General features: G+C 30.9%; 14 protein-coding genes across 19 annotated transcripts; 5 read left to right on the top strand and 9 right to left on the bottom strand.

Annotated features, from left to right (window-relative positions):
- Nucleotides 1–1,404: 1,404 nt before the first annotated feature.
- Nucleotides 1,405–12,638, bottom strand: LOC114186231 (kinesin-like protein KIN-12E). Its single transcript, XM_028074269.1, has 22 exons — nt 12,225–12,638; nt 11,771–11,926; nt 11,548–11,631; nt 10,914–11,033; nt 10,357–10,470; nt 10,040–10,132; nt 9,719–9,808; nt 9,541–9,611; nt 9,347–9,421; nt 9,134–9,221; nt 8,414–8,472; nt 8,109–8,172; nt 6,680–6,745; nt 6,110–6,265; nt 5,924–6,028; nt 5,032–5,267; nt 4,586–4,655; nt 4,459–4,503; nt 4,291–4,353; nt 3,890–3,955; nt 3,710–3,789; nt 1,405–3,506 (listed from the first exon to the last, which is right to left on the bottom strand). The coding sequence occupies exons 1-22, from the start codon at nt 12,489–12,491 to the stop codon at nt 1,598–1,600; spliced, it is 4,077 nt and encodes a 1,358-aa protein (XP_027930070.1). The 5' UTR covers nt 12,492–12,638; the 3' UTR covers nt 1,405–1,597.
- Nucleotides 12,639–19,408: 6,770 nt separating this feature from the next.
- LOC114183802 (rRNA-processing protein FCF1 homolog) lies at nt 19,409–23,382 on the top strand. The gene is made up of 10 exons (XM_028070943.1): nt 19,409–19,560; nt 19,847–19,948; nt 20,040–20,105; nt 20,222–20,327; nt 20,610–20,652; nt 20,865–20,937; nt 21,419–21,506; nt 22,234–22,290; nt 22,370–22,448; nt 22,986–23,382. The coding sequence occupies exons 2-10, from the start codon at nt 19,878–19,880 to the stop codon at nt 22,997–22,999; spliced, it is 597 nt and encodes a 198-aa protein (XP_027926744.1). The 5' UTR covers nt 19,409–19,560; nt 19,847–19,877; the 3' UTR covers nt 23,000–23,382.
- A 2,668-nt stretch (nt 23,383–26,050) lies between these two features.
- LOC114185601 (uncharacterized membrane protein YuiD-like) lies at nt 26,051–29,180 on the top strand. Of its 3 annotated transcripts, none has more exons than XM_028073434.1 (5): nt 26,051–26,345; nt 27,276–27,432; nt 28,148–28,198; nt 28,304–28,396; nt 28,728–29,180. In XM_028073434.1, the coding sequence occupies exons 1-5, from the start codon at nt 26,200–26,202 to the stop codon at nt 28,785–28,787; spliced, it is 507 nt and encodes a 168-aa protein (XP_027929235.1). In that variant the 5' UTR covers nt 26,051–26,199; the 3' UTR covers nt 28,788–29,180. The 3 variants fall into 3 exon arrangements, with proteins under 3 accessions (XP_027929235.1, XP_027929234.1, XP_027929236.1); XM_028073433.1 differs by having other exon boundaries at nt 26,081–26,380; nt 27,268–27,432; XM_028073435.1 differs by having other exon boundaries at nt 26,176–26,380.
- A 5,086-nt stretch (nt 29,181–34,266) lies between these two features.
- Nucleotides 34,267–38,553, top strand: LOC114184120 (condensin complex subunit 2-like). Its single transcript, XM_028071370.1, has 13 exons — nt 34,267–34,644; nt 34,750–34,851; nt 35,235–35,352; nt 35,636–35,700; nt 35,771–35,831; nt 35,907–36,107; nt 36,208–36,494; nt 36,606–36,735; nt 36,827–37,089; nt 37,181–37,211; nt 37,339–37,472; nt 37,675–37,785; nt 38,065–38,553. The coding sequence occupies exons 1-13, from the start codon at nt 34,372–34,374 to the stop codon at nt 38,272–38,274; spliced, it is 1,986 nt and encodes a 661-aa protein (XP_027927171.1). The 5' UTR covers nt 34,267–34,371; the 3' UTR covers nt 38,275–38,553.
- Nucleotides 38,554–44,473: 5,920 nt separating this feature from the next.
- LOC114185596 (fatty acid hydroperoxide lyase, chloroplastic) lies at nt 44,474–49,646 on the top strand. The gene is made up of 3 exons (XM_028073427.1): nt 44,474–44,945; nt 48,412–48,793; nt 48,877–49,646. Exons 1-3 carry the CDS (start codon nt 44,547–44,549, stop codon nt 49,518–49,520), a joined length of 1,425 nt encoding a protein of 474 aa, XP_027929228.1. The 5' UTR covers nt 44,474–44,546; the 3' UTR covers nt 49,521–49,646.
- Nucleotides 49,647–52,379: 2,733 nt separating this feature from the next.
- LOC114185426 lies at nt 52,380–54,637 on the bottom strand. Its single transcript, XM_028073140.1, has 3 exons — nt 54,289–54,637; nt 53,713–53,736; nt 52,380–52,955 (listed from the first exon to the last, which is right to left on the bottom strand). Exons 1-3 carry the CDS (start codon nt 54,467–54,469, stop codon nt 52,609–52,611), a joined length of 552 nt encoding a protein of 183 aa, XP_027928941.1. The 5' UTR covers nt 54,470–54,637; the 3' UTR covers nt 52,380–52,608.
- Nucleotides 54,638–55,613: 976 nt separating this feature from the next.
- LOC114185425 (cellulose synthase-like protein H1) lies at nt 55,614–64,808 on the bottom strand. The gene is made up of 9 exons (XM_028073139.1): nt 64,481–64,808; nt 64,026–64,359; nt 62,024–62,143; nt 59,448–59,561; nt 59,153–59,365; nt 57,775–57,913; nt 57,449–57,624; nt 56,963–57,313; nt 55,614–56,306 (listed from the first exon to the last, which is right to left on the bottom strand). The coding sequence occupies exons 1-9, from the start codon at nt 64,735–64,737 to the stop codon at nt 55,767–55,769; spliced, it is 2,244 nt and encodes a 747-aa protein (XP_027928940.1). The 5' UTR covers nt 64,738–64,808; the 3' UTR covers nt 55,614–55,766.
- LOC114185427 (cellulose synthase-like protein H1) lies at nt 55,614–75,891 on the bottom strand. The gene is made up of 10 exons (XM_028073141.1): nt 75,591–75,891; nt 75,136–75,469; nt 73,601–73,720; nt 71,051–71,164; nt 70,728–70,940; nt 70,328–70,466; nt 70,002–70,177; nt 69,517–69,867; nt 68,273–68,810; nt 55,614–55,765 (listed from the first exon to the last, which is right to left on the bottom strand). The coding sequence occupies exons 1-9, from the start codon at nt 75,845–75,847 to the stop codon at nt 68,274–68,276; spliced, it is 2,241 nt and encodes a 746-aa protein (XP_027928942.1). The 5' UTR covers nt 75,848–75,891; the 3' UTR covers nt 55,614–55,765; nt 68,273.
- An 8,532-nt stretch (nt 75,892–84,423) lies between these two features.
- Nucleotides 84,424–88,159, bottom strand: LOC114185814 (cellulose synthase-like protein H1). 3 transcript variants are annotated; one of them, XM_028073740.1, is made up of 9 exons: nt 87,759–88,159; nt 87,248–87,572; nt 86,933–87,058; nt 86,401–86,517; nt 86,087–86,299; nt 85,865–85,982; nt 85,602–85,789; nt 85,150–85,500; nt 84,424–84,847 (listed from the first exon to the last, which is right to left on the bottom strand). In XM_028073740.1, exons 1-9 carry the CDS (start codon nt 88,016–88,018, stop codon nt 84,761–84,763), a joined length of 1,785 nt encoding a protein of 594 aa, XP_027929541.1. In that variant the 5' UTR covers nt 88,019–88,159; the 3' UTR covers nt 84,424–84,760. The 3 variants fall into 3 exon arrangements, with proteins under 3 accessions (XP_027929541.1, XP_027929539.1, XP_027929540.1); XM_028073738.1 differs by having other exon boundaries at nt 84,424–85,055; nt 87,759–88,158; XM_028073739.1 differs by having other exon boundaries at nt 84,424–85,055; nt 85,602–85,786; nt 87,759–88,158.
- Nucleotides 88,160–88,930: 771 nt separating this feature from the next.
- On the bottom strand, nt 88,931–90,500 carry LOC114185856 (putative cyclin-A3-1). The gene has a single exon (XM_028073797.1). It carries the CDS (start codon nt 90,439–90,441, stop codon nt 89,287–89,289), a length of 1,155 nt encoding a protein of 384 aa, XP_027929598.1. The 5' UTR covers nt 90,442–90,500; the 3' UTR covers nt 88,931–89,286.
- A 5,116-nt stretch (nt 90,501–95,616) lies between these two features.
- Nucleotides 95,617–97,241, bottom strand: LOC114185981 (putative cyclin-A3-1). The gene has a single exon (XM_028073973.1). It carries the CDS (start codon nt 97,030–97,032, stop codon nt 96,046–96,048), a length of 987 nt encoding a protein of 328 aa, XP_027929774.1. The 5' UTR covers nt 97,033–97,241; the 3' UTR covers nt 95,617–96,045.
- Nucleotides 97,242–102,349: 5,108 nt separating this feature from the next.
- LOC114185966 (putative cyclin-A3-1) lies at nt 102,350–103,998 on the bottom strand. The gene has a single exon (XM_028073956.1). The coding sequence runs from the start codon at nt 103,734–103,736 to the stop codon at nt 102,750–102,752; it is 987 nt and encodes a 328-aa protein (XP_027929757.1). The 5' UTR covers nt 103,737–103,998; the 3' UTR covers nt 102,350–102,749.
- Nucleotides 103,999–119,688: 15,690 nt separating this feature from the next.
- Nucleotides 119,689–123,673, bottom strand: LOC114184014 (cellulose synthase-like protein H1). Of its 2 annotated transcripts, none has more exons than XM_028071238.1 (9): nt 123,262–123,673; nt 122,808–123,132; nt 122,560–122,685; nt 121,848–121,964; nt 121,525–121,737; nt 121,299–121,416; nt 120,955–121,145; nt 120,515–120,865; nt 119,689–120,426 (listed from the first exon to the last, which is right to left on the bottom strand). In XM_028071238.1, exons 1-9 carry the CDS (start codon nt 123,519–123,521, stop codon nt 119,893–119,895), a joined length of 2,235 nt encoding a protein of 744 aa, XP_027927039.1. In that variant the 5' UTR covers nt 123,522–123,673; the 3' UTR covers nt 119,689–119,892. The 2 variants fall into 2 exon arrangements, with proteins under 2 accessions (XP_027927039.1, XP_027927040.1); XM_028071239.1 differs by having other exon boundaries at nt 120,955–121,142; nt 123,262–123,671.
- An 8,964-nt stretch (nt 123,674–132,637) lies between these two features.
- LOC114182980 (putative cyclin-A3-1) lies at nt 132,638–133,867 on the top strand. The gene has a single exon (XM_028069790.1). The coding sequence runs from the start codon at nt 132,816–132,818 to the stop codon at nt 133,797–133,799; it is 984 nt and encodes a 327-aa protein (XP_027925591.1). The 5' UTR covers nt 132,638–132,815; the 3' UTR covers nt 133,800–133,867.
- The last annotated feature ends 399 nt before the right edge of the window (nt 133,868–134,266 follow it).

Genomic DNA, 134,266 nt, shown 5'->3' with positions numbered 1-134,266 from the left:
CTTAGCTTGTGGAATCAAACCGTTTATATAAGTTTGTAGTTTAATTTAATTGTCGTATAAAATCGCGTTTCCTGATTATTGAAAAATGGATATAATATTATTTAGCTGTTTTAAGTAATAGTTAAAGTTCAAATATAATTTATTTATGGCATGGGGTCAGTGTCTCTATAAAGCAAGTGCTTTAAAATTCAATCTTCACACCGTTCCTTATAATAAAAATTAAATTTCATGTATTTAGTGCGATTGTGCAAGATTCATACTTTAAACTTGAAAGGCTCTTGCTTAAGAGGAAGTGTTATGGATGTAGTATTAAATAATTTTCATTCCTTTTCTTAATTGTGTAAACCTTTTAATGATGCGAAGCTTTAAATTCATTATTATAATATGCATTGTATTGTTTATACAAAAACTTTCTAATAGTTAAGGGATGTATAAAACTTTAATTCAATTTATTGAAGTCACGTAATCATAAGAAGTATATTGAAAAAAAAAATCATAATATAAATTTGTTTTTTCTGTTTTTATAAGATGAATTCACAGTCATACAAAAGAGGATTAATGGATACTAGAATTCAATCTTTTATACTTACACCATTACTATCTTTTTTATATATACGAATTTAAATTTAAAACCGTCGAGCTATTAAATTATTTACATTGTTTTCAGATAATGCATATCACATTTGATTATAAATAATATTCGTGATATAAATTTTAAAAGATGGGTAAATTTATGTTTAAAGCCTGCTGTTGTTGACTGAACCAACCAGTGAAAATGAAAGGGTCAAGGTTCTTTGCATAAAAAAAGGTAGTGTTTTCGAGGTATTTGGGGATGAAGTAAGAGGGTCAAGGGTAGATACACAGCACTAACAAAATATAAACTCAGTCTATATCTTCTTTCTTTTCAACTTTTTATCTCTACTCAATATAGAAATAAAATTTAGATTTGAATTTACCAACGAGCATAGTCTTGTGATTCTTGCAGAGGTTTATTTCAAAGAAATTCAATAAATGTTAACCACCTTATGTTATTTGCTGTGTACTGAGATTTATATTCTGGGTTTCAAGGTGTTAAAGCGGTGCTATAAAGGATTAAAAAGGTGACGATAATGTTCATAAGTTAAATGATTATGAAAAATATAAATATTTTTGTACTTCTTATTTCTATCATTTACAGTTTTTTCACGTATTCTTTCATGTATTAAAAAAAATATTTGGTTTTCTGTCTCTATGTTTACAAATATCAAACATTATTACTCTGAAATACACATTAGCAATAATATACAATCCAGAAAACAAAGAAATTGTACCAAATATCGTGTTAAATCCAATACCAATATTTTTTTATCAAACAAGTGGATCACAACGATAAATGCAGCTGAATTACTTAAAAGATTTTAAATATCTGTAGTTCAAAATGACTTTTAGTGGCAATGCCCTCAGTTCAAGTGGGAGATGATGAGATTGGAAAAAATACTATATTCATTCTCCATAAGTGTTATTGAAAAAATTAAATTTGGTTCTCTAGGAACTAAAAGGAGAATTAAACAAAACATGGTACAATTAGCAAAAGGAGAATTAGTTACAGAGCAAGAGTTTAGGCGGCATGGGAAATGCCTTCCAGCAACAATCTTGTTTCCTGAACATATGTATGCAGATTCTGCATTCCATCCTCCAACTTCTCCAACATGTCTGAATAAGAAATGGAAGAAAAAAATGTGTTTTTGTTGTTTGCAGCAATGACCCTAGCTGTTTGTAACTTTTCGGCTCTTGTCAAATCCATTTGCAATTCTTCTTCTAGAATCTTCATTTCACCCTCCTTTAGGTCATATTCAAACACATGCTGCTGGAGTTCAATAATCATATGCTCTATTTCAGACATACAATTATCCCTAAACTCCAAGAGCATCTCTTTCTCTTTCACCACACGTTCAAGTGCAATCTCTTTCTCCTCTGTGTTCCTTAAGCATTGCTTTATTTCCAGTTGAACAGCCTCAATCTGGCTTTCTACATTTGCCCCCTTCTTGTTTAGATTTTCCAGTTCTTTTCTTATAACCCCGAGTTTCTGCTGAGAAAGCTTCATCTCTGCTTGCAATTTTGTTTTCTCTTCTTCAAACTTAAGTAAATCAGTGGCTTTACTTCTAAGATGCCAAATTTTCAGCGAGGAATCAATATTCTGAGTGTTTTCAACCGAAAATAGAACCTTTTCACCTTCGTGCTTTTGATTCTCTTCCTCCAATTTCAATTTGATGCACGCAATATTTTTCGTCAATTCAACTTCGGATTCTTGGTTCTTCTCTTTAGCATTGTCCAGTCCCTGTTTGGAAGCTTGAAGATGAGCCAATTTCCCTTTCTTGTGGTCAAGATGAGATGTCAAGTCCTTAACAACTGCTCTGGCCCTTGTTTCCCGTTGCACAAAGTAAGAAAATGTCGAGGGAAAGTTTGATAATGAATATTTTAGCGCTGAGAACTTTTTGTCAATAATTGTTCTTCTTTCATGTGCTTCAGAAAGCTTAAGTTTCAAAGATTCGAACTGCTGACGCTTGATGTGAATATCATGCTCTGTAACCTCAATTTCTCTAGAGAGCTCATCAACTTGAACCGTTGCTTTTTCAGCACAACCAAATGAAGCTATAGTCTTGACAGCATCTGAGATATGTTCATCGACTCTTTCAAGCTTCTTTGTAGCACAACTTAATTCCTCTGATAACTTTGCCTCACTGAGATTAAGATTATACTTCTCAGAGTTGACCAATACATCAGCCTCACTGTCATCCTTTAAAAGCTTTTCCTGTTCACATGCATCAGAGCCAACGTCCATATCAGACCCAGATGTAGTAGTGGGTTCATATTTACTTTCACTTCCACCCCGCATTTCTTGTGAAATAATTTCTATTCTCAAGTCTCTTTCCCCACCATCAACTTCAACAAGCTTTTCTGGGCAGTCCACGTCTCCTTTGGTTTCAACTCGTTCTTGTCCAATGCATGAAAGGGATCTTTTTAGATCATCTCTCTCCTGCATGGCTCTTTCATACAAATTCATGAGCTTTTCATTTTCTTCAGTCATTTCCATTAACTGGTGCTGGAGATTCTCAACCTCTTCTTTCAACCCAGCTTCCTCTGTTGTTATTTCAAGAGAAAAGCAACCATTGTCAATCTGGGAACCAATTTCATGAGCTTCCTCCCCTTTATGAGCATTTCTGTTAATATTCTCTGCAGCAGCTTGTTCATACAATTCAATCAGTTTACTATTATCTTCAATCAAGGTTTTAAGCTTCATCTTGAGTTCATCATTCTCTTTTGCCAAAATAATTGCTGTCTCGTGAGCCTCTGCTTCTCTTTGACTAGCAGCAGCTATAGCATCAACCATTGCCTTCAACTCCAGTTGGTCATTGTTGTTAATGACAGGCATATCGATTGTTGATGGAAGGTCCATTTGCTGCTTTGCTTCAGTAACTGTTCGGGATTTCTCATGTTCTAACTTTGCCGTCAAATCATCAATACGACTGCAAGATAAAATTTAGAGGAAAATTTTCAACACTGTTTTGTTCATGATGGACAACAAAGTGAAACACATTTACGCAGAAACAATTGGAATAAGGAAATATCACGAGAATGACATTCAGGTACAAACTACATACAAGTAATGTTCAGAAATGCACAAACACCCCATAATTATATATGACAAAAATGAGAGAGTAAACAACACCTTTTTAATTTTTCTTTCTCCTCAAGGCAAACCTCTAGCTTTTTGCAAATTGTATCCATTTCTGCCTGGTTTTGAATAGCCTGTCGTAGTTAATAAATCATATAAGTCAGGAGAGAACGAGAAAGACATAAATAAAGTTGAATAAAGTTAACAACAGAGTGCAACAAGATTTTTCTAGACCTGAATCCGGAGAAACTCGTTTTCCTCCCTAAGCGAAGACTGCCAACGTGATTTTGGACTTGACTCCTGAAGACAGACATTAATAAGAATTAAACACTTGAATAAGTTACATACACACAATTCAAAATGCAAGCAATAAGAAAAAGTATATGTTGTCTATATACAGCAGGTCTGAAAATTGCCGGCTAATATGAAAACCCAATTAAAAGGACACGATCAAAATCATATTCTAGTTAACATTTATGTTGATGTAGTCTATTGTGACATTCACTGCTTCAAACATGATTACGAGTGCACGATCAAAATCATATTCTAGTTAACATTTATGTTGATGTAGTCTATTGAGACATTCACTGCTTCAAACATGATTACGAGTGCACGAAATTCTATATCATTCTTACCAGTTTGGAGTCAAGATTGCTATCATTACGTACATCTTCCATCATCGGATCAGAATTTGCTTTCTAGCATTCGAAAAATCAAGGAGATCGGGTCAAGATAGGAGTTTGCAATGACTTCTAGACACAAGAAAAAATTATTACAGTAACAGTCAAGACAGGAACCATTACCAGATCGGGTTCATGCATGAACTTCCAGTCTAGTGCTTCCAACAACTGCACATACAAGTTGAAAATAACACAATGAACGTCAAAGGAATTAACTGAAGATTTTATGAAGTACAAAGGCGTGCCATACCTTGTTTTCCAGTGCCATTATTTGCTCACTCATCTGTTCTCGTTCTCCTTCCAAACAGAATGACTTTAACCTGTCTTGAAGATGTATAAGCATTAGAAAAGAAAAACATGTAAATCACCGATAAGTCACGCTAGTCTAGCTAGTACTACTTTGTTGGTGAACTCAGACCGGTTAGTTGACTTGTTTCTCGTGTCTAGACAATATCATAAGGCGACTTCTTTGCTTCAAAAGACTTCCATAATTCATATTTGTTAATATAATGGGCAATGTTTATAGCTACGTTAATTGTTCATACTAGAACATTGATTTTTGGTTATAGGGTAAATATATCACTTCATAACCTTTACTATTTTAATCATATGAAATAAAATGTGTTACTTTTGAATTCAAAAGAGACAAAAAAGCTTTAGAACTAAAAGGATTTTTGCTGTATCAATAGAACATGCCTTCTAATTTCTTCTTTTAGCTGCAAATTTTCCATAGCAAATCTAGTTGCTTCTTTATTTCGATCAACCTGCGCTCGCAAGCCCTCAATTTCCTTCAAATGCTCCTCTTTTTCTTTCAACAGATGTGTCTCTGCTGAGATCTTCTCAGAAGCAACTGCTTCTAACCTTTTTATTCCAGCTTCTCGAAAACGTAATCTCATCTTCAAACTTTGTATCTCATCTTCTCTTTGTTTCACCTGAATCATCCCATATTTCAACAAAAGAGAATGACTAAAAATTAAAAGAGTATAAATATACCGAAAACCTAATCAAGAATACTAGAATGGAGCACTATGACAGCCTAACAAAATTGGTAAGCATTTCTCACATAAAATTGGTACTTGTAGGTCAAAAGGTTATATATTCCTTCCCTCATTAATCAATCATTCAAAACTAATAATGAAACTGGTTTGTGAAGTGAGAATTGTCTATTTACATGCTCTATTCAAATCATATCTTTGAGAATAAACCAACATCCCTAAGACTATAGTTAAGTCCCATCTCAAAGAGAAACTAGCTATATCAGGCTACAGGTGACTACAACTAAGACGGCTTTTCAACCATCTCCCTCACACCTCCGAATGCCAGCTTAGAGTGTCGAAAATGAAAGCCACCCAACAATACATATAGGAAAGTCTGATACCATCTAAGAGGCAACCCACAAAGTCTGTTCCTAAGGTTACAATTCCATGTAGGCCATATTTCTAGCTGATACAAGATTAAACTAATGCCTCTGAGGCTGCAAATAAGGCAGTCATCAAAGAGGCCGTAACTAAGAGGAACTAGAGGTGACCACAATTAAGGTGACTTCTCAACACACATCAATAAGAAAGATACTGCTTTTCAAAGGTACCAGCTTCATGGATGCTTGAAATTCTTCTCTTAGTGCTTGTAATTTCATCTCTTTGTCCTTTTCTCTTCTAAAGGCCCCAACAAGGGCAATGTCATAGTCTTTTTTCTGCAAAAAAGAAAAAGACCCTTATCAGAATACAATGTTATGAAAGACTAATGATTTCTTAAGCACAAAAAAAAAATCAACCTGGGATATCCTTTTAACAGAGGTTAATGGACTGAATGATCCTTGCACACCCTCCCACTTGAAGGATCCAGGAGAACCTGGAAAGCTGATTACTGAATTGTCATTATCCTGAATTTCTCCTCCAGCAACTACACCACGTAAACGGGATAGTTCCTTCTGAGACCCCAAAATAAATTTGAGTAAGAACCAGTCAATTTAGTAAGGAAGAAATACAGGTTGTTGGAAGCTTCTCTTTAAATAGAAGATCAAAAGTAAAATTAAAATTTGGGTCACAGTTGTACTTTTCCGATAAGCAATTAAGTAATTTTACATAAAAGTCCAATGAAATAATCACTCTTATGAATTAAGATGGCATGAAATGTAAGTTGATGTTATTGTTCCATTAGCATTCAAACTATTGCTCTCCGATGGCCAATTTGATAAGCATATATATAAAGGCATTAATTGACTCATATAATGATGAATGTAACTAAATTACCCGTTACCTACTCATTATATAAAGAAAAAGGTCTGCCAAACAATTTTTGTTCAGAACATCAGAGATGAAAGGATAAATCAAATTTATAATACCTTAAGTTGCTGAATTTGAATTCTCATGGCAATGACATCTCCAGACGCATCCTCATTTACAATTGCCTGGAGAAATATACAATTATTTATAGTGCAATCATTACAAGTGTCTACACAGATCACCTACATAACTAAACAACTGAGCTATGTTTAACAAAACTAGCTCAAAGCTGGAAGTTGATAGCTAAAATCCGGCGAAACACTGATAGTCCAATTTGCTTCAGGTATCCATGTGCAATTCTTATTAATACTCAAAGGATACTTCACAGATACATATCTACGAAGTATTCAAACCTACGAAGCTCCAATACTTTTATTTGTTTCACATATCAGATAACAAAACTTTTGAATAATTCACCGAAATCACTAACCAAAGAGAGAAATCGCTCTAGTCGCTCTAGGTGAATAAAAAAATAGTGAGATCGATAGTATTGTTCTATATGTAAAAGTTAGTAAGTAATTTTTTATGACAATTATCCATAATTCTTTTTATTTTGACAGTGTTTGTGAAATATGGTTTTAATTTGAATTTGTACGATTACTATTATATATTTATCATGTTTTGTGAATTTTTAATGAGCATCTTACACACACATATTATCATGTTATTTTTAGAATAACTGCATTACTTTATCGAATTCGCATATCATATTTGAGCATCATTTCCTAAAATAGAGCTAAACTAAACATGGGTAATACGATTTGTTTTTCAATTAATTAAAAAAAAAAATCATCAACCATCAATATTATTGTATCGAAGTGTAATCCTCCATTTGTAAAATAAATATTTCAAATAATATAATAGTTAAAATAAATTATACAATGAAAGAGTATCTAATCTAAATAATAAATAATGATGAAAAGATTGTCAATATCATATTTAAAAGATTCATAAGAATTTTTTACCTTATATGCGAAAAGATAAACATAATAAAATCATGTCCTATAAGTAAGCGAAGAAAATAAAATAATCAAATCATGTCAAAAAAAAAAAAACTAAAAATGGAACTTAATAAATATTTTAAGATCAAAATAAGAATAAATATAAAAAACTAGAAACTAACGTTTAAAAAATGTTATTTCAAAAACGTTATAAACCGCTAAAAAGAGTTTGTTTGTCAATCACTATTAATAGGATCACACTAGTTTTTCAACTAGTAAAGAAAACCCAGAAATTAACTGAAATGGCGTATCAAACAGCCTTTATAAGCTCTAATGACTAATTTGGTTATGATAAGATTACCCTACCAACCGAAGCCTCTAACTTTCTTTTGAGTTTTGGAGGACAATTCATTAAAGTTTTTAAATTAACAACATAGAATAAAACAATGTTTGTTACCACATCGTAATAATTGAGAGTCAGTCCTTTGTTTAGGTAGAAGATAGACGCACATCAATGTATAGGCTCTAAAAGTATGAAAAGACATACATTGTTCTTAATAAATTTGGCGCGCTGTGCAAACTTCAATGTGCTTAATGTCTCCAGTGAACAACTGCAAAAAGTTACCAAATGTCACTTAAATACTAATAACCAAATAAGGCAGCCGACAATGAAAAAATTAAATAAATAAATTTTAGAAAAATTCGTCAAATCCATTTATGACTATTGGAGTTCATATACTGGAATACTCGGATAGCGACTCTAAACAGAAAAACATAGTAACTTTCTCACTGACGGTTTCCCTAAATTCCTTATGCACAGATATTTAGTACAACCATAGGAGGTTTACTGACCAAATGGAGGGGCTTATGTTTGCAATTATGATTGTTTTTGAATTCCCTCCCAGAGAATCCTGAAAAGAAAAGAAGATAGAATACTGATCAGATTTAATTGATAATTGCAGTGCAGCTCCTTATTTATAATGAAGTCAGACAAAAAAACAATATTTTCCTCTAATATTAATGGATATAAACTATTCATTTTTCAGTGAAACACTTGCTAGATGATTCGAATACTACCGGGCAGAATATTACAAGGATCATTGAGTCAAACATTTCAAGTAACAGAATAACTACTATAATTGCAATAATTATAAATTATAATTGAAAATACCATAAAGATCTGCATTTGAGGTGCTTCTACACTATAATGTTCCAAGTGCAGTTAGTTCCCCAATAAGCTGCTGGTTACATATAGCTGAAACTAGAGCCCCTTAATGGAATAAATGGTTCTCTAATGCAATTTTATTGCCAAGGAAACTGGCTAGTTGCTATTGCAAAAAACCAACGTCTGTTGAGTAGTAACTAGATTAGGTGTGACAATTATTTCATACAGTTATTATTCTATAATAACTGCATACTTACAAAATAGATTGCAACTTCTGTAGTTCTAAACCAATTCATATCCCCCAAAACTATTTCATTTTATAAGACCGATATCAGTTGCCACAGATGTCCGGACACTGAAATATAATTTACCTAAGAAAAATTAATTTACAAAATATTACCACCAACCTGAAGTAAAAATGTCAGCTTTGAATCACGGTATGGAACATGGAGCGATTTCCCATTAGATATGCTTACTAGGTTCATAATCACAAGCCTGCAAGTATATTATCACCTACAGTGTTATATTTTTAGCATAATACCACAACTATATCAACTAATGGGAACTAGCATATTAATGTAACAGATGAGAATTCAATATTGTCAATGAGGATAACCAACCCCAAGGTTGAAAGAGATTTGTTGATATTAGTTGCTTCCTTAAGGCGTTCCCCTTCAGCACCAGAACTCTTCTGCCTGTAATAAAAATGGATATGAAGTATCATCTACATGAATGTTAAATGAGGTGAAATGCTCCTTGCTTTTGTGCTCATCTAAATCATGAAAACAAAAACAGACTTTTTGGAATCAAGTACCTCTCAGATCCAGCCAAATCAACTAAATTAAGTCGAGCATACCGAAAGTGAGTCACTCCTTGAGATTCCCACTAACAAAATAGTTCAATAAAATTGATTTATGATATACTTGGAAAAATAGTGAAAGTTCAACATCTTTTGCACGAAAATAGGATATAGAACATCAATATTGACTCACCTGACTCTCAATGATGCAAGTAAATACACTATGAGATCGACTGCTGGCCCGATTCATGTTAGTGGCCGCTACCTTTCTGTTTGCAGCTCCCTAATTACATTGTTATTTTGAATCAGTGCCGATTGACTTAGTTCTAAAAAGAAAAGTGAAAAATAAATTCACACAGGCTACTTTTATTCCTCAATTTGGAATTGCAAATAACAAAAAATGAATTAATTAGTACAGTATTACAATCACAAACTAAAAAACACTTTACAAAATTTATATTAAAAAACAGTACAATATGATGTTAAAAATAAAAAAACAAGGGTGAAAGCATACCTGAATAAGTAGTTGAATGACCTCTCGAGCATAATTAACTTCTATTTCCTTAAGATTTTCGACATAAACTCCTTTCTTACTGTCTTCTCGTATCTGTCGCACAGATGTATGCTTTAAAATGTTTTTTCACGAACTCAAAGAAATAACAGCTCATACAATATTCGTATATTATTTCTCAGCTTTATAAGATTAATCCTCACGAAAATTAGTTCTTCTAATGATTAGAGATTTTGAGAACAAGCATAATGAGAAAAGGTATCCAACAAAAAGGGTGATGATTTTATATTTGAAGGGGTTTCTAAAATGTCCATTCATACCTGCAAATTGTTAGATGATGGCTCCAAAAGATCAAGGATCTGTTCATTGTATATCTCCAAGAAAGAACATTTGCATGTAAATTTTAACTTTTCATCTCTTCGAGCCTCTTTTTCCTGCCGTATTACAACAACAACAGATTACAGGCTAAAATTAGAATTTTGCGAATATAAATATATATGAATAATTCTGCTGAAGCATAAATTTGTCTTAAGCTATACAGATTAACTAGTCCAAATTAAAATTTAAAATATGTAAAAGGCAAAACTTCAAGTATTATTCAACCGGCAAGATAAACATGATAATTGTAAACTATGACATTTGGAATCCTAAGGAAAACACCTTGTAGGAACACTGATTCAAAATAATCACCGATACGGTGAGCTTGGTAAAATTGCTTCATAACAATATAAGATACTATAGTTTAACAAATGGCTTAAATATTTTAACTAGAGAGCGCAAATCACATGAAATTCGTCTGATGTGCAAGCAATTGCATTAATCTACGTATGCATTCCTTAAAAAATGATTGAGTATATAGTTGAACAACAAACTATACCTTTTGAATTCTAGAAAATAAGTGCTCAAAAATTCTGGGTGTCATTCCACAGTTGACACTGTGTCTTCTCGTTCCCCCCTCAATGTCACCAAGCATGGTGTGTGTCTTCCCACTGCCAGTCTGTACAAAATCAATTATTTTTAGTGATCACACGAGTGTTTCATTTTCATATTCCGGACAAAAGAACAAAACCAGGTAAAACATGCAATTAATGATACAAGCCTAATGGAACATTTGCTTCAAATTAAAATTATGATTTATATTCCTGCGTAAAGTGATTCAAGGAAATGTTATGATTGAAAAATTATTCCTGGTCATGTCTAACAGTATTTTAAGTTAACTTTTCATATTCCCGGGAATACTTTTTAAATTCTAAATTAACTAAAATAAAATAATTAAAGAATGGACGGTAATAAAAAAATGTACACATGAGGAAATGTAATTTCTGCGAATAAAACATACCTAGATATTTTCACAAAACCTTCTAACAAATGTGACAGAAATGCCTCCTTACAGTCATTACTATGCTCCAATAGACTCAAATAACATGAGGTGGAATTTCCTCACTAAATTATATCAACCTAAGCAAACTAACTGAACAGCAAATCAACAAGAACAGAGCTGAATATCTCACCTGACCATAAGCAAACATGCAGCTGTTGTAGCCTCCCATGCAGTTTTCTACCATTGGCAAACCAGCTACATTAAAGAGATTTTCCTGTCATATCAGGAGTGAAGTGTGAAACCCAAGCTTCAAGGTTCATAAAAATTAGAAAAGCAAACAGGTTTGTATAGTAATTTCGATAAATTTATTAATAGAAACCACAATATGAAAGAAATTATCCAACAAAGTTTACCTGGCTAACATTCTCATCAGCAACCGCATCAAAAGTAAACCGCGACTCGGGATGTCCAGTCCATGTAATTGTTTGACAGCTCTCTTGCCTAACACACTTTCCATACCCTTGCACCGATATTTCAGAGTTGCTAAGAGGACGCATTCTAATTATAACCTAGCTCATAAAAGTAAATCATATCAAACTCAATTCACTTAAACCAAACTACCAAAAAACAGATAAATGTGAACTTAATTAGAAACAATTTTCAGATATAAATTATTACAATTACTCTCCCAAACAATTCTAATTATACAATTTCATTACTTACAGAGAATAAGAAGAATCAATTATAGCCATAAATCTTGAAATTAACAAACACAAAATTTCCTTTAATCAGCATTGCTCTTGAAACACTAGGAAGCCTTGCATTAGACCTAGTGAACCTGAATAGAGCAATGTACAGTTGTTGTACCTGAACATTGTGATCTTTCCAGAAGGAAGGATCCTCGCAGAATTCAAATCTCCGAGATGAAGAAACGGCGGCGCTACTCTGTCCGACTACACTTTCGTCGTCCCACTCGCTTAGGTTTCGGACTATGGAGCTTTGCGCGAGCGAGTCCTTGGCAGCGGATTTCAGAAGATCCGGAGTGTTCTGAACCAGGGAAAGCGATGTGGAGGGGTGGTCGTGGAAACCGAACCTGCTCTTAATCGCACTGGCAGCCTCAGATAGGAACGGCATCGTGGAGTGATTGATCGTCTCGGTGGAGAATTTGGGGAAATGGAGGGAGTGGTGTTTGTGAAAAAGGCGGAGAGAGAAGGAGAAATAGAACGAAAGTTGAAGAATGAGGAAATGGGGAAGGAGGGAGAGAGAAAATTGAGAAGGAGCCAAGGCTAGAGCAAAAGATTTGGTGATCTAACGGTGGATATTCGTTTAAATTCAAACTATGAGACCGTTTGAGATCCGCGTTTCAAATTTTCGAAGAAGGAGCCAAGAGATCCTCTTCCTTCAATTATTTTATTTCTTTCTTTACTATTTAGTTCACTTTAATTTCTAATAAGTAATAAATTAATTCACAGTTCACATTCTTCCTATTAGATTTCTTTTTATTTTAAAAAGTAAAAACACAATGAAAATTATATATTTTTAATATTTTATGTTGATAAATTTTTTTATTTAGGTGATTGGTTATAAACTAGTTGGTATATGTTCATTTTAGTTTACTTTTATGCATTTTAAAGGTTTAAATGTATTTTTAATTTCATAAATGTATATAGTTGACGGATGTTCACAGTTGTTGGTGTTTAAAAAAATAGTCAAAGTAAGATTTATATGTATGTTTTACTTAAGTTATTTTGTATAAATCAACTTTTCAATAACACTTTAAAATACAAACGGTATTTTCTATCAATTTGCACCCAATCGAACATTTTTTATCTTTCATGTTGTTAGTGAACATTAATTGCATTTTTTTACAAATTTGGATAAACATTAATAATTAGAAATATATTTTTTATATATAAGCGAAAACGTAATACGCATATTTTTCATATTACAATAGTAAAAATAATAAAATTATTGTCATAATTATAAAATTAAAACAATTTATTTTACTTTATTGTAAATTAGTATATAAGTTATGCTTTTCTTTATTAATATAATTATTAATAAATTTATATATATATATATATATATATATATATATATATAAAAGTTTAAGTACACATCTACTAGTGTGACTTAAAAGGAGGGAAGAAAAATGATTGTATGATTTCAAAAGAAAATTTTGTCAAAGTTTATTCAAAAAAAAATTGTCAAAGTATCACAGTTTCTAAAATATTGTTTGTTTTGGATTTTATATTCTATTATGGTTTTATCCTTAAAAGGTGAAAGGAGGAGTAGGAAGAGTGTTTACATTTTTTTTAACTCTAATTTCTAGAAAATGTAAAATTATTGAAAGTGATAAGAATAAAAATAACTTTAAATATATAAATATATATATATATAATATTCTTAAAGTTATTCGAAAAAAAAATGAATTTCAATACTCGAAAGCAATTATTGTATTATTATATGATAATATATATTAGACTATTTTAATTTTAAAAATTGTAAAAAAAAAATATGTATCCCAATTTTAGTAGCTTAAAATCTAGTAAAATATGATTATTTCACTATAAAAGTCAAAACATAAGATTTAGTGTATAAAATATATTAATACAGTCTTAAAACAAATAAGACTATAAAAGTATAAAGTTTATACAAACCAACTAAAAATCAATTATATTTCTAAGCACGAACCACTCACTTACAACTACTCCCATAGAAACCTTCCACAACCCTAAAATATGGCTCCTCATCCTTTGGAGGTGCATCTGTGCAACCACATCTGTTCCCACTAAATAGGTGATCATTGCAAAAGAAAGACAAACAACATAGAAACACAAAATAAGGGTAAGCTGATGTGCAAAAGAGGTAATCATACAATTTATATTTAAATCATGTCAAATACTTACAAACATGTTATAAAACACAACTCTGATTTATAATCACATAAGTAGTTGACACTAAACTCAATTATTTGGATACATGCATCTGACATCAGATCCCCTAGCGGTCTGCACCTGGGAATGGTTCCCAAACTCTACAGAGTTTGGCCTTAAGGGATTATCACCCAACCATCAACAAGGTAAATCCCCTTCGTGCCTAGGACTTGATATAGTCCAATGGCTAGGATCTCCTTCATCTCTTCACCATATAATCTATTGTGCTCTACTTGAGTGTTAGTAGTTATTAGAGAAAGGATATCAATTTAATAATGAATCCTTATATCGATGCATACACTAAAACCTCCACACAAAATTTCTCCTTGAAATTTTTTAAACACCATAACTTTGCATGCTCACACAACATTTCATACCAATTATCATCTTATATACCCATAATAACATTTTTATCTCAATTCATAACAATAAGGACCTTAGAATCCAATTCAAGTATACACAAAACATCCAAAGTAACCAAAACAAGAAAATAGAGCAAGTGGCGTTATATATGAAATACATCCAAACGGTGAAAACCATTTCTATAACCACATACTTCAAAACAAAGACCACACTTGTCAAAATGAAGAAGATTCACGTGTATAGGATTAATTGTCAAAATTTCAATTTAATCTAGGTTAACGAAGCGGGAATATTCATTTTACCAATAAGACGTAGTGTTAAAAATTGGGTGGCGCTCAAATTTGATCAATTTGCAAAAACCAGCGCTTAACGCCAATCGATTCGTAAAAACGAGCATTCAACGCTGCCACACTAGACTTAACATTGTATTAGATATCAGCAATATCAAATTAAGGTTTTTGAACAATTTAAACCTATTTCATTACTCCAATTGGTACTTCTACTATAGGCAGTGGTAAAAAGAGTTTTAAATTATAGTAGGTCACACCTAGGAATGTCAACGGGATGGGTAGGGTACGGGTAGGGTACAGGTAGTAGCTTCTCGTACCCTACCCAGTGCATAAATATCTACCTCGTACCCGTACCCATATCTGTCGGGTATCCGTTATGCAGGTACCCGCCTATTTTTTTCATATCCGCGGGTATCCGTGGATACCCACGAGTATTTACAAAATTATTTTAAAAACAAATATTTAATCATAAATTCAAATAAAATAAAATAAAATACACCATTGTCATAAATTTTAAATAAAATTCAAATAAACTCAAGTTTATAAGTCCAAATACACCATTGTCTTTAATTAGTGTTTTGATCAACAAGCTCACTCTCTCCGATTGATTCCTGAAAAATAAACAAAATAAAAAAAATAATAAACCTCAATTGCCACGTGCTAAGTATTCTTATTTTGATTTCATCATTTGACAACAAGTATACCATAAACGTCACTATCTATATAGGGTTTGATATATATGTCCAATTTCAAAGAAAGGAAAGAGAAGAATGTCAAGGGGTGTACCTGGAAGAAGACAACATATCGATACTTGAAGCGGGGAGAATGAAAAAAGAATACAAGATGTGCAACTTAAAAAAATTAGGTCAAAATATTTTTTACTAATATATATTTATGGAAGTTGACTTTTGTAACCAATCTTTCAATTAAGTGTACCAAATATTTATTACATTAATCATCATTGTCATAATATACTTAATAATCCTTCATGCATCTCTCTCTGAAATGTAATTCTCTTCACCAAAGTTTCTCTATTGCCTATTCATTTGTTGTTTTGTTCTTAGTATTGTTGTTATTGTATAATTTTGAATTTTGATCACAATTTTTTTGTTTTTTTACAAAACTATGGGTGACAATATGGGCCTGGCCCCCAAGTCCGCAAAATTAATGTGGGGCGGGCTAGGACAGTGAACCCGCAAGCCCGCAGTGACCTGACTCGTTGAAGCTCACAATTTGCACGGACTGGCTCGCAAACCCACATAAAAAAAACTTATATTTGTGTGTATTAGTTACTTTTGTTAGACTCTTGTATTAACGTTCTAAGTTCTTGTATGACTGAAAAGACAAGTATTATGTATTGTTTAATGTATTGAAATTTGAAGAATACATCTTGTATGTCACTACGAATATGAATATGATGAAAATGTTGAATTACCAATTTATCATCCAACCCCTCAAAGTTTTTATTTTAATAATCTTGTGAACTTCTTAAAATTTCTCAATTTTTTAAACATAAAAATTTATCATAAAAAAAAATGAGATGGTTCACAGACCCGCAAACCTGCACTTATGTGGGACGGATCAAACATTTTAATCCACATTAAAAATACAGGACAAAATGGGCCATTCCACATTGTATGAACCAAATACGGACCAGACCGACCGGGTCCGCATTGCCACCCTATTCAATACAACAGTTGTTAATTTTCAAACAAAATTTCGCATACTAATTTCAATTTTTGCATTCTAAAAGTCATGCAGGTGTTCAAAAATTTTAACTGTTATTTTTAAAATTTATAACAATGATAACTACACTAACTCAGTTTACCAAAAAAATAAATATAAAATATTAAAAGTTAATATAATAGAGTTTTTAAGAACTAAACTATTATACGATATAAATAAATAAAATCATTTATATTTTATTACAATAAATAAAATACTCAAACGTAATATTGGTCATATGTAGCCAAAATATTTTAAAAATATAAAATTGTTGTTATGTTTGTAGTTGTCATATTTAACCATCGCTTTTTTATTTTTAATAAAATCATCCATTAACTGTATACATTACTATCTCTAATATCAATGGTAAGTGGTTATATAAAATTGCATATTTCATCTAATTTTTGCTAAAGATTTCATTGTAGATTAGCATTTTTTATATATTTAAATAAAATAAAAATATAATCATTTATATTTCATTGTCAGCACAATAAATTAAGTAATACTCAATCCTGTAATTATTTATTTAGTCAGAATATTTTAAAATATTAAGTGGTTGTTACCATATTTAACCACTATTTTGTTTTTAAATAAAATCATCCGGTCTAGGTAATATCTATCTACAATAATAATTGCAATTGGTTATATATTTAGACAAGTAATTAAAATAGTATCACGTAATAAATTAATTTAAGATATGTATCTAAATATAATAATAATACTAATAATATTATTATAATAATATCTTGTAGTGATAAAATAATAATAATAATAATAATACAATTACTACATAAATAAAGAGATATACATTTGTTGTATCCTTTTTTGTTTATACAATTTTATCCTCTTAATTATTATTTGTTAAATTAAAATAATTACTCATAATAAAAATTATTTATCCATTTTATCATTTTAATAATTTTAGTAACTATTTTTTTTAATTCAAATAATTACACGTATATAAAAATGAAATGAACGACAAAACAAATAAGAAGTACAAGTAATTGAAATATAATCTCGTAGTAAATAAATGTAAAATGTGTGTTTAATTATAATAATAATAATAATAATAATAACACTAAATAATATCGTGTAGTGATAATAATAATAATAATAATAATAATAATAATAATAATAATAATAATAATAATAATAATAATAATAATACAACTACATATATAAAGAGATAAACATCTTTGGTATCTTTTTTTGTTTTTTTCAATTTTATCCTCTTAATTGTTATATTTTAAACTAAAATAATTATTTAAAATTAAAAAATTATTTTTCAATTTTATTATTTTACTAATTTTAGTAACTATTTTTTTGAATTGAAATAATTATTCAAATGTAAAAATAAATACACAACAAAACAAATAAAATGGTAAAGTAATTGAAACATGATTCATAGATAGTAAGTAAAAGTAAAATGTGTATGTAACCATAATAATTAAGATAATAATAATAATAATAATAATAACTATTATAATAATTATAGTTCTAATTAATAATAATAATATCAGTAATATAATAATTGTAATCATATATTTGAATGGGTATGAACATCAAGAATGAAATATTGGAGTGAAATTTTAAACTAATCATCTATTTATCAATATACCTATTTTTTTAAACTTTAAGACAAAAAATAATTTATCATAATCTAATAAAAATTAAGACGTAATTACTAAAAAAAATATATAATAGTAATAATATTATATATTATAAATAAGAGTAATAACAATTATTATTATTAATAATACTAATATTTTTTATAATTTTACTACTATCGCTATAAATAATATTTATAATAAATTATATGATTATTTATAAAAATATTACAAATAATAATATTATTTATAATTAATATTATAGTTGAAATCTTAAATAAATGAAAAAACAAAAACAAGTTGATTTTTATAGGATTTGAACCTAGATTTTTGTTTACCAGAATTTTAAAATGAAAAAAAAACTAATTTTTATGACACGTGTCAATAAAAAAAATGGGTAACGTAGTGGTAATATATTCTTTTATTAGTATACTAGCGAACACACAGGCGTTGTCGCGCCTGTATTCGCATTTTTTAATTTTCAAGAAAGTTAAGATCAATAACAAATATATAATTTTTAAAATAGTTGTTAAATATAAAATTATCAAAAAAATAAAATATGTAAAAAGAAAATTTAAATGATGATTTAAGACAAAAGAGATTTAAAAGTAAAAAATAAATAAAATAAATAATTTTTAAAATAACTAAGGGTAAAACGGGTATTATGAAATGTGGACACAAAAAGAGGAATCTACTTTATAAAATAAATAAATAAAATAATTAATTTTAAAAATAACTAAGGGTAAAACGGATATGATGAAATGTGGACACAAAAAGAAGAATCCTCTTTATAATTTAAAATAACTAAGGGTAAAACGGGTATTATGAAATGTTAACACAAAAAGAAGAATTTACTTTATAAAATAAATAAATAAAATAATTAATTTTTAAAATAACTAAGGGTAAAACGGGTATGATGAAATGTGGACACAAAAAGAAGAATCATCTTTATTGTTATAGAAGAAGATTATAGATAGATAGATATAGATATAGATAATAGATTGTATTATTTTCCATTTTTTAATTAACTAGTGAGAATTAAACTTATGAAATTAATAAAATTGTATATTTATATACTTTTCAACTTAATAAAAATATGAATTTGGCTAAAAAGTATCAATGTGTTAATATTGATTTTCATTTATGTAAAAAACCTTTTGTATACTACACTCAAGAACAATTTTTCATCTTCCACAGAACCTTGTGCCGCCATTCTTTTCGAACCCTTGACGGCGAACCTGCGCGCTCTCAATCTCTTACGCGCCGCTTCTGACTAACACAGGTACTCTTCTCCATGCCATATTGGCTGTCTATTTAGTCATAGCGTTCTCACCTTACTCTGAAGGTTATCGTGAACACATCTTCTGTTCTCTGGAGTGGATTCATTGAGTTTGTTGAAATACTTTGAAACTAGCCCTGCTTTATTGTATTCCCTATATTTGCAGCTGACTCGACTGTGATATTTAAATTCAACTTTTGTAAATTTAATAAAATGGGATAATTGGGGTTTGGAGGTTGATAATTGAGAGTTTGACTAATATCTGATATTGATTTATGTCTCTGGCCAGGGTTTTGAATAATCTCGTCCATTCTCTGATAATGGGTAAAGCTAAAAAGGGTCCAAAGTTTGCTGTTAGGAAGAAGATTATCACTTCCAAAGCAATAAAAAGGTGAGTTTTTTCTTTTTCTTTCTTGGGTGTTGGTTCCTTCATTGGGTTGGTCTTGCTCTATTTTGATTGCTTGAAATCCTGTCGAATTCAGCTACAAAGAAGAGGTTTTGAACCCAGAGAAAAAGGATATTGTGAAGGAAAAGTTGCCCAGAAACATGTAAGCTACTATTCTCACTATTTGCCCCTTGCCCCCTTTTAATTTTTGTCCTGAATTTATTGTTTTTCTCCCTTTCTCTGTTGGTTAAATTTGTGGTTTGGATTTGTATTGTTTAGTCCAAGTCATTCTTCGGCACTTTTCTTTCAATACAATACTGCCCTGGGACCTCCTTACCGGGTTTTAGTGGATACCAACTTCATCAATTTCTCAATCCAGAATAAAGTGAGTGCTTTCTTTTGTTTTAATTTTATAGCTTTTTGTTTCTCTCTTTCAAATAAACAAATGATAATTCTGGCTCTACATACTTAAGTTTCCATGGAATACACAGCTCAGGTTTGTAGTATTTGATATGTTTGCAACTATATGTAGATGACATGCCTTATGCATTTGATGCTCATAATAAGATTATCACTATTACATTGTAAAAATACTTAACAATTTCAATTGCGATAGATTTTTGTAGTTTGTCTCTTTCTCACACAATTTTTGACATTCTTTATGTAGTTGGATCTGGAGAAAGGGATGATGGACTGCTTGTATGCAAAATGTGAGTTTGAAGTAGATGATAACATGTCTTAATTTATGTATTTAATTTTTAGTTTAGCTGAATGCCGAGGTTACTACTAATTTTAGATATTGTGTTGTGATATTCTTTGCTATTATTAAGAAGCTCATCTCTGTAATGTGACATTGTATATGTGAATTAGACATCCCATATTATATAGTTACCTCTGTTCTATTGGTATTTTGGACTTTCAGGCACTCCTTGTATCACAGACTGTGTGATGGCAGAACTTGAAAAGTTAGGCCAAAAATATCGCGTAGCTCTAAGGTACATGCTCTGTCTTGATTCTTATAAATTTATATTCTTACATTTGAGATGTACCGTTAAAAAGTTGGCTCCCCCATTTGAGTGAGGTACCTAAATATAATCAAGTCTATGTTTGTTTGCTATGCTTGTCCATGCTTTCTGCATGTTTTTGTTTTTCACTATATGCTTTTATTAGTTAAGTTTATGCCGCATAATAAACAATATTTCTTTTGTATATTCACTGCTAAAACCCTTGTTTTTTCAAATGATAAAAGATTCAAATAGCCTACTTATAATTTTCATCCATTATCATACTCTCTTCAAGCTCAAGTACAAATTTTTTAAATTATTAAAGGCAAAACATCTCTCTTTAATTTACGAAGGTCAAGCCTCTGTGCATATTTCTCATATAAGTTGCCTCCCAATCTAGTAAAGAAGAGGGATTATTTTATTCTTGTTTCAACTTCTAGCTGTATTTATTTATTCCTTTAACACATAACAGGATTGCCAAGGATCCTCGATTTGAGAGAATACTATGTACTCACAAAGGGACATATGCTGATGACTGCCTTGTCGAGAGAGTTACTCAGGTGTGATATATTTTTATGAGCTAAATGCTCATAAGCATCTAGTAGCAATTTGATTATTAAGATTAATGATTTTCCTAGCTGGATCGGAAATAGTCTATTTGCTGTTCTTTTTACCCGTATTATGATCATGAGGAATGAAAAGCAACTTTTCATTTATCTTTTGTTCTATAATGAAGGCAAGTGCCAACGCAAGATGATGGTCAATTTGGTTCATTTCTAGATCCATGTACAAATTTTCATTCATCTTTTATTCTATAATAATGTCTAGGGCAATTATAAGAGGATGGTAAATTTGGTTGATTTCTAAATCCTTACATTTTTTGTTACTGATATCTTATAACGTGGGACTGTGATAGTTGAATCTATTAACGGTATATGGTCATCTAAATTAGTAAACAAATGTCTCCTGCTACTCTTGAGATGTAAAGTGAATAGAACATTGGTATACAAATGTCATCTCCCATGTTGTAAATTGGAACTATGAAAAGTTGTAGCAAATTTTTATTTTTGTTTTGAATTCATAGCCAAGAAATAGGTATCACAGAGGATAAACTCTTCATTCTTTATGTTAATGGAATTCATCTCCAAATTCTTTCTTGTAAATTCAATATTCATTTTAAATGAATTATTTTATTAAAATGATTTCAAATAAAAGTAATGATATTACCCATTTTCTGCTTATATTTGTCTTTTCCTTTATTTATGCAAACTATTTTCTTGGAAACAGCATAAGTGCTACATTGTTGCAACATGTGATCGGGACTTAAAGAGGAGAATTCGGAAGGTAAAGTCACATTCATTTTTCATCTTGTTTGATATTGTATTCTGATGCATCATCCATTAACTGAATTTCTGTATTACAGATTCCCGGTGTTCCAATAATGTACATCACCAAACACAGATATTCAATTGAGCGGTTGCCAGAAGCAACAATGGGTGGCGGTAAATACTCTTGTTTAGGGAAATTTATAATGTTTGACTATGAAATTGAACTTAGATACACAACTTGCACAACTTTATTTATAAAATACGTAAATTAAGCTTCATTGACTTTGGCTCATCAACTCCCAAGCTGTTCTTTATTTACGATGTTTTTTGTCACCTGCATATCTTGAATTCATGTGGAAATAGATGATAACCGTGGTTTTTTGTATTGTCAATTACCCTGGTAAATATAATCTACTATAATCATAATAGAAGAAATCTACAGACCTTATCTTTCTCACATGACTAAAGCTAAGTTTCAGCTTAGGTTAAAGTTAAATTTGTTGTGAAGCTTAACAAATTTTTTTCTTTTTACACCGGAATTTAGTTGATTTCATTGACTCTCTCAAATTAAACGTAACTTCAAGTTGTTGATGATGAAATTTCATCAATTCTTTAGGTAGTCATGAATGGAAATGAATTATTGATTCATCATTTAGGTAGTCTTGTATATATTTGACACTCAAATTGACGTACCTGTGATTCTCAATGCAGCACCAAGAATTTGATGCAGTCAAACCAAAACCGGTAAAGCTTGCTATACCAAAAGTATGGACACTAAGAAGTACGAAATCCTGCTACAGTACCTGCATGTTTGGTCTTTTTGCTGTCTGGAATTAATTCTACCGGAAGCTCGAGAATGAACAAAAAGCAACTCTTCAATGGGTATTATACCTGAATTTTTCTCAGTCTAACTTATAGGTGTAGGATCTGTCAATGGTCAGCAGAATTCTGAGAATTCTTGAAACGATGTTTTTTTTTTTTTCTTTTCTTTTTTATTGCTTGAGAAGGACTTTATTTTCCTTTAGTCTAATATGTATTAGTTGATCCTTAAAGTGTCAGAAGACTGAATCAGAGGAGAATTCAAGACTACTATTTTACTTCTTTAAAAGCCAAGCCTCGTTCTCAAAAAAAAAATTGTTTCAAATTTTTGTGTTTAATTATGCATATATCATATATAATTATACTCATGTTCTTAGACATAAATTATACTCATTCTTAGACATAAATTATACTCAACATGTCATTTGATTTAACTTGTTTTCTTAATAACTTCAACTGGGTGTATGTATAACCTTCAATTCAACATGATATATTTCATGTCAAATACGGAAACAAAAATTGCTAAGAATTAATTTCATTTTATGCTTAAAGTGTCTATATAACAAAATTCTTCAATGTTTTTAGAGGTTTAGAAAGGTATAAAGGCAAAAAAAGAGATTTACCTATGGATTCTGGATAGAGTTATACATTACATGTATATTAGGGTAGCTATTAGTATGAGAACTTCAAGAATATATGCAAACAAAAGTTATTGATATGCTTGTTCAATTTAATTTTGGTTGCGCTTGTTAAGGTTTAGCAAAAAAAAAGTATTAGCTTATTGCATTTGTTTCTATGGTTGAATTGGTTTTGATTAACAAAGCAGTGGAAATAACTAACAATATCTTTGAATATTAGAGGGGAGACTTGGGAAATAAAATATTTCCGTCTATGTTGAAGTAAGAAAGAGAATATATATATATATATATATATATATATATAGGGATGTCAACAGGGCGGGTAGGGTACGGGTAGTAGCTCTCCTGTATCCTACTTACTGGATAAATATCTGTCCCGTATTCGTATCCATATCCGTCGGGTATCCATTGTGTGGGTATCCGCCTATTTTTTTCATATTCGCTGGTATCCACGTGTACCTGCGAATATTTGTAAAATTATTTAAAAAACAAATATTTAATCATAAATTCAAATAAAATAAAATAAAATATATCAATGTTATAAATTTTAAATAAAGTTTAAATAAATTCAAGTTGATACAAATTAATTGCAAAAGTAAATATAAAATGACGTTCAACACAATGAAAATTCTTTAATTAGTGTTTTGATCAACAAACTCACTTTCTTCGATTGGTTCTTGAAAAATAAACAAAATAAGCAAATAATAACCTTAATTGTCACATGCCAAATATTCTTATTGATGTAAGTTTAGCAGGTACGGGTATCCACGGGTACAGATACTATGATACACGTACCCGTCCCGTTAACATGCGGGTATCAAAAATACCCGTACCCACATGTAAAAGGCATTCATTTTTAATATCCGTTTTCTATCCATTGCGGGTTTTATTCACGGATACCCGCGAATACGAATTTTTTTGACATATATGTATATATATATATATATATATATATATATATATATATATATATATATATATATATATATATATTATATCTATAACTATATATAAAGGGGATTCCCTCTTTTGTGTCCACATTTCATAATTCCAATTTTACCCTTTACAATTTAATTATTTATTAAATTTTTTAAAATTAACGGTTAATTTTACAAGTTTTTATAAAACTATTTATTTATCTCCTTTTTCTTTTTTCTCATATTATTCATCAACAATTATTTTTTTCATATTTTCTCCATACATTTCACTTTAATTTTTATAAATATACTTTTATTTTGTTCATTAACTTAATAACATTACAATATCATCAATTATAAATATAATTCGAAAAATGCGTACACGCAGGCGCGATAGCGCCTGTGTTTACACTAGTTTATATGCATATGTATGTATATATATATATATGTATATATATATATATATATATGTATATATATATATATATGTATATATATATATATATATATATAAATAAATAAATTATGTGAGAATCTTGACTCGAGGATGAAAACGGAAGTTTGAAAATATATATATATATATATATATATATATATATATATATATATATATATATATATATATATATATATATATATATATATATATCATAAAGTTATCATTATGTGAGAATCTTGATTCGAGGGATGAAAACCGAAGTTTGACTATCATATTTTTTATTTTTGGAAGTTAATTTTTCTTTTTCATATTTAACTGAGTTTGAAATTTGTATTAATTCTATTGTTCAAAATGTTTCTTAAATATTGAAAAATAAATAAGAAAAACATAATAATATCAAGGATTTAATGTAATAAAAGACACATGATTTCAATAGTTTATATATTTGATTTAATGAAATTGAAATTTGTTTTTCAAGAAATGTAATATATTATTTGAATTTACAAAATGAAAATAAATATAAAAATAGATATAAGAGAAAAACTAGGCAAATACATACGCATATCTCTTATATCTAAATACAAACACATATCTATATCTATACTTGATATAAAAATTGTGTATCAGTCATGTTTATATCATACTAAAATTTTCTATCAAAACCGGAATACTGGAAATGAATTTATTGGTTATCCTTAGTCTAAAGTTTCATTCCTTTCTTTTCTAAAAGATCACAACATTATGACATGTTAAGACAACTTTTCCACAGAACCTTTTAAAATAATAAGAATATAATTTGAATGATAATAAAAACATTTATTAATTAATTTAAGAATCATAATTTTGAAAATTGAGGAGAACCACAATATTAAATATGGAGAAAAAATTGCATTTATTTTATTGAATCTCCGATATCAACTTTCATTTAATTTATCGTCAATGTGATATAGAATGAGTTGTAGTGGGACATATAAAATGGAAAAAAATTAATTCCAATAGACATTTTTGTCTCTATAGACTGAGGCATCAGCAGAGACGCGCGAGGGGGAGGTGGAGTGCGGGTGAGGGTAAGCGTTACGTTAGTTAAGTTAAGGTGTTATCGAGTTTGGTACATGGACGAAGTGATGACCATGGCGGATGTCGCGGCCAACACGCAAGGATCAGCCACCGCCTCTTCCTCCCTCCCTTCCAATTTCCCTCTCATCTCCGCCTTCCTCTCCTTTGCCCTCGCACAGTTCCTCAAGATCTTCACCACCTGGTGCGTTTCTCCGTTTCTTACACCTCCACCGACGCGTAACGTTTCTTCTCTCTTTCTCTCTCGCGCCGTTAATTCAAACTCGATTATCTGCTCTACCGCTGTTATTTTCCTTGTCCGTTAGATCAGAGCGCTGTGATAACAAAACCGCGCGTGCTCGTGTGTTTTAATAGGATCCAGCGTGTTACTCGCTGTTTTACGCCTGTGTTGATAATATATGTGTTTTCGTCGATAATTCGTGTATCGGTGTTGTGTATTTGGGCAAGGATTTGTTGAGATTTGAGTTTTAGGGTTTGGCATTAAAAAGTACTGTTTGTACTTTTGTTCTGTGCTCTGGATATTGGAGTGTTAGGGATGAATCAATCCGTTGGGAATTATGATCTCTGTGTGCGTATAGATATACTTTTCTTAGCATTTTTTTCTTCTTCTCTGAGAAATCGAATATTTTATTTTGTATTGTAGGGATTGGATTCTGAAGCGCTGTTTGGTTTAATTTTTTTATATAAGTACTAATTGGAGAAGACAATTTAATAAGCTTCTCTCAAGTAATAAGTATTAGCTTAATGAATAAGTTAAAATAAGTTTTCTGAGAAGCTAAAGTAGATAAACTTTTCTTAAAAACTGAGTTCAATTTATGCATAAGTTCATTTTATTTTATGATAGAAGTTTATTTAATTTCATCTTACCAGAAAACATAAGAACATGAGTAGAAAATAGTGTTTAAGCTGGTAGTTTTACTAGCGCGAAATGAAATGAGAAACATATCTAAAAGTTGCGTACACCTGTGCTGACATCTTGTAAATTTTTGGACGTTTGGCTACATTATACTGTGCTTTTTTTGTCTTTAGAACTGGATTTTTTCTTTGGGCTGAATTGTATGAGATTGGAAGTATGAGCTCAAATTTTTGCAAAACGTTTCTCCTAGATATTCAGGTATAAGGAAAAGCGATGGGATTCTAAAAGGATGCTTGATTCGGGTGGAATGCCTTCTTCACATTCTGCAACGGTGTCGGCTCTGGCTGTTGCTATAGGTCTCCAAGAAGGGGCAGGGTCATCTGCTTTTGCGGTTGCCGTGGTCTTGGCATGTATTGTATGTATGCTGTATTGTCTTGTTTGTATTAAAATATTATTTTTTATTTTTCATTTTTTTTGGTGTTGATATGTCTGGAAATATGTCCATATTTTACTCTGCTTTCTTGTTTTTAGTCTGAATAAGTTTTATTAATTAATTAATAACTATGATTTAATGTTTTAAGAAGCCATAGTATGTTGCAGCATTCGGAACAAAATTTATAGTAGCCTACATGAATTGGGATTTGGAAGAGAAAACAAAAGGTTCATTTGGTATGAATCTCTACCTTTTGAGTCGTCTGTTGCCCCAAATACAAATTATTCCACATGTTCTGAATAACAACTCCACTTGTAGATTTACTTACCACTTTCATTGTTATGATGCGTCCATTGGTGGAGCATTAAAGAATACATCGTATCTGTTTGGGATTTACTATGCAATTGATTTAATCTCACAATGTTATTAGTTCTTATGTTAGTAACATATTCTTATATCATGTAAAATATGTCTACCGAGGAGGATTCTATAATGCTGATTGTTATTTTCATCATAATTCTTTCACTAAAAGAAGTAGATAAGGAGTGTTTTGACCACTTTGCCGTTCTTCCTTATCTTTGGTATTATAAATTGTTTAAGATGATTTTTATCCGAGCTCGGAAATGCAAGTGTCTTTGCTGGTCCCGGTCTTTACTACAGTCGAGTAGGATGATTAAGTTTTGCGTAACTTTTGTAGGTTATGTATGATGCGTCAGGAGTTAGACTTCATGCAGGTCGGCAAGCAGAAGTAAGTTTGTATACATGATGCTGGTGTTTTTCTCTTGCTTTACACTTTGCCATTAGTTTATATATACATGTACATTTTATACGTTGCTTTTGTGACATATTGCAGTTGCTTAATCAAATTGTGTGCGAACTACCTCCTGAGCATCCTTTGTCGAATGTCAGACCGCTGCGTGATTCACTTGGTCATACTCCATTTCAGGTGCGTTGGGCTTTTTCCCATGCTTAAGGAGCTTCCTTGTTATGATTGATGTCAACTCTTTACTCTGTTTGCTAACCAGTAATTTCCTTCAATGTTCATTCACAAGTATATATATATATATATGTTGTTGTTGTCGGAGTATTTATGACCATGCAGAAGCTCTTCCAATACCAATCTTCATCATATTTATGTTAGATAGTTGCTAAACATTATTGGCCCACTGATATCTTATTATACGAGCCATTACTTATGAGAAGCTTTGGGGTTCCTATTTTTTTTTATTGTGCATACGTTTTTCAATCATCAGAGACAACTGTTTTCTTTGGTACAGGTTCTTGCTGGTGGCTTATTGGGATGCATTATAGCATTTCTTATGAGAAAATCAAATTAAGATCCTTGTGATGTGGCATATACTAGTCTTCAGTGTCAAAATTGTCGGTGCATTAACGAAACGAGAGCATCATGGAAAGTATATAAAAAGCTGTTGATGCAAGTATGCAAGTGTATAAAGTGCGTTGATGGTTCCTCTGGTAGATCCTGCGTCCAGACTTTTGGACATTCAGATTTCTCTTGTACACATTAATTAATCGGTTTGTTAGTCCTGTCTTAATTGATCGTTTAACACAATTTGGGATCACACTGGCTATATTCTTTGGCTTGTTGCAAAGCACTCAAGGTTACATTTTATGTTTCATCCTTAAGTAGATTAATATTTATGTTTCTACATGGTTATGACAATTTTGTTTTTCAAGTTTTAAGCGTCTGAATTATACTTTTTGTGTCATTTTGATTGGTTGGCCGTGTTTATGGAGCAGTAGTACTAGTATTTTATTGCTAATTTGATTGTCATGAATGGATCACTCTTCGAAGCTAGTATTTTAAAGAATAAATTAATAATTAAAAATTAAAAATATTTTAAAGAATGAATTGAAAGTTATGTTTACAACATTTTTCCTTATGCTAAACTTGAGAATAGAGAGATTTTTATTAGGATTGTTTCTGAAATCCAGGTAATACGTTTAAATATCACTTGAAATTTACTGGAATGCTGTCCTTGATCGGTCATCTGACACCTATTCAGTATACTTGATCATGGATCAAATTGGGGTGGGGTGGATTTTGCTATTTTATATCCATTTTTATAAAATAAAATTATCACCATCCTTATATTCAAATGTAACTTTTATCAAACTTTTTTTGTCTTATCTCTATTCCTGTCAGGTAATGGATATATATATATATATATATATTAAGAAGATGATTATTTCTTAAATATAAAAATTTTTAAAATTAATTATAATTGTTTTATTTTAGATTAAAATATTAAATAAAATTTTTGAGAACCAGAATATTTATTAAATTTAAAAATATTAATGCAACTTGATTGATAAAATTTAAAACTAAACAAAAATATATATATAAAAAAATCAAATACTCAAATTAAAATATATTTTAAATGTTTGTTTACTTTAATTTTTTAAATTTTAATGAATCTTAAAAATTATAGTACATTTGATCAAAATGACGCAAATAACAAATAATGAACATAATAATTAAATTTTGACATAGATCTTGTATCTTTTGAACTCCAATATATGTTGAATGATGATAAAAAAATATTCATGATAATTACATTAAATTTTTGTATTGTAGTAAATAAAAGTTATTTATACAATTATAGTGAAAAAATTACAGTATGAGTTAGAAAATATAAAATAATTAAATAAAATATATCAAAATAGTTTACATGATGGAAATAAACAACAAATAAAAATATAAAAAATTAACAAATGTGTGTCTTAGAAACAATTTGAGAAATTATTGAAAAAATCACACAAAGAAAAAACAAGTACAAATGTATAATTCAGAGTATGATAAAATGAAAAATACCTTAGAGATTTAAGAAAACTTTTCAAATATCAATATGTATATTCAATAGTTGAGAAATAACGAAAATTGTTTTAACGAAACAGAAGAGTTCTTCAAATGAAACAAAAATGAATAATAATAAGTAAAAAATTCTTTTTATATTACCTAGTAAATAAAAGTTTTATGCTATTAAACCTTTAAATTGAGAGTATTAAATATTCTCATGTGAAATGAAAATATACAATAAATAAAAATATTAAAAAAATAATAGAAATATTGAAATGTGAGATATAATTTTTTTTTAATTGACATACATCATTTTAACATAATTACATAAAGGTTATGATAAGATTAAAAATATATTGAAGATGCGAATGAGTTTTATGACAAACCAAATAATTAGAATATATATATATATATATATATATATATATATATATATATATATATATAGACGAATATTATGGCATCCTTATACCCATTTCCATATCCAATTGAAAAAGTCAAGAATTCTCCATATCCATATCCATACCAGTCAATGCAAAGATTTCCTGTCAAAATAAGAATATGTTTGGACAATACCCACAAAAAAGAGTTTATTTTCTATCTCTATACTCGATGGGTAGAAAAAGAAGGAAATAAAAGGAAAAAGAGAGAGTAGAAATTGAGGTTGTTTGAAGGGAGAAAATAAGAGTAAAAAGTTAAGTATTTTGGACTGCGGACAAAAGAGTGTAAAGAATCACTTTTTTTTTTTTTACCAAACTCAAAGGAAACAATCTGACAACCAATGAAATGAATTAAGTTCAACCAATAACTATTCATAAGATTTAAAAAATAAAATTATTTAATTAAAGAATTTACCTTTGAGATAGACCAAGAATAGTAACACTGATAATAATGTGAGTCTCATGATGATCGATAATCTAGACTAATGTTAACTCTTTGATAAATGTACTAAATTGTATAAATAATAATTTGGAAAGTTGGAATATCGTTTTTCAATAGATTTGCCATATTTAGTTAATGGTGTATTTTTAGTTTTTCAATATTATGAATATAAACACGGTTTCATTCAAATTTGTGCAAAATGTGATAATTCTAAAAACGTCTACACTACTAAATTAAAGTTAATATAACATTATTATGACAAAAGTTCACTGATGTTAGATATTATGAGCCCATGTCAATGCAATGATTCTAAACAATATATTTTTAACATAACTAACACGAAGTTCACAAAGTCTAATTTGGGATAAATTCTAAACTTGAATGTAAATATATTATCCCTCGATTATTTTGACACAATATTTGTATTAGGAAGAGGTGTTTAGTATGACCAATAAATTATGATCTATGTTTAGAGTCACACCTTTTAAATTGTTCAATCTTTAATTAGGTTCTAAATCACTTTCTAATGTTTAGATACCTAAAACAAGAGTAATGAAAAAAATATGTATTGCAAGGATAAAGTCCCGTGAAGTTGAGTTACATTACATTCAACATTAATGAACAAGAGACTTAATCACTTTTACACATTTGGAGGCAAAAAATGGTACAAGAAAGTGAAATGAATGAAGAGATAGAATATGTTCTTGAGCTCTCTATTGCCCTTCTCTTGTCTCTATACGAGTTTCCCTCTAAAAAGAACACTTTTTTTTTTCGTTCACAACTCAACTTTTAAACAAGGCTTAAATATATGTCTGGTCCTTATTTTTGTTTATTTTATTCAATTTGGTCCCTATTTTCGTTTTATGTTCAATTAGGTCTTCATTTTCATTAAATTATGGTCAATTTGGTCATTTTCACTAACGGTGTTTAAATAGTTAACGTTTTTGAACAGTACATGCCACGTGTCAACTCTTGGTTTTTTATTTTTAATTTTTTTTTAATTTCTTTTAATTTTTTTTAAAATTTTTTTAATTTCAAAAAAATGGTCTACGTGTCAAGTTATAGTTATGTCACGTGTCAATGCTAGTGCCACGTGTCAGTTTGTGGTAGTATTATTTTTTTTGTTCAATTTAGTCTCTATATTCGTTATTTTTGTTCAATTTAGTCCCAATTTTTGTTCAAATTAATTAATTTTGTCCCTTTCAAATTGACACTAAATTTAATATCTTTTATACAAATTATATTAATATCTTTTCTAAAATTGACCTTTGAATTTATTATTTTTTAAATTCAATTATAAAATATTAAATTTAATTATAAATTGAATAAATGCTTATATTTAATTGCTAAATAGAATAAAATTATTTAAAATATTATAAGAATATGATTATTAATTTTTTTTCTAATATTTATATTCTAAAATATTTTTAAAATTGATATATAAAAATATTTTAAATATTCAAAATAAAATATTTTAGAAAAATAAACTAATATTTGTAAAATTAACATTTACATATAAAATATTTTAGATTTTAATATCTAAAATGCAATAAAAATATTAAATATTTTAAATTTAAATGTGAATTTCACAAATGTTAATATATATTTTTAAAATTTTAATAATTATATTTTAATAATATTTAAATAATTATATTCTATTTAACAATTGAATTTAAGAATTATATTCAATTAATAACTAAATATTATAATTTATAATAAAATTTAAAAAATAACTAATAATAATGTCAATTTTAAAAATTAAATGATTTTATTTTAACAAAATTTGGGACTAAATTAAACAAAAATAACAAATATAGGGACTAAATTGAACAAAAATAACTAAATTGAACAAAAATAATAATACAACTACAAAATGACACGTGGCACTAGGATTGACACGTGGCACAATTGTGACTTGACACGTGGACACTTTTTTTGAAATTAAAAAAATTAAAAAATTTAAAAAATTTAAAAAATTTAAAAAATAAATAAAAAAATAAAAAAAAAGTTTAAAATCAAAAAAATCAAAAAAAATAAAAAAAAAACAGGAGCTGACACATGGCATGAACTGTTCAAAAACGTTAATTATTTAAACACCGTTAATGGAAAGGACCAAATTGATCACAATTTAACGAAAATGAGGACCTAATTGAACATAAAACGAAAATAGGGACCAAATTGAATAAAATCAACAAAAATAGGGACCAAATGTATATTTAAACCTTTAAACAATTACCAAAACGTAGTTTCTTGTTTTTGTGTCAGAATTAATCGTCTCTTTAACAAATAGTTTTTTAATTACAAGAGTGAGTTGTTGTATCATTGGACAAAATGAGAACTTGCTAGACAAGAACTTTTAATGAATAGAGATCTGAAAAACTTCCTCCTATCTTTCTCAAACTTTTAATTCTCTTAAAAAACTCAATCAAAAGGTAATTACATAATCTATCTTAAGAGAAAATATTAAAATCCTGTATCTTATCATGAAAATAACATAATTTATGAACGTGGAGATAAATAATTTTTTTTAACATGTATTAAAAATGAGTAATTATTATTACATATTATCAACTAACTTTCTTTTATAGTCTCTCTCTATATATATATGATATATGAAAATTAACCCAAATAATACATAGTGTACTTATAAGTTAGGTTAGTAATCCAAACATTACTTAGAGTTAAACCAAACAATTCAAAAAATTTAAAAATAATTACAAAGTATCATTATCATACAATTTTAATTTATATAATAAAAACTGGTACAAATAGAAAAATATACATACACATAAATAATTAATATAACTAATATATTATTGAATGTGGAAAAAGAAAACACAATATTTATTTATTATTTTTCTGGTCAAAGATTATCATCTTCAACATTATTTTTAAAATATATTTTTAACTCATTTATTTTCTCTCTTAATTTTCAATTTAAATTGGTCATCCCCTCATCGTCTCTTCCTTATTGTTCCCATTAAATTGTGAAGCAATGTTTGAAGCCTAGGTACTACAATTAATGCTTTCAACATAAATATAATAATATTATAATGCTCAAACAATTTATAAATAAAACCTCATATTAAGATTTCTAAATTGGTCATCCAATCATCATCCTCTTATCACAAAACCATTGAATTCAAAGTTCAGAAAATGGAGGGAAAGTAGATAGTTTATTTTCTGTTACCAAACAATTGCATGAATCCCACATTTCAATGGCGGAAACCTTAAGCCCTAATCCAACCATGGCCCACAAAAAGAGGGTTCCCATGTCCGCTCGTATGCAGTCTCCGACAAGTCCCTTCTTCGTGGGCTCCAACGACGACCAGCTCGAACGGGCCCAGGCTCGTGCGGCCCGCGCCGCCGCCATCCGCCACAAGTCCCTTGCCGTCAACTTCCATCCGCACCCTCCCAAGTCTCCTTCCTGTCTCAACGAGCACCAGATTCTCGACTTGTTCCACAACTGCATAAAGCTCGCTTCCGAAAATGTAATCGTCAAAATCGTTATCGTCAGACTACTCTTTTTGTTGTTTTGTTTTCCTTATTAGTTATTGGTTTTGTTCTGAGTGGAAGTTTATTTCGTTTATGCGCAGAAAATTAATCAGAAAAACACGTGGGAGTTGGATTTGATCGATCACCTCACCGATATTATTAGGGTTGAAGAAGGGAATCACGTGGAGACTAATTTTCAAATAGTATGTTCGACTTGCTACCTGATTTGTTTGTTCTTTTGTTTGGTTTTATTGGTTCTGATTTTCTGAATTGTGCCTCTTTTAGTACATTTATGTGATTACATGCAGTATCTAGTAGTGATGCGATCTACATTATTTCTAAAAAGTTGTTTCGGAGAAACCCATTCTCAAAGAGAAATAACTGTTTTTCTTAAAGTTATTTCAATAAGCTGTAAAAAATGTTATTATTTTTCCATAATAAGCTAACATTTTGAATTCAGTTTTTTTTCTTTTTCTCATGCACCTTGACTTGCAAGTGTAAATGTACATCAACGAGACCTTTGTGACACTAGAAGCAGGATGCTTATATACATCAGTGTTACGTTCCTCCTTTTTTTCTTGGGCAGGCAAGCTGTACTCTTGAAGCTGGAGTCAGAATATATTCCTTGAGGGTGGATTCGGTGCATTCGGATGCATATAAAGTCCTTGCTGGAATGAATAGAGTAGGCCAAGATACCGAGGAAGGTTACTATAAGTACCCTCTTATCAAGCCTAGTTTATTCTGAACATTTTTTGCCCTTTTATAACGATATAGGTTGTTCTTTGCTTTGCAAATGGGGGCCATGGCGATTTTTTTATTTATTTTTTGCTTAATTGTATCACGAGTTATCTAATCCTACTTGAAAGTTTGGTATCTTAAGAATGTATGAACCACGAATGGTCGCAGTATGCACTCTAAACATAACTGCTGGTATGTTAACTTTTTTATTCTTTAATGGTTTCTAATGCACAGTGTCATGGTCTTCAGGTGCTACTTTAGGGAGTGTTAATGCTGAAAATGGAGAGGCAAGCAGGAAGGAAGTTGGCAAAAAGGTTAATAATCTAGATCTTTGGATTGAAATCATGCATTTTGCTAAGTTGTAAGTGGTGTTTGTCCATGCAGTTGTCGCATTTGTCAACATTGGAATCATCTTTTGAGGTTCTTAATGTAAAGAAGTTTGACGGTGATCTCAAATCTCTCTGTCACTTGTTTGTCATGTGGGACAGAGATAGTGCTGACAATGTATTTGTTTTTTCAGTTGCATTTGCAGTGGATCCACTCTATCACCATACATCAGCACAATTTGATGAAGGTGGAGCCAAAGGCCTTTTGATGAATAATCTTGGTGTATATGGTAAATGTAGGGTGCTCTTTGATTCACTAGAAGTGCCGGCGAAGTGCCTAACCAGTCAAAATGATCATGATATTTCAGATACAATTGATCTTTCTTTCGCCAGAGGTATATTGATCTTTTAAATGGAGTAGCAATATTGGTGTAACATAACAAACGCGAACGTTCTGTATAGACCGGAGACTTAGTTATCTTTACTCTTGTATAGATTGTGTTGAACAGATGATATTGAATATGCATACGAAGGATGTAATCTCTCCAACTCTCAGGATAATAGTAAACCAATTTGATGAAAATGATGGAAGGCCTTTTTATTTTCAATCTTCCGGCGAGAAATCAGCTGAAGAGTTTGATGCCGCTATTGATTCTGAACTTGCCAATGGAAAAGAAGGATATGAGATCTGCTCATCTTGGAGTTATGATCACGATAGCCAAACATTTGCTGCTGAATGGGGCTTTAGTGACGCAGACCCTAGTTTTCCAAGTTACCATGAGGTTTTGTAATGCTTCAGCCATACAACACCAATGCCTGTCTTGGCAGATATTTTAAAAGATTAATTTTTGTTGTTACATCAAATGTTTGATGGGCCTTATATCTCATTGTAGGAAAAGGAACCTAATGTGGATGACATATTTGACAACGTTGATGGATATTTATTTTTGAGTCTGGGTTTTAGGTCAAAGAAAAACTCATGGGCAGGCCCCGATCATTGGAAATATCAAAAAGTTCAAGAAGGTGTGGTATAGGAGGCAGTTAGAGATTGTAATGACTAGTTGTATCTGTATTTTGGAGTTCAGTGTGTTAATAAATTCTGATCAATTTCTAGGCTCTAAGTCAAAGGTTCCTTGTACTTCCGAGGATGAGTTGATCCAGAAAACCAGGCAGCCAAGGACAAAGAGAGAGGTCAAAGTTGATTTAGAATTCACAAGTTTTCTGGAGAAAAAAATACCTGATATCTTTTCTCCTCCCAAGAATCCCAAATCATTACTGGTCTCAGAAAATATATCACCTTGCGTTACAAAACTTCCAGAGGACTGGCACTACGAACCAGAGAATCTTGTCAATTTATTTCTTTTGCCTCATGTAAAGGTATTTTCATTAACGTATAGAAAATAGTTTTAAATATCTTTATCCATAAAAATAATTATTGTTTCTCCAATTCTTGCTATTCTTTCTGCAGTGTATTAGGAGGAGAGCGAGAAAGGTACCAGGTAAAAATACTGTTTGAAGGCCCAATAATTTTCTATATATCTGCTAATTCTTTGGTGTCAATGCAGAAGACATTTTAGAGCTTTTCATGTATTAACGATTGCATCTAAAACCCAAGTGTATCTGCAGATGTCTTAGAAGAACAATGCTATTATAACGAATCATTCCCTTCTTGGGATAATGGAAGTGTTTGTGATGGTGATGTTACTGATGTAAATAATGACACGGATGACTCTAGCACACTTGTTGCTCAGCCTCGTCAAGTGGGTTCATAGCTTTTATTGAATAATTTACATTGTTGCTCTTGATATATGATTGTATCATAATTCATATATGCAGATGAAAGGATCATATCTATCATGAGATCTAGTATTCCTGTTCATTAATTTTAATTTCAACATACAATTTCTCAAAAAATTATTGCACCTCAGCATTCACGTGATTCTTTGTTTCCAAATAACACAGATCAATAAAATTGAAGTCCAGTATGACAAAACATCCAAACAAGTCAATGTGCAGGCTCTGAAAATAACACTTTGGGACCATATTCAAGAATCTATTCAACTTCCATTTCAGGTATGCTAAGGGTTTATCGTTTCTTAAAAGGCTCTGGTTGAAACTGCATTTCCCTTTTCTAGTTATTAATTTTCAATATGATTCCCTCACTAAATAAAATGCTTGCGGCCTATGTTTCTTTCATACATTGTTATGCCTAATTTCTTCTCCATTAGTCTTACATTGTTGATGCTGAATGATTTTTCTTGACTATTCTATGTGCATGGATGATTAATTGCTTTTCTGACCTGATATTTGAAGTTGAGTGATAAGTTTTAATTGCTTTTTACTTTGTTAAAGGGTCAGAAAGAAAAGGTATCTTTCAGGCATATATTGACAAACTTTCCAAGTAAGTGCAATGCTGCTGCAACTATTAGTGACATATCTCCACATTTGTGTTTCATATGCCTATTACATTTGGCTAATGAGAAGGGTTTGAGCATCCAAAGTTGCCCTAACTTGGATGATCTTGGTATATGCTTACTTGATGATGGTGCCAGAACAATTTAGATTCCGCTTCATTCAACTATAGCTTCACTTCAGGAAAAAGAAAATATGTTGACAAGTTTGTGTGCAGTTCCAGTTGGTTTGCTTGCTCTGATACTTTAATTTGTTTGCAGAGAGTGCTCATTTTTTTGTTCATAGGCAATACCTCCTTACCGATAAATTGTATAACGTTTTTAGGATATTAGATAATCAGAAAATTAGAAATAGTAGGTTTTGGATTTGAAACAATGATAAAATATTAGTGAATTTGAATTAACTTCTAAAAGAAGAAATTATAATGAATCAAGAAGGAAAAACAATCAAATTCTTCTTTAGCGAAACTCTAAGTACTCCACTTCATAGAGCTGTTAAATTGGTGTTTTCTAAATATTGATGCATTTAATTAAATTTAATTTATGAGAAATTTAATTTCAGATGATTGAAGGAACTTTTGGATTGTTGACGGAAATGTATGGTAAGGAGAAAAAAGAGTGTGGAAGATTTTTAATTGAGAGTGACTAGATTGAGAGTTGTAGTCTCTCTTTAAGTTAGGAATTTTAATTCATAGTATATAAATATATTTTTATTTGTCATTTTAACCATTTTAAAAATTAAACGTAGTTAATTAAAGTTCATTCTAAAAGAAGTGCTTTTAATTTTTTTTTGTGCAAAAATAATAGTATAGCTAAAATATGAAGTAAAACGAGTGAAATGATCAAATAAACGACTCCTTATTTAAAAAAAAAAAAAAAGATCTTCTTAAAACTTTGATGACAATGGTAAAGAGAAGAAATGATATTACTCTAAAATAAGAAAAATAATGATAGTATAGTTAAGATGAAAAGAAATATGTATATGACTTTTATACATGTTTTATTTAATAAAATTTATATCTAATTTAATTTAAAAAAATCTTAATTGAATTAATTCAAACAACTATAATTAATTTTTTTTTTCACTATCTTCCTGAGTGATTTAGTTGCAGGAATTTCTATACAACTAACATAAAAAAAAAAAATCAAAATTTCAGAAAGGAACAAAGTTCTTGAAAATACTTAAATATCCATAATTACGTCATATTACTCTACAAGATACAAAATCACTTGAAGTTTCTTCAAAATGTAGATTATTCTTCAAGTAATCTTGTTTAATAAAATAACTAAAAACTCTTGGTAAGTTTTTGGAAATAGTTAATTTTGAAAATAATGGAATGTTTCTCCCTTTTAGAGAAGTTTAAAAACATTTTATGGTTACTGATATATCATTATATTCTTCATGTAAATCAAAAAATATTTTGAATTGGTATAATCTATTATTATTAATCATAACGGATTATTTGTGAAAATGTAATTTTTTATATTGCATAATATAACTAATTATTTATTAAAATAATCAATTATTTGTAAAACTCGTGAAAATCAATTTTGATTAACATAATTTTAATTAATGATCTTGACTAATAAAGTTTCTTTAAAATGTAAAAGACGATTCTTTAAGAAATATGTTTTTCACAAAACAGCTCAGACTTTTTCATAAGTATTTAAAAGCTTTGAAAACATGGATTTTTCTTTTTAAGCAGTTTGAAAACCTTTTTTTTTTGTTAATGATTGAGATAATCAATTATAATTGGAGATAATAAACTATTTTATTCTTTATGTGACTCAAAAAATATTTGATTATTAATCATAATAAGCTATTTGCGACAGTGCAATTTTACAGATTCCATAATATAATAATTATCTATTAAAATAATCAATAATTTATGGAACTGGTGAAAATCAATTTTGATCAACATAATTAATTATTATTTTAAATAATTAATTATATAATCGATTATAAACTTTAATTAATTATTATGTTCATAAAGATAGAAAACAAGTTTTTAATGCAAATTTTTTTAAAATCATTTTAAAGATTGATTAATACTTTACGTTTAACCACTTAAAAGTGCACCATTGTATTGAAGGTGCGTCATATTGAAGGTGCAATAATTTAATAATAATGAGTACGAATGCCAACAACCTAATACTATAATTACACACTTTAGGCTATTTATCTTAACAAATTTCATTACATTACATTTATAATGGTGTTTTAAAAAAAATATGCAAAAATTCATGTCTAGATTAGTGTAAAATTTGTAATAACACTCCAAATAAGTTGTTTCTGAGTATCCTAAAAGTATAGAAACCAAGTATTGTCATTTTTTTACTCAACTTAACTATAAATAAATAATCACACATTAAGTTTATTAAAGTTAGCTATTTCATGAACATAATCAAATAAATATACCGCTTGTTTCCATTGAAAGACTAATATTACCTGTGGCAGGGTAATTACTTCCACACCTTCAAAAAAAAAAAAATTATTTTCATATTTTATTGTTGGGTCTCTTTACTCTGCATTTGTTATGTCCTTGTAACACTCCAAAAACGTTTCCAAACAATTAATTACAGTAAAATTTTTCTAACAATAGTTTCAGGATCTTTTTATTCTCTGTCACTATGAGGTATTTGCCACATATGCTATTTGAAAGCAACCAGAATTAAATACTCTTGTGTCAACACATCCAATCATTCATATATATATATATATATATATATATATATATATATATATATATATATATATATACTTTTCTTATATAATTCATGATATTGTCCTCACATCACTCATTATTCATTATATGACTTGTGTTTTCAACCAACATTTATTTTGTTCATTTTTGTTCATTTTTTTTAATTGTTTGACTTGCTTTACGTTAACAAAGCTATTATTAATCATAATGAATATAACAAATTTATTTTCTTTATTTTCTTTTATCTTATAGTTTTTCCTTTTTGAAGAATTTTTGTTTTACAAAATTTTTTTTCATTATCTTTCGATTATTCAACTAGTATTGACATTTGAAAAGTTTAGCTAGATCTTGAAGGTATTTTTTTATCTTATTAGACTTTTAGTCAAACATTTCTTTCATTGTGTGATTTCATTGGAAGTCGTATCAAATTACTTTTAATAAAAACATATGATCACTTTTACTCATTTTTAATATTTTTAATTGTTATTTATTTTTATCATACAGAATATTGTTTTGATAATTTATTATATAATTTTTTTATTTTCTAACTTATTATTATAAATATAATTTTAGCATTGAAAATGTATAAAGACATTTTATTTAATATAATAATAATTTAATGTAATTTTCAAGAATATTGTTTACCACTATTTAATATAGATTAAAGTTCAAAAAATAAAAAGTTCATGCTAAATTTCAATTGTTATTAGTTTAATATTTAATTTTTGTACAAGTAGTCTATTATAATTTTTACTATAAGAAATATTTTTTATTAGGATTTAGAGAAAGTGAGTAAAAAGAGACTTAAAATATTTTTAAACTTATTTGGTTTTTTATGATTTTTTAAAACTATTTTTTTAATTTTATCAATTTTGTTTCACTAATATTTGTAAAATTAATAAACATTTTGGTTCTCATAAATTTTGATAATTTATTTTGAAATGTATATAATTATTTTTTTTTCTAAATGTTTGATATTGAAGAAATGGAAATGCATCCTTTTTATATTGAATAAAAATGTTATACTAGTTGGCTATGTATATGGATGAATTTTTTATTTGAGAACGAATATGTGATAGTGAAACTCGTCTTGTCCGTTTCACTCGGTTGTTACTCCTACTACTTACACTAGTGCAGTAAGGGCTTTTTGTCTCGGTTATTTTTTACATTTTGCCTCGGGTCTCGAACCGAGACATATTGGGGCGAGGCCAAAATGTACCCCTTTTGGCCTCGGTTATCACCCGAAGCCATATACCCACTTTTATGCTTCGGTTGTTTCAAAACTGGTGCCATATACCCAGTTTCATTCTCCGGCGGCGATCCACTCTCCACCACCTCATCTCCCGCAGTCATCACTGATAGAAAGGCAACCTTTCTTCCAAAACCGCACCACCCATTTCCGCCTCTCCTCCCCTCGCCCCACCTTCTTCAAACCCACATCAATCAAATGCGCCACCCAACTCCACACCCAACCCCCACCCCTCACCCACGCCCAAGATCGCGTCTTCAACTTCGTCGCCGGCCCTGCCACCCTCCCGGAAAAGGTTCTCCTCCGTGCCCAATCCGAGCTCTACAACTGGGGCGGATCTGACATGAGCGGAGTATTCGCACCCTCCTCCAGATCCCGCCGGAGTATTCTGTCCTCTTCCTCCAGAGCGGCGCCACAACCCAGTTTGCCGCCGTGCCGCTCAACCTCTGCTCCCCTGACGACGTCGTCGACTTCATCGTCACGGGCTCCACCAGGAAGAAAGTGGCACACAGGAACAGTTCCAGGCTTAACCTTAAGCCATTTTTGCGAAGAGAGAGAGAGAGAGTGCGCGAGAGAGAGCGAGGGGAAGGAGTTGCAGAGGGGAAGAAGAATGGTTCGCGAAATTCGAACCCTAAATAAACCCTATGGCTTTGGTTGTTAGGGGAACCGAAGCCATAGACCCCCTTTTGGCACCGGGTCTCCTTGGACCGAGGCCAAACAGCCAACGTCCAACCACTTTTTGGCTTCGGGTCTTACTGGATCGAGGCCTATACCACCATTTGGCATCGGTTTTGGGCGAACCGGGGCCTATACCCCTTTTTGGCTTCGGGTATTTGGAGAACCGAGGCCTAAAACTTGGCTGAAATTACAAAAATGCCACCGCGCCATTATATGCTTCGGTTCCTGACCAACCGAGGCATATAAAGCGAGGTAAAATGAGAATTCTGCACTAGTGTTAGGAATAACAAAAATACTCAAGTCCAATACTCATAGATAAAATTCATGACCGGATAGTTGATACCTATGGGTGCAGGTAGCGGATATTTTAATACCTGTTTATCAATGAGTCGGGTGCGGATATTATATTCTCTGTATCCGTTATCCACAACATAATAAAATTAAAAATATATTTTATTAGATTAAATTTAATTAAAATTAAAATTTAATTTATATTTTTTTATATATTATTTTTGTAATTTTATTTTAAAAATTTATAAAATGTCTTTTTTTAAATATTTGCATATATCCACAAGTACACGCGAGTATTTTAAAATACCCACAAATATTTTTTAAGCAGGTTGCGGGTAGATTTTTTTGTTTGTTGGACAGGTTATGGGTAGACATTATCTGTGTCTGACCCGACCCGTTGTCATCCCTACTACTAATAAAGCTAAAGAAACTATTTTTTTTATTAAATCAAATAAATTTTCTTTTAATTTATTTATTTCTTTTCACTTTTTCACTTATACTTTTTCTTCTCTTTAATTTTTGCTTGTTTAGAATTTAATCCAAATCAAATTATCATAAGTTCAGAATGATTTTACTCCACCTTCACTCAAGTCTATATTCCAAAAACACGACAAACGCTTTCAGAAAATTAAAATTGAAAAAAAAACAAAAAGATTATAGGAAAAGAAGCTTTGAGGAAAATAGATTATTAAATTAATAGTAATGAGTAAAATTATTGGTAGTCAATAACTAAGATGAATGAATTAATTTATTTCTCTATTATTTTTTTCACTTTTCACTCCATTTTTTTTGTCTGCAGATTAAAATCTGCACTTTTGTATAAATAATTTATCATTTTGATATCTACATTTTTATTTTTCAGTTTCGCCTTTCAATAAGTAATTATTTTTTAAAAACTAAAATAATGAACTTACCTGTTTTATTTTTTCAGTAACTAATTTATAAATTTAATAATTTTTTATTTGATATTTTTTAAAATTAATTATTTTTAATAAAAAAGATTATAAAATAAATAAAATCTATTTTTTAAAGTTATTTATATTAATTTTTATAATTATAATAAAAATAAAACCACACATACAATACATTTTTTTAGTATAACAAAAAAGAAAACACACAAGCCATATAGGCGTGCATGTGTTGTCGTCCTTTGAGAAGGAAAATATCATCATGTACTATTTACTAGTTGGTTGTGACGTTTTGCAAACACATTTAACGTGACTTATTAGTACACTCAACACACAACACGTTACTCAACACAAAGTAAAGGCGGAGACATGGTTGCCCCAACTCATCCCACCCTTATCACAACATTCCCACTCCCTATTCATTTACCATTTCACATCACATTACATTCATAAAGAAACAAAAACAAACCAATAATAATAATAAATATCTCACAATAATAAATATATTTAACTCTTCATTTCTGCTCATCATTACATCAAACCAAAACTACTACCACCCAAACACCTTCCCTTCTTCATCCCTCCCTTCACCATGTCATTATCACCGCCACCTCTCGTAACGGCGGCGACGGCCACAGATCTTCCGGTCCGCCAGATTCCGGGAAGCTACGGGTTCCCGTTGCTGGGCCCCTTATCGGACCGACTCGACTACTTCTGGTTTCAGAAACCGGAGAGCTTCTTCAAGAAGCGAATGGAGAAGTACAAGAGCACGGTGTTCCGCACCAATGTTCCTCCCTCCTTCCCCTTCTTCGTCAACGTCAATCCCAACGTCATCGCAGTTCTCGATGTCAAATCCTTCTCCCACCTCTTCGACATCGACCTCGTCGACAAGAAGAACGTTCTCGTCGGAGACTTTGTCCCCGACGTCAGCTTCACCGGAAATATGAGGGTCGGTGTCTACCAGGACCCCTCCGAACCTCAACATTCCAAGGTACTCTTCTCCTTCTTCTTCTTCTTCATCTATTCATTCAATTTTGTTTCTGAATTCTTAATTTGCGCAATTTAACCTAATAAATTGAAGTTTCAGTTAGACTTTGTGTGTTATAGGGAAATACTGTTTTCCACTGCGAAGAAATAATAACAAGAAAACTGTGGAGTTATCTATGAATAATAATGACAAGAAAAAGAAAAATGAATTTTCTACTACCAAATTTTTACAATTTTTTTTATAATCTCATAGATATTATTTTTTAAATGATTTTTTTTTCTTTTTTACACATTCTCAATATTTTAAAATTATTTAAAAGATAACGCCTCTTATAAAAAAAAATTATTAAAATTTAATACTCAAATTATTATTATTGTCCTGATAATAATGATAAACGTTTTTTTAACGGTAAAGAATAATAATAAGGTGCGTAGAAGGTTTTTGTATCATTTGTTGTTTTATGTATGCCTAGACAAATTGAAATAAAAGAAATAAAAAATAATCATGGTAGGAAGAAAATAAAGACGTGTTCGTAAGGTCCAGGTAAGTGAGACGTCGTTGTACTGGACTGGACCGCTTTACATAGTACTGTGTAAAATGGGTAACCGGATCATGATTATGTGGTCCGCAAAGATGCAGAATTTGTTATTTTGATTTATGTTGTTGGGAAATGTGAACGGGTCAGTCCACTCATCGATGGTCTGCCAAAAAATAAGGAGACAAACTGCTTTAAAACGCATGGAAAATCTTGTTACGCGACATTTTATTTTTTAATTTTAAAATTATATATATATATATATATTTATAAAAGCTACATGTAATTATATAAATATTTTTAAGTTTTTAATTAATTAATTAATTTATATTTTTAACTAATTAAATTAAAATGATTAATTTAATTTATCATAATTAATAATTTAAATTCAATTTATAAATATTAATGATTTGAATTAAAAATATAACAAAAGTTAATTTAAAATAAATTATTTTACTTTTTTAATTTTAAATGAAAAAACAAGTTAGTCACTTCTCTTATTCTATTTTTAATGTTAGTTTGACGGATTAGATATGATGATGAATATAGATTGACATGTGACAGTCAAACATTAAAGTAAAGAAAAACAAAAGAAAATGTTATATGTAATGTGCTAAATGATTTTTGATTAATATTAAATTTTTATCTACTTAGTTGTACTACTAAATCTTTGTATGATAAATTAAAAGTGTCAAATATAAAAAGGACTGTAATAATTACTTATCTATCTAAAATTGAAATATGTGCGGTATTTGTTTTGGCTAGTGGGGGCAATAAATTTCGTTATTTTATATCCATTTAAAAAAAATAATCTTCGTCTCCATCAACATATCATATTCAACCAAAGGTATTATTAACTATTTAATATCAAAATGTATTCTTATTATTATAATATTAAATATTTTAAAAAATTATAATTATATATTCTAAATTAAAATATACCAGATAAAATTTCATAAAAACTAAATATTTATTAAGTTTGTAAATATTAATGAACCAAATTAATAAAACTAAAAAATATTTTTAAGAAATTATAGTAAGAAATGCTAAGTTTAAAAATATTTTAAATATGTCTATTTATTTTCTTTCTCTAAATTATAGGATAATATTTTTTTTATACAGTAATAAAAATTATTGTACATCATTTAAATGAAATCGCAAAAACAATAAAGTATAATTAAAATTTAATATGAATATTTTATTTTTTAAATTTTAATCTATTTTAAATGATGATAAACAAAATATCACGACAACATTAAGTTATTATAATATAATAAATAAAATATTTTTATATAATTATGGTGATCAAATTAGATTTATAAAAGAAGTTAGAAAATAAAAATAATTATATAAAAAATCATCAAAATAATCGTAAGAATTTTGGTAATTTAAAAGGAATGAAATGAATATAAAGAGCATATGAAAACATGAAGAGTATTTTCATATTTATTTCTGTCTCCATAAATATTATTCATACTCATCAATTAATTCCATAATTTTCTATATATAAAACAAACGAGTTTGGACAATTAAAAATTTATTTGTCATTCATTGTTTTGGCTTTCTCACACACACACACCATTTACATCTATGTCAAAGTCAATTCTATTATGGATAATAATGTTTTGATTTTTTTTTACCTACCACTCCAATCATATTATAAAACCGTATTTTTTCTTTCAAATTTTCAAGCAACGAGTTCTATTGTGATTTGCAACTGTGTGCGACCTTTTCGAAATCACTTATTTTTATTATGAGAATTACTGTCCTGTACCTATTCCAGACCCGATTGAACTGATCTTCATTTACCCTTCTTGATAGAGTTGGGTAAACGCACAAAGATTTAGGGTGTGTTCCTCTGTGTAGATGGATATGGGGGAGAGTGTGAAGATGGATTTGTGTAGATTTAGGTGGATGGATATTTGTGTTTTTTTGAGTGGATTTAGAGGGTAAAGTGAGTGGATTTGGAGATAATTTTTATGAAAGTTAGTGAAATATTTGATTGATGTGATAGATAAAATTATATGTTAAAATAAATATATTTATTAAGTTACCATAATATCCTTGTGTAAAAAAAAAAGAATGATTTTGTAATTTGATGTTATAAAAATAATTATCATTAATTAATACGAATTAAAAAAAATATTAAATTTATATAAAATTTTAAAATTAAATTAAATTAAATTTTTATGAATGTAAAAAAAAGTTAAAAAAATTTAAAAAAAATGTCAAAAGAAGTTAAAAAAAAGGTAAAAAAAAAAATAAAAAATCAACGACACCGGTGTCGTAACCGGTGTCGCCCTTTGTAAACACAAGGCACCGGTTACGTAACCGGTGCCATTACTCCACACAACACCACATTAACCACACTAAACACAACACCATGCCACCAGTGCGAGGGCAAAATGGAGGGTAAAATGGGAAAATGACCATCTTTATTCTCTAATCTTCTCATAAAAGGGTGGATGGAAAAATGCACACATCCCTCAAATCGGCGCTCTCTAATCAGCTTCAATACATACAATGGAACACGATAAATTTTACAATCTGCGCTCCCTAATTCACATTAACAGTACTATCCCTACAAACGAACATGCCCTTAAGAATGAATCCAATAAAGTGATTTTGATTGATAGAGACCCTAGAAAAAAAATAAGAGACAGACAAAAAAGAAAGAATAAAAAAGGAAAAGGTTTTCTTGACTATCTAACACCCTTACAATATTTGATGTTAACTATTTTAAACGTAAAAAGCTGAGTAATTGAAATCTAAGGGAAAGAAAAAGATTGAATTTGAATGAAGTTTAGAAAAAAAGTAAACATTGATTATATTTAGACAAAGCGTAAGTGAGTCCCCAGAAGAACAAACATCACACTTTATTTTTTCTTTTTGTGTAAGAATGGTTTGAAGTTGTCATCGTTTTTATGCATGCAGGTGAAGGCCTACATAATAGATATCCTGAAACGAAGCTCGGGAATATGGGCATCAGAACTCGTGTCCAACCTAGACGTTTTCTGGGACAACATCGAATCATCACTCTCAAAATCTTCACCTGCTTCCTATTTCTTGCCTCTGCAACAATTTCTCTTCACTTTCCTCTGCAAAGTTCTGGCAGGTGCAGACGCTTCTCGTGACCCCAAAATCGCAGAGTCAGGCCACATCATGCTTGATCGATGGCTTGCCCTTCAGCTCCTCCCCATCACCAGCATCGGCATTCTCCAACCCTTGGAAGAAATCTTCCTCCATTCCTTCGCTTACCCTTCCTTTCTCGTTAGTGGAGACTACAACAACCTCTACAACTTCGTCAAGCAACAAGGTCATCCTCGTACCACATCATACTTCTAATTTAATGTTTCTCGTACTTTTAATGTTCATGCAGTGATGAAAATAACGTAACAGGGAAGGATACCATAAACAGAGGCGAAATCGGGTTCGGGTTGACCCAAGAAGAGGCGATCCACAACCTACTCTTCGTGCTAGGGTTCAACTCCTTCGGGGGCTTCACCATTTTCCTTCCAGCTTTGTTTGGTGCCATAGCGAAAGACCCCGCGTTGCAGGAGAAGCTGAAGAAGGAAGCCAGGGAAAACGGCGGCTCAACGTTGAGCTTTGACTCCGTCAAAGAGATGCCTCTGGTCCAATCGGTGGTGTACGAAACGCTGCGTATGAGCCCTCCGGTTCCGCTGCAGTTCGGTCGCGCCCGAAAGGACTTCCGTTTGACTTCTCACGACTCCGTTTTCGACGTGAAGAAGGGGGAGTTGCTATGCGGCTTCCAGAAGATCGTTATGAGAGACTCTCTCATCTTCGACGAACCGGACCTCTTCAAACCGGACCGGTTCACGGAGGAAAAAGGGGCCAAGTTGCTGGACTACTTGTACTGGTCCAATGGGCCTCAAAGTGGGTCACCCACTCTGTCCAATAAACAGTGCGCCGGCAAGGACGTTGTCACCCTCACTGCGGCCTTGATTGTGGCTCACCTCTTTCGCAGGTACGATTCCATCACCGGCGATGGAGGTTCCATCACTGCCCTTCAAAAGCCTAAGTGAACTCAAGGCTAAATTTGTATTTCCACGTGGAGATTGTACTTGATCTATTCACACACGTGCTGAGAATGATATATTTTTATCCAAGAGTTTAAATGCAAGATTATGCTACTCTTTGGTCCACAATTATCTATCTTTTTTATCTTTTTAATCTAATGATTATGGAAAGTCACATCAACCCATGAATGCCATTGGATCTGGTGAGCAAAGTTCAGATCTTCAACCTTTTGTATGCATTAGTAAGTACATCCTCTGATTTTGATCCTTATCCCACTTCACAAATTCTCATTAATTAAGACACTAAGCACTTCTTATAAAAAGAAGAAAACCTAGCACTTACAGGTTACCATGTTTAATTTCTATGCATTTCAATTATAAAAGTTTTCATTTTTGTGATTTTGAAATGATTGTATTATGATAGGTTAACAAATTTTATATTTAATTTATAAAATTATTTTAAAATTTTAAATATATTTATTTTAACGTGTTACAAAATTATTTTAAAATTTTATATTTGAATTTATAAAATTGTTATTTTTAAACCAATTATAAAGATGATTGATATATAATGTTATATAAATATTTGAAATATAAATTTATCAATCTATATATTTAAAAATTTAAAATAAAGTTTAAATAAAATTTAATGTAAAATATAAATTTAAATAAACTTAAAATTGTTCAAAATATGTAATAAAAATATCATTATAACATTTATATAAAAGTTAAATTTGCTCTTAATTTGGAAGATGAAATTAAAAATTTTAAAAATTTTGAAACTGAAATGAAATTAAAATAACAAATATATGAATTAAATTGAGATTCAAACATTAACTTAACAAATATCATCATAAGTGACACGATATTGACATGACACGTCACATAAATAATTTTTCAAAATAAAAAAAAAATAAAAATAAATGAAGGGGTGACCTTGACACATACTTAACGTGGTTAACACCATGCTAACGGAAATGACCTAATTGTTCACATTTTCAAAAATATGGACCTATTTGAGTCTAAACAATTTTGGAGACTTATTTGAGATTTTGATACAAAAACGTTGACCATTGAAATATTTTAACTTTAAGATTTCTAAAAACATTTGACTTTGTGAGGTTTTTCTTAAAGAAAAATACTATTTGGCATCAATGAATTATGAACAAGATATCATTTTTAATCTAAAATCTTAAAACAATAAATTTGTGAGTCATTCTATCATGTGGCGGATTTTAGTCAAAAAGTTTGAAAGTGCCAAAATAATACATTCAAATTTTATATATTTAATTATTATTAATAATATAACAAAAGTATATATAATTTAGTATTGAAATTCTTGTATGTTTTTCCTTGCGAAAATTATAGTTTTAAAATTATATTCGATATAGAACTCCTTTGAAATTAGTTTTTCTAATTCAAAAGAATTAATATGAAATTTTCCACTTATAATTTTTTGAATTTTAAGGAATGGTTCTCTAATTCAACAATTGAGTTCCTAGTATCATGCTTGAAAATAGATGAAGTAAATTTATATTATTTTTATCTTCAAAGGTATCTTCTCTTTTATCACTTTACAAAAGTGAATTTATTATTTTATTTTTCATCAATATACCTATTTAAAAAAAATTAAGACTAAAAAATAATTTATCAAAATCTAATAAAAAATTGAGATAGATAAGAAAAATTGTTTTCCTATGTTAGGTTTTGTCACCTCTGAAAATACTTTACATTATTTGGTTCGTTAATCAATTGTTTCAATTCATTCTTTCATAAGCAACAATTGCTTAATTTTAACAATTCTATTTTATGGCATCTTAAATTTGTTTTTAAAATTAAATACTATAAAATATAATATATATTTTAAATATATAACATTAAAATTTGATTCTTATAAGGCAATGTGAATGTATTTTAAAGGATAAAGTATAATAACCGTGAAGATCATAATTAACCTTAAATTATTTTGTTAAGTGTACTTGTTTTTAACACAATTCTTGTTAGTTAACTGTTGCAAACGCCCTTTATTTTCTAATTTGGTTTCCTTCATTTTTAAAAGAATATCCAAATCTTTAAGAACAAACTTAAACATGAAGGTTCACTTTAGATGATACAATATGCAATCATAACTATAAAATTTATAAAAAAATAAAATAAAGTGCATAGTGCTTGATATATTATTGATTTGACATATTCCCAAATTCCCCTGAAGTTCATTTTTTTTGGCAACTTTGATAAAATGATTGGTGATAATTCTTTCGATAGAATTTAAGTCCATATTTATGTAAGTTTATTTTTGACAAGAAAAAAGTAATATAATTGCTTATTGGCAATTCCAGATAAGCCATATAACAAGTCTTCCCTTTCATACTCCCTCCATCTTAATGCCAAATCTAAACCTGACCGTGAAACACACAAAGTTTGGTGCAATGCATTTTATAATACAGGACTTGTTTGAACAATTCTAAAAGCAATTAGACAAAGATAAAATAAGTTTTTTCTACAAGTTAAAAAGAATTGATGTATAATTAAAATATCATTTTCTAAGAGAGCTAATACAAAATAATTTCTATAAACTAGTTTATGTATACATCAATTTTACCTTATGGAAGACTAACTCTAATATTTATGAAGAAATTTATCCAAATATGTCTGCATAAATCCTTCTATTAATAACTAATCCTTCCTCAGTGCATAAACAATTAGGTGGCCTACTTCCAGTTAGGTTAAATGCACACCTTAGGCAAACAAAAATGCTATCTCTGTTGTTCAATGCTATATTTCTAGAATAAGCTACAGTCAGAATCGGCTTTCAAACCAGAACTTTCAGAAACAAGTAGTCACACAATTTTGTTATGTAAGAAGTTTGTCACAAAAACCTAACACTTTCCAGCTTTCAATTGTCTTAAATACTTAGTAAGTACCAAAAATGGAGGTTAGAAATACAGCAACATCTGTATTGTGATTTTACAGTTTTGACTCTATGGATATACCAGAATTATATGGAACCTATGATGATTTGCTACTACCCCAACTATATATATAACTTCCCTTTCAAACTAGTATGCAATAACTACATGTAGGTCACACCAGTTTAAGCAGACTGCAGTTTCCCTTTAGAGTGAGAATTAGATTTGGCAAGACCTTCTTTCCATCCTTTATGACGAGCCCTGAGTTCCCATAGTGCAGAGAGCTTCTTCTGAGCCACTAAGGCCATCTCAGACTTTTCCCTGGCTTCCTCACATGTCTCCATTCCTGAATTACACTTGTCTGCTTCTTTTTGATACTGAGATGCAATCTTCTTAGATTCCAGCAGAGCCATGTCAGCACGATGCTGATTTTTCAAAGCTTCAGTTTCCCGGAGATTTAGTTCTTCTGACAGTAGCTCTGCAACATTGTTTTCGGTGTCTCCATCCACCTTTGGATCGTGCTTTGCACAATCTAAATCACAATTCAATTAATCAAGAGAAGAAACAGCAGTTGGTAAAATGATCTGGATATGAAAAACAGACACAGGAAGAGCATGTTCTGATGACACAGCTGTAGGCAAAATAAAAATTCTGTCCTCATCTTCATGCAGACAAATATCCAATACAAGAGTTTGTTTGAATAAATTTATATAAAAATACTCATAGGAAAAATGAAGAAAGTGTTTTCATGAACTCTAAATTAACTTATGAATAACTTCATCTATAAAAATTCCTTCATGTTAACTTCATAACCATTTCCTATTAGTGATGAAAATGATGCATCACACCAAACCTTGGATAACATGTCACTCAAGCAAGTTTGTACCTTTATTTGAACACAATATATATTATGTGTTGCTTCAGAGAAAATTGTTTGCAACACTAGCCGAGTACCTTTGTTTAGCACGGTGGAATACCAGGTTGACATAAATCAGAATTCTATATTATATACCACAAAATCTTTGAATAATAGGTTTATCAAACAAAAATGAATCAAATTTAATAAAGGGAAAACACACAAAAAGACACATGAGATTTCAGATCCTGATAGTTCACCCAACCTAAAAGGAAACGAGTGAGAGTAACTATGTAACTTCGGCTCTTGTCATCATACAGATATGCTTAGATTCAATCATAGAGAGGTCACGATAATAAAGAAAGGTTTACTCATGCACAGTACATCAACTGAGATATTTCACAGGAATTCATTGAGGAAACCAGAAACCAACCTTCAAACGAAGAGTTGCTAAGCCCTGCATAAATACAGATAAAGAAACTGGAATAAGCACATGATTGACTTGGTGTGCAATCAAGAGAAAGCAACTACAATCATAATGAAACAACAGTCTTCAATTGGAACCGCAATTGCTTTGACATCACATACAGAACTAAATAATTTACAAATTTATTTAAGATAAGCAAGCAAAAGCTTTACAAATGTTTCAAGGCTATTGTGCTTAGGTTAGTATTTATTAAGACTATAAATAGACTAAGCAATGCTACTTTTATTGCGAGTTTCATGGTGAATGCTATGTGACAACCACATATAACCAAGCAAAAGGGGACACTGGTAATCATTATATGCCACTTAACAAGTCCACATAACGTCCCGTGATGCAAATTAAGAGACCCAAAACACAGTTTATCCCAGAAGTAACAGTAATAATGAAATAAAGAAAAGAAGAAGAAGAAGCAGATCTAAATTGGAAGCACATGAGTGATGAAAGCAGTTATTTTGAAGATTTTGAATGCAGAAAAGGAAAAGGGTAAAAGGGGTGGAATTGAATTAGAGAGAAAGTATATACCTTGGGGAATGGAAATGATGGGTTGGGAAGAGCAATCACAGACGCAGGGAGTGCAAGAAGAAGAAGAATGGTTGATGAGTTCGATGAGGTGCCAGTAGAGAGGGGGACCCACTATGTAGCCGGCAATGGACAGCGCCACCACCCACAAACCAAACCTCACCACAACGCCACCGCAATTCATCTCTCTCACAAACTCTGCACTCTGAATTATGCTGTGCAGAAAAGAGTGAAAGAAGAGAGAAATTGAAGTCGGCAATGGTAGACAAACACTTTAAAAACCTCCTCTTTTTTTTCTTCTTCTCCTTCACTCTTCTTCTTCTTCTTCGCTTCCTCCTGTATTTATTCTTATGCGTCTCATTTAATTCTTTAATAAATATATTTTTATCTTATCGTAGTACTAAAATATATTTAGAAAAGTGACTTTATTTCAACACATTCTCACAATAATAAAAAAAAAAGAAAGAAAAATTGTATGAATATCTTACGTTGTTGTTTTTGGGCTAGTTTTTTTTTTTCGTTGAATATCGTTGTCTCTGTGTTGTTTATTTAATATCTTTTGGACTTTTTAAGAGACATTGGTTGTTCCACCACCAGGCCTAATTAAGTTTCTGTTACACTTGCATTTTGGATATTAAAACTTCTGTGCTCTCCTAACTAACTTATCAAAAATTTTATATTAAGTTTAGGTTTTAATTTTATACTATTAAATTTAAAATTTCTTCTATGTGTAAGAAAGAACAAATGAAAGGGATTACGTTCATATGCTTTCTTCTCTTTTATTGCGAGAACTATATATCATGTGTTTAAATTGCAGGAAAAATATATAAACATATTTTTATGATAAATTCAGTTTCTCTAAAATGAAAATTTTATTATGTGATAATTATTAAAAAATAATGATTAAGATGGCCATAAATATGTGTGCATGATATAAATTACAAAGTTCTTAAACTTTTGACTATTAATTAATTTTCCAATCCTTTAAAGAATACATCTTAATTTTTATTCATGACTCCTCATTAGTTTAAATCTCTTAAGCGTTTTTCCTTAGAAAAAAAATTCCAACCATCATACTAAAACTGATGATTTGTGCTGGTGGCCAATTCAAACAAAAATAATCATTGTGGTAAAACTTAACAATGATTAAAATAAAAAGAAATATAATAAGATAATTAATGGAAACAAACATATCTGACTATAGTAAAAACTGTAATAAAACTTAACTTAATTACTGTATCAATTACTGTGTTCTAACAATTGAACCATACAATGAGAAGAATATGAAGTAGAAAAATACAATAAAACAAGAAAAATTAGATAACGAATTCCAGAATTTAACTCTCATCTTGTACTCTCTGATTTGATTTAGTGTGGAACATTATTAATGTCCAATAATAAACCACATATACAAGATATGAGTCAGATTATAGAAATCAAAATATCATTATTATTCTAAAAAAGTAAAATAACAGATCATCTTAATAAGCTCTGCAAAAGTACACGAAAAGGAAAGTCAAGAGCACTGACTTGCATACGGTGGATAAGGGAATTCCATATTTTCCTTTGCCAAATAAACCTTTGAAAAATGGCCAGTAGCACACAACCAAAATAGAACAGCAAAACACTTCTCCTATGCCAGATCCATCACCATTTCTAACAGGTGTTTCCCATCCCAACAACTTGGTAACCAGTGCTATGAGTTGAATAAGCAAAATAGTTGTGCCAGGCACAAAAATTGGAGAATTGTTGAAAGTGAATCTACCGTTGTTTTCGTTAGCACCCTCGTTGGATGATGGTTGCTCTTTTTTTGTTATTTCAAACACATTATTATCTGATATTTTGAATAGCTTAAGTAGGACGTACAAAAATCCAAAAAACCAAGCATTCGTGGTGGTTATCCTTGCCATTCTTTGACTGTTCCACCATGTTCGCATTGACAACCCTGTTCTCAAGTACTCTACAAGAGTAGTTATGTGGTAAATCACAAACATAGTCACAAGAATCCATTGTCCAAGTTCCTGCCGACCATTGAAACAGCGAGAAAAATGTGCATTTAGTAAGTAATCGGATATGATGTAATATTTTGAAATTTATGTAACTATCTTTTTACAACATTCAAAGAAAGCACCAAGTAACCAATAAAAGTAGGTTGATGGAAGAATAAGAGATTGTTTAAATGTTAAAGGTTCTAAATCACGATTATGATGACGTTTGTACTCACTTATATAATATAAAATTTATTTTATTTTTAATTGATATGAGATTTTTAGCACATTTATTACCTCAAAATATATACATCTAGAACATGTAACTAGATTATATGATAAGTCCTATAAATAATAAATCTTAGTAATACAGACTTGAAATAACTTAAATATCATCCTGAAGAGACTTAGTCATCCTGAATAGACTTAGTGTTTAACTTAACCCTATAAATTCGATGTAAAGTAAGTTTTGATCTCAATAAACTTTAAATTCATCGTATTTCTAGTCGAGATATTTGATATCAATAATTATATTACAAAATCGTGATACTATCTTCAGGATTATGCTAGCTAAACTTCTGACTCTGAAGTAGATTTATATTTTATGAAAATTGAAATTTAATGAGTCAATATGAATAAACATGACTGTATCTATGAGTTTGAAATGTGCATGTGATCTGAGTTCATACCTTGGGCAAGAAAGTAGAGTTGTTGATGATGCAATAAGCAGGGAGAAGAGTGTAGCATATTTCAGGAACAGATCGTAAGCCCCAAGTGATTACCCAAAGATAGCCCAAGCACTGTCTGAATTGGAGGTTACCAAACAGGGTTAAAAAAATTGGATTGTTTTTGCTTAGGAGAATATCAAGCAACCCTGAGGTCCATCTCTTTTGTTGACTCATTACATTTATCACATCTTGAGGTGAACAACCCATAAACGGTATAAGCTCTGGTGAACAAGTTTCAGATCTCCAACCTTTTGCGTGAATTTTCAGTCCTGTAAGTGCATCTTCTGATGTTGATCCATACATCCAACCCACCTAATTAACATTTTTTTCAACTACTCAAAATTAACACTAATCACCAAAAAACTTAACTTTTTCAACAACAAATTATCTTTTATTTACATTTTTTTTTGTTTGATTTGGTGAATACTTATTTTCTCTTTTGCTTACCTGTTTACCCCAAGCAGTGCCGTAGTCATATTCACAAGTACCAACTTCTTTCGCTGCCTCAACATTTTTCCAAATATTATTATTAGAAGCCAATGTCTTCCCTTCCAAAGCATTAGTAGCTGATTCCACAAACCTCTTTGAACTTCCAAATATTCTTTCCTTTTCTGAGAGTTTCCCTGCGCACACATTTACATTGGAACATGTATATCAGATAAATATCATTTCTAAAATTGAAGTTTCTTATCAGTTGATAAACATATGAAGATCTTTTGAAACTCAGGATGAGTATAACAATGTTATAAACGATAACAGTGAAATCAAAGTACCATCAGTGATGTCATCATGCTTCTTTCCATTTCGAATGTGATGATCAGGAGAAAGGCCATAAATTACTTGTCTTCTGTGCAAGCAATTTGTTCCTACGTAAAATATTCCTTGGATCCCTGCTAACCCACCACCTAGGTACTGCATTACACAAAAGGAGATTGTGTTAACTTCATTTTTTATCAGTAAATTTTAGTTGTTAGTATTTTGGCTTAATTACTGTTTCAGTCCTCTAATTTGTTGGCAAATTTCAAAATGGTCCTTCTATTATTCAGAGTCTCAATTTAGTCCTCAAGTTTTCAAAAGTGACTCAATTTAGTCTTCAAAGTTAACAGCGTGAAAATGAATAACGGAATAGTGACATGGCTGTTTTACTCTGTCTCACTTCGAATTACGTGGCTCGTTACACTGTGCTTATGTGAAAGGTGAATTGGATTGAATGTAATTAGGGTTATTAATATTGGAATTAGGAGTAGGGGTGAAAAAGATTTGTCGAGGCATTGCGTTGGTGTGAGGAAATGGGAGCAGCATCAATTTCGTTCTTGGGGTTATCATCTGTAACCGGAATCGTGGAGCATATTCTAGGTTAGTTGTGCTTAGAATTTTATGGCTTGTGTTTTAGGGTTTTGTGGATTTTGGGTATAGGGTATAGGGTATAGGGTTTTGATTTTGGGGGTTTTGGGTACAACAACCTCTCCACATTGACAAATGGAGACACACCCAACCCTTTCCACCCACCACCAAGAGAAGACACACCACGAATTTCATTGGGTAAACAAGTGCAAGACTTACAGGAGTTGGCTTCGGACATGTCTCTCAACAACAAAATCTGGGGCCAAAATAATTAGAAGAATGTTGTGCAGCAACGTAGCGGAGGAGAAGAATGAATTTAGGATGCTGGAAAAAATTTAGGGTTTCATGATTTCCATTTCAAAACAAAGTTAAACCTTTTCAACATATGTCACGTCAACTGCTCTTGCCTCTTAAAAACGTTGACACGTATCAATACAACTGTGCCACCTCACTACTGTTTGAACAACTTTTGTTCAAATTAAACGGAGAGGACTAAATTAAGTCACTTTTCAAAACTTGAGAACTAAATTGAGACTCTGAATAATAGAAGGACCAATTTGAAATTTGCTAACAAATTAGAGGACTAAAATAGTAATTAAGCCTAATATTTTTTAATGGTAAAGTTGAATCTACATTCTCTCATTTTCCTTTCAAACTCACAAAGTCAATCTTATAATTCTCAAATGTTAATGAGAACTTAAACCTAAAATTTCTCTCATCCTCTTTTTCAACTTTTATCATTGAGTCAACCTCGTTACTTCTAATTCTTTGTCTGTTCATAATAACGCTTTGTGAAACTTGACTCACCAGAAACGTTGCCACAAGTTGATTTCCAAAAGGGTCATCCTTCAAGGCATCGTAGAATTGCTGTATACATTGTGCAAATCCAACTTCTTTCTCTCCCTTTGAATCTAGCAAAATGCAGAGGGCGTGTAGAACAATCTTTGGATTATGAACATACATGTCACAGTCTACGTTCAGGATAAAAGGAGCATTTGTCATCACTCCAGAAACTCTTGTCTGTTCATGATACAAAAATGTGTAAGAATTCTGAATACAATTACTAAGTAGTAACAGAATAATAAGAAGAAAAGAAACTGACCAACACATTCATGGCACCAGCTTTATGATGATGGGGATGTTCCTGCTTCTTTTCTCTAGATACGTACACTAAGTGTGGCAACTCGTCTGAAAGACCTTTGTTTTCGCAAATTACCTAATAACATGTGCAAAAATATTTGTTTTTGCATGTTACATGACAACACTGCAAAACTATTTCTTTGGAAGAAAATGATACTTTAACTACTAAATTTTGACAACTTTCTCTTATAATATGAGATGTCATTTTCTAAATAGTTTTGAGATATTGTGAATGAGAAAAAAGAAAAAATAAAAATACACTTAAAAGATGATACCTAAAATTATAAGAAAAAGTTATCAAAATTTAATAATAAAAAATCATTTTCCTACTTTTAAAGCTGTATCAGGAAGTGAAGTAAACCTTTACCCATATGATATCATCGAAACAAAATATAAAAATCAAATATCTTTGAGTTTAATTTTATTCTAATTTAATGTCAAGTTCAAATTAATATTTTATAGTTCGATTTAGATGAGCTTTTATGATTTCTTTTTACTAATGTACAATTGTTAAGCTTTTAAAAATATTAAAATAAATATTTGTAAAAGAATTATTAAACATTTAATAATAAAAATGGTGGAATAAACGCATAAAATATGAGTTTACTTTATAATAATAATTATATTTATTTTATATTTACAAATAAATTATATAATCTTATAACTAAAAGGTAGAACATAAAATTAATATTAAACTTTTTATAACTATAAATGTAGTATAAATAAAATAGCAATAAAGCAACAAATCATATCGTTAGTTTTTTTTAAGAGAAAAATCAATGTATTTCAATTCAAAATTATAAGACAACGATTTTATATATTTTTTACTCATATATTAATCAACTAATCAACTATAGTCAAAATGAATCATTAACTCTAATACTATTAAGATTTTTTTCTTCGAGAGGAGAATTTGGAAATATTTGATATCAGAGGATCATAGATAAACTCATGTAAGAGACTCAAATATCACTTTCAACTTAAAATTTAATATAATAAATTTTTGTGTCTTTCTAGTTATATATTAATAATTTTACACATTTTTACCAATATAAAATTTCCAACTCGTCTTAAATTCCTAGCATATATTTCTATTAATTACTAAATTTTTAAAAAGACGATTATATTTAAATAAATAAACAGTTTATTTTTATTTAAATTAAATACAAATTATTTGGTTGAAGAAAAAGTAAACCCAACAAATTAAGAAAATATTAATTAATTTAACATTTGTTAGATCGATTTTTAATTATTATTTTTGGATCAGATATATGAAGCATTAATGGATGTCAAAAAAATCTGTACCCACATATATCTGCAGATAAAACCCGTAAGGGTAGGAAATGAATATTAAAAATAGACACCCGCGGGTAACAGATATGAGTATTTTTTATATCAGCATGTTAATGAGACAGGTACATGTATCATAGTATCTATACCCGTGAAAACTCATACTATAATTTAAATTTAAAAAATAAATAAAGAAACATGATTAAAACATTAACACATCCATTTTGAATGAGTTTTTTTACTAATTGGTTTTAAAAAATATCTAATTATTTGTAAACTGTCATTCAACACTATTTAAATGGATTATGTGCACTTTATTTGAAATTTATGAATGTTATGCATTGTATTTTTAGTTAAATTTATAATTAAAATATGTTGTTAAATATTAATTATTCTTTTGTAAATACTCATATACCCATAGATATCCGTGGATTAAAAAAAATGCAGATACCTGCATAACGAATACCCGCATGGATATAGGTACGGGTACGAAACAGATATTTATTCAGCGGGCAAGATATGAGAGAGTTATACCCGTACCCTACTCCCTACCCGTCATGTTGACATTCCTAATCAATACTTTAATTTGGGTCACATATCCATAACAAATCCGTATTTAATACTTTAGGATAATTTATCGATACTTATCAATGAAGTATCTAATTTATAAAATAGTATTACTTTCATGATGAAAATAATTTATAACTTTTTAGGTCGACAACTTTAATATATAATTTTAATTTAAATTCACACAATAACAATAATATATTTACTATATTTATAAATATATTGATCAAATATGTATCATATATGATGTATGATATTCATGAATCATGAGATCAGATTGATTTTCAACACTTTTAACATAGTAAACGAAAACTCAGTTATCATCACATTTTTTAGTGAAAAAAATTAAAATAACGAGATTTGCAATATTTCAGACCGCCAATCCATTATCTATTGCACCACTGTAGCTTAGAAAGTACGTTTAACACGTATTTAGCTGTATATTATTGTAATATGTTAAAACAGTTTTGCTATAATAGTTTTATTTTTCAGTGATTATATTATATTGCATAAGAAAAAAATAATTTAAGAGAAATTTAAATAAAAATTAATATTTTATTGAAATATAATAATTTCATCAAATCTAATTTTGTTTGAAATATATAAGGAAAACGAATTGACAGAATAGGAAAAGAGAAGTACATATATTTATGTTGTTAAGTGCAATAATTTATGATGTACCTTAATTATGGTTGGATGGTTTTTAAGCTGTGTATCAGAGAAGATGGCAAATTCTCCTATAAGTGGAATGGAATCTTGTGCTGCATTCATAATTTTACTGCAGAGGTCCTCATACTCATTCTGCAAACAAAAGACAAACAGATATAACGTTGGATGAAGTTTTGAAATAACATAACTAATTATTGAAGATATATTAATTAATATCAGATAATTAAATATTTTATAATATTATAAGTTTATACTTTTTAATTTATTTTAAATTTCTGTAATCTAACTTAAAAATAATAAATTCAAGTAATATTTGTGAAGAAATTAGAATTTAAAATAGTTATCATTTCTTAATAAAATAAATAAATATTTTATTAAAAATAAAAATAAATAATTAAGAAACTAATAAATAAGTGTCATATCAAATTAATAATACAAAAAAGAATAACAACACAGCAATAACCCAAAAAACTTAATCCCAAAAACTCTTTTACTGTTGGATTCGAATATTTTTGGACAACAAGTTTATGAATATTTTTTCTTTGTTTTCAAGTTTTGGATGCTAATTTGAAATCTCTAGAGAGAAAAATTATTCACAATAATGATGCTAGTTTAAATTATGCATATCTTTTTTTTTTTTATATAGATTTTATTATTTGGTTTACTTTGAGTAATTAGTGCATACTTGTTTTATTTTTATGATTGTGTAAATGAATTTCTTTTAATATGTACAACTCATAATTTTATTCTTTCATCAAGAAAGTTTTCCAGAATAAAAACTTTGTATCTAGTTTTTTCTATGTAATTTTTATGTTATTATTTTTAAATAAAATTAATACATTTTCGTCCTTAAATTATTATAATTTTTTTAGTAAATGACATCTAGAGATTATATTTTAATATATTATGAAATATAATTTTTAATAATAATTTAAGAAAGAAAAAGATATTTAACTTTTAAATATTATAGTAGAGTGGAAAGAACTTCATTTTCCTTATCACGTTTTTGAATTGTCAATTTTCCTTATCTTGAGAATTTTGCCATACATATGCAACTTGTACAGTGGCATTTAGTGCAAGTGATTGCAAATGGAAAATTGGATTTTGTTTTAGCTATGTGGATCAGTTTACGTCAATTTGTCAACCTGTTTGTCTTTATGTTGGAAAGATTGAACTGAAACAAGACTATTATTAAAAAACAAACAAATAAAACAATGTTCCCGAAGACTACAAAACTATAACTTCTCACAATAACATTTAAAAACCATAAAGAAAAAAGTTGTAATTGGCAGTTATAGCATAAGAAAAATATTTATTAAAATTAATTTTGAACTAAAAATTCTAAGCAAAATCCATGGCATGTTTGCTTGTTAACAAGTTTTTATAAAAGTCTTAAATTTATTATACACAACAACTTCAATAAGATGAAAAGTGAGAGATTACCAGGTTTGTGTACAGAACTTTTGTGGTCGTTAACAAAATCAAGTTGAAGATTTTCTATATGACAAATTTATTTAAATATTACAAAAATTGACAAGTCAAAAATATTATTGGTCATGAAACAAGTTGTTCTGTCAACTCAGGAATATTTCAAAATTAAAATCGTAAAAACTCCCAACGATTTATTTCATGAATATAAAGGAAAATTATTCTTTAATTTCTATTTCTTTTACTCTTATCCTTTATTTTTTTTACGTGTGCATCATTATTCTTTAAAATAAAAATAATATATTAATTAATAATCTACACTAAATTACGTAAAAAATAAAAAATAGAATCCAAATAGAAAATACATAGTATCATTATCTATTTATTTAGAAAAGTTAATTCGTCATAAATAGTTGTGACTACTTCGTTGTTAACATTTTGTACTAATTCAGAGCAAATTATTAACCGAAGTTATCATAACTACATACGACTTCATTTTTGATTTGTACGTTTCCGTAATATATGAGCAAATTTACCCTAGATACATAAAAAAAAAAAAAACCAAGTTGAAAGTATATGATGTTACCTTGAGTCTTCGCCATTCTTGAACAAATTCCGGTGAATCTTGATTGTTTGCAGGATTGGTGTTGGTAGAGAAGTATCTGAAGGGCACTCTGAGTTGAATGCTGTACTTCTTACAAAAGGGTACCCAAAGCTTAGCAAAGTTAGAAGCTTGGAGAAGGGCATAGAAGTTAAGAGGGGAGCATCCATCATCAGAAACATAGCAAGCTAACTTGTTGGTAGGATAATCAAGTGCCAACAGAGACAACACAGTGTTGATTGTGATGATAGGTGGCTCAAGCACAGGGTCTGCAGTTGTCACAAATAGGTCAACTGCTGGAAGCTCAGCCTCAGGTACCCTGTCGGAAACACACATCTATTATATATGTAATAAAACAAACAAGCAGGGTCATATGTAGTACAACTTGACCAAACAGTATTAACTATAGACAAACATCATCATTATTATGACATTACTACCGAAGCAAGAGACGGTCTATGTAGGTTGTGGTGTGTGCAGGAGACCATTTGGTGTTGATGACGAGAATCCAAGCGAAAGTGAACCATGATTCGCATGTGACGGTAACGAAGAAAAGGAAGGTGTTGCTGTCATGCCGGAAAATACGATAAGCAAGAAGCAGGAGAAGGAGGAGCAGAATGAAGGAATCCATTGTTCTTGAAAACGTGTGCTTCACCCAAGTTTTATCATAAAGAGGGAGACTTTTTTCATTCGCCATGTTCAGGAAATCAATGGATGACTCAATGGCCGAAATGGGGTGAATGTGGCTTTATATTGTGACAGACCCTATTTCAGACGTCTTGAACACGCAGTTGCTTGATGATAAGGTAGGTTGAACGAGTGAAAGGAAATATAATACAAGTAAGAAAGGGTAAGTTACATTCTGTGAATAAAGAAAAAACTAAAATAGTTGAACAAACTTGATCAAGTTACTGCATATTTTCTTGTAAGAGAGAAACAAAGTGAATAGTAAGTGAACCAGAGATAATAATATTTTAATTTATTATTTATTATTTATATTTTATCTATCATTTTAATTATTTATTGTATTACTTACCATAGTATAATATAATGATTTAAATGTAATTAAAATAAATTAAAATATTATTATCCATAGTTAATAAATTAGTTTAGTACTGTTGATTCAGAATAATTTTTTTTTTAAATAGTCACTTTTTATTTCTCTCTCCAAAATTAATGTTGTCAAGCAAATTCATTTAGTTTTATTCAGTCGGTTTCATTAATCAACCAGACAATAAGAGACGTAGCAATGGCAACAGATATGGTCTACGATCCGTTAGTCTAGTTTGGTGGGTTCTATTACAATTTTTAATCCGTTAGTCTATTTTATTTGGTTCGTTCGCAGGTTAGAGATGAAAGGGCGTCCTTTTTTTAAATAAAATATAATTTAAAAATTATTATTGTATAATATTATTTTTTTAATGAGATAAATAAATAATAATATTATAATTTAAACTATCAAGATTTATAAATTAAGTTTTACTTATTAATTATAATACAATATTTTAACAAATAAATGTAAATAATCTTTTTAAAATTTTCTAATTAAAAATATTAATTAATCAATTAAAACTTAAAATTTATTCACGGTATACTTTTAATATATTCATCTATAGTTATAATTGAAAAAAGCTTTAGAAAATAAAGATTAAATATATTTTTGTCCTTTATTTTAATAATATTTGAAATTAGATTTTTAAAAAAATTTAAATAAATTTAGTTTATTATCTTAGATCTAATTCTTTTAATTAACTAAATTTTATTAATTTTATTTGACGTTTCAAATATATTTTTCAGGTAACATAGAAACGTCAAATAAATTTACAAAAATTTAATTTAGAAGATTAAGTCCATGCATTTAAAGAGTTGAGACACTAAACTAATTCAAAACTTTTTAAAAAAATTAATTCTAATTTTTAAAAACAAAAATATATTTAACTCTAGAAAAAACAAGTCAACTTTTAACTTATAAAATTCTCGGAACGTGTATTTTATAACATAGATCAATAGTAACCGAATCGAAACAGTTGAACTGAGTCATATTGTCATTTCTGAAAATAGTATATTTGATTCATATTAAGAGAACTATTAAAATATGTAGGGGTAATTTTTAAAGTGTTTTTAAATGATTTTTTATTTATTTTTAGGTAGATATTGGAATTTGAATTGAAAGTGGATGATCGAGATGTTTTAGTAAAAAAGGGAGGGTTTGTAGTTTCATGGGTTGGCCTCATAAATGTAATTAATTGTTACATAGATGGTTGGGAACATGGTCATGTGTCCACCTTCTGTCAATCTGTTATTTCGTCGTACAAGTTTTATGGCAATTTAAAATCACCAATAAAATAGGTACTCTTTAAGCGCTCAAAATGAGTGGGGTTATTTATCATCAATTGAGTTTGAGTCATGATCGATGGGCAGTCCAAATTCACTATTAAATTATTTTTTCTTTATTGACCTATTCAGTCAAAAAAGTCTTAATATCAAGTAGGCTATTGTGCTTGTTAGTATTTATTAAGACTATAAATAGACTAAGCAATGATACTTTTGTTGCAAGTTTCATGGTGAATGCTATGTGACAACCACATATAACCAAGCAAAAGGGGACACTGGTAATCATTATATGCCACTTAACAAGTCCACATAACGTCACGTGATGCAAATTAAGAGACCCAAAACACAGTTTATCCCAGAAGTAACAGTAATAATGAAATAAAGAAAAGAAGAAGAAGAAGCAGATCTAAATTGGAAGCACATGAGTGATGAAAGCAGTTATTTTGAAGATTTTGAATGCAGAAAAAGGAAAAGGGTAAAAGGGGTGGAATTGAATTAGAGGGAAAGTATATACCTTGGGGAATGGAAATGATGGGTTGGGAAGAGCAATCACAGACGCAGGGAGTGCAAGAAGAAGAAGAATGGTTGATGAGTTCGATGAGGTGCCAGTAGAGAGGGGGACCCACTATGTAGCCGGCAATGGACATCGCCACCACCCACAAACCAAACCTCACCACAACGCCGCCGCAATTCATCTCTCTCACAAACTCTGCACTCTGAATTATGCTGTGCAGAAAAGAGTGAAAGAAGAGAGAAATTGAAGTCGGCAATGGTAGACAAACACTTTAAACAACCCCCTCTTTTTTTTTTTTCTTCTTCTGTATTTATTCTTACGTGTCTCATTTAATTCTTTAATAAATATATTTTTATCTTATCGTAGTACTAAAATATACTTTAAAAAGTGACTTTATTTCAACACATTCTCACAATAATAAAAAAAAGAAAAATTGTATGAATATCTTACATTGTTGTTTTTGGGCTATGTTTTTTTTCTCCCCTCGAATATCGTTGTCTCTGTGTTGTTTATTTATAATGTTTTTGACTTTTTAAGAGACATTGGTTGTTCCACCACCGAGCCTAATTAAGTTTCCGTTACACTTGCATTTTGGATATTAAAACTTCTGTGCTCTCCTAACTAACTTTTCAAAAATTTTGTATTAAGTTTAGGTTTTAATTTTATACTATTAAATTTAAAATTTCTTCTGTGAAAGAAAGAACAAATGAAAGGGATTACGTTCACATGTTTTCTTCTCTTTTATTGCGAGAACTATATATCATGTGTTTAAATTGCAGGAAAAATATTAAACATATTTTTATGATAAATTCAGTTTCTCTAAAATGAAAATTTTATTATGTGATAATTATTAAAAAATAATGATTAAGATGGCAATAAATATGTGTGCATGATAAATGACAAAGTTTTTAAACTTTTGACTATTAATTAATTTTCCAATCCTTTAAAGAATACATCTTAATTTTTATTCATGACTCCTCATTAGTTTAAATCTCTCAAGTGTTTTTCCTTAGAAAAAAATTTCAACCATCATACTAAAACTGATGATTTGTGCTGGTGGCTAGTTCAAACAAAAATAATCATTGTGGTAAAACTTAACTACGATTATAAAATAAAAAGAAATATAATAAGATAATTAATGGAAACAAACATATCTATCTATAGTAAAAACTGTAATAAAACTTAACTTGATTACTGTATCAATTAATGTATTCTAACAGTTGAACCATACAATAAGAAGAATATGAAGTAGCAAAATACATTAAAAACAAGAAAAATCGTATTTTGATTCTTAGAATTTGACTCTCATATTCTCTTATGTGATTTAGTCTGAAATATTGATTAATTTTTTATTTTGTCATGAAATTAACCGGCACGAGTCATCCTTAATAAGCTCTGCAAAAGTACACGAAAAGGAAAGTCAAGAGCACTGACTTGCATACGGTGGATAAGGGAATTCCATATTTTCCTTTGCCAAATAAACCTTTGAAAAATGGCCAGTAGCACACAACCAAAATAGAACAGCAAAACACTTCTCCTATGCCAGATCCATCACCATTTCTAACAGGTGTTTCCCATCCCAACAACTTGGTGACCAGTGCTATGAGTTGAATAAGCAAAATAGTTGTGCCAGGCACAAAAATTGGAGACTTGTTGAAAGTGAATCTACCGTTGTTTTCGTTAGCACCCTCGTTGGATGATGGTTGCTCTTTTTTTGTTATTTCAAACACATTATCTGATATTCTGAATAGCTTAAGCAGGACGTGCAAAAATCCAAAAAACCAAGCATTCGTGGTGGTTATCCTTGCCATTCTTTGACTGTTCCACCATGTTCGCATTGACAACCCTGTTCTCAAGTACTCTACAAGAGTAGTTATGTGGTAAATCACAAACATAGTCACAAGAATCCATTGTCCAAGTTCCTGCCGACCATTGAAACAGCGAGAAAAATGTGCATTTAGTAAATAATTGGATATGAAGTAATATTTTGAAATTTGTGTAACTATCTTAAAACTCTTGTACCTTTTTACAGCATTCTAAGAAAGCACCAAGTAAACAATAAAAGTAGGTTGATGGAAGAATAAGAGATTGTTTAAATGTTAAGGTTCTAAATCATGGATATATGCATGCATGTTCTTAAGAATTATACCTTAATCTAACTCGATCTCTCAAAATGGATCACTAAAATAACATTTGCATTTATTTGTATAATGTTAAATTTATCTTATTTACAATTGATATGAGATTTTCAACACACTTCTCACCTCAAGATATATACATCTAAAACATATAATTAAATGACATGATAAGTTCAATAAATAATAAATTTTACTAAGACAGACTTGAAATAACTTTAATATCATCCTAAATAGACCTGGTGTTTAACTTAATCCTGTAAACTCGAGGTAAAGTAAGATTTGAACTTAATATACTTTAATTTCATCATATTTTTAGTCGAGACATCTGACATCAATAATTATATTACAAGAACGTGCTGAGGATTATGCAAGCTAAATTTTTGACTGTGAAGAGATTTATATTTTATGAAAATTGAAGTGTAATTAGTCAATATGAATAAAAATGACTTTATCTATGAGTTTGAAATGTGCATGTAATCTAAGTTCATACCTTGGGCAAGAAAGTAGAGTTGTTGATGATGCAATAAGCAGGGAGAAGAGTGTAGCATATTTCAGGAACAGGTCGTAAGCCCCAAGTGATTACCCAAAGATAGCCCAAGCACTGTCTGAATTGGAGGTTACCAAACAGGGTTAAAAAAATTGGATTGTTTTTGCTTAGGAGAATATCAAGCAACCCTGAGGTCCATCTCTTTTGTTGACTCATTACACTTATCACATCTTGAGGTGAACAACCCATAAACGCTATAAGCTCTGGTGAACAAGTTTCAGATCTCCAACCTTTTGCGTGAATTTTCAGCCCTAGAAGTGCATCTTCTGATGTTGATCCATACATCCAACCCACCTAATTAACATTTTTTTCAACTACTCAAAATTAACACTAATCATAGAAAAAGTTGACTTGTTCAACAACAAATTATCTTTTAATTACATTTTTTGTGTTTGTTTTGGTGAATACTTGTTTTCTCTTTTTCTTACCTGTTTACCCCAAGCAGTGCCGTACTCAAATTCACAACTACCAACTTCTTTCGCTGCCTCAACATTTTTCCAAATATTATTATTGGAAGCCAATGTCTTCCCTTCCAAAGCATTAGTAGCTGATTCCACAAACCTCTTTGAACTTCCAAATATTCTTTCCTTTTCTGAGAGTTTCCCTGCGCACACATTTACATTGGAACATGTATATCAGATAAATATCATTTCCAAAATTGAAGTTTCTTATCAGTTGACAAAAATATCTAGACCTTTTGAAACTCAGAATGAGTATAACAATGTTATAAACGATAACAGTGAAATCAAAGTACCATCAGTGATATCATCATGCTTCTTTCCATTTCGAATGTGATGATCAGGAGAAAGGCCATAAATTACTTGTCTTCTATGCAAGCAATTTGTTCCTACGTAAAATATTCCTTGGATCCCTGCTAACCCACGACCTAGGTACTGCATTACACAGAAGGAGGTTGTGTTAACTTTTTTTTATCAGTAAATTTTAGTTGTTAGTATTTTTTAATGGTAAAGTTGAATCTACATTCTCTAATTTTCCTTTCAAACTCACAAGTGAATCTTATAATTCTCAAATGTTAATGAGAACTTAAACCTAAAATTTCTCTCATTCTCCTTTTCAACTTTATCATTAAGTCAACCTTGTTACTTGTGGTTCTTGGGCGGTTCATAATAACGCTTTTGTGAAACTTGACTCACCAGAAACGCTGCCACAAGTTGATTTCCAAAAGGGTCATCCTTCAAGCCATCGTCGTATTGCTGTATACATTGTGCAAATGCAACTTCTTTCTCTCCCTTTGAATCTAGCAAAATGCAGAGAGCGTGTAGAACAATCTTTGGATTATGAACATACACTTCACAGTCTACGTTCAGGATAAAAGGAGCATTTGTCATCACTCCAGAAACTCTTGTCTGTTCATGATACAAAAAATGTGTAAGAATTCTGAATACAAAATAATGATACACGTTACTATAGTAGTAACAGAATAATATGTTCTTAATTAAGAAGAAAAGAAACTGACCAACACATTCATGGCACCAGCTTTATGATGATGTGGATGTTCCTGCTTCTTTTCTCTAGATACGTACACTAAGTGTGGCAACTCGTCCGAAAGACCTTTGTTTTCGCATATTACCTAATAACATGTGCAAAAATATTTGTTTTTGCATGTTATATGACAACAGTGCAAAAATATTTCTTTGGAAGACGATGATACTTTGAGTATTAAATTTTGACAATTTTCCTTTTTAACATGATATGTCTTTTTTAAATAGTTTTAAAATATTGTAATGAGAAAAAAGAAAAATGGAAGCTATATCAAGAAGTGAAGCAAACCTTTACCGATATGATATCATCGAAACAAAATATAAAAATCAAATATCTTTGAGTTTAATTTTATTCTAATTTAATGTCAAGTTCAAATTAATATTTTATAGTTCGATTTAGATGAGCTTTTATGATTTCTTTTTACTAATGTACAATTGTTAAGCTTTTAAAAATATTAAAATAAATATTTGTAAAAGAATTATTAAACATTTAATAATAAAAATGGTGGAATAAACGCATAAAATTTGAGTTTACTTTATAATAATTATTATATTTACAAATAAATTATATAATATTATAACTAAAAGGTAGAACATAAAATTAATATTAAATTTTTTAGAACTATAAATTTAGTATAAATAAAATAGTAATAAAGATACAAATCATATCTTTAGTTTTTTTTAAGAGAAAAATCAATAATAATAAGTGGTGAACAAATTCATATAATATAAGAAATTACGATGTATTTCGATTCAAAATTATAAGCCAATAATTTTATAATTTTTATTTATTTATATATAATCAACTGTGATCAAAATAAATCATTAACTCTAATATTATTAAGATTTTTTTTTTTCGAGAGGAGAATTTGGAAATATTTGATATCAGAGGATCATAGATAAACTCATGTAAGAGATTCAAATATCACTTTCAATTTAAAAACTTAATATAATAAATTTTTTTATCTTTCTAGCTAAATATTAATAATTTTACACATTTTTACCGATATAAAATTTCCAACTCGTCTTAAATTCCTAGCATATATTTCTATTAATTACTTAATTTTTAAAAAGACGATTATATTTAAATAAATAAATAGTTTATTTTTATTTAAATTAAATACAAATTTTTTGGTTGAAGAAAAAGTAAACCCAACAAATTAAAAAAATATTAATTAATTTAACATTTGTTACATCGATTTTTAATTATTATTTTTATATCGGATATATGAAGCATTAATGAATGTAAAAAAAATCTGTATCTTGTAGATAAAATTCGTAAGGCTAGTAAATGAATATTAAAAATGGATATCTATGTTAATGGGACGGGTACGGGTATCATAAATTTAAATTCGTATCCGTGAAAACTCGTATTGTTATACCATAATTTAAATTAAATAAATAAATATGATTAAAACTTTAAACATTCATTTTGAATGAGTTCTTTTATCAATTGGTATTAAAAAATCTCTAAATCTTTGTAAATCGTCATTAAATGCTATTTAAATATGTTATTAGCACTTTATTTGAAATTTATGAATATTATGCATTGTATTTTTAGTTGAATTTATAATTAAAATATGTTGTTAAATATGAAAAATTTCTTTTGTAAATACCCGCAGGTACCCGTAGATATATGTGGATTTAAAAAAAAAATATGCAGGTACCCGCATAACGAATACCCGTACGGATATGGATACGGGTACGAGACAAATATTTATACAACGGGCAGGATACGAGAGAGTTACTACCCATACCCTACCCGCTTTGTTGACATTCCTAATCAATACTTCAATTTGGGTCAGGTATCCGTAACACATCTGTATTCGATACTTTAGAATAATTTATCGATAATTATCAATAAAGTATCTAATTTATAAAATAGTATTACTTGTATGATGATAATAATTTATAATTTTTTATGTTAACAATTTTAATATATATAATTTTAATTTAGATTCACACAATAACAATAATATATTTACTACATTTTTAAGAATTATTATATATTTTTTAGTATACATATTATATATTATATTCTACTATTTTTAAAATAAATATATCGGTCAAATATCTATCATAGCCAATGTATGATATTCATGAATCATGAGATCAGATTGAATTTTCAATACTTTTAACATTGAGTGTAAACGAAAACTCAGTTATCATCACATTTTTTAGTTATAAAAATTAAAATAACGAGATTTGCAATATTTCAGACGGCCAATCCATTATCTATTGCACCACTATAGCTTAGAAAGTACTTTTAACACGTATTTAGCTGTATATTGTTGTAATATGTTAAAACAGTTTTGTTATAATAGTTTTATTTTTCAGTGAATATATTATATTGCGTAAGAAAAAAAATAATTTAAGCGAAATTAAAATAAATATTAATATTTTATTGAAATATAATAATTTCAGTAAATTTAATTTTTTTTTAAATATAAGGAAAACGAATTGACAGAGTAGGAAAAGAGAAGTACATATATTTATGTTGTTAAGTGCAATAATTTATGATGTACCTTAATTACGGTTGGATGGTTTTTAAGCTGTGTATCAGAGAAGATAGCAAATTCTCCTATAAGTGGAATGGATTCATTTGCTGCATTCATAATTTTACTGCAGAGGTCCTCATACTCATTCTGCAAACAAAAGACAAACAGATATAAGGTTAGATGAAGTTTTGAATATATTAATTAATATCAGATAATTAAATATTTTATAATATTATAAGTTTATACTTTTTAATTTATTTTAAATTTCTGTAATCTAACTTAAAAATAATAAATTCAAGTATATTTGTGAAGAAATTAGAATTTAAAATAGTTATCATTTCTTAATAAAATAAATAAATATTTTATTAAAATAAAAATAAATAATTAAGAAACTAATAAATAAGTGTCATATCAAATTAATAATAAAAAAACAATAACAACACAGCAATAACCCAAAAAAACTTAATCCCAATAACTCTTTTACTGTTGGATTCGAATATTATTTGGACAACAAGTTTATGAATATTTTTTTTTTAAGTTTTGGATGTTAATTTGAAATCTCTAGACAGAAAAATTACTCACAATAATGATGCTAGTTTAAATTATGCATATCTTTTTTTTTATAATTTTATTTATTGGTTTACTTTGAGTAATTAGTGCATTCTTGTTTATGCACTTGTTAGATATTCTTTATATTATTTTTATGATTGTGTAGATGAATTTCTTTTAATATACAACTCATAATTTTATTCTTTCATCAAGAAAGTTTTCCATAATAAAAACTTTGTATCTAGTTTTTTTTTATGTTATTATTTTTAAATAAAATACCATAAAGAAAAACTTTTAATTGGCTGTTAGCATAAATAAATATTTATTACAATTAATTTTGAACTAAAAATTGTAAGCAAAATCCATGGCATGTCTGCTTGTTAACAAGTTTCTATAGAAGTCTTAAATTTACTATACACAACAACTTTAATAAGATGAAAAGTGAGAGATTACCAGGTTTGATTTCAGAATTTTTGTGGTCGTTAACAAAATCAAGATGAAGATTTTCTATATAACAAATTTATTTAAATATTACGAAAATTGACAAGCCAAAAGGTCACGAAACAAGTTGTTCTGTCAACCGATGAATACTTTAAAATTAAAATGGTAAAAACTCCAAACGATTTATTTCATGAATATTTAGAAAAGAAAATTATTTTTTAATTTCTATTTCTTTTACTCTTATATTTTATTTACATTAATCAATCATACACATTAAATCATCATGTCAGAAATTAATCAATGATATTAAATCATCATGTCAGAAAATGAAAGACAAAAGTCTGAACAAAAAATACATGGTATCATTATTTATTTAGAAAAGTTAATTCGTCAGAAATAGTTATGAATACTTCGTTGTTAACATTTTGTACTAATTCAGTGCAAACTATTAACCGAACTTATCATAACTGCATACGACTTCATTCCTGATTTGTAAGTTTCCGTAATATATGAGCAAATTTACCCTAGAGATACATACAAAAAAAACCCAAGTTGAAAGTATATGATGTTACCTTGAGTCTTCGCCAGTCTTGAATAAATTGTGGTGAATCTTCATTGTTTGCAGGGTTGGTGTTGTTGGAGAAGTATCTGAAGGGCACTCTGAGTTGAATGTTGCACTTCTTACAAAAGGGTACCCAAAGCTTAGCAAAGTTAGAAGCTTGGAGAAGGGCATAGAAGTTAAGAGGGGAGCATCCATCATCAGAAACATAGCAAGCTAACTTGTTGGTAGGATAATCAAGTGCCAACAGAGACAACACAGTGTTGATTGTGATGATAGGTGGCTCAAGCACAGGGTCTGCAGTTGTCACAAATAGGTCAACTGCTGGAAGCTCAGCCTCAGGTACCCTGTCGGAAACACACATCTATTATATATGTAATAAAACAAACAAGCAGGGTCATATGTAGTACAACTTGACCAAACAGTATTAACTATAGACAAACATCATCATTATTATGACATTACTACCGAAGCAAGAGACTGTCTATGTAGGTTGTGGTGTGTGCAGGAGACCATTTGGTGTTGATGACGAGAATCCAAGTGAAAGTGAACCATGATTCGCATGTGACGGTAACGAAGAAAAGGAAGGTGTTGCTGTCATGCCGGAAAATACGATAACCAAGAAGCAGGAGAAGGAGGAACAGAATGAAGGAATCCATTGTTCTTGAAAACGTGTGCTTCACCCAAGTTTTATCATAAAGAGGGAGACTTTTTTCATTCGCCATGTTCAGGAAATCAATGGATGACTCAATGGCCGAAATGGGGTGAATGTGGCTTTATATTGTGACAGACCCTATTTCAGACGTCTTGAACACGCAGTTGCTTGATGATAAGGTAGGTTGAACGAGTGAAAGGAAATATAATGTGAGTAAGAAAGGGTAAGTTACATTCTGTGTATAAAGAAGAAACTAAAATAGTTGAACAAACTTGATCAAGTTACTGCATCTTTTCTTGTAAGAGAGAAACAAAGGGAATAGTAAGTCAACTACGGATAATAATATTTTTATTTTCTATTTTTTATTTATTTTTAATCTATCATTTTGATTACTTTTTAATTATTTATTCTAATTACTTACAATGATTTAATGATTTGATATAATGTGATGATTTAAATGTAATTAAAATGTTTTAATAGTTGAACAAACTTGATCAAGTTAGTGCATCTTTTCTTGTAAGAGAGAAACAAAGTGAATAATAAATCAACTACGGATAATAATATTTTATTTTTTTTATTTTTTATTTATTTTTAATCTATCATTTTGATTACTTTTTAATTATTTATTTTAATTACTTACGATGATTTAATGATTGGATATAATGTGATGATTTAAATCTAATTAAAATGTTTTAAAATATCGTTATCTTTGTTGTAGAATAATTTGTTATTTTTAAATAATCACTTTTTATTTTTCTCCAAAATTAATGTTGTTAAGAAAACTCATTTAATTTTAGGAAAATGATATGTTAATAATTATTTTTTAACAATTTATCTCACAACCTGACATGACAGTATTTTTTTATTTTTGAAATTTTTTGTTCACATTTTCACGTTGGATGCTTGAGTGCAAGAGAGAAAGAAAGGTTTGCTGGAATTACAAAAGTGAGAGAAGCAAGGACAGAGAGGGGAGTGGAAGTGGTGAGAGAAGTGGATAGCAGTTTGTGGTTTCTCCATCCTTAGGTTTGGTTTTCTCTCTTTTCCCCAAGTTTTTTCTTCCTCCATCTCCACAGTCTATTGTTCGTCACCCCTGTAATTTTCTCCTTCCTCCATGGCCGTAGTTTTCTTCTTCCTTCATTTTGCAAGTTTCTTGTTCGTTCGTTTTGGAAGATATTTTCGAACTAGGTTCGTCATTTCCCTTTTGGTGAAGCAGAAAAACTTTTGGGTTTACTCACTACAAAAATTTTTTGTATTCGTTGATGTTTGTGGAAATGAGGCATTTTTATTTTTGTTTTTGGTTAATATATGATAAAGTTTGGATTTTTTTTTTTTTAAAACAGTGTTGTTCAAGATCGGATTGGTGAAGTAGGATTGGTGTTTCTCGTTCTACTGTGGTCTACGTTGGTGAAGAGGCACGAACCAAACATGTTAAATTCTCAAAATTTAAGTGCTACTACCTTTATGTGGGTGAGGGAAAACAATGTAATGCAGAAAAGTACAGGTTCACACTTACAATAACACAACTTTGCACTTAAACTGGAAGTTTTTCATATCCAATAAATTATAAACAATCTCCAAAATTTATAAACATTATTCCTTATCAATTGGTGTGAGTTAACTTTATTAATGAAGTGTATAATTTACTCACGCTACCAGACGAGATACTTATCATCCAAGCCAACAAGTGGAAACATTTTGTTCAAATCATATAACGCAGGTTAGCAGAAGGGGACTCTTGGGTTGGCACTTAAATTCTGGATCACTTGTCACACCACCACCTATTGAAATGGGTTCATGTTATACCAACCCACCTCATCCACGAACCAAACATGTTAAATTCTCAAAACATAAGGGCCACTACTTTTATGTGGGTGAGCGAAAACAATGTAATGCAGAAAAATTCAGTTTCGCACTTACAGTAACACAGGTTTGCACATAAAATTAAAGTTTTCCATATTCAATAAGTTTAAAAAAAATCTGCAAAATTTATTGTTAAAACTTCCTCTAACATCACTTAATTAACAAACTTTATAAATTATTGATGACACCAAGGGGTCTGTCCAGAAGGATACTTATAATCAAACTCAACCAGGGAAAAGGTGTTGTTTAAATCATTCAGCGTAGGTTAGCAGAACCCAACTTATTGCTTTGCACTTACACGTGGGATAACGACTGACAAAACCATTTCTTTAAATGGGTACACCTTATTCCAAACAACTTCAACCATGATGCAGTCATGTTAAATTCTAAAAACGTAATGGCTAATATGTAGAAAAATTCAGGTTTGCACTTATGAAACCCCTGCTTCGCACATAAATTAGAAACTTTTAATAATCTATATTAAATTTATGGGCATAAAATGTTTCCACTTGTTGGCTTGAATGATAAGTATTTTGTTTGGTGACATGAGTAAATTATACACTTCATTAATAAAGTTAACTCACACCAATTGATAAAGAATAATGTTTATAAATTTTGGAGATTGTTTATAATTTATTGGATATGAAAAACTTCCAGTTTAAGTGCAAAATTGTGTTATCGTAAGTGCGAACCTGTACTTTTTTCTGCATTACATTGTTTTTCCTCACCCACATAAAGGTAGTAGCATTTAAATTTTGAAAATTTAACATGTATGGTTCGTGCCTCTTCACCAATGTAGACCATAGCAGAATGAAAAACACTAATCATGTTTCACCAATCCAGTCTTGAACAACATTGTTTTAAAAAAAATCCAAACTTTATCATATATTAACCAAAAACAGAAATAAAAATGTCTCATTTGCACAAACATCAAGGAATACAACAAATTTGTTGTAGTGGGTAAACCCAGAACTTTTTCTACTCCACCAAAAGGGAGATGACGAACCCAGTCTGAAAATATCTTCCAAAACAAACGAACAAGAAACTTGCAGAATGAAGGAAGAAGAAAACTACGGCCATGGAAGAAGAAGAAAATTATAGGGGTGACGAACAATCGACTGCGGAGATGGAGGAAGAAAAAACTTAGAGGAAAGGGGGAAAATCAAACCTAGGGATGGAGAAACCACAAACTGCTCTTCACTTCTCTCACCACTTCCACTTCGCTCTCTCTCTACTTGCTTCTCTCACTTCTGTAATTCCAACAACCTTCCTTTTTCTATCTCGCACTCAAGTATCCAACGTAAAAATTTGAAAAAAAAATTTGAAAAAGAAAAAATCATTGCTATATCAGGTAGTAAGATAAATCGTTCAAAAACAATTGTTAACATATCATTTTTCTTAATTTTATTTAGTTGGTTTTGTTAATGAACCAGACAAGTAGAGACATAACAATGGCGACATATATGTTCCAGGAGGCCGATCTGTAAGTCTAGTTTAGTGGGTTCTATTACAATTTTGAATCCGTCGATCTATTTGATTCGGTTCGTTTGCAGATTAGAGATCAAAGGGTGTCCTTTTTTTAAATGAAAACTAAAATAAAAAATAATTTAAAAATTATTATTGTATAATATTACTTTTTTAATGAGATAAATAAATAATAATATTATAATTTAAATTATTAAGAATTGTAGATTAAGTTTTAATTATTAATTATGATTTAATATTTTAACAAATAAATGTAAATAATTATTTTCATTTTTTTCTAATTAAAAATATTAATTAATTAATTAAAACTTAAAATTTATTCACGGCATACTTTTAATATATTCGTCATAATTATAATCGAAATTTTTTTAGAAAATACAACTAAAATTAAATAAAAAATTAAATATGTTTTTGTCAATCAATTTTTAATAAAAATTGAAATTATGTTTTTAGATATTTTGAACAAATTTAGTTCATTATTTTTAGAAGTGCATAGATCTAGTTCTTTTAACCAACTAAATTTTATTAAATTTATTTGACGTTTCACATACATTTGTCAGTTTACATCAAAACGTCAACTAAACTTACAAAAATTTAGTTTAAAAAACTAAGTGCACGTATTTAAAGAATTGAGTGACTAAATTAATTTAAATTTTTTAAAAAACTGATTTTTATTTTCAATAAAAATTAAAGGACTAAAAATAAATTTAACCTTAAAAAAAACTAAACGTATCAGTTATCAAGTCAACTTTTTTTTTTAAATTTTCGGAATGTGTATTTTATAAGCCTAATCAAGTCAACCTTTAACTGTTAAAATTTTCGGTATGTGTATTTTATAAGCCTAATCTGGTTTTAACATAATCAATAGTATATGAATCGAAACAGTTGGATTGAGCCATCTTGCCATTTATGAAAATAGTATATTTGATTCCTTATTAAAAGACTATTAAAATATGTAGGGGTAATTTTTAAAGTGTGTTTTTAAAATGTTCTTTTATTTTTACTTTTATGTAGATATTGAAATTTGAATTGAAAGTGGATTATTGAGATGTTTTGGTAAAAAAGGCAGGGTTTGTAATTTCATGGGTTGGCCTCATAAAAGTAATTAATGATGTTACATAGATGGTTGGGAACATGGTCATGTGTCCACCTTCTGTCCATTTGTTACTTCGTGGTACAAGTTTTTATGGCAATTTAAAATCATCAATAGAATAGGTACTCTTTAGGCGCTCAAAATGAGCGGGGTCATTTATCAGAATTGAGTTGACTCTAGTATTTATAAATAAATTAAATTGTCAAATTATTAACTAAAATAGTTAATAGTTATGAAAAAAAAAACGAAAAGATATATGTTGTTGATAGATCGCATATTGATGTATTTTTAATAGGTTAAATTATTTTATTGGTTCACGTTTTTTTCAAAAATTTCAAATAGGTTTTAAGATTTTTTTTAGTTTCAATAAGTCCATATTTTTGAAAATGCGTAATAATTAGGTTCATTCCATTAGTATGATGATAATGGTGTTAAGGATGCACCATGTGTCAGCTCCTAATTTTATTTTATTTTTTGAATTTTTTTTGAATTTTTTTGAATTTTTTTTTTAAATTTTCTTAATTTTTTTAAATTATTTATGTCACATGTCACGTCAATATTTGTCATGTGTCAAGTCAATAAGGTGACACATGTCAAGTCATTGTCTGAATCTCAATTTGGTCTATATATTTGTTATTTTGATTATATTTCAGTCCATTATTTTTTAATTTTCAATTTCATCCTCTCTAAATTCAGACCAAATTTGATTTTTATATAAATTTTATAATGATATTTTTATTAAACATTTTAATAATAATTAGTTTATTTAAATTTTTATTTTACATTAAACTTTACTTATATTTTGTTTTAAAATATTTATTTTAACTTGTTACAAAATTGGTTTAAATAATTTATATACAAATGTTATAGTTGGTTTAAAAATAAAAATTTTATAAATTTAAATATAAAATTTTAAAACAAATTTTGTAAAAAGTTAAAATAAATATATTTAAAATTTTAAAATAAATGGACTAAAATATAATCAAAATAACAAATATGTGGACCAAATTGATATTCAAACAATGACTTGACATGTGTCACCTTACTTAACATGTGACATGAATAATTTAAAAAGAAAATCAAAAAATTCAAAAAAAAAAATAAAGAGCTAGCACGTGACACATCCTTAATATATTACCACCACACTAACAAAATAACTCAAATCAATAAAATATAAATTTAACTCGACTTAATTTAACTTAGGCGTTACCTAGCCTAATGTATTTGACTTTATCCAATCCAACCCTATAACAACTTTGGATTGATTTAAATATACCTAATCTTTGCATCACTCAACTTGACCAAAGTCTGACCGAACTTTACTAATATTCGATTTGGATTTCAAATAAGTTAATATTCGATTTGGATTTCAAATAAGTTATCGTTTTGATAATATATTAATCTTATGATTTTTTTTTGTATAAAATTTTTTGTCCTATGAACTATTGGCAGTGAAAAAGAAAAAGAAAATGTAAATGTAGAATTTGTATCTCTATACGTGTGACACACGTGCCTATGCTTGGTGTCAAACCTTCTAGAATTCAATCCATCCTTGTGCAGGCCCTCACTAACAAACTCAAATCACTGTACGTAATTACCTAAACGTGTTAACACAGACATAGAAACTACCTAATTTTTTAAGATACGTGGTGAATAAAATTTATGCTTTGTTTTAAGGAAATAAAAGAAATAAATTTTTAAATTTAAAAATGTAAAAATAATTATAAAGTAAAATGTATTTTTGTTTTTATTATTATTTTTATTTTGGCTTAAATATCTTTTTCGTCTTCATTTTTATAGTGTTTATTGCGGATAATCTCATTTTTACCAAATGTTTAAAATGGTCATCATTTTTGTAATTTGTGTTTAATTTAGTCCTTTTGTATGACACCGTTTAAATCAGTAACAGAGAGCATTGTACATGTAACACTGTTTATATTAAGTTGAATTGTAGTTCATTAGGTGTACAGTACAGTTGGATTAATAATGTTAAAATTCCAATTTGGGGCAAACTGTTCAATTAGGGATTGACGCTGCAATTAGAGATTCTGGTGGGTGGGAGGCGATTTCTGCATTCCCGATTTTCAGAGGAAGCAATTGGACATGGTGATTTCTTCGTTCGATTTCAAGTTTCCAAATAATTATCATTGACGAGGTAAGTACTTTGCTCTTGGGTTTAGGGTTTTCGGAATTGTGATAAAGTTTGCTGATTTCAACTAGTTGGGGTTAGAGTTTTCGTGATTATGTTTTGAGATTTCGTTGAACCACCAACATTGCAGGGAGTGCTACAACACTATTGCCTCCAACGATTACAACCAGAGGTAAAGGAAGAAGTTTGGGACTGTGACATACCTAGATAGTGGGATTGCAGGAAGAAGATTGCAACAAGGCACCAACACGAATTGGGAATGGAGGAAGAAGATTGCAGGAAGGCACCACCTGCCCAACAATTCATTCTCAAAACCCTAGCTAGCTCACCTATTTATCCCCAACTGTCTAATTACTACAGTTGTACTGTACACGTAATACACCACAACTCAACAACATAATACAAACAATGCATGTACAGTGCTCCGTTACAGATTTAAACGGCGTCACACAAACGGACTAAATTAAACACGAATTACGAGAATGATGATCATTTTAAACATTTGGTAAAAATAAGGTCATCCGCAACAAACACTACGAAAATGAGGACGAAAAAAGATATTTAAGCATTTTATTTTATTTTATTTATAAAAAATGTTAATAAGATACATCTTATATGATTAATGTAATATAACGTAATATAAGTTTTACGCATAACTTTTCTTATATTTGTAACATTTGTGTAAATGAAAGATTATTTTTTATTTTTCATATTTATTAAAAAAATGTTATGTGTCATTATTTTAAAATTGTTAATTTCTTTTTCTTTCTACAATAAACTAATTGAAGAAAGTACAAATTAAAAGTACTTTTTTTATAAACACTAGTTTTTTGTGTGTTGTTTAGGTTAGTGAATATATATTATATTAAAAAGATACAAAGGTTGAGAAAAGAAATAATGAATACTTTTAAAAATATAAAAATTGAACAATTTTAAAGTAAAAGTAAAGAGTAATCAACTTAAAAATAAAAAAGTTAGACGATTCAAAAAATATAAAGAATAGATGATTTTAAAATACAAAATATAGACAATTCCGAAAAATATAAGAAGAAAAGTTTCTAAATACATAAAGGATAAACAATGTAAAAAATGTAGAATAAATTATCTAAAAATACTAATGATAGATGATGTAGAAAAATACAAAGTATAAATCTAAAAATACAGAGCTTAAATGATGAAAAAAAAACTGTGAAAAGTAAATGATATGAAAATATAAAGTTTAAATCATTTAGAAAAATGTAAAGAGTATATGATATAAAAATATAAAGGTTAGAAAATTAAAAAAAAAAGATTAGACTAATAAAACTAAAAAAGTTAAAAAAAAATCAAATTATAAAGAATAAATATTACAAAAATAAAAAGTTAGATGATAAGAAAAAACTCAGTAAAATCATAAATGTCAGACGAAGCAAACAAAAAATATAAAGCTGATCTAAAAATATAAAGTATAAAAATATAAAACTGATGTAAATATTTAAAAAAAATTCAAAAAAAAATCATAAAAACGAGAAGCTGACACGTGACACATTTTTAACACCGTTATCATCATACTAACAAAATAGACCTAATTATTACGTATTTTAAAAAATATGAATATAAGTGAGACCAAAAAAATCTTAAAAGGATCTATTTGAGATTTTTGAAAAAAACGTGAACCAATAGAGTATTTTAACTAAATATATTTTCACAATGATGACTGCAAAATAACTACAATAGACGTTAGAGTAACTGAATGATATTTATTGATCACATATATAAGTAACTTTATTTAGTAGCTTTTAGTTCTTTCACAATAAATCTTGGATTCACCTTCTGAAGCTTTCAAGAGACCTTATTGAACAAGCACACATATTTAATCACCATAATTTGAAGTCATTGCTTCCAGTGAACTTCTCAACTTCGTACTTTGCAAAAGACATGGTTATACTTAAGTTACACATTTACCACACCAGTTTGTCCTGGATTTTCACCAAGTTCACTAAACATGAGAAAGTTACAAACAACACACACCACAATAAACGAAAGAACCATAACAAAAAAACAAGAGAAAAAATCCGTAAGAAGTTAATGTGGCTTGACTATATTATTAACAAACTATGTTCATAGACAAATTCAATATGAAACAAGTTCTTTTTCCCCAAAGAGCTTTCAGATAATATTACTTCTACAAAAATGCACAAAGACTAATGCAAACACGGATGACATGAAAATGGTGGATAGGGGGATTCCGTATTTTCCTCTGCTAAACAAGCCTTTCAAATATGGCCAGTAGCACAGTACCAGGTATGTACTACAAATGAACTCCCCTACTCCGCACCCATTTCCAAAAGGATTTGGTTGCAACCTCAAAAACATTATCAACATGGCTGTCAAATGCACCAACAAAATGGTGGTGCCTACCACAAAAACTGGGGACTCGTCGAACGTGAACCTTCCAGCATCTGCATTGTTTCCATCAGCACCAGAAGCACTGTGTTCCTTCTCTGTTATTTCAAACAAAGTATCTGAAATTCTTGATAGCTTAAGCATAGCACTCAAAAATCCAATAAACCATGCACTCGTGGTTCTCATCACACACATTCTTTGATTGTTCCACCAATGTCTTATAGACAACCCAATTGTGAGGTACTCTAATAGAGTATGTATATTGTAAATCACAAAAACAGAAATTGCAATCCAAAGGACAAGTCCCTGGAACAAAACAGAATTAAGAATCATATGTATTGTCTAGCATAGCATATAATATAACCTAGCCATTAAAACTGGATTGGAATTTGAATCAAACCTGAGGAAAGATACTGGTGTTGGCAATCATGCAATATGCAATTAGAGCAACATAGGAAACTAGGAATGCAGCACGCAAACCCCAGTTGGTAAGCCAAAAATAAGACAAGCCTGCCCTGAATTGGACCTTACCAAAGAGCATGCACACAAGAGGAGAATGCTTCCCAAAAAAGACTACAGTAAGGCCTGAACCCCATCTCTTTTGTTGTATAACTGTAGAGAGTAATCCTCTTGGAGCACATCCTTTGAAGGCAATTGGATCTGGGGTGCAACACTCTGATCTCCAACCTTTTCTTTGAATATTCAACCCTGTTGGTACATCTTCTGAGATTGATCCATACAACCACCCCAACTACACTTTCCAAAATTGTCAAAGCTGAGTAACAAAACTTATCTTTTGCAAGAAATGGTTTACTATCGTCTAAAAATTATGTTTTTGTTTCTGTTTCGTACCTTTTTACCCCAGAAAGTATCACATTCATATTCACAATTAGCAACTTGGGTTGCTGCCTCAATAAAGTTGGAAGGAGTAATCTCATTAGCTGAATATGCACTCCCTCCCAAAACATGGGCTGCTGAATTGATGAACTCCTTTGAGCTTCCAAATTGTTGTATTAATATATCTTCTTCTAATTTTCCTGCTGAAGATACAAAATAATAAACACGTTCTGGGTCCACTGTTTAAGAATAAGAAATTTCGTGGATTTGGATAAGACCTTTTATCCCGGTTTCAATTTCATGAGGATAAAGACCGTAAATAGTGTTTCTTCTATGGAAGGTGTTTGTTCCTCCGTAGAAAGGTCCTTGAAGTCCAGCCATGCCCCGTATTATGTACTGCATGAGACGAAAACAAGAAAATATTAGTTCAAAAGTTCTTTCTTTCATAAATTTCACTTGTGAAGTGTAAACTTAGAACTTCATTTAAAGCTGAAAAACACCTCAAATGCAGCCACCCACTGATTTCCAAAAGGGTCATCTTTTATTCCATCATAGAACTGTTGGAAACATTGAACGAAAGCAACATCTTTCCCTTTTTGTGAATCCATAAAAATGCACAGAGCGTGTAGAACAATCTTGGGATTGTTCACAACCATGTCACAGTCTACGTTCAACATAAAGGGAGCATTGCTCATTAATCCAGACACTCTTGTCTGCACATGAGTTATTAATTCAAATTAATAACTTATGGTTGAATTAAAAAAATGAGAATCCAAATTCCAAGAACTACACACCAGTTGACAAACTAACTTACCAACACATTCATTGCTCCGGCTTTGTAATTGTGATGGTACTGTGGTCTCTTCTCTCTTGATACATAGATTAAGTGAGACAACCCATCAAAACGACCTTCCTTGTTTTCTAATATAACCTGTTCATATGTCATGTAAGTAAATGTTTTCTTGTTCTTTAGACGTGCAAGCTCAAAAACTTTGACAGGAAAAGATATTAAAAAAGATTAATGTAAAATGGAAGATTTATTTTTTCATCTTCAGATTTGACTGTATAAATTTGGCAAGAAATAAATAGAAAAGAAGTAAAATGGATAGTGTAAAGGAGAGAAAAGAAATGGCAATGTACACAGATTTATGGGTAGATAACATTTCTGACATCTTCGGACGTTAGAATTTAGAAATTAAGGTAGTCAAAATAGTTCGTGGAAATATCTCTACTAATGCTTTCGGTTTCTTACAACAATAATTATCAAGATATTATTTGATTTTAAAACATTTGTGTTTAATTTCTATGTAGTCTCAACCCATTAAGAATCATGATATTTTTGTTACCTTAACTATGCTTGGATGATTTCTTTGTTCTGTATTCGAGAAAACAGCAAATTCTCCATCAAGTTGGAGTGGAATTGTTTTATGTATCACCTCTTCAATTTTTTGGCTTAGATTGTCGTACATCTCCTGCAAAATACAAAAAAAAAATAACTCTGCAGTTTATCGTCAGAGTATTTGGAAAGTTCAAACGTATTATACATCTCCAAATTTCATCTGCACTTATGTTTGGTGCTCATCTCATTGTTATGAATGTGTTCAGGCGTTAGAGGACTAGTTTGAAATTTTAATAATGCAGGGCAAGGTTGTTGCACTCACCTTCACTCGTAACCATTCTTGTTTGAATTGAAGTGAGTGTTGATTATTGTTTATGGTAACATCAGAGAAGTATCTAAAGGGTGCTCTCACTTGTAGGCTATGCTTCTTACAGAAAGGAACCCAAAACTTAGCAAATTTGGAGGCTTCTACAAGGGCATAGAAAGTAACAGGGGAGCAGCCATCATCAGAAACATAGCAAGCTAGCTTGTTAGCAGGATAGTCAAGAGCTAGAAGAGATAAAACAGTGTTGACTGTGATGATAGGGGATTCAAGTACTGGGTCTGCTGTTGTAACAAGCAAGTCAACTGGTGGAAGCTCTTGAACCCTATTGAGATTAAAAAAACTAAATTACAAGTCCACAGATAATAATCACATGAATAGCACTAAAAACCAAGAATAAGCATTTACCAACTAGCAAATTATGGAAGTACATGAAGAAGGGAAAAAGTTCATCCGAATAGGAAACCGGATTCGAAACAGAAATCAGCAATCGCTGTATGTTATTATGTACCTTTGCAAGAGACGATCTGGGTAGGTTATGGTGACTGCAGGACTCCACTTGGCGTTGAGAATGACAATCCAAGTGAAGGTGAACCAGGATTCGCATATGAAAGCAAGTAACCATGGGAAAGTGAAGTTGTGGGATGAGAGAACTCGATTACTAAGAAGAAAGAGGAGGAGGAATAAAATTAAGGAGTCTATCACTCTTTGAAATGTTCGTTTGAGCCAAACTTTTTCATAGAGAGGGAGATCATGTTCTTGGTTGGCCATTGAGCAAACTGTAAGAAACTAGAACAATAGCACTGTTACTTATCGCCTAGAGGTTTGAGATTCCTCAGAGAATGATCTATCATCTGCAGAATGGGAAAGTTGTGTAACATGTGGTGTTGAGAGTATCTGAAATTCACTATCTAACATATAGAAAGTTTATTAGGGAAATTTGTCCTGTATAAATCATTGACTGACTATGTCATTTTCCTTTATATTATAATACTAGTTGATGTTTTTGGCTACTGTCACCAAGCACTTGTCTGTTACCTCAACTCATTACGTACAATGAAGTGTGTTGCATAGCTTCTCAATGGTTGGAAAATGGGTCATCAGGTAAGTTACTTACTATCACGTATCGAAAACTTAGAATACCCGTGACAGACAAAAAGACCTTTATTTATGAATATTTAACACTAGAATTGGTGTTGTCATAAGTCCTGTATCATCATTGTGTTAAGACAATTTATTGAACAGGTGAAAAATGGGTCATCAGGTAAGTTACTTACTATCACGTATCAAAAACTTAGAATACCCGTGACAGACAAAAACACATTTTTTTTTTTGAATATTTAACACTAGAATTGGTGTTGTCATAAGTCCTGTATCATCATTGTGTTAAGACAATTTATTTAACGGATGGGACTGAACTATTTTGCACATAATAGTATTACGACGGACATGCTACTTACATGTTCTATAAGATTTGTATAAATTATTTAAAATTGTATAAATTAATTTATAGAAATTATTTTATACTTTAAAAAGATTAATTTATATAGTATAATTTTAATCTATAGAATTTATTTTATTTTATTGTCTTTCCAAGAAATTTATTATGGAAAAGTTTGTTAATGTTGAAACATTATGTAAAAGAACAAAAGCTAACTTTTGATACTCAAATCACGGAGAGAGAATCTTTAATAGATTAGTGCACTAGGCACAAAAATAGCACAGTAAAACTCTAGTTCTTTATTGGTTGAAGCACAAAATCTCCCCCAAGTTTGCAACCATCACTTGTATCAATAATGCTGAAGACATCTCACAAGATCCCAAAGATCTTTTACAAGGTGACTTTGTTCACATCAAATTCTAAGCAATGAATTATGTAATTTTGACCTCATCCTACACCATAATTTTCCTAGTACATGCTATTGAAAGACTATCAGAATTGTTCAGCAGTAACCATCAAAATTGCGTGTTGTGTTTCCTTCAAGCCTCAAGATGAACAATAAACTGTACAATTTATGTTAATTGAGTCCCATGCATCTTTAAAGATCTTCAAAGTAACAATTGGGTATATAAGGAAGAGAAGACAGGTTTGCAACGCATTTGAACTTCTGCTGCTTGTACTTATCTCGAACAGCTTTGAAGGATGCTGCCTTTCGTAACAAATACAAGTCATGCAATATTTTGACACATTCTTTCAATTCAGCTGGTTTGTAACCTGAGCATTCACTCAAAGAATAACTCCATGGATGTACTTCAGGCGAGGTAATAAATCTGGAAAGAAATACAGCTGATGCTGCCACAACAGAAGGCAAAAATCTCAAACAATCATAATCCAGCAAACTTAACTCAGCAAGATAGTGACTCAAAAATTCAATCTGTGAATTTGGAGTCATTTCGTGATCAGAAGCAACATCAGCAAACCTCCTGAGAAATGTGTTCACAGTAGGATTTCCCATTTCAAACTTCAGTGACTGTAATATGTCAGCTTCCATCTTAACTACCTCTTCCTTGTCATATGTGTGATCGGTAATACTGCAAAAGTCGTCCACACAGGGTGGATCGATTTCCTCGTATTTGGATGCAATGAGCATGGAGGAAACACCCAGCAACTGAAGTCTGGATTTAGTGACAGGATTAACAGACAAGAACCTATCAATGTAAGAAACAGAGAGATGAAGAGTGTCCGGGAGAAGCTTGTACTCCTCACCCACTTCTACTAACCAATCCACCAAGATTCCTCTCATGGTTGGCGTAAACAGTTTCTGAACTTTCTCAATGTAGTCAACCATTGGTCTCCTCTTTCTCTGTATCTCCATTTCATGAAGATACTCATAGAAATCGGAAACAAGAGATTCATCTCGGGAGGAAGAAGAGTGGTAGGTTGTGGGAGATGGCTTCTTCGCATTGGGATTCTTCACATCTTGCAATTTCTCTTTGGGAGGATTTTGAGCAAACGAAACCCTATGCCTTTTGGGGTGTTGTTTTTGGACCAAGACCATAGCGTTTGCCTTTCTCTTTGAGGCGGCACGAGTCTCCATCTTGTTCCTTCTGTGGTGTGAATTTGGAAGAGAGGGTGAGAACAAACAGATGGAAAAGAAGATGGATTGGAGTTTTTGGTGGAGAAGAGAGATTGTTGTCATGTTTATGTATAAGGGGTAGACAAGAGAAGGAGGGTTCGAAAATGAAAACAACATGAAAACCAGTGTGTCTGAAAATTTCGAGATTTGGCGTCACTGAAAATTTAGGGATTTCGTTTTGGTTCCAAATTCAAAGGTATAGAGTGGTTTAGGTTTGTTTAGGAATAAAAGATAATTTTCACATGCTGGGAGGGCGCGCTTCTTTTCCGCCATCAGATTGTAAGATGACGTGGAAAGTGACAAATATTTCAGCTTGTCTCCGATCAAGTAAAAGAGAAAATTATACATTAATAGAAAATATTCTAGAAAGATTAATAATATCAATACTTTTTTTTTCAAAGGCAGTGTCAACATTGTAAATAAAAAATTGAAATAATTATTTATGCTGATCTTAGGAAATTTTACAAATTTTCTATTACTATATATGAAATTTATTTTTATTTTAAATTGTTGAATTTTTGAATATTTTATTTAAAATATAATTTGAATTTGTTAAATTGATATTTTTTTATCATATATAAAAGTACATGAAATCTATCATAAAATAACATTAGGGATGTCAGGTGAAAATTTTTCTATAAATTTTGTTAAGAAAAATATATTGCATACTTTAAATTGAAAGAAGTTATTCAAATCTACTTAAAAAATAATTTTATCAATAAAGGTAAAAGATAATAATGACGATCAATCCCCAATAATATTTATATATGAATGATTAAAAATCTTAAATTATATTATTTAAAAATCAAATAATAGTTGACACCCATAAAAAGATAATTGTTTCAGTGTTGGTTGAACAACAACTTCAACAAAAAATTAATTACTGCTGTTAAAAAATAACTTCAAATAACGGAAAATAACCTTAATTAATGTAAAAGAGATCATGACTGACATAATGTTGACAAAGAAAAACTAAATAATTATTGATTAAAGAAAAATAAAATTTAACAATAATGACTAAAGATAACTACAATCGTAACGAAATTTCACTCTTGCAATAAATGTTTACGACTGTCTATAAAAAGTGTTTTTCTTTTCTGTTTTGTACCTTTTTATTTATGGGTGGCAAAAGAAATTCAATTTTCTTAATCTAATTCGATCCGATTAATATTTATTTTATTAAAAAATTAATCTATTTTATTAAACTGGATTTTAATTTTATTTACATTTTATATATTTTATGGATTAGATATCTATTTTTAAAATTTATATTTTTAAATATGAAAAATTTTAAAAATTCAATCTAAATTTTTAATTTAAATTTTAAGTTGGGATAGACTAAAGGATGAGATGGACTAGTCCAAATTTGGTCATATTTGACTGAATCGGCAAGGCCCTATAAAAAATTTGAGAGTATTCAGTTGAATTCAGTCAAGTCGGCCCTGCTCGAAATTTGGTCAGTCGACCCTGGACATACCAAATTTGGAAGTATTCGGCCGAGTTGACCCCGTCCCAAATTTGACTACATTGGACTGAGTCAGCCTCAGACGAAATTTGGTTGTATTCAGCTCAGACGATTGCGGCCAAAATTTGGTCGTATTCAGCCTAGTCTACCTTGGCCCAAATTTGGTTGTATTCGGCTAAGATGGTCTCAAACGAAATTTGACCGAATTTTGACTAGTCTGTCGCGATCGAAATTTGGCCGTATTCAACCGAGTCGATCCCGACCGAAATTTGGCTGAATTCAATTGAGTTGCCCTTGACTTAAATTCAATCGAGTTTAGTCGAGTCAGCTTTGACCAAAATTTGGCCGAGTTAGCCTTAGCCCTACTTTGGCCATATTTCGGTAGAGCCGATCGCTACCGAAATTTGGTAGTATTCAACTAAGTCGGCTTTGATTGAAATTCGACCGAATTTAGTCGATTCGAACCCATCTGAAAATTGATTGAGTTGGTTATGGACAAAATTTGGCCTATTAGGCAAAATCGACCTCGGTCGAAATTCAGCTAAATCTAGTCAAGTCGACCCCGACAAAAATTTTGTTGAGTCGGCCCTGACCCAAATTAGGTCATATTCAGCCACGTTGTCCCCAACATAAATTTAGTCGTATGCAATCAAATTTTACCGAGTCAGTCCTGACCAAAATTTCTACATACTCGGCCGAGTCGGCCCCGACCAAAATTCGTTCAAATTTGGCTGAGTCGACTCCAACCAAAATTCAGTCGAATTCGATCAAGTCGGCCTCAACCAAATTCGGCCGACCCCGACCAAAATTCGGCCAAGTCGACCACAACTGAAAGTTAGCTGAGTTTGCCACAACCAAAAGTTAGTCAAGTCCGTTCTATGCTGAAATTCGACCGAGTTGGCCCTGACAAAAAATCTGACAAATTCGACAGTGTCGATCCTAGGGACACACATTTTAAAAAAATTAATTTAAATTTCTTTTATAAAAAATGGATTTTGGATTTTGAACTTAATCCAAATATTGGATCTAGATTTAAATCTTGATCCAAATATTTGAATATCAAATTTAAAAAAATTGAATATAGTTTTGCTGAAAAAATATATTTAAATAAAAAATTTAATTTAATTATTTAAATCTAAAATAAATATAGATTCAATCCGAGTCATGATCTTCTATATCCCATAAAGTTCCGCATTCATAGTCACAGTTAGCAACTTGGGTGGCTAATGAATAAAGTTGGAAGGCGTAATCTGATTAGCTGAATATGCAATCTCTCCTTTGAACTACCAAATTGTTGTACTAATATATTTTCTTCTATTTTTCTTGCTGAAGATACAAAATAGTAAACACGTGTTAGGTCAACAATTTAAGAATCAACAACCAATCTATCCTTGTATTCAACCCCTCCATAAATTATTGCTGCATATTTTTTTGATGATTTATGTTAATTTTTTAAAATTGAAACCAAATTTCTTATGTATTATTAATATTTATTGCATTATTGTGTGTTCATGAACTAAGTGTATTAATTAATTTTGAATTCATACAAAATTTTGCAAAATAAAAGCTTTCAGTACAGTATAAACTCTGACATAATATTGAATTAAGAAATTTTATAGCAAAGCGAAAAAATGGTGATATTAGAACACGATATTAGATCGATTGAAACAGAACAGATTTATTTTAAAATGTGGTGACAATTTTGTAAATACTGAAAAATACTTTAAATTGATAATAAAAAGAACCGATCTAATATAGATCGGTTATAGAAAGAACCGATCTAATATGTACATATTAGATCGGTTAAAAAAAAACAACCGATCTAATATATTTTTTACATTACAAATTACAAAAATCTTTTTCACTTTTTGAACTTCATCCTCTTTCTCGCACCCCAGTCTTCTCTCTCGCACCTCCATTGTTTTTTCTTCTCTTCTAGGCGTCATTGACCACCGTTTCGTACCACTACCGCACCGCTCTTCACCAAGTTTCTTCTTCTCTTCCATGCCACTCTTCAACAACCAATGCAACAAGTTAGTGTGTTTTCCCTCATTTTGTCATGCTTAGGATTTTTGTTTGTGGAGAAAGCTCTTTTTGCTGTTGTCTTTCTTGGTGCTTGGTGTTTTCCCCACCTTCTTTGCAAATGAAGCAAATTTGTGACATCATTGCTTTACCAAATGTGTGCTGTTGGTTCCCATGGTATTTTGTGAAATTTCTTAGTGAAGTTTGTAGTTGGGGTGCAAAGTTCTCCATGATGGTTAGTTGGTGGTTGGTTGGTATTGGTTCGTGGTAGTTTGTTGATGGTCTTTAATAAGTCATTGTTCTCTCCTTTGTTCTTTCGTATGGTCACTTTCGAAAATGGTTTTTTCTTTTCACTAAGATATATATTAAATCAATTACAGAACTTATGTAATATGTCCTCTAAAAGTGATTTAATATACCTATTTTGTACCAGTGTCAGTTAAATATAAACTCTGACATATAATATTGAATTAAGAAATTTTATGCATTTGGATAAGAAAAGGATCTTTTATCCAATTTAAATCGACGAGAATAAAGATCGTAAATAGTGTTTCTTCCATGGAAGGCGTTTGCTCCTCCATAGAAAGGTCCTTGAAGTCCAGCCATGCCTCGTATTATACACTGCATGAGACAAAAACAAGAAAATGTTACAAAGTTGATTGGTTCATAAATTTCACCAGTTAAGAAGAGTAAATTTAGAAATTCATTCAAAGCTGAAAAACACCTCAAATGCAACCAACTGATTTCCAAAAGGGTCATCTTTTATACAGAGAGATCATGTCCTTGCTTGACCATTGAGCAAACTTTAATAGATATTCAAATCATGGAGTGAGAATCTTTAATAGATTTACTGCAGTAGGCACAACAAAATAGCATTTAACTTTCTTTTTGTCACTATTATAGTTAAGAAATTGTTTTCTGACGGTGCACGAATAATTATGATTCAATAGACTCTTTTCTTTAATTCATATTTTTATTTTCCGTTTTAATAGGTTGTCTTATTATCACTTAATTATTTTAAACTTCTCAATCAACTTGTAAAAATACATTAATTTAATTGCTTCTGTAAAATTGATGAAACGAATACGTTATTATTGTGCTCCTAATATCTCAATGACAAGCTTGTTTCCAGGAGATTCTGATAAAATTAAAGTATTATTTATATCCTTATTTTGGTAATATTTTAGCAAGAGTTAGATTATTATTTAAAAGTGAAAAATTTAAGTGTAGAGTTTTGGAGACTTTGTAGATTCACCATATATTTTATTTATCATTTGTATTTTTAGTTTATTTATAAAAATGTTAATAAGATATTATTTATATGATTGATATAATATAACGTAATATATGTTTTCCGCATAAAGTTTTTTATATTTGTAATATTTGAGTGACAAGTTTAATGTTAGAACTTTTTTTTCATATTTATTAAAAAGAATTATGTATCATTATTTTTAAATTTGTTTCTTTCTTTTTATTTCTACACTAAACTAATAGAAGCAAGTAGAGATTAACGTTTTTTCATAAATATGTGAAAATAAGTTTTTTGTAAATTTTGTAATATATATTATTGCGATTTTTTTATGAAATAAATCTATTTATAAACCATAAAAACTATAACTTATAACCATCATTTTTATGGAGAACCACCTTTACACTTTGCATTTTATATAAAATCGCAGTTCTTTAGGGTTAAAATAAATGTTAATGGTAACAAAAAAGAATGATGAAAATAAAGATTAATAAATATCCCTACAGAATAGGACATTTTCAATTCTGAACAAAAATTGTAATGTTTAATTCCCTACTTCCTCTGCATCTAAAATTCCTTCCCGCCATGACCACAGCTTGACAAATGATGAAAAAAAATTCAAATTTATTGATGACAACATCCTTAGATCCCAAGATCAACAATCCTGGTTTGCTGTCCAGAAATAAAGTAAAAGTCCCATTCTTTATTGGTTGAAGCACAAAGTCTCCCAAGATTGCAACCATCACTTGGATCAATGATGCCAAAGACGATTTTTCACATGGTGACTTTGTTCCTATAAAATTCTAAGCAATGAATTATACAATTTTGACCTTATCCTACACCATAATTTTCCTAGTACATGCTATTGAAAGACTATCACAATTGTTCAGCAGTAACCATCAAAATTGCGTGCTGTGTTTCCTTCAAGCCTCAAGATGAACAATAAGCTGTACAATCTAAGATGTTAATTGAATCCTATGCACCTTTAGAGATCTTCAAAGTAACAATTGGGTATATAAGGAGGAGAAGACAGGTTTGCAACGCATTTGAACTTTTGCTGCTTGTACTTATCCCGGACAGCTTCGAACGATGTTGCCTTTCGTAACAAATACAGGTCATGCAAGATTTCGACACATTCTTTCAATTCAGCTGGTTTGTAACCTGAGCATTCACTCAAAGAATAATTCCATGGATGTACCTCAGGCGAGATGATAAATCTGGAAAGAAATACAGCTGATGCTGCCACAACAGAAGGCAAAAATCTTAAACAATCATAATCCAGCAAACTTAACTCAGCAAGATACTGACTCAAAAATTCAATCTGTGAATTTGGAGTCATCTCGCGATCAGAAGCAACATCAACAAACCTCCTGAGAAAGGTGTTCACAGTAGGATTTCCCATTTCAAACTTTAGTGAGTGTAGTATATCAGCTTCCATCTTAACTACCTCTGCCTTGTCATATGTGTGATCAGTGATACTGCAAAAGTCGTCCACACAGGGTGGATCGATTTCCTCGTATTTGGATGCAATGAGCATGGAGGAAACACCCAGCAACTGAAGTCTGGATTTAGTGACAGGATTAACAGACAAGAACCTATCAATGTAAGAAACAGAGAGATGAAGAGTGTCCGGGAGAAGCTTGTACTCCTCACCCACTTCTACTAACCAATCCACCAAGATTCCTCTCATGGTTGGCGTAAACAGTTTCTGAACTTTCTCAATGTAGTCAACCATTGGTCTCCTCTTTTCCTGCATCTCCATTTCATGAAGATAATCGAAGACATCGGAGACAAGAGATTCACCTATATGGGGGGAAGAAGAGTGGGTGGTTGTGGGAGATGGCTTCTTGGCATCTTGCAGTTTCTCTTTGGGAGAATTTGGAGCGAAGGAAACCCTATGCCTTTTGGGATGTTGTTTTTGGACCAAGACCATACTGTTTGCCTTTCTCTTTGAAGCGGCACGAGTCTCCATCTTCTTCCTTCTGTGGTGTGAATCTGAGAGAGGGGGAGAGAACAGACAGATGGAAGAAGATGAGATTGGAGTTTTGGGTGGAGAATAGAGATTGTTGTCATGTTTATGTATAACTGGTAGACAAGAGAAGGAGGGTTCGAAAATGAAAACAACATGAAAACCAGTGTGTCTGAAAATTTCAGAGATTTGGCGTCACTGAAAATTTAGGGATTTTGTTTTGGTTCCAAATTCAAAGGTATAGTGTGGTTTAGGTTTGTTTTAGAATAGAAGAGAATTTTCAAATGGCGGGAGGGCGCCCTTCTTTTCCGCCTCCCATGGTAAAATGAAGTTGAAAGTGACAAATATTTTAAATATTTTATACTGCTAATATATAAATTTTTTGTCCAATAGATTAAACTTTAAGAGAAAATTATACATTAATAGAAAATATTCTAGGAATTACATAATATCAATACTTTTTACTATTAGTAACATTGAAAATTTGCAGTGTCAACATTGTAAATCAAAAATTGAAATAATTACTTCAATATCTTGTGCTGATCTTAGGAATTTTTATAAATTTTCTATTCAACTATATATAAATTTTTTTTTAAATTATTGAATTTTTTGAATTTTTTTTAAAGTATAATTTAAATTTGTTAAATTTGTATTTTTTTATCATATATAAAAGTACAGGAAGTCTATCATAAAATAACATTAGGGATGTCTAGTCAAAAAATTTCTATAAACTTTATTGTGAAAAATATATTAAACTGAAAGAAGTTACTCAAATCTACTAAAAATTAATTTTATCAATAAAAAGATAATAATGACAGTCAATCCGCATTAATATTTGTAGATGAATGATTAAAAATCTTAAATTACATTATTTAAAAATCAAATAATAGTTGACACTAATAAAAAAATAATTGTTTCGGTGTTGGTTGAACAATAAATAACCAGGCCCGGCTCAAGGGTAACTTGTTTTAGGCTTTGAATAAAATAAGGTCTCAAAAATGAACTTTTTACTATTAATATTACTAATATTTACAAGTATTAAATTAATTATAAAATTATATTTAAGAAAAAAAGATTTCTAATTTTTTTAATACTAATATATCTTTATTAAATTAATTATAATTTTATGTTTGAAAATAAAATATAATTAAATTATTATTATCTGATAATTTTTATTGGCATTAAAAATGATAATTAATGAGTTGAAACTTGTTTTAGTAAATTATAATTTTGTTTACGAAGCGATATCTTTATTCTCTGTGTATTATATTTTCTTTTTCTTCTTTTATCTCTCTGACTTCTCTTATTTGTTTTTACTTTTTTTTCTATTAAGAGTCATTTTTTAGGGTTTTAGTATATTACATTCTTTGAATCTCCTCATCTTGAATATCATGTTGTCTGTGTGTACCAATATTTCCATCCTCATTTTTGGTTAATATGTTTTTTCTTTATATTTGTGTTGCAGTTTTTTTTATTTGTATTAGAATTAGAAATGCATTTCTTCTACCCAATTTTGTTTTTCGGTACTTTTCGATTTATGAGTTTTAAGAGTTTTTTTTTTTTGTATATCTTGCCCACTTGTTATCGAAAAACAAAAAAAAATTGAATTATTTTTATTAATGATTAATCTTAAAATAAACTTTGGAGGTTTGTGAAATAGTTGAGAGGGAGTGAGAGGTTTGAGACTTTAAGATACTGCAAGTCTACTATCAGTTTTACTTCCTTGACAACCAAAATCAGGTTTTATTATTCTAAATCAATCATTTTATATACATATCTTTAGTAGTATTTTATATATTATTATTTCATATAAAAATATATAGATATATCAACTAAAAAATTTGAATCAGGCTATTCAAAGATCCAAAAAAGGATAAGAATTTAGGCATTAATTGCATAACAAAAAGGAACTATGAATAACTTTATAAAAATAGATAAGAAAAAATGAATTAGAAAATACATGTGAGTGTTATTTGAATGAACAAGATAATAACAATATAGATATAGGTGAAAACAACAATAGAGAAAGAGAAGTAATTAGTGATTAGGATAATGTTAACAAGTTCAATATCAGTTGCTTCAGCCGGAAGGAGTTTCTCAAAGTTAAAGATAATAAAAATTTATTTAAGATAAACCATGTCCCAAGAAATATTAAAAAAATTAATCCTATTATCCTTTAAAAAAATTAAAATAAAATTAATTATGACAATTTAATAAATAATTTTGCAAAAAAAAAAATAAAATAAAAGATCTCATTTTGTAAGTTTGCTTTAGACCTCCAAAACTCTTGAGTCCTCCCTGACAATAACTTCGACAAAAAATTAATAACTGCCGTTAAAAAAACTAAAAAATAACTACAATCGACATTGACTTAAAATAAATCTTAGCACTATTAATATATATATATATATATATAGTTAAATATGTTTTTGGTTCCTTAACTTTCAGTAAATCTTGAAATTAGTCTATTTCGAAATTTTTGACCAATTTAGTCATTCATATTTCGAAATACGTGAATTTTTAGTCATTTTAATCAAATTTTGTTATGTTTATTTGACATTTCAAACGTGTTTCATAATAGTATTTAACTTAACATTATAACAAAAATGTGTCAAATAATATAAACAACTCAAATACAATCCTGAAATGCGTACGAAACATAAAATAAACCTAACAAAATTTGATTAAAAGTACTAAATCTATGTATTTCGTAAAATGAAAGATTAAATTGATTAAAAGTTTCAAAATACACTGATTCCAAAATTCACTTAAAGTTAATGGATATATATATATATATATATATATATATATATATATATATATATATATATATATATATATATATATATAATCAACTTTATACATTCGGCCATTGATCCCTACAATACAACCACCCCAACTAGTTTCCAAAATTGTCAAACCTAATTAACAAAACTTCACTCTCGTAAGAAATGGTTTACTATAGTCTATAAAAAGTATATTTTTGTTTCTGTTTTGTACCTTTTTATTACGGGTGGACAAAAAATTTAATTATTTTATCTGATTCGATCCAATTAAGATTTATTTCAATAAAAATTCAATCAATTTGAAATTTATTTTATTGGATCTGGATTTCAATCTGATATACTTTTATATATTTTGTGAATTAGATATTCATTCTCTAAATCTATATTTTCAAATATGGAAAATCCAAAAAATTCAATTTAAACTTTTAGTTGGGTTAAGCTAGATGTCAAGATGGACTAGTCCAAATTTTATTGAGCCAGTGTGACCTTATACAAAATTTGACGGTATTCAACCGAATACAGTTAAGTTGGCCCTGATCGAAATTTTGTCCACTCGGCCCTGGACCAAATTTGCCGCATTGGGCTAAGTCAGCCTCAGACGAAATTTTGCCGTATTAAGGTGAGACGACCACGACCAAAATTTGGTCGTATTCAGCCTAGCCGGCTCTGGTCAAAATTTGGTCGAATTCAGTTTAGTCAGCCCTGGTCGAAATTAGATCGAATCAGCCTTGGCCCAGATTTGGTCGTATTTGGCTGAGACAACCCCAGACAAAATTTGGCCATATTCGGAATAGTCGGTCGTTATCGAAATTTGGCTGTATTCGGACTAGTTGGTCGCGATCGAAATTTAGCCATATTCAACCGAGTTGGCCCCGACCAAAATTCGGCCAAATTCAATCGAGTTGGCCTTGAACGAAATTCAGGCGAGTCAATCTCGACCGAAATTTCGTCGAGTTTGCCTTAGTCCAACTTTGGTCATATTTAGCCGAGTCGATCTCAGACTAAATTTTGTCATTTTGGTGGAGCCAACCGCAACCAAAATTTGGTAGTATTCAATCGAGTCATCTTTGACCAAAAGTTTGCAGAATTTAGTCGATTCAACACCGTCCGAAATTTGGCTGAGCAGGTCCTTACCCAAATGTGGCCATATTAGGCAAAATCAACGTCGACCGAAATTTGACCGAATCTAGTCAAGTCGATCCTAACAGACATTTTGTTGTGTCGACCCTAACCCAAATTTGGTCATATTCGGCCATGTTGTTCCAGCCGAAATTTTTTCATATGCTGCTAAATTTTACCGAGTCGGTCGTAACCGAAATTTGTACATACTTGACCGAGTCGGCCCTGACCAAAATTCGTTTGAATTTGCCCGAGTCGACCCCAACCAAAATTCGGTTGAAGTCGGCCTCAACCAAAATTCGGTCGGTCCCGATCAAAATTTGGCTAAGTCTGGCACAACCAAAAGTTAGTTGAGTTTGTTCCATGCTGAAATTCGATCGAGTTAGCCCCGACAAAAAATCTCTCAAATTTGATGGTGTCGAACCTAAGGACACAAGTCTTAGAAAATTCAATTTAAATTTCTGTTATAAAAAATGGATTTTGGATTTTGAACTTGATCCAAATATTGGATTTGGATTTAAATCATGATTCAAATATTTGAATCTGAATTTCAAAAAATCAAAAAAAAAAAAAAAAAATCACAAAATGACACGTGATAATTACTGTTCACTATCCGTTAACTATTTTAACAGTGTTAGCGAAAAGGACAAATTAAATAAAATTGACGAATATTAAAACTAAATTAAAAAAATTAAAAATATAACCAAATTAAAAAAACCTAACGAAAACTAGAAAGCAAATATCCTTATTTTTTATAATATTTTGGCAAGAGTTAGATTATTATTTGAAAGTGAAAAATTTAATTGTAGAGTTTTGGAGACTTTGTAGATTCACCATATATTTTATTTATTATTAGTATTTTTAGTTTATTTATAAAAATGTTAATAAGATATTATTTAAGTGATTGATATAATATAATGTAATATAAGTTTTCCGCATGAAGTTTTTATATTTGTAATATTTGAGTGACAAGTTTATACGTTATATTTTTTTTTTCATATTTATTAAAAAAAATTATGTATCATTATTTTCAAATTTGTTTCTTCCTTTTTATTTCTACACTAAACTAATAGAAGCAAGTAGAGATTAACGTTTTTTCGTAAATATATGAAAATAAGTTTTTTGTAAATTTTGTAATATATATTCTTGCGATTTTTTTTTATGAAATAAATCTATTTATGAACCATAAAAACTATAACTTATAACCATAATTTTTATCAAGAACCACCTTTACACTTTGCATTTTATATAAAATCGCAGTTCTTTAGGTTTAAAATAAATGTTAATGGTAACAAAAGAGAATGATGAAAACAAAGATAAATAAATATTCCTACAGAATAGGACATTTTCAATTCTGAACAAAAACTGTAATGTTTAATTCCCTACTTTCTCTGCATCTAAAGTTCCTTCCCGCCATGACCACAGCTTGACAAATGATAAAAAAAATTAAAATTTATTGATGACAACATCCTTAGATCCCAAGATCAACACCCCTGGTTTGCTGTCTAAAAACAAAGTAAAAGCCCCATTCTTTATTGGTTGAAGCACAAAGTCTCCCAAGATTGCAACCATCACTTGGATCAATGATGCCAAAGACGATTTTTCACAAGGTAACTTTGTTCGTATAAATTTCTAAGCAATGAATTATACAATTTTGACCTCATCCTACACCATAATTTTCCTAGTACATGCTATTGAAAGACTATCACAATTGTTCAGCAGTAACCATCAAAATTGCGTGCTGTGTTTCCTTCAAAGCCTCAATGATGACAAGAAACTGTACAATCTAATAAGTTAATTGAGTTCTATGCATCTTTAGAAGTCTTCAAAGTAAGAATTTGGTACATAAGGAGGGGAAGACAGGTTTGCAACGCATTTGAACTTTTGCTGCTTGTACTTATCCCGGACAGCTTCGAAGGATGCTGCTTTTCGTAACAAGTACAGGTCATGCAAGGTTTTGACACATTCTTTCAATTCAGCTGGTTTGTAACCTGAGCATTCACTCAAAGAATGACTCCATGGATGTACTTCAGGCGAGATAATAAATCTGGAAAGAAATACAGCTGATGCTGCCACAACAGAAGGCAAAAATCTTAAACAATCATAATCCAGCAAACTTAACTCAGCAAGATACTGACTCAAAAATTCAATCTGTGAATTTGGAGTCATCTCATGATCAGAAGCAACATCAACAAACCGCCTGAGAAAGGTGTTCACAGTAGGATTTCCCATTTCAAACTTGAGTGACTGTAATATGTCAGCTTCCATCTTAACTACCTCTTCCTTGTCATATGTGTGATCGGTGATACTGCAAAAGTCGTCCACACAGGGTGGATCGATTTCCTCGTACTTGGATGCAATGAGCATGGAGGAAACACCCAGCAACTGAAGTCTGGATTTAGTGACAGGATTAACAGACAAAAACCTATCAATGTATGAAACAGAGAGATGAAGAGTGTCCGGGAGAAGCTTGTACTCCTCACCCACTTCTACTAACCAATCCACCAAGATTCCTCTCATGGTTGGCGTAAACAGTTTCTGAACTTTCTCAATGTAGTCAACAATTGGTCTTCTCTTTTTCTGCATCTCCATCTCATGAAGATACTCGTAGACATCGGAAACAAGAGATTCACCTATATGGGGGGAAGAAGAGTGGGTGGTTGTGGGAGATGGCTTCTTGGCATCTTGCAATTTCTCTTTGGGAGGATTTTGAGCGAAGGAAACCCTATGCCTTTTGGGGTGTTGTTTTTGGACCAAGACTATACTGTTTGCCTTTCTCTTTGAAGCGGCACGAGTCTCCATCTTGTTCCTTCTGAGGCGTGAATTTGGAAGAGAGGGAGAGAACAGACAGATGGAAGAAGATGAGATTGGAGTTTTGGGTGAAGAAGAAAGATTGTTGACATGTTTATGTATAATGGGTAGACAATGCAAGGAAGGTTCGAAAATGAAATCGAAAATGAATCGGTGTGTCTGAAAATTTCGAGTTTTGGCGTCACTGAAAATTTCATTTTGGTTCGAAATTCAAAGGTACGATGGTTTAGGGTTTCTTTAGGAATATAAGAGAATTTTTCACATGGCGGCGCCCTCTTCTTCTCCGCCTTTTGCCTTTAAATGTGGAAAGTGATAAATATTTTATACTTTAGGAGAAAATTATACATTAATAGGAAATATTTTACAAAGGTTATATAATATCAAAATTTTTTATTCAAAGACCTGTTTGTAAGATTGGAATTTTTAGTGAAAAAATTATAAATAAAAAATTGAAATAATTACTTCAATATCTTTTATCGATCTTAGGAAGTTTTACAAATTTTCTATGCAATTATATGTGAAATTTATTTTTATTTTAAATTATTGAGTTTTTTAATATTTTATTTAAAATATAATTTAATTTGTGTTAAGTTATAAACTTTTTATCATATAACCTTAGGGATGTCTAGTGAAAAAATGTCTATAAATTTTGTTAAAAAAATATATTGCATACTTTAAATCGAAAGATGTTATATACTAAAAAATAACTTTATCAATAGTGGTGAAAGATAATCATGACAGTCAATCCTCCTTTATATAAAATTAATGAATAATGAAAAATGTTAAATTATATTATCTAAAAATCAAATAATAGTTTGACTGTAAAAATAACTTCGACAAAAATTTAATTACTGTTGTTGAAAAATAACTGAAAATAATCTTAATTAGTGTAAAGAAAATCATGACTGACATAATGTTGACCAAAAGACCTAAATAATTAATGATTAAAGAAAATCTTAGCATTATATATATCAACTTGATGATACTTAAATCTGAATTAAGTAATTAAGTTGACGACATGTCGTTATATGGATGACGGAGATAAACATTGTACAAGGGAATAAAGGTTTCTGGTTGTCATTAAGCAATCAACACCAAATGACTTTTGTACCAAATAATAAGTCAAAGTACAAGATTCGCCATCAAATAATGCACACTTAGTAGAAAGTAGACAACCTTTGATAGACTTATTCAGTGATGCCAAGACAAAGTTCTAGTTGTCATCAACTGGTAATATTACTTGTACAAAAATGCACAAAGATAAATGATGACATGAAAATGGTGATAAGGGAATCCCGTATTTTCCTCTGCTAAACAACCCTTTCAAATATATGTCCAGTAGCACACTATCATATATGCAGTACAAATGAATTCCCCTACGAAATATGATAGTTTAACAAAACAAAAAAATTGACAAATTTTGACAAACGTATTAATATGGTAAAAAAAAAATAATATTTTATTTTTTTATTTTGATTAAAAAATAAAAAAATTATTTATTTAATTCTGTTTGTGAAAATTTTGTAAACTTTATCAAAAAATTATTTTCCATTTAAAAATAAGAAATTGTGTGAATTTGGATAAGACCTTTTATCCCAGTTTCGATTTCAGGAGGATAAAGACCGTAAACAGTGTTTCTTCTAAATGAACGGTTTGTTCCTCCATAGAAAGTCCTTGAAGTCCAGTTATGCCCCGAATCAGTTCCTTCATAGAAAGTCCTTGAAGTCCAGTCATGCCCCGAATCATGTACGGCGTAAGACAAAAACAAAAAAATGTTAGATTACAAAGTTCCTTAGTTCATAAATTTCACAAGTGAAGAGTAAACTTAGAAGTTCATTTAAAGCTGAAAAGCACCTGGAATGCAACCACCCACTGATTTCCAAAAGGGTCATCTTTTATTCCATCGTAGAATTGTTGGAAACATTGAACGAAAGCAACCCCTTCTTGTGAATCCATCAAAATGCTCAGAGCATGTAGAACAAATTTAGGATTGTTCACGACATGTCACAGTCTAGTTCAACATAAAGAGCATTGCTCATCGATCCAGACACTCTTGCCTGCACATATAAGTTATTAATTCAAATTAATAACTTATGGTTGAATTAAAAAAAATGAGAATCAAAACTTACCAACACATTCATAGCTCCGACTTTGTAATTGTGATGGTAGTGTGGTCTCTTCTCTCTTGATACATTGATTAAGTGTGGCAACCCATCATAAAGACCTTTCTTCTTTTCTAATATAACCTGTTCATATGGCATATAAATAACTGCTTTCTTGTTCTTTAGACGTGCAAGCACCAAAACTTCCATTGGAACAGATATTGGAAAGATGTATGTAAGATTTTGCTGTTTGAACAGATATTGGAAACATGTTGTTCGTATAATGAAATATTACTTTTTGATCTTCTAATTTGACCGTCTATAAATTTGGCAAGCAATAAATAGAAAAGAAGTAAAATGGGTAGTGTAAAATTACATTTATGGAAAGATAAACACTTCAGACATGTTCGTATCACTTGGTGTTGAGAATGACGATCCAAGTGAAGGTGAATTAGGATTCACATATGAAAGCAAGTAACCATGGAAAACTGAAGTTGTGGGATGAGAAAACTCGGTTACTAAGAAGCAAGAGGAGGAGGAACAAAATCAAGGTATCTATCACTCTTTGAGATGTTCGTTCGAGCCAAACTTTTTCATAGAGAAGGAGATCATGTTCTTGTTTGGCCACTGAGCAAAGTTGAAGAAACTAGAACAATTGCACTATTTCTTGTCGCCTAGAGATTTGAGATTCCCGAGACAACGATCAAATAAATGCAGAAGAGTAATGTTGTGTAACCTGTAGTGTTGAGACTATAAGAAATTTATTATGAGAAGTGATAGACATCTACTTAATAAATATTCATGTAATCAATAACTTACGATGTTTATTTGTTTATTTTATTTTCTAACATAGAATGTGTAACATCCCATTGTTAGCAGCTTAAAACTAATAAAAATAGAGAGTTTTATCATAGTTCCAAAATAGATAATTTAGTGTACACAATATATTAATACAATAATCAGTCTTACAAAAGATATGACTATAAAAATATATCACTTATACACTTAAACTAAACTAATAAACTCTATACTTAAATTGACCACTACTAAAGCTCTCACTGAAAAGCCTCCTTCTCAACCTAAAACAATGGCTCGTCATCCTCCAGAAGTATCTCTGACACTGTAACCACGTCTGCTCCCACCCCACCGAAAAAGTGATCATCGCAAAAGAAAAACATACAACATAAGATAGAAACACAGAAAGCAAGGGTAAGCTAATGTAAACAAGAAAATTTCATATGAAAACTTAACTCAGTTTACCAACATAACACATATAGGCATACATATAAACAGAGATACATTTGACATTAAACTCAATTATTCGGATACATGCCAATGACATCGGATCTCTCGGTGGCTTGCACTTGTGTGTGGTTCCCAACTCTGCAGAGTTTGGTTTAAGACCTGTGAAAAATTAATTAATTAATTAATAAATGAGGGTAGTGGAAGCCTTTATGACATTTAATTCTGACATGTACCATGTGGAAAAGTACTACTTCAAATGGTTGAAAATACTTTATTGTGTGATAAGACTTGGGCCCAAGTCCTATGTATGCTAATTATGTGCTATTTAATTTATAATTATTTTAATAATGTGCTGGATCATGATGATTATGCATTGATTTGACATGGGCATGGTTATGAGTTTGAACCTTGGTAGACCCACACTAAACTATCTTTTTGCTAGAATTATTTTTGGCATGAATATCAAAAGTCATAAAACCCTAGCAGCCAAGGGAGGGCTGGAAAACCATCATAAGACAAGTATTGAATGACCATTAAGCTAAGTTAAATGCCAATTTTCGTTTTAGAACATTAACCTATAATTAAGGCACCATTAAAAGACCAATTTAGGTGAGAAGAAAGGTTTTTTGTATTGTCATTGTTGCATAGGAAGAAAAGCACGAATTCAGAGGATGTGGTGAGAATTGAGTGTAATTGGGAGCTAAATTGAAGGGGAGTGCTAGGCGGCCTAGTGATCAAAGAGGATCTCTCAAAGTCTCCAAGTTAAGCTAAAAGAAACCATGTTAGGGGAGTTTTACGTGTTAAATTTAGGTTTAAGCATGAATTGTATGATAAATATATTGTGATTATGCATGAACCCTTATGCATTTTTTAAATTTTGTGTTTCTAGAAATTTCCAGAAACTGCCTGGCAGGCTATGAACTCCCCGCCAGGCGACACATACCATTTTTTGTGTTTTGCTAGGTTCCTACGAGGAATCGCCTGATGGTGAAGCCCTATACCGCTAGGCGACACAAGCCTACAACCCAATTATGGGTTTTTCTTGATGAACTGCCTGGCGGTGATGAACAACCTCCAGGCAACACAAGTCGAATTGACTCGATTTTGATGTACTGTACGTTCCGGGGTAGTTCTGATAGGGGAAAAAGGAAGTCCTAAGTATTTATGAATGATTTGACGTGTTACATGGTCGAATTACGTGTGGTTGGAGGTTAAATTTGAGAAAATTGCTATGAACAACCATTTAGGGTTGAACATTTAGGGATTTTTATGATTCGAGTACAATTATTGTGAATTAGTATTGGAACTGTGCTGGGTATAGTTGAGTTTGAATATTTGGGTCTCGGTTACCATGCTCATGTACGAAATAGTGAAGATAGGTAGAGGAAAAAATGTAGGAGGGCAGTGCAGGTGCAGAAATTCTGGGAGTTTGCCCAGAACTGCATGCACCGCTTGACGACATGGAGCTTGCCGACAGGCGCCATCATAGTGGCCTGAGTCTTGACGTGGTCGTGAGAGTTATTGATGGTTCTGAACTTTTAGTGAATCAAGTTCATGCTACTTGGGGAATTGGAAGCAGTAATGGAATAGAAGCATGGATGATGATATGTTGGAGTTAAAAGTGTAACTTCTAGGAATTGAATGGAAGAGAACTATCATGGTAGTGCAATAAGAATTGCAGTTCGAGTGAGACATAAGTGTTCAATAACATATGGTAATATTAGTCATAATAAGACGTTGCTAGAGTAAATATGGGATTGTAAGAGTAATTGGATTTGTCAAGTTGGAAGGATGAGGTACACATGAGTAGGCTATGGTGGTTATGCCATACAAAATTTGGTGGAGACTTAATTAACAATTGGATAATTAATAGAGGGTAAGGGCATGAAGCTAATAGTGTTATTTTTTATTTAGCAATGTTGAACCTAAGACTTGAATCAATGGAATATAAGTGAATAAAGGTAAGAAGGTATGTGTATGCCAAGGAATACAATATATAGACCATTGAGTACTGAATAGAGTGGTAATAGATACTCTGGAGGTGTGCAAGTACGTGACTGAAAGTTAGTAATTTAACGAAGTGCAGAAAAACCAGAACAGTTGATGCATTGGTGTGGCGCCTAGCGGCATGGTTCATACCGCCAGGCGATAGGCATTGTTCTAGGGGGTTGGTGTGAAGCAAGGCGCCTGGAAGCAGAGATATTCCTGCTAGGCAATAATTACAGGAACAATGAGTGTAGAGGTGCCTGGCGCTTGGCGGTACGCGTCCTCCGCTAGCGGACTGGAAGCGCATTGTGCCTGGCGACTCGTGTGTTGCGCCAGGCGATACTGTGAGGCAAAGTGCTTTGTTTGTTTTGGTAGTGCGTGATCTACAAGGTTTTGGTTGGTGATACTTTAAAGGTCGGCTTGTTGGTGTTCCTTGAGTTGTGGCTTGGAACGTATCCTTTGAGTTGTGACTCGGGATAGGGGTTAAGCACGTTGCATTCCTTGAGTTGTGGCTCGAAATGACATCTCATGAGTTGTGGCTCGGGATGACGGATGAACACGAGGAACTCTTGAGTTATGGCTCGGGTTGGCGAGTGTTGCCAGTGTGAGTGTGCACGTTGTGGCGTGTACGGATGAGTCCAGTTAGATCGCCTTCCTCAGTATTAAGTTGACGAGTTTGGTAGTCTTGGGACGTTACGAATGTCATTCGTAATAGGAACTCCACCTGGCGTTATGGTGTGTGATCCGTAACAAGGTTTCCCGCACGTGCTCTACCAGTTGTGGCTGGTAGGTGTGGCAGCAAGACACCTTGAGGTACTCATCAGAAGACGTAGACCACAATTGAGATGGTGGTGGCCATGTGTGTGAAATCAAAGGATATGGGTTCCTTTGGTGTGATTGAAATTATATGATTTGTATGCATATGTTTTATTCTGTTAGCTCACCTTATCTACTTGTGTTTGGCGATGATCGTGTACGCGGTACACGTGAGTAGATGATGTTGCAGGTGGATCTGGTGATGCATAGAGCCGGAGTAGGGCTAGCATGGGAGTTTCTATTTAGAGTTTTATGTTTTATGATTTTGGAATAAAAATTGTAGACCTTATCGTTTATGGATATTTATGTGAATTTTTATAAGTATGGATTTTGACATAGATTATGAGGAAGTAAATGTTTAAATTCCTGCATTTTTGGGAAAAGATTTTCATTAAATGAAGTTGATTGTTTATTTCTTTATTTTATTTATTTAAATCCATAATATCCGGTCGGGATGTTACATTTGGCCTCAAGGGTTATCACCCAACCTCTCACAAGATAAATCCCCTTCGTGCCTAGGACTTGATCCAGTCCAGAGACTAGGACCTCCTACTACTCCTCACAACATAATCCATTATGCTCTATCTGAGCGTGAATGATTATTGGAGTTTCAGGAGACCAACCAATACCAAGTCCTTATGTCATTGCATACACTAAAACACCACTACATAGAACTTCTCCTTGAAATTCCTTAAACATCACAACTTCGCATGCTCACACAACATTTCATACCAAACTCGTCGATTTCAGTCTCATTACATCACATAAAACATACATGATATCAAACTTCTTTAAGGAGTAAATTAATCAATCAATCATTGAAGCAACCAAGTAATTTAAAATCAATTTGCTGTCAATCTCACTCAAGCTGCAGAGCTCTCGCTCAGACGACAGGAGCCTCTCGCTCAAGCTAAAAGCTCTCTCGCCTGAGCGAGATTGAAAACAAAGAGCACTGGAGCATCCACGAGTCCTCGCTTAAGCTAAACCATCTCGCTTAGGCGAGATCACTCTCGCTCAAGCGGAAGGCCTTCGCTCAGGCGACAACTCGCGACAGAGAGTAGGGACGAGCTTCTGCTATTCTCGCTTAGGCGAGAGCTTCTCGTTTGGGCGAAAAACCACTCGCTTAGGCGAGCACAACAGATCCCCACCTACACTCACTCATGCAAAGCTAGAAAACATTACCAAACAAACATGCAATCAACTCCACAACACACAAACGCCAATCCAATACATTTCAACACTCAATTTCCAGCAAAAATCAAGCAAATCATTTTTAAGTCTTTGAGTTCTAGCTTTCTTTACCTGTTATCCTGCTTAAACATTTTTTATAGACGTCAACGCCTTAAAAACGTCAACGCCTCTAACTCCACAGGATGCTCTATCTACACATAGAAACATTACAAGAATGATTAGGACATACCGTTATGATCACTGATCAACAAAGACTCATACTGATGATTAAAACGTCGCATGCAAGCGAAAGAGGGCTCGCATGCAACAAAAAAAGACTAAAAGGATAGTGGAAGCTCAACTTACGCGAATGGAGAAACTGATCGGTCCAATTTGAAGAGCTCACCAAGAGGATCAATCCTACGGTCTTGGTTCTCCGATCAGACGACCAAAGAAACAAAACCTCTAGAGAAAAGTCAGAGAACTCTAGAAAAGTGGTTTCTAGAGAGATAATGTGTTTTAAAAATAATAAAACTCGTTTATAATAATTCTATTTATACTAAAACTATTTAATATTAAAATAATTGAGTTTTACTATTCTTAAATTATTGTCACTTTTAAAACGTTATTTTCTAGAATCTTACGTAATACTAATTAATATATATATATATATATATATATATATATATATATATATATATATATATATATAAAATAGAATGTTTTACTTAGAAATAGTTTATTAAGGAAATTGTTTCCTCATGGATTGACTCTCAGTTTTATATAGTAATACTATGATGTCTTCGGCTACTATTTATTATTCAGCAGCTGTTACCTCAACTACTTATGTACAATGAAGGATGCTGCATTGCTCATTAATGGTTTGGACAATGGGTCATCAAAACAGGTTGTGTCAAAATCTTGTAGTTTAGTTACTGTTGCTATAAAAAACTTAGAATACCCATGACAGAAAAAGAAATTATTTATGAATATTTAACTCGAGAGTTAGTGTTATCATATGTCAAATATCATCATTGAGTTAACAGGTGGATATTCCAAACATATTAGTATTAGAGAGATGATATTTTAACAAAGCTTTTCTGACAAATTTTGACAAATAAACATTTTCTTTAATATTGTTTCAGACATGCTAGATATATTTTATATAAGATTTTGTTCTTTTTCTTAATGTTGTTTCACATAATTTGTGTAAGAATTTTAAAAAGAAGAAAAAAGAGAAATAAAATTATTTAAGAGTATAAGTTATTTTGTAGATATTATTTTACACTTTAAAAAAAAATAGGATAGTCTAATTTTAATCTAGAGATTTCTTTTCATTATTACTCTTTCTTTCGTATAAATTCACCTCGAAAAACTTGCCACCGATCATGAGTTGTCGTCATCTACATAAACAAATTCGAATCGTTTCATAAAACTCTTTGGAAAAGAATTATCCAAGAAATAGCATGAACAAGGAAGAAATAACTACTTACTTCTTCTCACATTTTCCAATCAATTACGGTAAGAATGATACGTGGAGGGTATTTCAGAGGTGGGGAAGGGTATCAGAAGTTTTTATACCAAGAAGGCTTGATAAGTGGGGGCACAGGTACGGGTTCGTTCGCTTCTATGATGTTAAGGAAATTCAAAAACTACAACACGACCTTGACTCCATCTACATTGGCTCTACCAAACTGCATGTAAATATACCAAGATATGCTAGGAAAGATGTGAATCTTCGGCTACAGCAAACCAAATCTTCAGTGGCTAACAAGGCAGTGAAAATTAGATCAGAATGGAGGGAGGTTAAAAAACACTTAACATACGCTCAAGCTACAAAAGGTTCTGGAAACGAAGTTACACAGAAGAACAAACAAGTGAAAGGAATAAGCTTTGAGGCTAAGGAGGTGGATGTTAAATGGCTGGAGGGTAGTTATATTGGCAGAGTCAGCAACTGTGCGAGAGTTGATCTAATTAGTGAGGAAGTGGAATCAAGCAGTCAAGGCCGATTAAAAGCAAAATACCTTGGGGATAACACACTGTTGCTGCAAGGTAGTTCTGGAGAGGAGGTTGTGAAGCTTATAGAGGAGAACAAGGAGTGGTGGGAAACGAACTTTGACTTGATCACACCTTGGAATTCTACACAAGCCATGCATAACAAGTTGGTTTGGGTAAGATGTAGGGGTTTACCCCTTAATCTATGGTCTGAGGAATGTTTTAAAAAGATCGTAGCACCAATAGGATCCCTGGTATCCATCGATGAAAGCACACACGCTTGGGAATGCATAGAGTTTGCTAGATTGACGATAAAGGTCCCCATCTGGTGCAGAGCGTGGATGGTAGTTAACATGAGCATCAATGGCCAAGAATACAACGTAGCATTGGAGGAGGAATTTAATGGAGACACACACCCACTATGCTGCTGTGCAAAAGACACTGACTCTTCCTCTGTGAGCAACTTCTTCAATGCGGGAGAAGGGAAACATAGCTCAGATACAGAGTGGAGCGATAATGACTCCCAGTTGAATAATATGCGATGCGCGGTGTTGGATGAGCGTACAGTTCTTTCTCCGACAACCGACGACAACGGGAGACCCCAAAAGCAGTCGGCGATGCAAAGTGGTAACGGTAATGTGATCGTTTATGACCGTTGTGCTCTTTTAACAAAAAACAGAAACTATGCATCAATGCCAGAAGCATCTCCATCTGTGCCAAACAAAGACTTCCATTTTGATGACAACACTGCTACACTTTTGCATGGTGGGCATTATGGCAACTTGGAAAAGTTATCTAGTGGTGGCCCACACGTTGACCTAGTACTAACTCCAACAAAACCATGCCGCGAAAATGAAGCTCAAATAGACGTAATGGGCCAAACTAACGTAACAAGCCCACTTTCAGTCGTAAATAGCAGCAGCTCAAATGAAGAATGTGCACTCCGTTGTCGGTCCAATGAGGTAGCAGATGATACAACAGGAGAATTTTTATTGGCCTCTGGAAGCTTGGCAATTGTGGAACCTACAAAAGGTGAACACCACATTCTATCAAACACGAGCACACCGGTTGACACCTCTCACCAAGCGTATGTCCTGGAGCGCTATAATACATCTTCAACCAACCATATGATTCTCATTAATGAGGAAAAATTGGATCCTTTGGAATTCTCGGTCAGAAGGCAATTCTGGATAGGAGAATCAAGTGGAAAAGCACAACAAAAATCGAGCAGCTTAACGAAGGAGGGTAGGCAGGCTTACAAGCGAAAATTAATCAGGTCAGTGGTCCAATCTATATGTAATTCACTCTTTGATGAAAATATACCAAACTGCAATAAATTGTTTTGGTCTAACCAACAAGCTTCGAGTGGTTCGGAGTCTGTAAAGTTGTGGGAATTAGCAAAGGAATTAGGCGCAACATTTTCAGGAGAGGAAGAACAAATTATTAAGGAATTAGAGAATATGGAATCTAGAGATAAGAATCAGGCGAAAGGGAAAGTAGGGGGAAATTTAGTTAACTATGAAAATTATTAGCTTAAACATTAGAGGATTAGGAGGGGGCACAAATGGAAATATCTAAAAGGACTTATAGATAGCAACGCAATTGATATGTTATGCATCCAAGAGACTAAGTTACAAGACTTGCAAAAGGTTAGTTGTTATAACTTGTGGGGTGATAATAATATAGACTGGTTGCATAAACAAACGGAGGGTAATTCAGAAGGAATTCTAACAATTTGGCATAAAGAGAGGTTCAAATGTACAAGACAAGTCATTGGAAATTTGTATGTAGGAGTGTTTGGTGATTTTTTTAGAAACACTAAAGAAAACCCAATCCTTGTGGTTGTGTTCAACGTGTATTCTTCTAGTGTCATTACTGAGAAAGAAGAATTGTGGAAGGATCTAACCTTAATAAAAGCAGCGAACGTGTGTAAGTCATGGTGTATATTGGGTGACTTTAATGCAGTGAGAAAAAGTAGTGAAAAAAAAAGGTTTAAACTCAAGAGGCTATACAACGATAAGAGAAGTGGAAGGGTTCAATAATTTTATAGATACCTCAGAACTGATCGATGTACCTCTAATAGTGGAAAAGTATACATGGTATAGGGACAATGGAACAACTAAAAGCAGAATCGACAGAATAATGATCTCAATAGAGTAGCTCAACTATTGACCGGATAGTAAACAATACATTCTAGGCAGACAAGTATCTGATCACTGCACTATACTTTTAAAACCTGTTTCAATTGACTGGGTACCTAAGCCTTTCAAAACGCTAAACATGTGGAATTCTGATCCGTCGTTCAAACTGGCGGTCAAGCGGTCCTGGGAGTCGTATATTGGGAAAGGGAACCCATTGACAACTATAAAAAAGAAGCTAAAAAAGCTCAAGTACGACTTAAAATCCTGGAACAAGGAGGTTTTTGGGCTAATTGGCACTAAGAAACAAAACCTTATAATGGAAATAAGGGACCTTGACAAGAAGGACGATGAAAGTAGCTTAGAGGATGTGGAAAAGCTCAGAAGAATGAACCTGTTGTGCGAACTAAAAATGCTATTACAAAAGGAAAGCTCACTAATGAATCAAAATGCAAGAATTAAATGGATGCAACAAGGGGACATAAATTCAAAGTATTTCCACTCTAAAATTAGATGGAGGAGAATTAAGAATGAACTCAAAGGGGTGGATGTGAATGGCATGTGGTGTGAGGATCCAAACAAAATTCGAGAGGAGGTAAGGTCGGCCTTTGAAATTCGTTTCACAGCTCCTAACAGCATACACCTAAGCCTTCACCATATTGAGTTCCCAACCATTTCTGAAGATGATAATAGGTCTTTGATAATGGAAATAGAGGAACACGAGATAGTGGAGGCAATAAATCAATGTGGGAGTAACAAAAGCCCTGGTCCGGATGGATTTAATTTTTGTTTCATAAAACAAAATTGGGCTACCTTGAAGAATGATGTGTGTCAAGCGATAAAATGGTTCCACAGTACTGGTAGAATACCAAAAGGTTGTAATGCCTCCTTTATAGCTTTGGTACCCAAGAAACAAATCCCCTTAGGAGTGGATGACTATAGGCCAATATCGTTGGTGGGATGTGTGTACAAGATAATATCAAAGATTCTTGCAAACAGACTGAAGAGGGTACTACCTAAGATCATTGACTACTCTCAATCTGTGTTTCTTAAAGGAAGAGGTCTTATGGATAGTATACTGGTAGCCAATGAAACGATGGAAGAATACAGGACCCAAAAAAAGAGACTAGCTATAGTCAAGGTTGATTATGAAAAAGCTTATGATTCGGTAAGCTGGGACTTCTTATACAACATGATGGCTAGACTCGGGTTTTGCCAAAAGTGGATTCGATGGATCAAGGAATGTATGGAATCATCCTCAGTGTCAGTGCTGGTGAATGGAAACCCTACCAAAGAGTTTGTCCCAACTAGGGGTCTTAGACAAGGAGACCCTATGGCACCATTCCTATTTCTCATTGTAGCAGAGGGCTTAGTAGGGCTGGTAAGACAAGCTGTCAAGAAAGGTCTGTATTGTGGAGTTCTAGTAGGTACTCAAGGGACTAAAGTGGGGTTATTACAGTTCGCTGATGACACGTTATTCATTTTTGATGGAACTACTCGTAGCGCTTATGTAATAAAAGCCATTTTAAGATGTTTCAAATTGGCGTCTGGTCTTAGGGTTAACTTCTGCAAAACTAGTATTGGGGGGCTAGGTTTAGACGCCATTCATTTAAACAACCTCTCCAGCATTCTGAACTGTAAGCATATGAAAATCCCATTCTTGTACCTAGGTTTGCCAATTGGGGGGGACCCAAGGAAGAAACAGTTTTGGCAAACAATTGTCAGCAAAGTCAAAAGTAGGCTATCAAGTTGGAAAGGTAAACTCTTGTCTATGACTGGTCGGGTTTGCCTTATCAAATCAATAATATCAGCACTACCGTTGTACTATCTATCCTTCTTTAAAGCACCTAAATGCGTGTGTGATGAGTTAAAGAAAATCCAAAGGAACTTTCTATGTGGTTGGAGCATTGAGGATAGGAAAATAGCCTAGGTTCAATGGGAAAACATATGCAAACCAAAGGAGGAAGGAGGTTTGAGAATAAGAGAAATTAGGAACTTCAATATAGCACTTCTAGCAAAATGGAAGTGGAGATTAGGCATGGAGGACAAAGGCCTGTGGAGAGAGGTGCTAGAATCAAAATATGGGTCATGGGGGAACCTTAATGAAATTGTCATCCCGAAGTCTGCTTCAAGGTGGTGGAAAGACATCCATAAGGTTTGTGGAAGCTCAACACAAGGAGCATGGTTTGAAAACTGTAAAGATTGGGTGATAGGAGAAGGGGACAAAGTACTATTTTGGGAAGATCTTTGGGTGGGGGATGCACTACTTAGCTCAAGGTTCCATAGGTTATATCTAATCTCAGAAAGTAAACAAAGTCCCATAACTAGAGTAGGACATTAGGTCGACAACACATGTGTTTGGGAATTGGTATGGAGGAGACAAAGACGTGTTTGGGAGCAAGCTATGGAAGCACAACTCTATCAGCTAATTAATAGTCGTACATTTAGGAAAGGGAATCTGGATACTTGGAGTTGGAAGGAAACCGCAGAAGGAGCATACACTGTAAGGTCTGCATATATGAAGTTGATAGGTAGCTCCGAAGGGGAAAGCGACAAGGTGTTCACAGAGTTATGGAGTATAAGAGTGATTTCGAAGGCACAATTATTTGGGTGGAGGCTACTCTTGGATAAGTTACCGACAAAGGATAAATTATCGGTGAAGGGAGTCCAATTACAACACTCTTTGTGTGAGTTTTGCCTAGATTGTGAAGAGAGTGCATCACACCTATTTTTCTCTTGTTCAATGTCTCAAAAGGTGTGGAAAATATTTGATAGCTGGATAGGGGTGAGCTCAGTGCATCACAACCAAGCTAGGATACACTTTCAACACTTTCATATGAGTAGCTTGAACACTAGGCAAAACACAATGTGGAAAGGAATGTGGCTGGCTATAGTTGGGAAAATTTGGAGACATAGGAATGAGGTGATCTTTAAGCAAAAGAAAGTTGACACTGAAGAGATTTTTAGTCTTGCTCAAGTTAACGCTTGGGCTTGGTTGAAACATAAAATTCTTTCGGTAAAGTTTTCATATAGTGACTGGTACTTCGCTCCTATTGTGTGTTTAAAATCTCTATGATATGATGCTTTCTGTGTTTAAGTTGTCAGGTGAGCATGAAAAGGATTCCCATGTCTAAAGCAATGAGCTCTTCATCAGTGATTTTGCACACTTCTTTGGTTACTCCGTAATAACCAAGAGAACATAGTCTCGAGAGCGCAACGAACCATGCATACTTGGTTTTGTATTCACTTTCTGTGTAATCTTGTAGACTGGTTGGGGAAGGTGCGATATGGGTGGTTAATCTTATGATTCCTACCCAGCTTGACGTTGGGAAGGCATAACTCTAGCATTGAAAGTCCAGTTTAATTGTTCTGCCAGATATTGTAGAAGCATAGTTTTGGAGATGCAGTGCATCTTTCTCTCATCTTTTTGTAAATGGGTTAGAACACCCCTCAAGTGCTCTATTATTAATTTAATTTAATTCTTTGTCGATAAAAAAAAATTACGGAAAAGTTTGTGTTAAGATATTATGTATTAGAACAAAAGCTAATTTTAATCTAGAGAATTTTTATTACTATTATTTTATTCTTTCTTATATTACGAAAAAGTTTGTAAGTGTTGAATTATTATTTAAAAGAACAAAAGTTGTTATGGTATCATAGCATGCAGGCAGAAGCACATGATCGTGACAATTGGAAATTAAAGAGAAGCAAATAAAAGAGCAAGAGAAATAACACACAAGGATTTACGTGGAAAATCTCTTTTGAATGTAAGAGGAAAAATCACGGGACGATAATAAACAAAGTTCCACTACGAAAAAGAGTACAAAGCTCTTGAATGGGAACAAAAATCCTCACCAAAAATACACTCAGGTGTATATTACAAAGTGTGTCTCTGTAAATGTTTTTCTATATTTTTTCAAGTCATGGAGATGTTATTTATAGGCTTCAAAACTGAACCAATTAATAGGCCATATGAAGAGTCTTCATAAACTGCACTAGTAAATAGACCATATGAAGAGTCTTCAAAACTGAAGCAGTAAACAATTAATAATTAATGCTTAAGTAACGTGTGGTATTAGAAATTGAATGAGAAACACATATTCTAACAAAAGTTAATTTTTGATACTCAAATCATGGAAAGAAAAACTTTAATAGATTACTTCAGTAGGCACAAAAATAGCATTTTCTTTTGATTTTGTCGGTTGATAAATTGTTCTCCGGAATATCTATGAATTGTAAAATCCAAAATTATAATTACAGTAGTAGTATATAATTGGATACCAGTTCCTTTTCCAACTTTTATTATGCGGATACCAATTCAATTTCTAACTTTCATACAAAATAAATATTAAATTTAACATTAACCAGTTATAAGTAATAAATTATCATAATAATAAATTATGTCAATTAAATTAAAAGCATATTATAAGTAAGTCTTATTTGACTAATAATACTGTAACATCACTATATTTAGGTACAATAAAATTGTAGTTATAATATAAATGATAATTTATAATCTTGAATAATGAATGGTGAAGATTTGACATTCATCATACAATATGGTTGGTGTAGAAGCTGAAGAAGTGATGGTATTCTCCAAATTATTTGTCACCTTTCAATCGGTAATAACAATCACACACAACACCTAAATACAACTAAAGACAAAAACAATGGCCACTGAAGATTCATGTAAAGTTACTTTCTACAGAAATTTACAAAGACGAAAGCCAAGATTGCTGACTTGCACATGGTGGACAGTGGAATCCCATGTCTTCCACTGCCAAACAATCCTTTCAGGTACGGAAAGTAACACACAACCACATATGTGCTAGATATGAACTCCCCTATTCCACAACCATTTTCACTATGAGTTGGTTGCAACCTCAAAAACCTTATCAGCATGGCTCCCAATTGCACCAACAAAATGGTGGTGCCTACCACAAAAACTGGAGACTCATCGAATGTGAACCTTCCAGCATCTCCATCGTTTCCATCAGCATCAGAACTTGAGAGTTCCTTCTCTGTTATTTCAAACACATTATCTGATATCCCTGCTAGCTTAACCATGGCACTCAAAAACCCAATAAACCATGCAGTTGTGGTTGTTATTATGCTCATTCTCTGATTATTCCACCAATATCTGATGGACAACCCAATTTTAAGGTACTCTAAAAGAGTGTGTACGCTGTAAATCACCAAAAGAGCAATTGGAATCCACAGACCAGGTCCCTGGAATAAAACAATGAGTAAGTAACTCTGAATCATCTATATAGTGAATGCTATAACCCTGCTGATGAAATTTTATGTATGAACTAACCTTTGGAAAGATACTGGTATCGGTGATTATACAATATGGTGGTAGGAGTGCATAACAAACTTCAAATACACTACGCAAACCCCAATTGGTGAGCCAAGAATAAGATAAACCTGCCCTGAATTGGGTCTTACCAAAGATCATTCCCATAATAGGAGAATGCTTTCCAAAGAAGCATTCAGTGAGACCTGTGGTCCATCTCTTTTGTTGCACCATTGTAGAGAGTAATCCTCTTGGAGCACACCCTGTGAAGGCAATTGGATCTGGGGTACAACACTCTGATCTCCAACCTCTTCTATGAATGCTCAACCCTGTTGGTACATCTTCTACGATTGATCCATAAAGCCATCCAATCTAAAAGTTCCCCAGAAAGCTTGTTAACAAAAATTTAAATTTTTCAAAGATAAAAAAGTTTGGAAAGTAATTTTGCTTAGTCTTTGTACCTTTTCACCCCACCAAGTACCACATTCATACTCACATCCAGCAACTTTAATTGCTGCCTCAATACAATCTGAAGGACTGCTATCATTATGAAAGTTTGTTTTCCAATCCAAAGCATGATCTGCTGATTTTATAAACTCCTTTGAACTTCCAAATTGCTGTGTTAGTAATTTCTTTTCACCCAATTTTCCTGCTAAAGAATAAAAAAAAGTCATATATATGAGAATCAACTATTAATAAGCACAATGTAAATTAACTTTTTTTACATAGGGGTACGTCTGAAAATTTGGATCATGAAAATATACTATGAATGAGACAATTTCGTGTATTTACGAGAAGGAAAGACCTTTTCTGCCAATTTCGATTTCTTCGGGGTAAAGACCGTAAATAACATTTCTTCTGTGGAATGCGTTAGTTCCTGAATAGTGGGGTCCTTGAAGTCCCGTCATGCCCCGCATCATGTACTACATTAGAAATTAAACAAGAAAATGTTGGTTCACGAAGATCGCTTTTTGATAAAATTTACTTGAGAAGAGAAAGCTTAGAGCTTCATTTAAATCTGAGAAAAACACCTCAAATACAGCCACCCACTGATTTCCAAAAGGGTCGTTTTTTATTCCATCGTAGAATTGTTGGAAACATTGAATGAAAGCAACCTCTTTCCCCTTTTGTGAATCCATAAAAATGCTTAGTGCATGTAGAACAATCTTGGGATTGTTCACAAACATGTCACAGTCTACGTTCAACATAAAAGGGGCATTGGTCATCAATCCGGACACTCTTGTCTGCACATAATAAGAATGACGAGACCACGTGAGTCATTAATTCAAAATAAATTGAGTTGGGTCATTACTTTTAACTTCTTCCAGGACAAAATCTTAGTTAAAAACATTACCAACACATTCATGGCTCCAGCTTTGTAATTATGTGTTTGATGTGGCTTCTTCTCTCTAGATACGTATATTAAGTGAGGCAGTCCATCAGAAACACCATCCTTATTCTCCAATATAACCTGTGCATACACATTTTAAATAAGTCTTTTTAGTGGTTTTCTTGTTCCTTTTATCATCAGTATAACTGTGGCAAAAAGATAAGCATGTTCATATAAAAGTACATATGTAAATAATTTGATTGTTTGTAGTTTTGGAAACAAAAGACATGAAAGAGAGATATTTGATAAAGAAAAGATGAAGAGCGCGTCACTGTATTTAACGGTTTGTGAAAATCCAATACAACTATACCCCACATACATGTATAATACAGAAAGTTACAAACATTATTTTCAAAATTGAAAAGTTTTCTTTATATGAATGATATACCCCACATACATGTATAATACTACAGAAACGTACAAATTTTACATTCAAAATTGAAAACTCTTTATATGAGTGATTTTCAGAAAACGACTGTATAGATTAAAAATACTATTTTTATTATAAATAATTTATATCGTTTTTTTTTTTCGGTAAAGTCTAACAAGTATGTTTAGTTATTTGGATTTGTAGAATTGTAATTATATGTTTATATTTTATCACGAGAATTTTACATCATATGTATCCTATCTCTATCTCGTTAGATGCATAAATATATGTTTAGTTATATGTTACCTTAATTATGGATGGATGGTTTCTTCGTTCTGTATTAGAGAAAACTGCGAATTCTCCATCAAGTTCCAGTGGAATTTGTTTCCTTGTCACATCTTGAATTTTTCGGCTAAGATTGTCATACATATCCTGCAGTTACAGTACTTTGCGGCTCATGTTCTAGAGACTTGAACAGTAGAACTTATCTAGGATATGGATCTGATGTGACATCATTCATTCATCGAAGAGGAATAACAATACTGTATAGTTACCTTCATTCGTGACCATTCTTGCTTGAATTCTGGCGAGTGTTCACTGTTGGTGGTGGCAACACTGGAGAAGTAGCTGAAGGGTGTTCTCAGTTGGATATTGTTCTTCTTACAGAAAGGTACCCAAAACTTAGCGAATTTGGAAGCTTCCACAAGACCATAGTAGGTAAGAGGGGAACAACCATCATCAGAAACATAGCAAGCCAGTTTGTTGGTGGGATAATCAAGTGCTAGAAGAGATAACACAGTGTTGGCTGTGATGATGGGTGGTTCAAGAACAGGATCTGCTGTTGTCACAAACAAATCTATTCGTGGAAGTTCAGGTACCCTGTGGATGAAGTGTAAGAAATGAAAAGATGCATGCATACTTAAATAATAAGCATTAAACAAGAAGAAGCATCTAATATTATAGTTTTGCTATGACTTAGTTATTATGATGAAGACATGAAGTTGATACCTTTGCAAGAGACGATCTGGGTGGGTTATGGTGAGTGCAGGGGTCCACTTGGTGCTGAGAATGATAATCCAAGTGAAGGTGAACCAGGATTCGCATATGAAAGCAAGGATCCATGGGATAGTGAAGTTGTTGTGTGAGAAAAGACGATAACTAAGAAGCAAGAGAAGGAGGAGTAAAATGAAGGTGTCCATAACTCTTTGATATCTGCGTTTGAACCAAACTTTTTCATAGAGAGGACCATCATCTTCTTGGTTCGTCATTCAGCAAATAGCAAGAAAACTAGAGCAACCTCTGCACTTTCTATAATTTTCTGCCATTCACAGATAAGGCTACTCTTCTTAAACACGCGGTGTTTGAGGAACTGAGCCATGTTAGACTTGTCAACGCTCAAAAAAAATTTTAAAAGGAAATTCATCCCTTGTATGTTTTACTATCTTTTATGCGATAATTTTAATTTAAATTCTAAGAATTTATAAAAGTTTTAAAAATTGTAATTTCTGTATTAAATTTATACTTTTCTTTTATATTATTTTATGTGGTTGGAACATCATCGACTCGGAAAGATTCAATATTGTATTTTTCTAATAATTGTAGTGTAATTTCATTAAAGTTAAAATTACAGTTAATGATAGTTAGGTTTTTGGCACTATCATATTTAATGTGTAGTTTTATTTTCAGCTGACATTAATACAAAAAAATTGTCAACATCAATAATATATTTCTTTTCTATTGATTTTTTTCTATTAATATTAATTGTCTTTTAAGAAATAAGATCCTTTAAAACTAAAATACTTTAAATTCAATTTATGAACTATTCTTTAATATTTTAAATTTTAAATTTTAATTTTAAAATAAAGAAGTAAGTCGGCCTTTACAAAAAAATAATATAAAAGATACGAACAATATTTATTAAAAGATAATAGAGGTGGGTGATTATCTTAAAGTATAAAAGTTATGAGTTGTGTTAAAAGTACAAGAGAAAAAACTTTGTAAATCTTTATATATAAAGAAGATTAGTGTTACTTAACAATGTTTTACGGGGATAATTGATTGACGGGAAGTTTTATCCTTCCAGAAAAAAAGTGAAAATAATCATTGATTTATAAATTGTTGTATTCAATTGAGTTCTTATTCTTATTTTAAAACTCTTTTACTTTTCCTGTTTTCTTTTTCATTTTTTTTTCTTTCTTCATTTTCCTCTACTTTCTTTCAATTTCTATCATCTTTCTTCACAATCTTGTGTTTTTTCTCCACCTTTCAAATATAAGGTTAATCGCTCTAAATCCTAAACTTGAAAAGACTCGATCAAATTGAATTTAGCAATATTATTTTAATATTCATAATTGTAGAGTGGAGAGAGATAATGAAAAGTGAAGGGAAGTGAAAAGGAAAGAAGAAAAATAAAAAATAAAAAATATCTAAATTTTGGCACTTAATATTTAAATAAATCAAGCCAAAATAATAATCGAACCAAAAGAAAGACAACACAAAACGAATTAAAAGTCAAATTAGTAATTGGACCAAAAGAAAAACAGCACCTAAAAAGAAGGGAGCTTTGGTGATAGAGAAATGGGGTAACAAAATTCCAATCAGGAAAACAACTTTAACCAATCGAAAGCGAACTTTCATGTTCCAAATACGTCTTCTTGTATAATGTTTAAGATTCCGGAATGAGAAAATATTCCACAACACCACCTTTTCTACCTACACTCCTTTTATATGTGTTTTTCATAATTAAATATTATATTAAAATCATAATAGCAATAAAAAGACTTATTATTTTCTAAAAAATTGAAGATTTATTCAATATAAATTTTTAATTGTTTCCATTTTTTTTAAAAGGAGTTTTTGTATCAACTTCTTTAAAAATATTTAATATAGTCTTTTTAATTAAATTAGTGTGATATCATTTAAAAAATAAGCACGTATCATTAATTTGAATTTCACCCTAAATAAAATTTTAGAAACAACTAAATTATGACACGTGATCCCATTTTAAACCGTGTCAAAATCAGCTTTAAAAAAACAGTATATCAACTCTTTTTAAATAAAACATAAACTGAATTAATTAAAAACAAAAACAGTTAAAAAACTATTCCAATTATTTTTAAATAAAATAAGTACTGAATAATTAAGAACAAAATCAATTAAAAAATGATATTGAATAAACATTTAAAATATCTATTAAGTATCTAATAAAAAATATAAATAAAATAATAATTTATATTGGAGCTGTAAAAAGCATCATGACCCTGATTGGGACATTTTTGTAATATTTTGCAAGTTGATGCATTTGTCAGTTCATTATTCATTATTCGAATTTTTTCCATCTAGCACACTTTCCCAAAATAATTACCCAGATAACTGTTCCTAATATATATCAATTTAGCATAATTTTGAAAACTAGGTCAAAATTTGGTCTTTTAGAAATCAAATTTTGACATGCGTTGTGTATATTTCAATCAGAAAAGAAAATTGATCAAAACTTAATTTCTAAAAGATCGAATTCTGAGTTGATAATTTTTTTTTCGTTCTTTCTAATGGGGAAGAAAAAAAGTTGATTAAAAGATCCTTGATTAAATATAGATATATGGGATACAAAATTTAAATATCTATTTTTAATTCTATCTATTTTTTTTAATTATATCAATTAGAGTAACTGTAATGATTTTCATTCGGTAAAAATATTTCCTATTCACTTATACTTTATAAATTTCAATTCTACTGTAATTCATATATATAATGAAAAAATAAAATAAAACACAAACAAACAAATTAATACAAACTATATTTCTTTACATATATTACTTTAAAATATTAAATTATAAATTTTTCAAAGATTAATTTTTAATCACATATCCTATTGTATAATTAATCAAACTAAAATTCATTATTTTAAAAAAATTAATTATTTAAGTAAAAGTCATAAAATTTTAAGAAAAAAAAAACAATTAATTTGACAATCTAATTTTACAACCAAATTTTTATTTTCTTCAACAACACATTTTGAATCAATTATATATTCCTTTATTCTAAAAATAATCTACACATTCCATGCAATTTTAAAAAAATATTTCATAAAATTTACATCAATTAATAAATTTTAAATTTCTTTTTCCACCCCAATCAATTAAAACAAACAAATTAACAAACCAACTGTAAATAAAATAGTAATCAAATAAATTTATCTCACAATATAATTTTATATTTCTCTATATTATTAACTTAACTTATTGTATTTTTAATATATTAGTTTTTTTAAAAATAATTTTGATTCCTTATTTGTATAAAACGAAAAAAAAAAAAATTCAACTCAGATGGGAAAAAAAATCTTCATTATTCTATTCTCCGAAATACTCTGAAAAACTTTCTAACATCAGAAGATGAGTTTTCCTTTTGAGTCATGTATAGCGTAAGCATAGCACTCAAAACTTTACCAATACAACTATTCCACCTAAAGTTCACAAATTTCTCAAAGCCAATTAGCAATATTTAATTTTTGGCAAAATGTTGCATTTTCTTGATAAACATAATTTTTTCTGCTGGTTAACTTTTTAACTTACCAAATGTCATTCATGTATATTTTGCATAGTAATAACTGATTGTAGTTTTTTTTTTTCATTTTTTCTATTGCATAAATAAATAATTTCAAAAATATAAATGAACTTATTATTACTAGTAAAAATTAGTTAACTTTAAACTTTCGAAAGAAGAGAGTTAGTTTGATTTGGTATAGAAAGTTTGAACAGAAAGTACATACGTGTAAGAGACCCCTAAATTGTGAAGAAAAAAAGATGAAAGTGCAGAATAATCATTAAGTATATGTTAAATAATTTATTATGATGACTTTTTAACATAGTTGAAAGCATCTTCGTAATTGATTGTGGACCTGTTTTTTACTGAAATAATTTATTATGATGACTTTTTAACGTAGTTTCGTAATTGATTATATATGGAGCTGTTTTTTACTAATGATTTATGACGGTGACTTTTTAACGTAGTTGAAAACATCTTCGTAGTTGATTGTGACCTGTTTTTTACTTGAATAATTATAATGGTGAGTAATTAAAAATAAAAATAAAAAATATTAATAATAAAATAATATCGGTAGAGACAACCGCATTCAAACGGCAATGTTGGGAGACATAACCGTTGTTTCAGCGAACAGAGAACCAGTACCTCACGACTTCAACATTTTTCTTGGTTGAGAAATTGTTAGGCATTCCCGCCTATGTGTTTTGAAATTTGAGAATCGCTTTGGTGTATCTTTGGGTGTTCTGGGGTGTAAGTTTGAACCGCGACCTTCGAAGACAGAACTGCAAGAGAACTGCATCAGCCTGTGTTCTTCAGTTCATTGTTGCAATCGCCTACGATTCTTACTCTATCATATAGCTTAGGTCATTGAAATGTTTGTCGATGGTGTTCAAATGGAATGTATTTATTCCACCAATTGTAAATGACGAATGTATAAGATTAAGCAATATTGTTGGCTGCAAAATGGATTCGTTGTATTTCAGATTTGTTAAACAATATGTTAGGTACGACATTGTGCAGAAATGTCGTCTTTGCCTTTTAATAAAAATTTACACCAACAAAGTTTGATCATCATTGTTGGATGTGGTCTATTTTAATTATATATAGAACATATTGTGTTTCACTATGGAATGATTTGTGGTTGTTGGTTTGGGGATTTTGTTTTTTCAAGACAGAATGTAATACGATATTTGTATGGTCTATTTTAGGTTCATAGAACATGTATTAGTGCAAAAATGATATTTTAGAACCAGATATTAAATCGGTTATGTGAAAATTGATATAAAGAAAACTTGTAAATATTGGAAAATGTATAAGATCGGTTGAATTTTTAATCGATTTAATATGTGAATTTAAAATCAGTTCTTTATATAACCGATTCAATATTCACGTATTAGATCAATTAAAAATTCAACCGATCTAATACACTTCACAATTTTAACAAAAACGTGAAAACTCTTTTCATTGTCGCAATAACTTCTCTTCTTTCTCGCTATCGTTGCTCACCACCAGACCTCGTTGTCGCTCCTCACCACCGTTATCGTTGTCGCTTCGTTCACTAAAAGCATAAGCTTCTTCCTCTTCTCTCTCGTGCCTCCGCTACTCACCACTGGTCATAACCTTTGCTCACTAACGTTGTCGCCACCCATGGGCCCTAACACCGCCATCGCCTCCTAAGCTCCAAGCTTTCTTCTCTTCTCTTCATGCCTCTGCTCGCGCCTCCGCTGCTCTAACCCTCCTCCCCTCTTTTTATCTATTTTGTCTTTTCTTGATTTTGGTTTATTCCAACGATGATTAGGGTTGATTGGGGGTAGGCTAAGGGCCTGTTGAAACCATATAGAGATGCTGAGATGAATGTTTAATTTTTTGGAATGGTTTTCTTTTTAGTGTTCATTTTGATTTGGGAATGAAAATCTGAAATTTTGTGGAGTTGTTTTCTATTTTGTGTAATTTATATTGCTCATTTTTCTTTAATTTTTGTGTATGCCTATTAAATTTCAAGCATTCAAGTTGAGACAAGGAGTGTGAGTGCATGTATGTTTTTCCTTTCTAGTTTAAAGTATTAGATCGATTGTTTTAGAACCGATCTAATATCTCTTAGACATATTAATCGTTGTATATTAGATTGGTTACGAAACCGATTTAATATACGCTTCAGAGCCGATCTAATATATATATATATATATATATATATATATATATATATATATATATATATATATATATATATATTACATTAGTGATGGTGGGTCATAATTCCTAAGCTGCCAAAGTGTTGTGCAAAAACTCCAAAACAACTCTCCACTTATTTTCACACGGCTTTTCACATGTGTGTGATTGGTGGTGTGATAATTTTTTTCCCTTAAGAGTGAATCCAATATAGTATTTTCATCTCCATGAAGACTCCAATGTAATTTTTATGGTCCAAACTGGTTACATAGAACAAGGTGTCTCGTAATTGTAAAACTCTACACATATTGTACAAAAAATCCAATGCAGGTCTCACTTATTTTCACATGGCTCCCTACATGTGTGTGACTAGTGTTGTGACAATTTTTTTTCCCTTAAGAGTGAATCTAATGTAGTATTTTCATCTTCATGAGGACTCTAATGTAATTTTTGTGGTCCAAACTAGGTACATAGAACATGGTGTCTCGTAATTGTAAAACTTTGCACATATTGTACAAAAAATCAAACGCAGGTCTCCACTTATTTTCACATGGCTCCCCAGATGTGTGTGATTGGTGTTGTGACAAATTTTTTTCCCTTAAGAGTGAATCTAATGTAGTATTTTCATCTTCATGAGGACTCCAATGTAATTTTTGTCGTCCAAACTAGGTACATAGAACATGGTGTCATGTAATTGTAAAACTCTGCACATATTGTACAAAAAAGTCAACACAGGTCCCCACTTATTTTAACATGGCTTCTCACATGTGTGTGACTGGTGTTGTGATAATTTTTTTTCCCTTAAGAGTGAGCCCAATGTAGTATTTTCTTCTTCATGAGGACTCCAATCTAATTTTTGTGATCCAAACTAGGTACATAGAACATGGTGTCTCATAATTATAAAGCTCTACATATATTGTAAAAAAACCCAACGACTCTCCACATGTGTGTGACTAGTGTTGTGATAATTTTTTTTTCCTTAAAAGTGTTTCCAATGTTATATTTTCATCTCCATGAAGACTCCAATGTAATTTTTGTGTTTCATATTGGGTGCATAGAACATGGTGTCTCATAATTGTAAAACACTGCATGCACATATTGTACAAAAAACCCAACACAGGTCACCACTTATTTTCATATGGCTCTCCACGTGTGTGTGTGGTTGTGACCGGTGTTATGACATTTTTTTTTTCCTTAAGAGTAACAAACGCGTCAATGACCTAGGCTGTGTGATAAAACAGGAATCATGTACGATTGCAACAATGAAACGAAGAACACAAACTGATGCGATTCTCTCGCAGTTCTGTCTTCAAAGGTCATGGTTTGAACTTACACCCCACAACACACGGAGAAACACCAAAGTGATTCCCAACAATTAAAACACAAAGGTGTGAATGCCCTAATAATTTCTCAACCAAGAAAAACGTTGAAGTCGCTATACACTGGTTCTCTATTCGCTGAAATGGTAGTTTTGTCTCCCAACGTTGTCGTTCGAATGCGGTTGTCTCTGCCAAAGTCGCTCCACTTGGGTTCTCTGTTCTCTCTTCCAAAAGTGATTGAACAACTGTTCCCTCCTCTTTCCCACTCACGTGCGACACTCGCTAAGACAAAAAAAACATTGAATTTTGAAATATAAAAGTAACTGACATGTCACCTGTGTCGAAATATCATTTTCTCTTTTATATATAGATCAGTGTTTGGTTGTATGTTTAGAATTAACATAAAAAATTATTTAAATTTGAAGAGTCAATATGTATGTAAACATTTAAATATATATTTTATAAAATTAGAAAGGATAGAAAATGTGTAAAAATATAAAGAATACTTTTTGTTAAAATATAAAGGATAAACTATGTAGAAGTATGTACAGTAAATTTACTAAAAATACAAAATAGTATGACAGATTGATCTAATATATATTGTTAAACTCGTTTAATCCGTATATTAATAAACTCATCTACTCAATATATAAACACATTCGTCTATGTATATTTCTTTATTTGGTGCATGAACACACTGGTCTAATGTGTATTATAAGATTCAACAAATGTTGGTCGTCTAATTGCTTATTGCATCATTATCAACACCATATCATTCCGCAGGTTTGATTCAATTTCCAATCCAGTTTTAATGGCAATACAAATGCTATGCTAAACAATACAAATGGTTCTTAATTTTTTTTCTTTTTTTCCAGGGACTTGCGTTTGGATGGCAATTTCTGTTTGTGTGCATGGTTTATTGGATTTTTGAGTGCTATGCTGAAGCTATCATGCATTTTCAGATAGTGTGTTTGAAGTAACAGAGAAGGAACACACTACTTCTGGTGCTGAGGGAAACAATGCAGATGTTGGAAGGTTCACCATTTGCATGTCATCTGTTTTTGCATTAATCTTTGTGCATATATCATATGTAGAAGTAATTGTATCAGTTGATGACAACTAGAACTTTGTCTTGGCAAGGTTCTCATATTTCTTTATAATGTGTAAATTATTTGTGAAGTTTGTCTCACTGAACAAGTCTTTCACTAGTTGTCTAATTTCTACTTCATGTTCATTATTTGATGGAAAAGCGTGTACTTGGTGTATTATTTGGTACAAAACTCATTTGGTGTTTATTTTCTAATGACAACCATAAACCTCTATCTGCTTGGACAATGTGTATCTACGTTGTCAATAGATGTTTTCAACTCTTCTAAATACGAAGACCATTGAGAAAATTTGTTTAGATTACTCTTTTAATTTTTAAAATCTAAGATCGACACATTGGTCAACTTAATCAAGATTGATATTTGTTTTCACAAATGTTAAGATTTCTTTTAAGTTAATGTCTATTGATGTTTTTCTTTAGTTGTTATTGTTAAAATTTATTTATTTTTCTTTAATAATTAATTAGTTAGGTTTTTTTTTGTTCATCATTATGTCAATCATGATTTTTTTAAAATCATTAATTAAGATTATTTTCAGTTATTTTCAACATCAGCTAATTAAAATGTATGTGAAAGTTATTGTTTCAACCAACACTGAAACAATTATCTTTAACCATTATTTGATTTTTAGACAATATAATTGAAGATTTTTCATTATTCATATTTTATATAAACGAGGATTGATTGTATACATTTTTTCTCTAGACATTACTAATGTTACTTTATGATAGATTTTTTATTTTTATTTTTATATATGATAAAGAAAATAAAATTTAATACATTTAAATTATATTTTAAATAAAATATTCAAAAATTCATTAATTTAAAATAAAAGTCAATTTACATATAGTTGAATAGAAAAATTGTAAAATTTTCCAATATCAGTAGAAGTAATTATTTCAATTTCTTATTTACAATTTTGATTTACAATTTTAACACTCAAAATTTTCAATGATACAGACGAATCTTTTGAACAAAAAGTATAAGTATTAATATTATGCAATCTTCCTAAAATATTTCCAATTAATGAATAATTTTCTCTTAAAGTTTAATAGAGAATAAACAAGATATATATATCACCACCTATAAAACATTTCTCTACTTTTCACATTTACCAGCAGAAGGCGGGAAAGAAGCGCGCCGCGTAAAGATTTTCTTCTATTCCTCAACAAAACCTATACCACATTACACATGTGAATTTTGAACCAAAACGAAAACCCTAAATTTTCAGTGATGCCAAATCTCGAAATTTTCAGACACACTGATTCATTTTCAATCTCATTTTCGAACCTTCCTTGCATTGTCTACCCATTATACATAAACATGTCAACAATCTTTCTTCTTCACCCAAAACTCCAATCTCATCTTCTTCCATCTCTCTGTTCTCTCTCCCTCTCTTTCAGATTCACACCACCGAAGGAAGAAGATGGAGACTCGTGCCGCTTCAAAGAGAAAGGCAAACAGTATGGTCTTGGTCCAAAAACAACACCCCAAAAGGCATAGGGTTTCCTTCGCTCAAAATTCTCCCATAGAGAAATTGGAAGATGCCAAGAAGCCATCTCCCACAGCCACCCACTCTTCTTCCCCCCATATAGGTGAATCTCTTGTTTCCGATGTCTTCCAGTATCTTCATGAAATGGAGATGCAGAAAAAGAGGAGACCAATGGTTGACTACATTGAGAAAGTTCAGGAACTGTTTACGCCAACCATGAGAGGAATCTTGGTGGATTGGTTAGTAGAAGTGGGTGAGGAGTACAAGCTTCTCCCGGACACTCTTCATCTCTCTGTTTCTTACATTGACAGGTTCTTGTCTGTTAATCCTGTCACTAAATCCAGACTTCAGTTGCTGGGTTTTTCCTCCATGCTCATTGCATCCAAATACGAGGAAATCGATCTACCCTGTGTGGACGACTTTTGCAGTATCACCGATCACACATATGACAAGGAAGAGGTTGTTAAGATGGAAGCTGACATATTACAGTCACTAAAGTTTGAAATGGGAAATCCTACTGTGAACACCTTTCTCAGGAGGTTTGTTGATGTTGCTTCTGATCAGGAAATGACTCCAAATTCACAGATTGAATTTTTGAGTCAGTATCTTGCTGAGTTAAGTTTGCTGGATTATGATTGTTTGAGATTTTTGCCTTCTGTTGTGGCAGCATCTGCTGTATTTCTTTCCAGATTTATCATCTCGCCTGAGGTACATCCATGGAGTTATTCTTTGAGTGAATGCTCAGGTTACAAACCAGCTGAATTGAAAGAATGTGTCGAAATCTTGCATGACCTGTATTTGTTACGAAAGGCAGCATCCTTCGAAGCTGTCAAGTACAAGCAGCAAAAGTTCAAATGCATTGCAAACCTGTCTTCTCCTCCTTATATACCCAATTGTTACTTTGAAGATGATCTTTAAAGATGCATAGGATTCAATTAACATCTTAGATTGTACAGCTTATTGTTCATCTTGAGGCTTGAAGGAAACACAACACGCAATTTTGATGGTTACTGCTGAACATTTTCAATAGCATGTACTAGGAAAATTATGGAGTAGGGTGAAGTCAAAATTGTATAATTCATTGGTTAGAATTTTATACGAACAAAGTCACCATTTGAAAAATCGTCTTTGGCATTAAACATTATAATTTTTGTTCAGAATTGAAAATGCCCTATTCTGTAGGGATATTTATTAATATTTGTTTTCATCATTCTTTTTTTGTTATCATTGACATTTATTTATCTAAACAAATTATATATATATATATATATATATATATATATATGTTATGAATTAATGATTGTCTAGTGAGATTTGATACATTTAGTTATATGATTGATACTTATATGATTCATTACTTTTTATGTAAATATTTGTATTAACTA

The sequence above is a fragment of the Vigna unguiculata genome, chromosome 5 (assembly GCF_004118075.2).
Source record: "Vigna unguiculata cultivar IT97K-499-35 chromosome 5, ASM411807v1, whole genome shotgun sequence".
NCBI lineage: Eukaryota > Viridiplantae > Streptophyta > Magnoliopsida > Fabales > Fabaceae > Vigna > Vigna unguiculata.
The sequence above is the reverse complement of the archived record's forward strand: the minus strand, read 5'-3'. Positions and strand labels throughout refer to the sequence as shown.

Excerpts from the sequence above, each read along its gene's own strand:
- LOC114182980 (XM_028069790.1), top strand. The coding sequence starts at position 132,816 with ATGGAGACTCGTGCCGCTTCAAAGAGAAAGGCAAACAGTATGGTCTTG.
- LOC114186231 (XM_028074269.1), bottom strand. The coding sequence starts at position 12,491 with ATGCCGTTCCTATCTGAGGCTGCCAGTGCGATTAAGAGCAGGTTCGGT. Across the intron at positions 11,927-12,224 it reads GGAAAGATCACAATGTTCAG|GTTATAATTAGAATGCGTCC; the intron begins GTACAACAACTG and ends TTTATGAGCTAG. Across the intron at positions 9,222-9,346 it reads AAATCTCTTTCAACCTTGGG|GCTTGTGATTATGAACCTAG; the intron begins GTTGGTTATCCT and ends ATATACTTGCAG.
- LOC114185427 (XM_028073141.1), bottom strand. The coding sequence starts at position 75,847 with ATGGCGAATGAAAAAAGTCTCCCTCTTTATGATAAAACTTGGGTGAAG. Across the intron at positions 73,721-75,135 it reads AAGACTGGCGAAGACTCAAG|AATGAGTATGAGGACCTCTG; the intron begins GTAACATCATAT and ends TTTTGTTTGCAG. Across the intron at positions 68,811-69,516 it reads ACTCTACTTTCTTGCCCAAG|GAACTTGGACAATGGATTCT; the intron begins GTATGAACTTAG and ends AATGGTCGGCAG.
- LOC114185601 (XM_028073433.1), top strand. The coding sequence starts at position 26,225 with ATGTCGCGGCCAACACGCAAGGATCAGCCACCGCCTCTTCCTCCCTCC. Across the intron at positions 27,433-28,147 it reads CCGTGGTCTTGGCATGTATT|GTTATGTATGATGCGTCAGG; the intron begins GTATGTATGCTG and ends TAACTTTTGTAG. Across the intron at positions 28,397-28,727 it reads TTGGTCATACTCCATTTCAG|GTTCTTGCTGGTGGCTTATT; the intron begins GTGCGTTGGGCT and ends TCTTTGGTACAG.
- LOC114185596 (XM_028073427.1), top strand. The coding sequence starts at position 44,547 with ATGTCATTATCACCGCCACCTCTCGTAACGGCGGCGACGGCCACAGAT. Across the intron at positions 44,946-48,411 it reads CCGAACCTCAACATTCCAAG|GTGAAGGCCTACATAATAGA; the intron begins GTACTCTTCTCC and ends TTATGCATGCAG. Across the intron at positions 48,794-48,876 it reads CAACTTCGTCAAGCAACAAG|GGAAGGATACCATAAACAGA; the intron begins GTCATCCTCGTA and ends ATAACGTAACAG.
- LOC114184120 (XM_028071370.1), top strand. The coding sequence starts at position 34,372 with ATGGCGGAAACCTTAAGCCCTAATCCAACCATGGCCCACAAAAAGAGG. Across the intron at positions 35,832-35,906 it reads TAATGTAAAGAAGTTTGACG|TTGCATTTGCAGTGGATCCA; the intron begins GTGATCTCAAAT and ends TTGTTTTTTCAG. Across the intron at positions 37,473-37,674 it reads TTGTTGCTCAGCCTCGTCAA|ATCAATAAAATTGAAGTCCA; the intron begins GTGGGTTCATAG and ends CAAATAACACAG.
- LOC114185856 (XM_028073797.1), bottom strand. The coding sequence starts at position 90,441 with ATGTTGTTTTCATTTTCGAACCCTCCTTCTCTTGTCTACCCCTTATAC.
- LOC114185966 (XM_028073956.1), bottom strand. The coding sequence starts at position 103,736 with ATGGAGACTCGTGCCGCTTCAAAGAGAAAGGCAAACAGTATAGTCTTG.
- LOC114185425 (XM_028073139.1), bottom strand. The coding sequence starts at position 64,737 with ATGGCGAATGAAAAAAGTCTCCCTCTTTATGATAAAACTTGGGTGAAG. Across the intron at positions 57,314-57,448 it reads GCACTGCTTGGGGTAAACAG|GTGGGTTGGATGTATGGATC; the intron begins GTAAGCAAAAGA and ends AATGTTAATTAG. Across the intron at positions 56,307-56,962 it reads ACTCTACTTTCTTGCCCAAG|GAACTTGGACAATGGATTCT; the intron begins GTATGAACTCAG and ends AATGGTCGGCAG.
- LOC114183802 (XM_028070943.1), top strand. The coding sequence starts at position 19,878 with ATGGGTAAAGCTAAAAAGGGTCCAAAGTTTGCTGTTAGGAAGAAGATT. Across the intron at positions 20,328-20,609 it reads ATTTCTCAATCCAGAATAAA|TTGGATCTGGAGAAAGGGAT; the intron begins GTGAGTGCTTTC and ends TTCTTTATGTAG. Across the intron at positions 22,291-22,369 it reads TAAAGAGGAGAATTCGGAAG|ATTCCCGGTGTTCCAATAAT; the intron begins GTAAAGTCACAT and ends TCTGTATTACAG.
- LOC114184014 (XM_028071238.1), bottom strand. The coding sequence starts at position 123,521 with ATGACGAACCAAGAAGATGATGGTCCTCTCTATGAAAAAGTTTGGTTC. Across the intron at positions 122,686-122,807 it reads AAGAATGGTCACGAATGAAG|GATATGTATGACAATCTTAG; the intron begins GTAACTATACAG and ends CTGTAACTGCAG. Across the intron at positions 121,417-121,524 it reads AGTGGGTGGCTGTATTTGAG|TACATGATGCGGGGCATGAC; the intron begins GTGTTTTTCTCA and ends TTTCTAATGTAG.
- LOC114185426 (XM_028073140.1), bottom strand. The coding sequence starts at position 54,469 with ATGAATTGCGGTGGCGTTGTGGTGAGGTTTGGTTTGTGGGTGGTGGCG. Across the intron at positions 53,737-54,288 it reads CATCATTTCCATTCCCCAAG|GGCTTAGCAACTCTTCGTTT; the intron begins GTATATACTTTC and ends GTATTTATGCAG. Across the intron at positions 52,956-53,712 it reads TAGCAACTCTTCGTTTGAAG|ATTGTGCAAAGCACGATCCA; the intron begins GTTGGTTTCTGG and ends ATTGTGATTTAG.
- LOC114185814 (XM_028073738.1), bottom strand. The coding sequence starts at position 88,018 with ATGGCCAACCAAGAACATGATCTCCCTCTCTATGAAAAAGTTTGGCTC. Across the intron at positions 87,059-87,247 it reads AAGAATGGTTACGAGTGAAG|GAGATGTACGACAATCTAAG; the intron begins GTGAGTGCAACA and ends TGTATTTTGCAG. Across the intron at positions 86,518-86,932 it reads ATCATCCAAGCATAGTTAAG|GTTATATTAGAAAACAAGGA; the intron begins GTAACAAAAATA and ends ACATATGAACAG.
- LOC114185981 (XM_028073973.1), bottom strand. The coding sequence starts at position 97,032 with ATGGAGACTCGTGCCGCTTCAAAGAGAAAGGCAAACAGTATGGTCTTG.